The sequence below is a fragment of the Callorhinus ursinus genome, unplaced genomic scaffold, assembly GCF_003265705.2.
Source record: "Callorhinus ursinus isolate GAN/ISIS: 27379988/994484 unplaced genomic scaffold, GSC_fseal_2.0 scaffold53, whole genome shotgun sequence".
NCBI lineage: Eukaryota > Metazoa > Chordata > Mammalia > Carnivora > Otariidae > Callorhinus > Callorhinus ursinus.
Genome location: NW_027397115.1, coordinates 8,814,590 through 8,933,770, shown reverse-complemented (window position 1 = coordinate 8,933,770; position 119,181 = coordinate 8,814,590). Strand labels below are relative to the sequence as shown.

General features: G+C 45.2%; 1 protein-coding gene across 2 annotated transcripts; it reads right to left on the bottom strand.

Moving 5' to 3' along the window:
- Positions 1-18,044: 18,044 nt before the first annotated feature.
- B4GALT5 (beta-1,4-galactosyltransferase 5) lies at positions 18,045-95,384 on the bottom strand. Of its 2 annotated transcripts, XM_073884004.1 has the most exons (10): positions 57,684-57,868; positions 39,398-39,532; positions 28,458-28,571; positions 27,414-27,538; positions 26,289-26,405; positions 25,456-25,643; positions 24,630-24,752; positions 23,237-23,446; positions 22,122-22,223; positions 18,045-21,178 (listed from the first exon to the last, which is right to left on the bottom strand). In XM_073884004.1, exons 2-10 carry the CDS (start codon positions 39,513-39,515, stop codon positions 21,031-21,033), a joined length of 1,245 nt encoding a protein of 414 aa, XP_073740105.1. In that variant the 5' UTR covers positions 39,516-39,532; positions 57,684-57,868; the 3' UTR covers positions 18,045-21,030. The 2 variants fall into 2 exon arrangements, with proteins under 2 accessions (XP_073740105.1, XP_025709191.1); XM_025853406.2 differs by lacking the exons at positions 23,237-23,446; positions 57,684-57,868 and adding an exon at positions 95,081-95,384.
- Between the last annotated feature and the right edge of the window lie 23,797 nt (positions 95,385-119,181).

Below are 119,181 nucleotides of genomic sequence, written 5' to 3'. Positions count from 1 at the left end.
CCCAGCCCTCTCCCCGCCATCACTTACACCCCCCCACCCGCCCCCCCCAGGCCTCTCCCCGCCATCACTTGGCCCTGGGCTCTTTATGTACCCTTCTCACTGACAGAAGCATCAGGAAGGAAGGAGCGGGCTTCCAAGGTTGTGCTGGGGAAACCCGCACACCTTCTGTTGCTGGCACCCCTCCCTCTGGCTCCCTGAGGAGCTGTGCTGTGCCGGGTGGGGGAAGTAGGGAGGGTAGGGAGGAGGTGGGGGGTGGCTATCCGCACCTCCACCTGTATTCACTGGGCACTCCCCAGTGCAGAACATAGCCCAGTGTCCCACAGCTGGCCTGTGCTGTCTCTTGACGCAGGCATGAGGCCAGCAGCTCTCACAAACTAATGCAGTCTCTTCCTAGTCATCCAAAAAAGTCCCAGGAAAGAAGCTCATTGGCTTGGCTTGGGTCATTTTCCATGTGTTGCCAGTTGCTATGGCTATAGGATACTGAGTTCTGCTTGGCCAAGCCTGGGTCACCTGCCCATCCCTGGATCGAGGGCTGGCGCCACCCATCAACCTGGATCCCTTTTTCCTTGTCTAGTTATAAATTAAGATTCACAGCAAATGAAGGCAGGCCTGAAGCTATACAGTGTCAAGGGACACTTTTTCCAATCTAGAGCTCAACTTCTTACACAGGAGCTGGATTTTTTTTCCCCCCTAATTCCCCTTTCACTGAGACTGAGGCTCTTCAAGGTTCCCTCCCTATTCAGGACTCTTGGTTCTAATTCCTAAAGCTCAGTCTCCACTCCCTGCAGAGGCTATGAAAATAAAGCCCCCAAGTAATGATTAATTACAAAGGGAAATAGTAAATTACAGGACAACTTTTGCTCAGCTTAGCCAAGAGATCAACGTGAACATCACCAATAAATGATAGTAATAATCGTCAATAATGGTTAATAATAATCAGTATCCTGTGCCTCCTGGTAAGTTGTACCCAGAAGGTTACCACATCCGTTCTGTGGCTCCTAACAAAAGTACGCCATCTGGAGGTACATTCTACAAACTGACCTGAATGGAATCTCTCAGATTCGGAGAGACCGGAGAGACATGATGGCCACATTAGAGAAAAAAAATTGCTATGAAAGACTTTACTGGCACAATTGGCAAAACATTTACAGACTTTAGATCGTATCTGTATTAAAGCTGCTGAATTTGATAGCTATGTGGTTGCCCAAGAGAACATCATGAGTCTTAGGAAATGCACACTAAAATATTTAGGAGCAAAGGAGCATCACGTCTGCAGCGTATTCCCAAATGATTCAGGGGGGAAATGATACCTCCGGAAGGAGAGAGAGAAGGAATGATTGAACAAATGCAGCGAAATTCATCATCCTATTCTTGCATCTTTTACTTATTTCAGAATTAAAGGTCTCTTCAAAAGGTCCTAGGATCCCTTCCATGGCATTAGCCCGGGCTGCAATTTTCTGCTCTTCTTTGCTTGAACACCTTCAGACTCCCCGTAAAGTCTGTGTCGTCCATTTACAAGGCTACTTGTCATGTTTTACCCAGAATCCCTCAGTGTCCTGGCAGGAGGGTTTCCCAGTTCTCTGTCCTGGCCCAAAGCCCAGCCCCTGGGCTCCCTGAGGGCAGGAATGAGTCTCTCTCATGCTGCTGTATCCCCCCAGGAGCCCAGACTCCCAGGCTCTGCAAATATTTGTTGAATGAATAAACAAGCCATGGGGGTTATAGGCTGGTTTCAAATCATAGCTCTGTGCTCACCCATAGGAAAGCCTCTTTACTCAGTGGAGCCTCCCCTTCTCCGTCTGCATGGATGATATTTCTGGGTTGTTTTTTTTTTAATCTTTTTTCTTTTTTAAAATAAAACCCAGGTACAGAAAACCACGTGGCACAAAGAGATACCTTAATAACTCTGGTAAAAAACAACAACAACAACAACAACAACAAAAACACAAAAAAAACAAAAACCACACACACTTTCTTGTGACCACCTCCAGGTGCCAAACTCAGGCAGCTCCTCTCCAGCAGCCCTAGCAGGAGCCCCGTCCCCCAGCTCCTCCCTCCCGCACCATACCCACTACCAGGGTCATCACTTCTGTTTCTTTCTCATTTTATCACCTCCACGGGTGTCCCTAGAAAGGATACTTTGTCTTGCCCATTTTTTAAAAAATTCCATTTCTTTTAAGTCTCTTTCCCTTTCTGTTTCCTGCTCCATCTGTTTCTCTTCCTTGCAGTCTGTCTGCTGCAGATCCTGTGCCCTCCGACCTGCAGACTCCCCCTGCCGCCCCCCACCCCAGGGTTGCAGGGGGCACGGGGGAGGGGTGTTCCATGTGCTCTAGCTTTGGCCTTTCCTGCAAAATGGCAGCTGCATCCAGAGGCCTGAGCCAGGTATTTGCAAGGGATGAGGATGCCGGGGAGCGCCTGGCTTGGGTGGGCAGCCCCCAAACACAGGAGCCGAGACTATTTGGGGTGCCCACGTGGCCTGACCGCAGCTCAGCCAGGGGAGGCATCCATTCTCAAGTGCCCCTAGCGCCTTCCTGCCCACCCCACCTTGGCAGGCCCATCCCTGTGGGAGCTGGTGGCCAGGCGCTGAGTCTCTGCAGCTCAGGCTGTGGAGAGGCCTGGCTGAGCACCAGCTGTATACCCTGCCCCAGGGGGCTCTGCCAGGGAGAAGCAGAAGGTGAGAGAGACGGTCAGGGCTCTGTTGCCAGGATCCCCCCATCCGACCAGAACCTGGGCATGGTGCACGCGGGGTCTGTGGACGCAGGGCCTGCGAGCACCAGAAGGAGTGGAGAAGCATCTGGTCTGGGGTGGAGTGGTCTGCTCCAGCTGCTGGGAGACTCGAGGACTCTGGATTGTTCCAGGTAATACAGGGCATCAGGTCACGGAGAGGCAGTTTTCCCTACAGGGATTCTCCCGCAGCTGCTCTGAGCATCTCAAGGGGAAAAGCTCCCTTTCTGCTGACATGTCCCTCACCACCTGGCTAGCTCTCTCTCGTGTCCGTTTCAAGCCCCAACAGGGCTCTGCTTCTGGGCCGGGCCCACAAGAGGATCTGGCAAGCATGTAATGACATTGTTCAGCTCTTATTGTATTTGTTTCCACCATTATCTTCGACTGGTGATAAAGACATAGGTTTTCCATTTCTGCTATGATATATAGTTTCCTTTGTGCAGAAACAGAGTCAGCTAAAAAAAAAAAAAAAGGTGGGTGGGGAGTCCATTTAAAATCTACATTCGGGAAGGCGGAGCACGGTTAGCCCAAAACTCAGAGCCCACTAGAGATTGGGAAGCTCGGGGCTGTGGTTAAAAGGAGAGACTCCAGAGCCCGAGGGCCTGGGCTTAAATCCTGGTCATCTGGGCAAGCTGCTCCCACCTCTCTGAGCCTCAGCTTCCCCATCTGCAAAAAGGGGGATGCTGCTAACCCTTTGAGGTTCCCGCAGGAGGGAGAGGGCCATTTCCCCGGACCCCTCACCCCCGGCTCCCTGTGCCTCCTGGGTCTGACCCCAGGGATCTGCCCCTGCCCCTCAGTCTCAGAGAACTGAGCCCCACGATCCCTCTGCCTCATCTTGCCTTCCACCCATCTTTTTATGCCATTTTTACAGACTCGATTATTGGGGTTCCTCGAATCACCCCAGGGCTTTTGTATGCAGTCCCTTCAGCCTGGAATGTCCTACCACTTCCGCATGGGAAGCTCCTGTTCCTCCCTGAAAAATCCAGTGAGCTCCCTCCCCTCCCCAGGAAACATCCCCAGAGGCTGGTCCCTCCTCTCTGACATTTCCTGATTCCCTGACACGGAGCGTCCACGAATGTTTTAAACAAATGATTAAGCTCTGCTACACTCCACCCTCGTGAGCACAACTGTCTGCCTCCCTCCCTTTCGTCAGCACGCGGACCCACTCAGCCCCTCCTCAGAGGGGACCATGCAAATGTCTAATACAATCATGACACATATCCAACCAGAGGCCGGAGATCTGCCTCCGTACACCCGACACGCAATGTGGAAGAGCATTGCCTCTGGCTAGTGACCTCACCAGCCCAGCCTCAGTTGGCCCCTCTGAATAATGGGGGCAATAACAGTACCCGCCTCATTCTGGTTGTCCTGAAGACTAAATGGTTTAATCTATGTAGGAAGCCCTTACCACAGCCCCTTGGAGAGCATAAGCACTCGACGCAGAGCAGGAGAAAGGCATCTCCTGCCAGGACAGAGCCTCGAGACCAGGGCCTGGGCTAGCAAGAGGCAAGTGAAGTGCCCAGGGTGCAAAGGTTAAGGAGGCCCTCACTCCGGGTTCAGGGCTGGTCCGGCGAGCCACTCTCGTCCCAGGTCGCCGCTCGCCCCCTGCTGGCCACTCTGCAGAACGACAGCCCTTCCTTCAACCCATGGGTCTCTGACCCTCAAGCCAGGAGCTGGCCCGAAGGAGGGCGCTCACCAGCCTGGAGGGACAGGCCCTGCCTCTGTCCTGTGGGAGCCTCGGTTTCTTCACCTATAAACTAGGAGAGCCTGCCCCACAGTGCATGGCAAACAGAAGGCATGCCTCAAACATTTATGTCCTTCCCTTCCCACAACACCAGTATTTAATGAGCACCTACTGTGTGCCGTGGAGTAAAGAACATGACTGAGACATAAATCTTCTCCTCGGGAGGTTTAGGGCATGGAAGGAAGGAGGAAGAAGTCCGGGAATGGTGACTGAAGCAAGGCACGGTCCCTGTTGTGCACACACTCGGTGCCCACACGGTTCTAAACACTTGTGGATTAATGCTCTCAGAAGACAATGAGGTGGGGACTCTTTTTATTCCTGTTAGGGAACTGAGGCCCAGAGGGGTTAACTAGCCTGCGCAACGTGGCACAGCCTCTGTGGTGGAAGCAAGACTAGAACCCACAAAGTTGCGTACCAGGCTGGGGTGGAGGGTAGGAGGATCCATCCACCCATCCATTCAGGACATGTTTGTTGAGCACCTGCTGTTCCCAGGGCCAGTGCTGGATGCTGGGGAGAGCGCAGTGACCCCACAGGCGCGCGCGCGCCCCCGGGGAGCTGTTCGCCGGGGCAGAGATTGGCAGGGAGGGAGATAAATAAGTAAAACCTGTCATTGGCGATTCCTGCTGTACATAAAAAATAAGAGAGCAGAGGGGAAGGAGACAGGCTGGGGTGTGTTTCGATTTTAAATAGTGGGGTGGGGCCTTGTGGGCTGTTTGAGACTTTGGCTTTCACTGTGAATGAGGTGGGAGCCATGGGGGGGTTCCGAGCAGGGAGGGACACGGGGAGACAGGAGTGGGGACGAGGGTGGAGCCGCCTCTGAGTGGGCGAAGGTGGAGGGTTCGGTTTCAGACGTGTCCATTCGACCTGTTAGTGTGCATGTGGTCTGGGTTAATCCGAATAAAACACCTCGCAGGGACCTGGCAGGCACACCGGGAGCCACGGGCGAGCCGGGGTCGTCGCTACCGCTGCCGCTGGTACTGTTATTACCGGAACCCTGGAGGGATCGCTTCTACGTCTTGGCTCCTCCCCGGGCTGCTGCATTGTCACGTGCGGCCACCAGGTGGCGCCAGCGCACGGCGGGCGGGCTCGTCCCTCCCAACTGGCCCCGTTTGGAGGGGATCCCTATGTGTGTGGGGGGGGCTGTCCCGTGCGCTGTAGGTCCTATAGCAGCATCTCTGGCCTTCACTCACGCGAGGTCAGCAACATGCGCCCTCCTCCCCAGGGTGACAACTTAAACCACCTTCAGACATTGCCAATTATCCCCTGGAGGGAGAATTGCTCCGGAGCAGTCAGGGCCACTGCCTTGATCCCTTCTCCACTGCGTTCATTTACTGCTTGCCCTCTGTGTGCTGGACTCGGAGCCCAGAGGACCTCCCGCTGGCAGAGATCGCGCCCAGACAGAGCTGGCCCCCAGGGGCGGGTTAAGCATTCCAGATAGTGGAATACCAAGGGTCAAGTTCATCCCTCGCCCCCTCCAGGGGGAGAGGAGCCCTGGGTTCAACCCAGGTTTTGCCAGTTATTAGCTGTGTGACTTTGGGCAAGTCACAGTAGCTCTCTGAATTTCCCCATAGGTAGAATGAAGTAAGAGTCCATTTTGGAGCCACGCCCCATGCTGGGGTCTAGGATCCAGCCACAGGAAGGCCACCGTCCCTCCGCAAGAGCTCACAGGCTTGGACGAGGTGTGGTGTCTGCAGGGTGCATGCTGCACATGCCCACACACTCCCCGACACTCCCGGATGCTTCCCTGCTTACATTTTCTCCACGCCATCACCTAACATACTTAATTATTATACTCACTTCTCTGGTTTATCATCAAGCTTCCATGTCAAGCATGTGAGCTCCCTGAGGGCAGAGGTTTTTGTTGAAGTGGTTCACTGCTGTATGTCCGGGGCCAGGACTATGCCTGGCACACAGTAGGGGCTCCATTTGGTTGGATGAATAAATTCCCTCCTTCCATTTCGGCCCCATCTAGTCCATTCTCAACAAGGTAGCTTAGGGGAGCCCACGGAAACCCACCTCAGGTCATGTCCCTTGAACTCTTCTCAGAGGGAAAGGCAATGTTCTCCCTGTGGCCCGGACAGCCCTGCAGGACCTACCCCACTCCCCCACCAGTCTCATCTCCCGCCATCCTCTCAGTCACTCCGTGCCAGACACGCTGACCTCCTTGCTGCACCTCACACACATCGGCATGCTCCTGCCTCAGGACCCTTGCACTTGTTCCCTCTGTCTGGAACACTCCTTCCCCCAGATATTGGCATGGCTCCTTCCTTTCCTCCAGGTCTCTGCTCAAATGTCACTGCCTCAGAGGGGCCCCCTGCCCAGACACTTTCTATCCATCATCAGATTATTTTTACAAAATGTATCACTAACAGAAAGGATTTTATTGGACTGATAACTTCTTTATTGTTGGCCTCTCCCCCACAACCACACACACACAAAAGACAAACCTCTTCCCTCTTAGAGCTCATATTATAGTGAGCCTGATGGTCAGGAGGGACGCCTTTGAAATGGTGACATTTGAGTTGTGACTTGAAGGACGAGAAGGGACTGATCATGGGCAAAACTGAGCGAGGGTCTTTTCTGACAGAGAGAATAGCAAGTGCAAAGGCCCCGGGGCCGCTCAACCCTGACTGTCTAGGCAGGTCCTGTTCATTTGGGTGGTGGTTTCCCAGGCCATGCCCAGCTGCTGGCTGAGAGCCCTGAAGTCATCAGGAAGCTGTAGAGTGTAGCTGGGGGCTGGGCCAGACCTGGCCACACAAAGGCCCATTGATAGCCAGGCAGGAACGGCCTGAGATGGCCCAAGCAGTGGCTCCCTCTTGCCAGCTCCCAGGAAGCTCGGCTGGAACAATTGAAAGCCTGGAGCTCTCAGTAGACTCATGTTTGCCAGGGTAGGGGAGAGAGATGCAGGCACGCAGGGCAGGGGGGTGAGGGCTCTGAGGTCCCACAGCCTTGTTCTAAATCCAGCCCCGCCCCTGGCTAGCTGAGTTGACCTTGGCCACATAATCTCACTGTCTGAGCTTCAGCTCACCCCTAAAACAGGGTGAAAAACAGGACCAACACTACAAGGATGGTGGAGGCCATATATGAGAGCAGTGGGAACCTGACGTGACTTGGCAGGTGCCTGGTAGCAGGTGGCCAGCAGTGGTGTCGGTCATAGGGGTCCGCCGCGGGGGCCGGCTGTGGTGGCAGTTGTCGGGGAGGCTCTAGCGGGACTAAACATGAAAGCCAGCAGGGGAACATGGCTTGGGTTTCTGGTTCAGACAAACCTGGGTTTGGCTCAGGTTTCCTGCTTTCTGGCTGGAGGCAGGTGGGACTCTCCCCAGGCCATGCCTCAGCTTCCCCAACTGTAAGGCAGGGATAACAAGAGCCTTACAGGGGGAGATGACTGTGAAGGAGCCAGCATGGCTGACAGGCCGAGGGCTCAGTCTGATGACCGAGAACGGAGAAGGCCAAGCCACACTGGAGCCGGGAGGGGAAGGAGGTTGTGAGCAGGGCCTCGAGGCAGGTGGGCGCCCCCTGCAGGTGGTAAGCTGGACCACATGTTAGGGTGGTTGAGCACATCTCAGGCTGGGGCGGGGGGTGCAGCAAGAGCAGAGACCCTGGGGATGGAAAAACCACACAACGACCTTGGCCCCGGGCGTCTTGAGAGATCCTGCTAGAAAAGCTGGCTGGCCCCAGACTGGGGACAGCAGACCCGGAATGTGGACTTGGGCCCGGGGCGATGGGGAGGCTTGCCAGGCTTGGGAATTGAGGGCCACGCCATCGTGCCCTTGAGTGTTGGCATAGCGAGAACACCGCGCTCCATGGCTTTGTCCCCAGCACCCAGCTCGGGGCCTGCCACACGGCTGGTGCTCGGGGAGATGGTTTTGAATGAATCCATGAATGAATAGGGGAGTGAGAAACTGGCCACAGAAAGCTGGGCCTTCTCTGGCCCTTCTCCACCCATAGAGCGCTGGGGGCCTTAGAAAAAGCTGTGATTTGTAGAGCCTTGTTTATTGTGCATCTACTATGGTCCTAGGTATTGGCATGAGCCAGGCACGAAGCAGCTCTAGTCCCAGCATGCGTGGAGCTCACATTTTGGTGACAGGTGAGGGACAGGGAAACCAACAAATAGATTCTTTCGGGTAGTGTTCAGGGCTAGGGAGGAAGCGGGATGGAAGTGTGAGGGAGCGAGGAGGGGGATCTGAGGAGAGAGCTGACAGGACAGCTGGAGGGATAGCTGAGGGAAGGGCACACCAGGCAGAGGGACTGGAACAGGCCAAGGTCCTGAGGTGGGAATGGGCTCAGTGAGGTGGAGGAGCAGCGAGGAGGCCCGGGAGGCCAGGGCAGAGAGAACCAGGGTAGAGGCGCCCAGGCCCTGCAAGGCCTGTGTGGTGAGGAGTTAGGAGGGCACTTCTGGAAGGTTGACTGAGAATGGCTTGATTTTATCTGCATTTTAAATCCTCCTTTCAAAGGGCTTAATCATTGTTATCCCCATTTCACAGATGAGAAAGCTGAGGCTCCAGAGTTTTAATGATTTATCTTAGGTGCCACAACTACTAAGAGGCAGAGCGGGGGTCCAACCCCAGCCTGTCTGTCTCTGGGGTCTGCAGGGCTGGAAGGGATTGAAAGCTGCCTGCTGGACCCAACACAGGTCCTGAGTCGTTAGGGCTGGGCCCAGAGCTCACCTCTAGCAGCCAGGAAGTGCCCTGGGGAGGTGTCCCTCACCATGCCCCCAGGGACTGCCCCAGGGGGCATCCACACCCTTTTACTCTCTGGGCAGTTCCAGTCATCAGCACCAAGGCTGAAAGCTTTGTGGGAGACTGAATCCAAGCTGCCACCCGATCTGCCCTCCTGCTTTTGCTATGTGGCCTTCCATCAGCGCCCCACCCTCTCTGGGCCTGCTACGTGGTGCCTGTTGCCTGGCCCAACCCTGGTGCACAGCCCCTCCCTTTGTCCTAAGAGTCCTGGGCGGGCAGATATAGGCAGCCCCGGTGCATGTGGGTGCAGCAGGGCTCAGGGCCCACCCAGATAACAGGACCGACGAGGAGGGAGACTCCTGCGCCAGAACCTGGCCACCCCGCCCCTCCCGTCCCTCCCACATCAGGTTTCTGGGGGGCGGTGTCCACACTGCCTGACCCACTTCTCACTCTACCCCCTCCTCAGTGCCCTCCAACCAGGTTTCCACCCTCTGTGCCACCAAAATGGCTCTTGATGTCACAATTCTTGCTGCCAAGTCCAACTGTGGCACACCCTGTGCTCGTGGTTGCCTCTCAGCAACGTTCTTGCTGAGCTCTGTCTTTGGACACCGCTGTCACCTCCCCCCCAACCCCCGCTGGTCCCCGTCCTGGGTGACCTCCCTCTTCCCGCTGCTTTAAATGAACATGTGCGTGTGTGCATGTGTGTGTGTGAGATGAATCATCTCGGACTCCCATCAGCATCCTAATCTCTCTCCTGCGCTTTGCACTTGAAACATCCTAAAAAGACATCTTGATTTCCCCAGACACATACCCCCCTCCAAGCCCACCCAGAACCTCCAGTCTTCGCTTTTCTTTTACTTCTGTCCAACTCCACTGCCACCACCCTGGTCCAAGCCACGTTTGCTCCCAACGGCAGCCAAAACAGGTCACTCCCCCGCTGAAGCTTTGCGTGGTCTCTGGCTGCTCTCCCCCAAACTCCGAAGTTCTCCCCACGGCCTACAGGACCCTACCTTGGCCTCCTCCCCTCCCTTTCAGCCAGACTGGCTTCCATTCACTTTCTCCAGCAAGCTAAATTCTTTCCTGCCTCAGGGCCTTTGCACTTTGCCCGTCCTCACCCTGTAACCCTGTTCCGTGTTCTCTTCATAACTGCCTTGTTTCTTTTAAACGTCACCTGAATCATTACCTCCCTAGAGCTCTCCTCCCTGGCCATCCAACAACCAAAGGAGCCGGACCCTGTCCCTGGTCACTCTCAACGCCATCACCCTGTTCATTTCCTTCACAGTGGTTAGCACGTCTGGAACCCACTTACTTACTTTTGTATTCTCTCTCTACCCCTCCTCCCCAGAATGTTGGTTCCATGAAGGTGGGGATTTAGGTCTGTCTTGTTCGCCGCCAGAGATGGAAACCAGGAATGCAGCAGTGTCTGGCACATAGTAGGTGGTCAATAAATATCTGCTGGCCGCAAGGATGGCTGCATGGACAGCTGGCTAGGCAACCAGCTAAATGAACTTAAACTATACCTTTCATCATACCACTCTCCCACTCAAGAACCTTCCTTGGCTCCCCACTGCCTATAGAATAGACAGCAAATTCTTTGTGCCTTCAAAGCTTTCCGAACTGGTCCCAAATAGGATGGTGACTGCAGCCCCAGCAGATAAACAAATCATTCATGCTAAACCACTAGGAAGGGGGCCAGTTAGCGATCTGGCTCCCTGTCCCGGCCAGGAGCCATTTGAGAGCAGGGTCTCAGTCATGTTCATCCCTGTGTCTCAGCATGCAGCCCCTGCTCAGCAACATCAGAGAGGTTTGACGAATAAAGACAAGAATTAATGAGTGGCTGAGTGAGCGAGTGAAAGTAGCCCGCTGTGACCCGAGCGGCCAGCAAGTAGGAAGGCTCCGAAGCAGACGCTTCAGACCCAGACAGCTGACCTTTTCAAGTTTAGAAGATGGGAGTAGTTTTGCTGTTTCAGGTGACTGTTTGGGTCAGGGTTTTGAAAACCCTGGTCAGGGTTTCAAAGTGTGTAAAGCTGGAAAGTGTGGTGACACGGAAACTTTGAAGCCTGCCAGAAATGAGGCTGGCAGTGTCTCTCGGGAGGGGACGATTTGAATAACGACCCGATCCTCCAATTAGAAGAGCCCTGTGGCGACAGGTTAGTAAAAACACACTCCTATGCAGTTTGAGCCAAAGCCGCTAAGACCCACAGCACCAGGAGCGAAGGTTCTTGGGGCTTCTAGAAGCTCTTGCCGGCCCACTTCCGGTCTTTGCATCCCTCTAAGCCTTTCAAACTGGACTCTCTTGTTCCGCAGGCGGGATGGGAGCCTCGCGGTGATGGAAGCAAGGTGGCGGTGCTGCAGTGGGCGGGGCCCTCCTCTGAGTCACCGGCTCCGGAGAACGGACCTGCCCCCACAGAGCGACACAGCCTATTTTATGGCTCTTCGGATCAGTCCCTATCTTTGGCTGGGGTTACTGGAAAGCAGACTCAGTGATGGGTGTGCACGCAGGCCATTTGTCGGGGCCTCACCGGCGAAGGAGTGAGGACAGCGACACGGGGCCCAGGGAGACACTGGGCTGCTCTCAAGTGGGGACAGCTCCTCTGCCCCCATCAGGGCAAGGGGACAGGGTCTTTGGACCAGACATTGGTTGCAGGCGCCCCTGAGGAGGGGGCATGGCCGCAGGCTGAGCGAGTCCTGGAGAAGGCCGACTTGGTCCTCCACGGGGAGCTGGGTGACATTCCAGTGTCCACTGTGGTCCACTTCTCTGTACCTTCACCACCTGGAGCCAACCACCACCTGCCACCTGGACGGCTGTCGTAGGCTCCTCCCCACTGGTGTCTCAGCTCCTACTCTTGACCCTCCACCAACACCAAGTCCATCACCAGGGACCTAAAGCCAGAGGAGCTCTCCCAGTGCATACATCAGACCGCTTCACCCTGGGACTTAAAGCCCTCCAGTGGCCTCTGGGGATACTCAGAGCAAAATCTCAATTCTTTGCCACAGTCTGCAAGACTCTGCCTGCATGAACCCTGCCTCTGCCTGTGACCCCTCTCTCCCTCCTCCACGGTGTGCCAACCCACAGCCTTCTCTTTCTGAAGGCAGTGTTCCACCTCAGGGCCTTTGCACATTCCCTCTGCCTAACACTCCTTCCTTCAGATCTCCTATGTCTGATTCTCTACCCTTTACTTCTCATCTGAAATGTCCCCCCCCTACAGCCCTGAGCCACCATCAGGAGGAGCACCCCTCAGGCCTGCTATGAGGCTCCTGCTGTGTGGCAGACACAGATGCTCCCTCCAAACCTGGCACCCATAATACTACAGTAGAATGGGGCTGAGCTGTCCCCCTAATGCCCACGATCGCTGAGTCATGAGTCATACTTACCATCTCATGCGAATTCACTGTGAGGACAAATTGCTAAGGGTAATTTATGCCACTTATGCAATGAAATCTGCTTGTTGCTGGGAGAAAACTTGCTGGGGAGGGTATGAGCCATGCAGCTCCCTTCCAAGCACAGCCCTCCACCCTTCTCTGTCACCAGCAAAAGCAGACCTTTCCTCTCTGCCACCTTGCCCAGGCCCCTCCACGCCTCACTACTGCTCGCCAGGGCGCGCACCACAGAAGCGGTGTGATTTATTTCCAGAACAATGGTGGGTGGCTTAGCGAAGTAGCCAAATAGGAAAGAGGTCCCTGCTTTGTGGGGAGTCTGGGGGTAAGGAGTAGGGGAAGTCATGGAGTAAATCTGCTAATTCTAGAAAGAGCAGGGATGTGGGAAGATGCTCTATGGCCGGATCCCATGTCTACAACCAGAGCTTAGCAGCCTGGGGAAGTCAACTTCCCTTCTCTGGACTCCATTTCCTTAGCTGTCAGATAAAGAGAAATTAGATGAAACCAGGGGTGGCCCGTAGTTTTGTAAGAAGGACAAATTGAAAGGCCTAGGAGTCTGGGTAGGAACACCACCCCCCCTACACATACACACACATCCGGTCTCTCTCCATCTCTCTTTCATTCGACAAGTACCTTAACACCATCTCCTGCCACAGGTGGCTGTGGATGGTGGAGAGCTGAGAGTCTTTGCCTTCAGAAGTTTACAGTGTTGGGGGGAAGACAGCTCATAAACCAGGGAACAACCAAACGAACAAGGAGATTCACCTGGTGATGTGCTATGAAGAAAAAAATCACACGGGACTGGGACAGCCGGCTGCTTCCGACTGAGTGTTCAGGGAAGACGTCTACCATCTGAAATCAAAGAAGTGTCTCCAGCACAGGGAGAAGCAAGGGAAAATCCCCCGAGGCTAATGTCCCCAACGTCAGCTTTAAATGCACTCTATCCAATTATTTACTTGCCACCCTGCATGCAAACTGCCAAGGCTCAAAGACAAAATTTAACCTTCTGTACATGAAATGAATTGGTGAGGCAAAAGGCTGGCAAACATTTCCTTGTGTCAAGGCCCAGAGAGTAAACAGTTTCCATTTGGGGGCCACACATAGCCTGTCATGACTCCTCAGCTCTGCCGCGGTCCACACGTCAACAAATGGGCATAGCTGTGTTTCAGTGAAGTTTTATTTACAAAGACCATCACTCGCTAAGCCCGGAGTTAGGCTAAACAACAAGAGAACTATGAATGGAGAAGGAGGGATCACAGGACAAACAAGGAGTCCAGGAAAAATGAAACCAACAATGTGTACTGGTTGGTTCATCGCCATGTAACACATAATAGCAGTGACATGGAAGGAAATCAAACCACCCGACGAGGGAAGAAAAGACGATCAAGGCTCTGTCAATGCAAAGGAAAAGGGAGTGATAGTGAAGAGTGACAGACGACACAGAAACACGGAAGAGCCGGGCTGACAAATGTAGGAAGGACACGCCACAGGAAGGACGTGCCGATTACAACACTGAACTGTGTTTTCTTTGATCCTTGTCGTGGCTGCCGACAGAGCTCCTGGCGATGGAGGACAATGCGGGACACGACGCTTCTGCGTCCATCATTCTGCCAGAACGGACGACCAAAACCAGCACACAGGCAAACCAGATTTTTTAAAAATTTACAAATTAATTCAGCAGATATTTAATAAGGGCCTACCATGTGAGGGGGTGCCAAGGCTTCAAGTGGGAGATCATGGAAGTTCCTACTGGATGAGGTTAATAAGTAGAATTTTTTTTTTTAAAGACTTTATTTGATAGAGAGAGAGAGCACAAGCAGGGGGAGCAGCAGAGGGAGAAAGAAGCAGGCTCCCCACTGAGCAGGGAGCCCGATGCAGGACTTGATCCCACGACCCTGGGATCATGACCTGAGTTGAAGGCAGACCCTTAACCAGCCAGCCAGATGCCCCTGGAATTTTTTTTTAAAGATCTCGCATGGGTGAGAGTGGGGGAGGGGCAGAGAAGCTCAAGTACTGAGCACGGGGCCTGACCTGGGGCTCAGTCTCGTGACCTTGAGATCATGACCTGAGCCAAAATCAAGAGCCAGACTTTCAACTGACCAAGCCACCGAGGCGCCCCTCATAAGTAGAATTTTATCATTTTTAAGATTGTGGTAAAAATATGCATCACATACAAGTTAAATCTTAAACCATTCTTACACGTCCAGCTCCGTATTGCTGGGTATATTCACACAGTTTTGCCACCAATCTCCAGAACGTCTTCATCTTGCATGGAATTGCACTATCGTCGACCACCGGCACTCCACACCCCCTCCCTTCTGAGACTCAAGTCGACCTAGTTACATCCGGGCCCTCGGATTTGCACACAGCTGTTGTTCACTGAGGGGCATATGATGTGACAGTAGAAAACTGAGAACAACTTCCAGGTCCATCAGGAGGGAAGGAGCTACATAAAGGCCATCCGTCCATACAGGGGTTACCATGTGCGGCCGTTCAGAGGAAGAAGGCAGTTTCATTCAACAGAGATTCCTAAGAACCCACTCCGTGCTGGGGCCAGTTCTTGGTACCAGGGATAGAGCAAGAACACAGCAGTCTCTACCTTCCTGGGGACGACATTTTAGTGGGGGTGACAGCCCATGAACAACAAACCAATAAAAATAACAGGATTCAGAGTAAGAAATCTTGTGGAACAAAATAAAGGAGACCATTTTAGCCTGGTGCTCACGCAACGCCTCTCTGAGGAGGGGACACTGAGCTTTCTTTGAGGAAGCCTTTCAATCACAGAGAAGACATCTCTGCGAAATATTAGGATAAAAACCCACAAGTAATTGCAGGACAATTTCTGTTGTTCTTTAAGGTAAACGTGTCTTTATTTTCCCATACGTGCCGGTAGGCAGACAGGCATCAATACCAGCCAAACTCCTACCATTCCAGGGGGAGGGATTTAAAACTTTTTCAATGAGCCTGTATTCACGTGTTACTTTTATTAATCAAACTATTTATGAACTGTCTGTAAACAAAAGGCATTTAAAAGCACATATACAAAAAAAAAGTAGAGTAGGGGTTCAGAGCATTTACCTCGGGGTAAAAACAATGGGTGTTCAAACCCCAGCTGTCTCTATGTGCTGGTTCTGGGACCTCCAGCGAACACTGGCTTCCGTTCCTCAGCTCTAGAGCCACAGCCGCCACCGGGGGATTTTGCTCTCCCCAGGGTCATTTGGCCGTATCTGGTGACAATTTTCATCGTCACGACTGGGGAGCTAGGGGTGCTGCTACTGGCCTGTAGAGGGTGGAGGCCAACGGTACAGCTAAACACCCCCTCATGCCTCGTGCAGAGAGAGAATGATCCAGCCCTGAATTTTCAGAGCCAAAGGCTGAGCACCCTTGTTCTAGAAAGAGGGGCAATGTCTCCCTCACAGGGCTGAAGACGAACTGGCACAGCCTCTGGCACAAAACAAACATCAACAAATGGGAACTACTAATTTTAGGACTGTACTTCCCCCAAATTAAAAAAAAAATTTTTTTTTTTTTTTGAGTGGGGAGGAAGTGGTAATGCCAGGAACCAGTTCTGCCTAATTCCAATTCTGGTGACTTATGACTGAAAGGGATCCTTGATTTTTTTGAACAGCCACATGGGTCTTCACAGGCTGTTTGGGTCTGCCAACACCCTAGGAAGGGCTCCTAATTCCTCCCGGCTCCCGTTTGGTCTCATCTGCTGCCAGGACTGCAGGAACATCCCTGCTAAATTAGCCTCTGTCTCTTGGATGTTCAGCTTTCTCTCTCTGGTCCCCATCTCCCTATGGTTCACACCACTCAGGTTTCTCTTGTTGGAAAATCAAAATCAAAAGCCTCCCTGAGCCTCACAGGCTTCGCTCGGCTCCCAGCCTTCTCTTCTTAGCCCTTCACATGGGATTCGAGGCGGCTGCCCCGACTGCTGCTCCTGCTTCGCGGCCCTTTCTCAGCCCCTCCCCTCTGGCCCGCCCTGAGACGGTGACCGCCTCCCCCTCCTCCCCTCGAACGTCTCTTCCCTTCACTTTCCTGTCCTGCCCACTGCGGCTTCCATCCACCTACCTCGGTCGGCCCTGCTCACTCCCACTCTGCTTCCAACCGATAGAAAGGGAGCTCTGAGAGGCCTGGGCCAAGGCCACCTTCTCCCTCTAGGCGCCTGCTCTACGCAGCTCCAGAGCCCACTGCGTTCACTCCTAGCTGTGCGCTCATCTAGCGACTCACGACCCACCCTGGTCCCCACTGTTCCCTGGAGTCCCCAAACTGGACTATATCCAACTGTCTGTTTGCCATTATCTGTTCGGTGGGGAAGCCACAAGCTAGGTGGATTCCTCCCTCCCAACAGCCAGCTGTTCCTTCAGCATCCCCCCAGGCCCTCCTCCATACTCTCCCCGCGGGACTGTGTGCACTTACCTGGTCCCCTACTTCTCCGTTGCTTCTCTATAGCCCCGTTCTCCCTGCAGCCCGAGCCATCCAGTAAGATTACGTCTAACGACATCACACACAGCCCCACCTGCTGGGAACTCTCGAGGCCACTGCTCTAAGGCTAAAACCCAATATCCTTACCTCGGCTCACAAGGCCCCCACAAGGCATATTCCGGCCTCATACACCCCCCGGCCTAGCAGTCCCCGGTCAGCCCTTTGTCCTTTGCACCAGCCCGACAGAATTCTGTTCCTGCAGCTCAGTAGCTCACCCACCTCCCGCCAGGGACCCCTTCCACACCGTGCGCCTGAGGCCTGCAGCCATGTCCTTTGCAGCACTCCTTGTGGTTGTAATTTTTTTTTTTTTTTAAGATTTTATCTATTTTGGGGAGGGGGCAAGCAGACTCCTCGATGAGCATGGAGTCCGATGTGGGGGACTCAATCCCAGAACCCTGAGGCCATCACGTGAGCCAAAACCAAGAGTCAGACGCTTAACCAACTGAGCCACCCAGGCGTCCCGGTTGTAATTTTAATCATACCCTCCACCTGGGGGTGTGGGGCAGGAGGACAGTGAGTTTTATGAGGCCACTGACCCTATCCTTTTTGCTCATCATTATATTCCTAACACCTGGTCACAGAACTTGACACTCAATATCAGTGAGTGGTAAACGTTCAACAAATAGAAGCTTTGATTACAATCTCCAAGCGGAACCAGGCAGAAAGCAAACTCTCGACTGACCTCAGAGGACCTCCTTGATTCAAACTCCATCCACTCTCATCCTCTCGTTGCCCAGATGTCTTGTTTGACTCGATGGGCATCACATGGGCCCATTCTGGAAAGAAAACCCAAGTGTGGGAGGATCGTACGGTGGGGTTTAGTGCTTTTGCTCCATCAGCTGAGTTTTTCACTCATCTGGTCTGGTCGCCAGGTCAGGCGGGCAGTCTTTTTCGGGAGCACCCAGGGCTCAGCCGAGCAACCTGGAAGCCAAGCCACGTGAAGGAACACACACAGGAGCTGAAGTCCCACGAGAAAAAGAGAGGAAAGGCCTCCAAGAAGCCAAACTGTTCTAGGCAAAGACAGACGACCACCAAGGTTTGGTTCTTGAATATGTATTTTTTACTGAAAAAATCATTCATAAATTAACATACAAAAATGTACAAACACATGAGTAAATAATGTAATGACAAAGGACTATTTTTGTGAAAAGTGTTTTTAAAACATCTTTAGATTTCAGTGCAAAAATGTACCCCTGGCACCTCTTACAACATAAGAGCAAGCTCAAAAAAAACATCCTGATGGAAGGAAGCTAGCTACGTTCAATGCCATTGTCAACGGTGAGTGGACACAATCAGTACATGCGGCTGGTGCTCAGCTATTCATGACTGTGGTAGAGGAGCTCCAACAGGAGCCCATCATGTCAAAAGGAGTATTTTTGCAGTAACTCCTCACCCAGAAAAACAGTGTGAAAGGAGAAATGTTTCCCTGCACGCAGCTGAGACAAGACTGATTGAAGGGGTCACCCATCAGTAGCCTTAAAAGAATTTCAGCTGCCAAAATACACACAAGGTCACATTTGGTTCTTATTCTTTTTTTTTTTTTTTTTAACATGAGACTCTCACACCATTAACAGCTCATGGGCCTGGCTGTATGTTTTCAACTTCTATTTTTCCCACACGATACTCAACTTGGTGGGTAAATGACTAAGCGGTGCGCAGTAAGAGATTTCACACTGATAAGACAAACTCACACATGATCGCAAAATGATTTCAGTGACCTTACTTCAAGCAGTGAAAAGACACCTTTCCTTTTGTCCTCAAATCAGCATTTTCCTTTTCAAATCAGCTGTTTAGCCTTTTGTCAACGCTTTGTTCTTGGTGGCAAGTATGTTCGTGAAAAGCTTTAAACGAGACCATTTTACAATACTGCCGTGTACCAAGGATCGGTCTGTTCTGGCAAATTCTTCCTAATGACATCATGGCTGTGTCCCACTGAAAGCCGCTCACGGCCTTCGGGGATGGGAGAGGACAGAAGGGAGGAGGAGAGTCAAGGCCAGCACATAGGCCTGAGGGGAGGCGGGAGAAAAGGGGAAAGAAATCTTTATTGCTCTGTGCACCAGACTTCAAAGGAAAACCAAGTTAGCTCCTGTGTGTAATGTTCCCTCGTGAAAGTCTTTTAAAGCATGAGATGCTGAACATTCTTTTAAAACATATGATACAACTTACCAGCATTTTCAAGGGCAGCAGCCTGCTCTCTCATATGAGCCGATAAGAGCTTTGTAACGCAGTTGGTTTTCTACAGTATCACTCTATTCTTCAAAAGAACAAAAGCATGAACAAAAAACAAGGCCTGGCCAATCACTCCCACAGCTTGTGGGGATCATACGTCCAAGGAACCAACACATGCAACGGAGAAAACCCCAACCCACACGTATATACACAAATATACCCCCTACACACACATCCATGTAAACCATGAAAATTAAGGAAGTTGAAGGCAAACAAGGCAATTAAAAAAAATATGAAGTACTTTTCAGAAAGTACTCCTAATCACAATATATAAATATGTTTTATGGAAAAGGAGAGGAAAAGACTGGCCTTTTTCAGAATCCTGCAGAAGCCAAGAGGGACTACAAATTGAGGGATTTGGCTCAGGGAAAAACAGAGAGGCACAACTTCAAGGGCAATTTAGACTCTAATTTCAAGAAGTGCATGGGGTGTGAACCCAGCATTCTTTTGGGCTTGGGTCCTGGCATCCGAGAGCTCCGTCCGTCTACCTGCGAAGCTCATGACGGGGTCCACCCCGGCCCCCAACTGACCCACAGCACATAAGTGTCGCCTGCTCTCTGGCTGACTTCTTCAGTCCATCGCTCATTAGTTCTATGAACTAGTTCATAATGTTGACAAAGAATCTTTCCGGAAACCAAAAAGGGAAATATTCAGAGGAATCACTGAAGCTAGTTGATAATTCAGGCACAGATTTCAGGAATTGTGGCCAAGTTCCACAAGAGCAAAAAAACAAAAAAGGAAAAAAGAAGAGGCAGAAAACCCACCCAACCAACCCCACCACTCTTGGTGATGAGAGGACAAAGACCGAAGTCCAGAGATCCAGGGGCGTGCGCACAGGGAGACCCCCTGAAGGGGTCCACTTTGAGCAAGGAGGGCTCCTGTTTAGCAGGAGACCGGGCTGAGAGTGTATGTGCCCAACAGGGAAGAGAGAGTCCACAGCGAAAGTCACGAGCAAGACTTCTGGAAGAAGATGGGAGGGGGCAGGAGTTAGCTACCACTGACAGACTGGACTGTCCTGATCTGTTTGTGACACGCCCTATCTCCACTCCCTTCCAAAGTGATAGCAATTCGGGAGGTGATACCCTTCTCCACTGCATTTTAACTGAGTTCCTGCATTTGCCAACCAAGTAAGTGATCTAATATATAAATCCTCAGTTTGAATTGGAGCCAGCTATAAAATTAAATTTAAAAAAGGCATTTTACATGGCTTATTTACAATTATACTTCTTCAAGAAGTGATTGTTATAGGTCTATTTACCTTCCCCCGTCCCTCCCCCGCCCCACCCTCAATCCCCACCCAAAGCAGGTAATTAAAAAAAAAAAAAACAAAAACTAAACCAAAGAGAACACCAGAGATGGAGAAGAATGGTGTGTGGAGTTTCATTTGCTCTTCCTAAAAGAGCCCTGTGGTGGGGTTGCCTCTTTGCTCTGAAGGTCGAGAAGCTCCAAAGGCCATTCGTAGGAACGGGCTCGAAGCCAGGACCACAGGAGATGTCAGTTGCTGTTCTGGAGAGCCCGGCTGGGACGGGACGCTGGGGTTCGGGACCAGGGGGGAAAAGTGGCAGGACCGACGTCCGTCCTGTGGAAACAGACAGCCGGTCCTGACGAAGGATGTCCCTGGCCACAGCGAAGGCGTTCTGTGCGCGTACTCTGTTCAGGTTTTCTCCTCGAACCCTGTAATCCTTCATCAGACACCGTATTTCTATTCTCTTCTTGTGTGGAGCCCCAAGACCTCTCCCCAGGTGGGCTTCCCTGGCGGCGGGGGGTAAAGCAAACCCAGCCTGTCTCCCCGGCTCAGTACTCGGTCACCTGAGCCAGCTCGGGTGTCAGGTTCACGGTAATGTTTTTATATAGGGCGTCGTGTGTGACGTTCGCAAAGTAGTTCAAGTTGTTGAGGCCGTCCAGCCCTTGCCGTTCTTTGGACTTGCGCAGCAGAGCGTACCTGTTTGAGCAGAGAGCAGAGGGGCGGCTCTGAGGGAGGGCCCGGCCGCCTCAGGGCAGAGGACAGAGCAGGGCAGCCCGCGGCAGGGGCCCCGACCCCGGGTGGCTCTCTGGCACCACAGGGCGGCTCTCTGGCACCACGGGGCGGAGGGGCTGGCCCACCCCGCCCAGCTGCTCCCTGCTGGGGCTTATTATTAGAAACATTTCCTGCCTCATGCCATTCATTTCACTGAATGCACCGCTCCTTAAGCAAATGAGGAAACCAAGGCCCCCCAGTGTTCCATGACTTGCTCAAGGTAAGGTCACGGAAGGGGGAAGTGGGAGGTAAGATATTAAAACCACATCAGATGAGCCAGGGCGGGGTCCGCACTCAGTGCCTTCTTACTCCCCGGATGACAGAGTTCATGCAATCAGACCTGGTGGTGTCCAGAGGGCAGTCCTCCCAGTTAACAAGACAAAAGGGCATTCCTGAAAACAGAGATGTCACTCCATCCACATGCCCCAATTAGTGCAGTACAGAACTTCCTTATCAAGGGCACCCGCACGAACAGAAGCTCGGGGGCACCCTTCCAGAACTGGAGCTCGCAGAAAGGGTGCCAACTCTGCTTTGTCCTGTCAGTGGAAGTTACACAGGGACCTTTGACCGAGTGGACCTCTCTCCAACTCCCTGAAGGCTACAGAGGAGACCATGAGGCTTAAGGGGCCAAATGAGTGATTTCCTTCAAAGATCTTTGATCAAAATTTTCACCGATAATCTGATTTCACACAAACGCCTGCCTCACAGGTAAATGAAAATCTATCTAGGAACTATAAAGCAGCCGTAACAGGACCGTAGAGAGGAGGAGGGGAATAAGCCGAGGGGTTGCACTATGATATGCTCTGGGACATCCGGAAATGCAAAGTATGAAGGCTATTTGCAAGAAGAATAAATAAATTGTGCCCACCTTCCAAGAAATTGGACTTCTCCTCGATGGTGATGAGGAATAGACTTGTACTTCCCTGTGTCACCTTCCGGCCGGCTCACAGAGTAGCCTGCATTCTGTACTCTGTCCGAGACAAAGAGATTGGGCTTTCAGATAAAATGATCAAGTACCATAGATGACCACAGATGGCCAAGGCTGAGAACCCCAAGTTGATCAAGAGAACTTCTTCTGTGTCTGAATATTCAATTGCCCATTCCTCTGGATAAGTTCATGGCTTTAGAAAAGAGGTCTACAATACCAAAAAGTTTTGAAAAAGAAAAGGAATTCAAAATTCTTGAGAGTAAGGTGTGACACAGGTCCTCAGTGACAGGTACAGCAGTGAGCATCCCCCAGGAGATAAGTACGCACTCTCACTCTCTCTCCGCCGGCTGGTCTGGGTCCTATCAAAAAGGCTTTTCTCACCAGTGGACAGCACCTTTCCTGTTCACAACCTACTATAAAGCAAATCAGTACTCAGAGTTGCACTGTGTTTTCCCTGCTTATGAACTTAATGATTCTGCCCACCTCCCCCACGACCAGGGAGATGAACTAATTTGTATGATGTCCTCTGATCTCAATGTAAAATTTCACATCACTAGGAGGAAAGCAGAACTTAAGGAGGTGTTCGGTTATTTATCCTTAATGTGATAAAGACCAGAATTTCACAAGCTGGATTTACTGGAAACCTGATAGGGGTGTAAGAAATAATTAATACATGGAGGTAGACTTTGGATATCTATGTGAAATCTACGGTTGTCTTCATATTTTAAAAAACTTGGGGGAGTATTATTTCAACATCCTCCTCTTGGCTCCAAATTATACTCTCCTTTTGATATTGGGAAATGTGTTCTCGCTCTGATTTGATAAATATATAGAGAACGCCTACTGTGCGCCTGGGAACTGTGCAGGGCACTGGGGAGAACCAGCTCCTGTTCTTGAGCCCAGGGGCTCCAGCTGAGCTGAGAATTACAACAGATATCCTGGGAGAGCTCAACTGGATTCAAGGACCAGTCAAACCAGTTATGCTATGGAAAAGCTGTTCATCCTCACTAGGTCCCTAAGAAACCCAAACTAAGAGGATGAGATGCCATTTTTACCTCTCAGATTGAGAAAAGAATTGTCTGGAGCTCCTTTGTCCAGTACAGGCAGCCTCGAGCCACACATGGCTGCTCAAGGGCTGAAATGTAGCAAAACGCAAAAGGTTGTCTATAACCAATGCTGGCGGTGACGTGAGAAAGCGGGAATGTTGATGCACCGCTGCTTGGAATCTTTCTGCGATCTCTTTTGGGGAGAAATCCTGATGATAACTATGCAAATTTAAAAGAACATTTACTTGACTTTGCAGTTCCACAACTAGGAATTCAATCTGAAGAGCTATTTGCACACATGAACAAGGATATTCAAAAATTGTAAACAATGTTCATTGACAGGAGAGGGTTAAAATAAAATATCGTCTATCTCCGTAAAGGAAAACCATGCAATTGTTAAAGATAATGAAGTGGCTCTCTCTGTATTAAAATGGTTGGGAGGGGAGAAGGGATGGGTCTGGGTTGTTTGTGTATGAATACAAAGCAGAGAAAGAAACAGCCCTGTTAAAATACTACTTCCTGGGAACAAGACAGCACAGCATTAAAGAATTATACCCTTTTGGTTTATGCACTTTTTTTTTTTTTAAGATTTTATTTATTTGACAGAGAGAGATACCACGAGAGAGGGAACACAAGCTGGGAGAGTGAGAGAGGGAGAAGCAGGCCTCCCGCCGAGCAGGGAGCCCGATGCGGGGCTCGAACCCAGGACCCTGGGATCATGACCTGAGCCGAAGGCAGACGCTCAACGACTGAGCCGCCCAGGCGCCCCGGTTTATGCACCTTTATTCTGTGAATTTTTACCAGCAAGTATTACTTTGTAATTAATAAGCTACATGTAACTTTCTTTTTTAGAGCCCATCTAGAAAGTCAACAGATACAAGGTGGAGATTCTTTTGCTTATTTGCTCCTCATTAGGTTACTATTTCCTTAGTCTGTAAAAAGATTAGTTTACACTACTCAAATACAGCATCGTTCTCGCAAACTTGTGTAATACAAGCCTTATCCGATAGTACAGATAAATCTGTGTACACCTATCACTAATACATGACCTCCTGTTTGGGGAGGTTTCAGTGAAATGCGCTATGAATGTAAAATAGTACCAGATTTCAAAGATATTGTAAGAGAAACAAATGTGAAGTATCTCATTAACATCTCCTATTGATTATATGTTGGAATGATATTATTTTTGATATATTGTGATAAATATACTACTGGAATGTTTTATTACTACACTAAAATGAATTCCACCTCAAAAAGCCTTTTTTTAACCTTTTTAAACGTGGCTACTAGGACGTTTCACGTTACCTACATGGCTTGCACCCTATCCCTCCTGTGTGGCTCTGGTCTGGGGAGCCAAAGGTGGCATTTCTAGAAGGCCCCGGAAACCGGAAGAGGGGAGTACCTGTTCCACAGGTCGTCATCTTCTCCACCCCAACCCCAGAAAGCGTTCGGAAAGCCATTGATCTTCCGAAACTGTTCCACTGTTAAGCCGCTCACTCCACCAAAGAACTCGGCGTAAGGAAGCCTAGAAGGAGATGTACAGCTTGAATCATCTGGGAATCAAAGGATGGTTTCTTCCCCTGCGGAGGGCCACCGTGGCACTGGAGAACCGTGTCCTACGCAATACAGCACCTACTGCCCTCAACCACCTGCAACCGTTTCCTCGCACTGGGACGCATCGACCTTTGCGGCGAACTGCATCTTTCTCGAATTGATTTGTTTCGTAACAGCTTTACTGAAACATAACTAACATTCCAAATGATTCACCCATTTATAAAGTGTGCAATTCCATCATTTTTAGGATATTCGCGGAGTTGTGCAACCATGAACCCCAATCCATTTTAATACCTTTCATCACCCCAAAAAGGAGCCTTGAATCCATCAGTCACTCCTCATTCCCACTCCGCAACCCGATGCAACCACTGTTCTGTCTCTATGGATTTGCCGATTCTGAACAAGTCATGGGAGCACAATCATGCAACATGTGGCCTTTGGTAACTAGCTTCTTTCACAAAGCAGTGTTTTCAAAGGTTCATCCCTCCGGCCACATGTAGCAGGACTCCATTCCTTTTTATTGCCTAACAGTGTTCCAAGCTGTGGTTGCACTCCATTTTATTTATCCATTCGCCAGAGGATGCACACTGGGGTGGAGCTAATTGGATTTTGCCATCTTTGCATCTCTCAGCATCCTTTTAGATTTAACCTCTTCCAGAGGAAATGATACTCACAGATACATATACTTGTCCAACTTAGTTGCAAAGTGCCTTGGCATCTGCCCACATCCATAGTAGTTCCGATCGCTTTCCGGTATATGATCCACATCGTGAAAAATAAGACAGTCCCAGTCCAGATCTTTCATTGCTTCTTGAAAACCGACATTGAAAAGCATGGCTCGATTAAAGGGTTGGGTGCCAACCTAAAAAAGAAGCAGAACTTTATTTTTAACAGGACTTGTGGAGCAACAGATTCGCTGCCTCAGCCCTGCCTAAAGGAGAGCTTTAATGAACCTGACTGGGACAGATCACCAAGCCAGAGGAGGGCTTGGCCAGCACGCTCTTCACTGCCTCGCAAGCCACTTGACATCTGGCCTCGATTTCCTTAGAAATAAGAAGGATAACAAGCCCAAGCTCCTCTCTCCCAAGACTGTCATGAAAGCAGGCATCTGACCTATCACACATTTGGAGAAGTACCCAGCCCCATAAAGGGAAGACAGAACAAGAAGGGCCATTTCTACCCATGGCTTCTTATCTTAAAGGGGAATTTCCTGGGTCTGGAGACCAAAGACACCACCCAAAGCACCTCTGGCTAAACCACCACACAAGGGGCCTTTATTCAAGGGTAAACAAAGTTCCATCCTGGACTCACTCCAGTCTGCCCGTGTTGAGCAACATCTCAAACCAGAAGCCCAGAACTGCTCTCTGCTCCTCCTTTCACCTCTGGGTAGCTCAGTCCTAAGATAGCAGTTTCACTGGCTCTGTACTCCAAAGGCGGACGGACGGGCTCAAAGCACTGTGAACTGCTGTCTCAGAACAGAAAGAACAGCAAAGGACAGGCCACTCACCTGCTCAACCACATAGAACGCGAACCGCAGGCGCTGGCGCTGAAGCATGGGAATCAGGTGTCTGAGCAGGACCGGGAGGTGCTCGTGGCGGTTCCGGAAAGGAATGAGGATGGCCACCTGGAGCAGGGCACAGCAGAGGAAGCCGTCCCGTTCATCCCCTCAGCTGCCACTTTGTAGCAGGACACTGCCACAGAATTGTGACCAGCCTGCCCCTGGGGCGTTCTGGAAGGCTGCCTTGTCTTCGACCTCCACTAAATGAAAAGCTATGCTGGCAGGGAGACCCTTGGAAGTAAGCGGACTTTGTTCTTACACACACCATACTGTGCCCACAGCCGACCCGCCGAATGAATTCACTCTAGACCGCATCCCAGAGGAAGATACTCATTCTACACCACGACCCGCACACAAACACGTCCACAGATATAAGCACACAACTAAAACGCACTCCACAGAACAGCACACCCCTTAGGACATGCAGTGCACTTTGACATATGTGTATCTTTTATGTATATACATTTTTTTTTAAAATGCTGGTCACTGAATTGGTATGGCATCCCAGCGACGGGCTGGAAACGCCCACCTATTATTCCAGATCTGCCTTGCTCATTGCAGGCCTGGCACAGAATAAGCCCTGGAGCAAGTAACTTGCTAAAAGAATGGACTTAAGCCAGTGTCAGGAGCCAGATCCACATACTGATGGCTTCGAGTCATGCAGGAAAACCAATAAGCAATTCTCAGTGTCGGGCTGGAGAGCTACCCTCTTTGTTGCACTAAACTCAGAGTAACAATGCCGAAAAAGGTACGAAGCAGTGAATTTGTGAAGGTGGCTTTTACAAATGTGGCACAAGAGACCTACGAAGCCTCCCCCTTGCTTAGCCAGATCCTATGAAGACGACAAAAGGGTCCTTCCTGCTCAGTCATAGGAGCGATGCACGTTTCTGGGGCTACAGAATGTCCTTCGGGAAACCCATGCCTCCGAAGTGTTTCCATCAAATGCAGATATTCTGCATCGGGTCATAGTGTGCAAATTACGAATTACCACAGTCTGTGAACCCCAGGGTGGCTTGGAATGAGAGCAAGGCCAGGTGGGCCTCCCAGCACCTCGGGCCTGACTGCACACCCTACCTTCCATCGAGGCACGCAATCTGAAGGCTTCCAGTGACCTCCGAGCTTGATGGCTGGGTCTTTAGAGAAGATTTCATGGATGTCATCCATTGCAATTTCACTCATGTTTATGTCTATTGGGCCCTCTGAAAAGAGAGTTGGCAGGGGGAGGAGGGGAGAAAAAGAATTAAGCGTCCAGAAAGGGTCAGAAAGCCCCCCCTTCCCCAGTGACCAGGGTTTCACTCTCTGGGGAGGTTCAATGCTCTTTTTTCCAGCTAATTTGTTTTTCACAGAGATGGGAGGCGCTTCCTCTGCTTTGCAACTCCTTGCATTTCAGTTCATCACTAGTATTGGGTAAAGCAGCAAGTTGAGAAATTAAGACTGAGTGGAACGGCAGTTGACCTTCTCAAAGAGGAAGGAGGAAAGAGCGAGGCTAAGCTTGGAGCCTCTCTGCGCGCTCCAGAGGCAAGCAGACACAGGGTCCCAATTCACTCCTCAGTGATCCCAAGTGATGCTGCCCAAACCCCAAACACTTGCCATCACTGACTCAAGTGAAGGGGCCCTGTCCGAGAAGCCCGAAGGCACGGAAAAGGCACAAGGGCTTCCTGCCATTGCTTCAGATTACACATGAGACGCTAAGAATGGAGAGAGAAAAAGATCCCAGAATTCTTCTGAACCAGCACTTGGAGGGAGTCACGTTCGTCATATGATCAAACAAGTTATAATCAGCGTGGGATTTTATCTTTTGTACTAAAAGATAAAGCTGGTTGCCTGTACTTTTCTCTAGGACATCTTACAGACCCCAAGTCACCGAGCAGGGGGTACGTGCAAAGGAAAGACCGAAAAATACGGTAGAAAATGGCACCAGGAACATAGGCAACCTCGCAGAAGGGCTGAAGACGGGTCAGGACACAAATAGCTTTTGTAATCCCTGTTTCCAGTTCCAAATCCCTGTTCTATTCTCCACATAGGGGAGGCATCCTGAGAAACTGAGAACACTCTCCCTTTCATTTTAATCAAAGAAACAGACACGTCAGTTTGAAAAGCAGGGGACGCGCTACTCACTCATGGAAGGGAGCCTCTCGGGGCAGGTATGGTTTGCAAAGTAGGTGAAGTCTTCAGGAAGAAATGTTGTGGTTTGTAGGAAGGTTTCACTGTGGTTCAAGTCAAGAGGATAATCTAGAGAGGGAAGAAAATAGGCAGCTCAGACCGGCACAGGTCGTCAATTCTGCAATTCTCAGAGGCCTACCAAAGCATTTTTCTTAGATATCATCTTTTGCAGAATCAGGACTCTGGACTAGCTCTTCACTGGAGCTAAAAATTTGAACCCATCAATAAAAAGGTTAACCAGATGATACCATTTTAACCAGTGTCTCTATTCTTACTGTTATCACAGCTTTATACGCACTCAGTGTCCCGTCGAAGAACTCTACGACGTAATTAAAAACCAACAAAAAAACAACCAGCACCCCCCTCCCCCCATGTCTTACTCTCTACAGGAACTAGTTTCGCTTCTTTTAGCCAACTACTTTAGTGTTTACTTCTTATACAACTGTTCGAGATGCTTCTTAAGTCTTACCCACTGACTTCCCACTGTGGGGCCTGCGGATTTTGCTCCCCCCCCCCCCCCCCCCCCCCCCACCGCACATACCCCCCCTTTGCCTTCCTGTCTCCCAACATCTATGGTCGCCGTGGTTCAGCCCATCTTTAGTATTTACACTGAAGTATTTATTCTATAGATACTATTCATAGCTGAGAAATGTGCAAAGTTATGATTCCTTTTCTTTTCCCACATAATTCGTTTTTTCCTGAAGGGACTGCTTTCTCTGTATGCTTACTTTTATACGGCATCATGACTAACGCAACACCATGCCCTCTGCCACTACGGTCGCTCTTAGGGTGTCCACCAGCATCAGGCATTCTCTCAACTTTGTCTTCCCAACTGGCTCTCCCCTGTGCCCGCTGTGCAGATGCCGCCCTGCGGTCTCCCCTCCTCGGCGTTCTAGAGACTCCCTTCACTTCTCACCAGGGTGAAACCTCACTGTGCCTGGCTTCACTGTCCCCCTTTTTCTTGCTGGAACACATCTTCCAAGTAGCTTCCTAAGCAGGGGGCAATGGGAAGTGGTTTTGAAATCTTGTACATCTCACTGTTTTTGTTCTTTCTCACTTGATTCACGGGGTGGCTGGGTTTACAGAATGCTCGGCTGGAAACAACTCCCCCCGAGGAGTGGGCAAGTGCTACCCACTGCCTTCTAGACTCCACCTACACCTGTTAATTCTGAAGCCATTCCAACTCCGGCTCTTTGTGAAGGTGACTGGGAATTTCTTTCTAAGAGTGTGATGAACTTCCTTTTGGTTCAGGAAATGTCACATTTCTATTTTGAGTTCTACTCTCACCCACTGTGTTGGCCATTTGACCTTTACAGTCTAGAAATTCATGTCCTCCTGTTCTAGAATTTGGGGGCAGGACTAGAGGTATCCCTGTGGTGACGATCTCCCTCCCTTCTGTATTCTGCAACCTCCTTCTGGAGAACAGAAAACCTGAGTTAGATGTTGGACCTCCTGGTCCTCTGATTTTCTCTTTTCAATCTTTTTTTTTTTTTTTAATCTTATTTATTTGAGAGAGAGAGAAAGAGAGCACGGGTGGAGGGAGGGGCAGAGGGAGGAGACGCAGACTCCCCAGAGCAGGGAGCTGGACGCGGGGCTCCATCCCAGGACCCCAGGATCACGACCTGAGCCTAAGGCAGCTGCTTAACCAACTGTGCCACCCAGGCGCCCCTGGCCATTCTTTTAATTTTCACTTATGCTATTTTTTTAAGTTTAAAAAGTCCTTTTTATTTTCTGAATGTTCATTTCTTACAATATACTCTTTTTGCATGTTTGCGATCCCTTTCCCCTCACCCTTGAGAACGTGGGATAGCTCTTTTGCATTTTCTTCTCCCAGCATAACCTGTTCTCTCAGTTTGCTGCTGCTTGTTTGTTTTGATCCCTAGCACGGTGCTCCTTGGTCACCTACTAATATTTAAGAGCGGGGCACTTGGACGCCCGGGTGGCTCAGTCGTTAAGCGTCTGCCATCGGCTCGGGTCATGATCCCAGGGTCCTGGGATGGAGCCCCGCATCGGGCTCCCTGCTCGGCGGAGAGCCTGCTTCTCCCTCTCCCACTCCCCCTGCTTGTGTTCCCTCTCTCTGTCAAATAAATAAATAAAGTCTTTAAAAAAAAAAAAAAAAACGAGTGGGACACTAACCAGCTAACTGGAAGGGCTTGGACTGAGGCTCTTCATTACAGAGTGTTCTGGCCAGAAGTCTGGTGTGGAAGCCTCTAGCGTCAGTATCTTAGGGTCTTCCTTCTTGGTCCAATCAGATTCCCCAGAGAACGCTATTCTTTTTTTTGTTTGTTTGTTTGTTTAAGTAATCTCTACCGCCAACGTGGGGCTCGAACTCACAACCCTTAGATCAAGAATTGCATGCTCTCTGATTGAGCCAGCCAGGTGCCCCCAGAGCACTCTATTCTAACCTCCTGCCAGAAGGTTGCAGTCCTTGCTACAAGCACATTGGGATAGAAGAGAAGAAAGGGGCTGGGGGCACCTAGGCCAAGCCAGGAGCCCCCAAGTTGAGGGGCCCCTGTTTCACCATCCCTGAGGGCGATCAAGTCTTCAGTCCTCTGCCAGGACGGGGAAAGGACCTGGGTGTCCGACTGCTCTTCAAATAGCTTTCAACCAATTTTTATCTTAGTTGCCACTTTTATTCTTATCTGCAAAAGTACTTGACACTGCTAATTCCTGACCTTCTGGGGGATTCTGGGGTGGTAGCGGCTTTCCCTGCGGCCACATCAGCAGTCCACTTTCTTCGACCTGTTGAGCCCTGTATCACTAGTCGGTCTGCTTTCCGACTTCCTACTTCTGGTTCTCTTCATTCTCTGGGGTTTATGCCATTGAACACACACACACGCACACGTGCACGCGCACACACACCCTCTTTACTGTCATTTTAGTGGGGCTTTAAGAGTGAGAAGTGGATGCCTTCTTCCTAGGGAATCTGCATGAAGGGAGCCCTCCAACTTCTTATTTTTTTTTTTACAGATAAAGAAACCAAGGCACCATATACACAACCGGTGTAAGGAGACTTGGCTACTGTACAACAGAGCCCCGACTAAACTCTGGGTTAGTGATCTTTCCGGTACGCTATACTATTTTTTCAGAGTATTAAAATCTCTCTCACCAGTCCTCTTTGGGATTCATGCGGATTCTATGAAAATTAAAACTTCCTATTCAAACTCGTTTTTGCACTGGAGAATTCTACAATCTTCAACTCAGATATTTTTTAAGCAACACTGTGAGGAGGTTTCCAAGAATCCACAGGCACACGCTGTCTGCTCTACAAGTGCCCACAGGATACAACTCAGTCCGAGTCGACTGGAAGAGAATTAAGTCTCTTAACAGGGGAGGAGAGGAACAGAATGCTTTCTGTCCTTTTCAGTGGTAGCTTTCCTGAAAAAACACCAAGCCTGCATTATACAGACATAAACAGAGCCGGCATAAACTCCAAGGCAAAATTACATTTATGCAGAAATTAGCCCAAAAGTCCTCAGTTCGTACATGCAAACCTGTCCTAAATTGATCTTTCTTGAAGGTATTAACACTAGGTATAAAAACCTATGTCAAGAACCCCCAATACTCATCATTACTCTGGATAATTCTGATTTTGCTTCTTAATTATATATGTGCATGTGTGTGTGTATAAATATACAAATGATTCTCTTTAAGAAAAGTTTTCATGTGTACTAGAAAAGGTGTATTTTGAGATATGCACATGTGTGGAGGGAGAAGCTGCTCCAAAACAGCATCACAGTAACTACATTTGCCTCCGAAACAGAAGAAATTCCCAGAGGCATTATAATGGCATTTTCATAAGCAAAAAAAAAAAAAAAAAAGCCACAGAAGAAGAGAATAGTAATTCTGGGTAATGACAGAACCAAGCCTTAGAACTACAACCTAAACAGGAAATAAGAAGTAAAAACAAAAACAGAAACAGGGCACCTGGATGGCTCAGTCGTTAAGCATCTGCCTTTTGGCTCAGGTTGTGATCCCAGGGTCCCGGGATTGAGCCCCACATCGGGCTCCATGCTCGGCGGGAAGCCTGCTTCTCCCTCTCCCACTCCCCCTGCTTGTGTTCCCTCTCTCGCTGTGTCTCTCTGTCAAATAAATAAAATCTTTAAAAAAAAAAACAGGGGCACCCGGGTGGCTCAGTCATTAAGCGTCTGCCTTCGGCTCAGGTCCTGATCCCAGGGTCCTGGGGTCGAGCCCCGCATCAGGCTCCCTGCTCAGCGGGAAGTCTGCTTCTCCCTCTCCCACTCCCGCTGCTTGTGTTCCCTCTCTTGCTGTCTCTCTGTCAAATAAATAAAAATCTTAAAAAAAAAAATAAAAACATGGGCGCCTGGGTGGCTCAGTTGGTTAAGCGACTGCCTTCGGCTCAGGTCATGATCCTGGAGTCCCGGGATCGAGTCCCACATCGGGCTCCCTGCTCAGCAGGGAGTCTGCTTCTCCCTCTGACCCTCTTCCCTCTCGTGCTCTCTATCTCTCATTCTCTCTCTTTCAAATAAATAAATAAAATCTTTAAAAAAAAATAAATAAAAATAAAAATAAAAACAAAAAACTAACATGTAGAAGAGACAAGACACTTTCCAGCCTTAATGATCCTACCTTTGGGGGTTTGCGTGAAGACACAGATAAAGCCCTTTCTACTCCCTTCAAACATTAATAAGCCTAGTAAGCAACCAGCATAAAACAAAACAAGACAAAATCAGTACCACTTATTTTTCTTCTGATTACTAAATTAATGAAATCATTTTTTTTTTAAGATTTTATTTATTTGACAGAGAGAGACACAGCGAGAAAGGGAACACAAGCAGGGGGGAGTGGGAGAGGGAGAAGCAGGCTTCCCGCTGAGCAGGGAGCCCGACGCGGGGCTCGATCCCAGGACCCTGGGATCATGACCTGAGCCGAAGGCAGACACTTAACAACTGAGCCACCCAGGTGCCCCTGAAATCATTTTTTATAGAACCCACAAACACACAACTTCCAAGTGGCAGTAGCCTTGCCCTACACCTTGAGGCAAAACCCCCCCAACAAAAACCTTCATTTCCTCATTTCTAATTTTAAATTCTTTACATAAAAATGCAATTGAAATCTGCTTTCTCACCAGTAGAAACCTTTTAAAGAAGTGGAAGAGGAAATTAACTGCTCGTGACATGGTTAACGCTGCATGGTTTCTATGGGCTACCAGCTCTGCTCCCCAGCTGCCCAGAAATGGGCACATCTCAATGACAGCTTCTTCCTCTTTTTTTTTTTTTTAGATTTTATTTATTTATTTGACAGAGAGAGACACAGCGAGAGAGGGAACACAAGCAGGGGGAGTGGGAGAGGGAGAAGCAGGCTTCCCGCCGAGCAGGGAGCCCGATGCGGGGCTCAATCCCAGGACCCTGGGATCATGACCTGAGCCGAAGGCAGAGGCTTAACGACTGAGCCACCCGGGTGCCCCTAGATTTTATTTTTAAAGTAATCCCTACACCCAGCGTGGGAGCGGCTCGAACTCACAACCCGGAGATCAAGAGTCGCACGCTCCTCCCACAGAGCCGGCCAGGCAACCCTTCCTCTTCCTCTTCCTCAGCGTGTCCCTACTGAACGAGGGAGCAGCTGCAAGGATAAAGCGAGCCTACTGAATTTCTATGGCCATGGCTTTATTTTTTAAGTTAAGTGTAATCTATTTTATTTTTTTTTTAAGATTTTATTTATTTATTTGACAGAAGGAGACACAATGAGAGAGGCAACACAAGCAGGGGGAGTGGGAGAGGGAGAAGCAGGCTTCCCGCTGAGCAGGGAGCCCGATGCGGGGCTTGATCCCAGGAACCCGGGATCATGACCTGAGCTGAAGGCAGACGCTTAACGGCTGAGCTACCCAGGCGCCCCTAAGTGTAATCTATTTTAAATCAGGACATGTCCTCCCAGCAAGGGAGGTAGAAGGGCAAAGAAGGCACTGTTTCTACATTTATAAAATGGAAAAACAACAGACATCCTTCCTACCTACAAATTCAGATGGCCCTGATGATTCAACTTTGCTTTACACCAATGGTTCGGCAGCCACGCCTGCACATTAGATCATCTACGAGGCTTTTAAAAATCCTAGTAATGCCCAGGCTTTTTCCCAGACTAATTAAATAAGAACCTCTGGGGGTGGGGTGCAGGCTTTGGTATTTTTTAAAGCCCCACCTTGGCAGGGGTTTTCAGATGCACTGGGGTTGACGTGACTACCCCAATGCACAGGGGTAGCAAAAATCTGCCTTCTCCCTTATCTTACCAAATCCAGTGGAGCAGGGACTAGGAAATGCTGACCAAGAGATTACAGGAAGAACCACCACCTTTCCCTTCCATTTGAGAAAAGACCAAACACTTCCCTCTCTGCTTGGAAAACGTGCAAACTTATATATGCTAGAATGATGTCATCAGAACAAATATCTGTAAAATAGAATTAGCATTTTTCACAAGTTAGCACACCTAAGGATGACCCTGTACCTGCTGGGTGAGTAGACGTAGGAAGACTATGGACTAAGCGCCTAAAAACCAGAGAGAAAGAAGGTAAGAATATCCAGCTCATTGACTATATTACAAAGCGCCCTAGCAATGACTTTATTCACCTATGGCAACAATCCTGTTTCCAAGGATGTGGGCAAGAGAACATTTTTCTGAGTATTTGAACACAAAGAGGGTTGGGGCCGGAGGCGTGGGAAGGTTTGCATGCATGTGCGTGCACACGTGTGTAGAGAGGTAAGAAATCTCCCTCTGGGTGAAAGTTACAGGTAGAAGGACACCTGTAAACTCATATTTAAGGATGAGAAAGGACAGGCCACCCAACCACTCGCCCTAACTATAAAACTAAGTGGCAGGGGGGTGCCTGGCTGGCTGCGTCACAGGAATGTTCAACACTTGATCTCAGGTGGGTTTGAGTCCCACTGTGGGGGTAGCGATTACTAAAAAACATAAATAAACATAATATAAAAAAAAACCTAAGTGGGAGTTTTCTTCTGATGCCAATGTTCTTTTGAGCCTCTCCCCCACTGCTCACAGGAAGTTCTGCAGATTCCTGATCTCATACTCCACATGGCTTTCAGTGACAAGAAGCTTCTTCTCTAGCTTATCACATCAGGTGTATTTCCTGGCTCACAGTCCTCATACCCTAAAGTGCATTCTTTTTTTTTTAATTTTTTTAAGATTTTATTTATTTATTTGACAGAGAGAGAGACAGCGAGAGGGAACACAAGCAGGGGGAGTGGGAGAGGGAGAAACAGGCTCCCCACCAAGCAGGGAGCCCGATGCGGGGCTTGATCCCAGGACCCCGGGATCATGACCTGAGCCAAAGGCAGACGCTTAACGACTGAGCCACCCAGGCGCCCCACCTAAAGTGCATTCTTATTAGACAATTACCACTTTAACTTCCAAGGGTAAAGAAAGCTAGCATTACTTCTGTCACACAGAGCTTTTCAGCTACACTTGGCCTAATGAAGGCCACTGAATGTGGGTGTGTGCCCCCAGCACTGTGTCCAGGGTGGAGCAGCAGAGCTCACGGACCACCTCAGTCCTGTTATCCTTGTCAAGCCCCTGGTGGCTCCTGGTGGGAGTGGTCGGGTCAGAAATGACAGTCACCCAATTATCTCAGCAGCTTTAGGTCCAGAGTGCCCTCTCTGAGGGTGCCAGGCAGAGAACTGCTTTGAAATGAATAAAAATGGTGGGTTTTCACTGGATACACTGCCAATGAAATAACATTTCCTCTTTAATACCCACTCCCCATGGATGGGCCAACAACACAGAAGCCAATTAAGATGGTAATCTCGGAATTAGGTCACAACACTTAAAATGTTTTCTTGTTAAATCTATTCACTCACGCACTCAAAACCCACTTCCTGAGGGCCTACGCGCTAGGCAGTGTACAACGCACTGGGGCTACATAGACGGGGAAGACCATGAAGGCACTGCAAGGATCCAGAGGTCAGCAGGCCCAACCACGCAGCCACACCCAGGCCGTGACTCCTGGGTGCCTCCACACTCTCATCCCTCGAGTGGGGACACCGCAGTGACTCTACTGAGTTCCTGACAAGTCCACGAGGCAATGCAAGTTAAGCGTCCAGCACAGAGCAAATGGGATAGCAAAGACTTCCAATTTATAAGGGAAATAGACACCATGAACACAAAATGGGTGATTATTCCAACCAGAGGGATGCTGGGAAAAATTATTTCAGTGTATGATAACCTGAAAATAAACACATGCTAAGTCAAATAATAACGGGTCCCTGGATATGCCTTCCAAGGGCACAACTCACTTGGTGCTTGGTTTTCAAGGACAACCACCCGTGGGGGAGTTAGTGAGATCCTGTGCTTGTGGAGGGACGGGATTCTGTGTGTGCCCCTCTAACTTCTGAGAGAGGACAGACTACTTCGCCAAATGCCCGGATGGAAGTCCCAGCATCATCTGACCTTGGAGAGGCATGAACACTTGGACAGGATCAATGTCACGGCAGCACAAACGTTCCTTTTTCCTGACTCATCAGGGCAAAGAGCTCTGGAGAAGCAGTCAAAGGACTCCCTAGTTTCAGCACACGATGACCAGCAGGTTCGGGTGGGGTTCAGGAAACATCACACCACCCAGTCACTCCAAACCGCCCCCCCCCCCCAGATCATTTGTACTACACCGAAGAAATGAAGTCGCATAAAATCCTGCCTACCCGACAGGGCCATGCTGGAGTCAAGGGAGACAACGTGTGAGGGGATTATTTGCAAAACCTAAAGCCACACACAATGAATGAGGAAACAAAAGTGTGCTCAGCCTTCTCCCATGACTTCAGGCGTTCATCCAGTTCCTCTTCCAGGTCTGGGTCAGAGCTCAGGTAATTGTCCCCTGAAGCCACAATTTGGCCGAAAAGCTCTGAAAAGTCAATAACTTGCTCTTTGCAAACAAGAAGAAAGGAAGTATTAAAGCTTCAGTTTGCTAACTATACTCCTTTGTTGCTAAGTTAGCCAGCAGGGCAGACTGAAGATAAACCAGGATGTGGTCAGTTCTTTTAAGGATTTCATTTCCCTTTGAGAGACAATGCTTTCTCCTGAGATCCCAAGCACCACAGAATTCTCATTTGCAATGTTTGCAAAGCAATTTCACATTCTATAGTGAGCTCTGGACAATTGCAGAACTTACTACAGAAGAAAAGAGGAAAGAATATTTCTTAAACTAGTACTCATTTTATAATACTGCACTAGGCTTGAGTGAAATCAGTAAGGAGCCCCAGGAAAGCACTCTAGTTCTCAGTTAAAGAAATAAAAGGCAAATCATAAATGCTTAGCAAAATAAAATCTCAGAATCTATTTTTTTTAAAGATTTTATTTTATTTATTTGAGAGAGAGAATGAGAGATAGCACGAGAGGGAAGAGGGTCAGAGGGAGAAGCAGACTCCCTGCTGAGCAGGGAGCCCCATGTGGGACTCGATCCCGGGACTCCAGGATCATGACCTGAGCCGAAGGCAGTCGCTTAACCAACTGAGCCACCCAGGCGCCCTCAGAATCTATTTTTTAAATAAAAATCATCCCTGGCCAGACAGGAGAAGCCTCACGACTATCCCATTTAACCATGTGGAAATACTTCCTATGTTCAATTTTTGGAAGAGTTAAAAAGAGAGACAAAAAAGCTTTCAAAGGTGAAGCACTTGCCGTGTTCAGCCTTTATAAAAATAGAGTCAAAACCATGATTCTGGAACAAGTTCTTTTAACATAATGTTAGGCAAGCCACCTAAGCTCTGTGTTCTTTTTTCCTCTTTATATAATTAGTGCTTATAAGATAATAAAAGCCACAGGTAAAAGCTCCGAAGACTGAGAAGGCAGAAATGTTCACTCTTGTGTCTGTCATTGCCATCTTTAGCGAAATAGTCTGAAAAGCTTTCTGCAAAGCTGAGTAATTCCAACTACCAAACTCAGTCACGTAGCTGGAATTAAACCACAGGATGAAAACCACACCTGACGAGGGAAAGTAAACCAGGTAAATGATTAAATTGCTTTTTTTTTCTTAATTTGTGGAGACTGTCTGAGATTACGTGATTACTATGAAGTAGAAATTTGTTAAGTCTCGAAGCATTCGTAAACGAGGTAAACAAATCCTCCTGGACTGACCAAATTTGAGGAGAGTCCGACAGGAAGAACAGAGTCGAAGCAACTCTTCTAGTGTGGCGACCAGGGCCAGACTTGCTTTGAAAACACTATGGACCACTACCACCACCACAGGCAACTAAACAAAACAAAATCAACCAACCAACCCCACAGTGTTGAACCCTAAAATAAGTAAGTAGAAGAAAGTCTGGTTGTGCGGAACACTTTTTTGAAATCAAAGTATTTCCAGAAACAGCTTTTGGTGCTCCTGTTTTGCTTGTGTCCTAAACACAAGCTTAATTTTGGTACCCTCTTGGAGGCTAGTGCACTGAAAAACGGGGTCTTAAAAGATATTTCTTACCTCCCTGACCCTGAAAAGTCTTAGGAGCAAACTGGCGTCATCCAGCCACCCTTAATATACTGTTAGCAAAACGAACAAAGATTCATTTTACAAGAGTCTCTTTTTTAGTAATAAGGTAAGACTCAGCCACACCTTCTTTTACAATGCACTTTTCTCCATCAAAAATAATTACTTGAACCAAATTTACCTCTGTGGGGAGTAGACATTCTTTTACATTCTTTTTTTTTTTTTTAAGATTTTATTTTATTTGACAGAGAGAGACACAGCGAGAGAGGGGACACAAGCAGGGGGAGTGGGGAGAGGGAGAAGCAGGCTCCCCGCCGAGCAGGGAGCCCGACGCGGGGCTCGATCCCAGGACCCTGGGATCATGACCTGAGCTGAAGGCAGACGCCCAACGACTGACCCACCCAGGCGCCCCGGGAGTAGACATTCTAATCAGACCACCTCTTTACTAAAAATATACCTGAGTCATTCATGCTGCTATTCCTCTTGGCATAAGCACTCCGAACCACCTGCTCATAAACCTGAGCGCCAATTGTTCTCATGTTGTCCCGGATCAGAATGCCTTGAGCTTGCATCATGAAGAGGTAGGTGTTCACTGCAGAAAACAGAAGGGGAGAGAAAAAGAGGTGAATTCAAAAACAATCGTTAAAGCAAAACAAAACAAACACACATACTTGGGGTTTCTTTCTTTAAAAAAAAAAAAAAAAAAAAAACTTCTTTCAGTTCTAAAACCCCAAAATGCCTTAACTCTATTTTCCATTCTGGGCTCAATGTTTCCAGGTTGCCAACATTTCTTGGGTAGCTCTGTAGGACTAAGGGGAATTTCTGTCAATATTCAGCAGTTTTAGAAAAAAACAAACCCATAAATTACAAAAGTTCTATTCCACCAGGTCTTCAAATATCCAATCTGTATTCTATCACTGTGATGATCACAAAACCTTTATGGATTAGATTAAAACACTTAAAAAAGATCTCATCTTGCTTTAAGGTGACCTTCTCAACACTCACTGGCTCTACTCAGAGAAAGGAAATCACTGTCCACTCTGCCTACTAGAAACATTTAGGTCCAGATCTGGTCTTGGCAACCTTTGAAAGTGGTGGACTAGGACTCCAGCTACCTTTCTTCAGGGGATTTGGAGAGACAAGAAGATAATGAGAGACTGTCATCGGTCTGACTTACCCACCCACCTCAGCCCGAAAGCCCAAAGCAATGGGAAAAGAACACGCAACTTGATCCAAGTGTCAACTGAAACATATTCCCTTCATAATATATACAAATATTGAACTATTACATTGCACACCTGTGACCAATATGTCAACTATATTTTATTATTATTTTTTAAAGATTTTATTTATTTGACAGACAGCGAGAGAGGGAACACAAGCAGGGAGAGCAGGGAGCCCAATGCGGGGCTCCATTCCAGGACCCTGGGATCATGACCTGAGCCGAAGGCAAACGCTTAACGACTGAGCCACTCAGGCACCCCTCAACTATATTTTAATAAAAGCAAAACAAAACAAAAAATTTACTCTTAACAAATAATTGTTCAGATTAACCGGTCATCATCTCTGGGAAATGATCTCCACTCATGTTTTTCTGAAGTGTCTCTGAGACGGGAAACTAGGGAGTCACAAAGACGAGTTAGTACGGTTCCGGTATGCCCCCTTGCAATCTCAAACACCATGCCATTCATTTTCAAGAAATTATAAGGTTTCAAAACACAACTTTTTTTATTTTTATAATTTTTTAAAAAGATTGTATTTATTTGACAGAGAGGGAGAGAGAGCACAGGTAGGCAGAGTGGCAGGCAGAGGGAGAGGGAGAAACAGGCTCCCCGCTGAGCAGGGAGCCCGATGTGGGGCTCGATCCCAGGACCCCAGGATCATGACTTGAGCCGAAGGCAGACGCTTAACAGACTGAGCCACCCAGGCGCCCCGTCAAAACACAACTTCTTAACCAGCCATTCTAATCTAATCTCTTTTCTCTTCACCACTGTAAAAGAGGGGTGTCCCTCAGGGGTGGCACATTTTACACATCCAAACTCTGGTGTGTGCTGGAGATCATCTGAACACTTGGCTGCCGTCCAACCAGGCCCCAGGCAGGTATGCTACCAACCGCCTGGGCCACTCTGCCAGGCTCGATACACAAGGCCTCGGGCTGTCCTGGCTCTTCCACGAGGCATATTTTATTGACACCACTTCATCATTATTATCCACAGTGTCCTGCACACAATGGGCAGTAAATAATGACTAAATGGATGAAGCCTAGCCGTCAATTTACTTTATTTCAAGCTACTCTGTTTGGTGCTTATACTGTGACAGGGCTGGGGATGGGGACAGACCAACTGGCACAATTCTCCATGAAAACCCCAGGTGGCCCACATTAAACAGGGACATAAAATCTTGTTTCAAAGGATTTAAATGATGTCTAAGGTATGTCCTGAGCCATAAAATAATAAACAAAAAAATTAATGTCTATAATGCTTTCAGAAATGAAGTGGTTTCAAAGTAGGCCTTGCAGCGACCAAGTGGAAGACACCACACGTTAACCTCTGACCACGGCAGAGAAGACATCAGAGAGAATATTTACTCTCTGTGGCCAGAAAAGTTATAGGAGAAGACGGCTTCAAGTCCTTCAAAAAGTGTAACTCTGTGAAGCCTCTGAAAGCAAGAGTCACATCGCAGTTTTTATCTACAGCAGATGGACAGCACAGGTCACGGGAGGTAGGCAGTCTAGAAGTATCCCTGAACAGAAGATTTAAACTCCATCCAATATCAAATTTCTAATGTGGTTTCATGGTATTTTTTCATCATTTGGGCTACAGAATATGTACATTATACATATTATATATAACTGCCCTGAAATGTTCCTTCCATCGCCAACGTAATACTAAACCAGCTGTCTTCAATAATATGAAAACAATGGGGCGCCTGGGTGGCTCAGTAGGTTAAGCGGCTGCTTTTGGCTCAGGTCATGATCCCAGTGTCCTGGGATCAGGCCCTGCATCAGGCTCCCTGCTCCATGAGGAGCCTGCTTCTCCCTCTCCCTCTCCCTCTGCCCATGTGCTCTCTCTCTCTCGCTCACTCACTCTCTCAAATAAAATCTTAAAAAAAAAATAATATGAAAACAAATATTCATTAAACATTGCATGTAAGGCTGTTAGCTGGGCCCTGCAAAAAACATACTACTTCCCTTCCCCTAAATTTCAGTCTTCTGGGTACTTTTATCTTCTGTAAGGACACTGTTGTTGGCCCCTCTTTTAAATTCTTCCCCCTCCCTTTCTAAAGATTTATTAATTTATTTTAGAGAGCGGGGGGAGGGGTAAAGGGAGAGGGAGACAAGCAGATGCCCCACTGAGCATAGAGTACAACGTGGGGCTTGATCCCAGGACCCCAAGAGCCAGATGCTCAAACAACTGAGCCACCCAGGCACCCCTCACACTTTCTTTGATCTGGAATCCCAAGTGGGGCCCATGAATTTGCACTTGTAGCAAGCTCACAAGTGATACCAATGTGGGGAGTCTGAGAACATTTCCAGAACCATGGCTCTAGAGAACTTCAGCTACATAATAAACCGTGAGTAACATCCATTGAGCACTTAATTATTATCTCATTTAATTCTCATAATTATCCTAAGAGACAAGTAATACTATTCAACTTACAGTCCATTTCTAGGCTTCAGTTTCTCCATGCTGCTTCACCAAGGTCAGCTGAGAATGGACCCTACACCAGGTGTACCTGTGCTCAAAGGACTAAGCTTTAAGACCTTGCTCATCCGTGCTACAGCCACAGCGTCTCCCTCAAAGATTTCAGGAACCCACATGGCTTACACGATTACTGCTAAGGAGCCAGCTCTCCAATCTTTATCTCCTCCACAAAGCTGCCAGATGGATTTTCCTTAATTACAGATTTATCCACACTGCTCCTGCTCAAAAGCCTTCCACCCGGGGGCTTCTGCTCTCCTGTCTGCCATGCAAATCTCATTAAACTTTCAACCCCCAGTTTACATCCTTCTTCAGTCCTCCTCTTCTGGAATTTCTGTGGTACTGTTAGAGATTATCAAAATTTTGCCTCGTTTATGTTTTGTCTTAGTTGGCTAACAACTGTCTCACATGTTGGTCTTGCCATTCAACTAACAATGTACACAAACCACCTATTAATGCTTTTTCTGATTATCTACAGGAATTAGCACAACGCTGAAAAAAATAAAAGGCTGAGGAAATAAATTTTGCCAAACAAAAGAAAATAATCACAAATTCACAGACTCAGCATTGGATGGGATTTAAAGAACACTTTTCATCACCATTTAATGCTTCCACACCAACCCCAAATCTTGCCTTCCAAGAAGACTGTGTCAGTATGTAAAACACAGCCATCTTCTTAGAAAATCCTACTTTGGGTTCCGTCCAAAGTGTTTCCCAATCCCTTTTACCCACTGGTTCTCATTCCACTTCTTGACCGAACAGTCAAATCCCTTTCCCCCACCCAGGATAGCCAAGGACAGCATTTTCGATCTCCCTGCACCTTCACCTCGACCCACCTAACCTTCTCCCGTCCCTCAAGGCTAGGCAGCCCTACTTCCTTTGTGTGCCCTCTGCATCCTGGCTGCTGGCCTCTGGATACAGGCCCAGCAGTCTACACTTGACAAAGGGTGGTGCCATGCTGACAAAACGGTCCGGGTGCAGTCTGATGGGCTCAGAAACAAGCAGGAGCACCAGCAACCCTGTTCCATCTGTTACAAAGTGGTCCACTCGACCCACTCTTGGAGATTCACAATGCAGGATAACACAAGGCCAAAGAAATTCTACAACAATGTTCAATTATCTAAAACCAGCCACTTCCCAAACCAGCCCCATTTCCTCCGATGATAACTGGCAACAACAAGTGATTCTCTGCAGAACTCTGGGAAATTCTGTTTTAGGTATTTCTATTAATAGAAATTAGAATTTTCCATTCCCGGCAGGTAATCACCTGGGAATTACTGAATTGTCATTGATAAACAGGAGTCACACCACACTGATTCATAGGAAGCTTGCTGGAGTCAAAAATCCTCAGTCTTTCCAGATATGAGCTACTAAAGCCACTCCCTTCCTGTCCTGTGCTCATGCAAGCTGGGTTATATAGCTCAAACTACAGGACCTTACAAATGTCCCCATTAAAAGTCCTGTCACTAAATTATGCGTGTGGCTCTGGCCTAAACCAGGAAGTGCATATGCACACACACATTGCTTTCCATCTAAATTATCTCATCTAAAATTCACATCTTTGTGAGGTAGGTATCATATCAATTTTTTTATTTTAGATAAGGAAGGCACAGAAGTCATTTACCCAAGGTCACATGGTCAGCAAAGTCAAAAAAACCAGAGAGAGGTGAAATCAGGTGTTCCCTAACATTTCGATGAGCTTTTGGGAAAACAGTACTTTCCAATAATATGATCTTGATCAATGGTGGCTGAATCACAGCTAAAAAACCCTAATTTAAATTGGCACACAGTGGCTAAGTCCTGCATTGTGTCAACAAGTACCTACGGAGCACCTGCTTTCCTGGGTACTTTTTACAGGCAGTCCTAGGCCACAGGGGGCCAAAGATGAATAGGACAACACAGAGTAAGGTACAGACAAAACAAGGAATTATAATGCAGGGTGACAAACGCTAAAGTAACATTTACTACTAAGTCAGGCTTACTAATAACTTTTTTACACTTTCATGAGAAACCATAATTATTATGTACCGCCGGTATCTGGGCTGAGGGATCTCTTACGACCATAATGTAGTGGACAAGAGTAAGCCCCATTTAGGTTTGCATAATTGGAAATTTCCATCCAGGTGCCAATGTAAGTAGCCCTGGGCCATGGCTTTAACTGGAGCATTTGTGGGAGCAAATCACTGGGTCTCCTAACCAGAAGACATACTCCCTCCTCTCCATTAGAATTCTGGTCAGCCTCCATATCCATATGAATCAGGTAAATGATTTTCACTTGAACACACACATTAATAAATGACTCTGACTCATAAAAATTCCTCACAAGATAATGAGGTCTGACATCCCAGATGAGGAGCAAAATAATTTGAGGAAAAGACAAAATTACAAGATCCTATATACTTAAAGAGTTCATAATTTTTTATCCTAAACATGTGTATTCTTACATCTGCCTTGGTAAACTACAAGGAGAAAAAGACATTCTTTTCCTGACCACTCAGGAAGATCTGTGTCTTACCCCCAATACGCACACACCCCAACATGCACACATGCACATACACACGCAGCCCAATCTGCCTTCCCTGCTTTATTTTCCCATTTGACATACTACACATTTTCTTATTTGCCTTGTCTACTGTTACCACCCTTACAAGAATGTGAGCTCCATGAGGGCAAGGAGCTATACCCTGGTGGCTAGAAGAGTGTGTCTGGCACCCAGAAGATGCACAACCAATATGTGAGTAAGTCAGGACCCTAAACAATGGAATCTTCTGAACTAGGCTGTGCCCAAGGAGGCAGAGATATGGGATTCCAAGCCCCTCTCTTACATTAGCTCCCTCTCCTTTACAAGAGAAACCCCAAATGTTGTTCCCTGAACTAACCTGTTCCTAAGGAAAGTTCAGCAATTCCTTTTTACCAATTGAGCGTAACTGCCAAATAGATTAGTTTTTTTCCCCAAAATATGTTCTCTGGTACTCTCCCTCCTCACGAAGTTGTTTGGTTTTCTTTCATGTTCCTTAATATAATGCACAAGTTTATTCAAAACCTCATACAAAAGGGGCACCTGGGTGGCTCAGTCAGTTAAGCAACTGACTCTTGGTTTCAGCTCAGGTCATGATCTCATGGGTTATGAGATCAAGCCCCGCATCGGGCTCCCCACTCAGCGGGGAGTCTGCTTAAAGATTCTCCCTCTCCCTCTCTCCCCACCCTCTTGCATGCTCTCTCTCTCAAATAAATGAATAAATCTAAAAAAAAAAAAAGAAAGAAAGAAAGAAAGAAACAACCCAAAAACCTTGTACAACATTATTTGTAACAGAAAAACACTGGGAAAAACCTAAATGTCTATCCAAAAAAGACTAGTTGAATAAATTATTGTACATTCACATGGATGGAGTACTATGAGGCCGTAAAGAAGAGGGAGGAACCATTAATAATAGCCCCAAACTGGAAAGAACCCACAAGTCCATCTACAGTAAAACAGATTAAAAATTTGTAGCTTATCTGAATCTTGGAATACTATACAGCAACCAGAATGAACAAACTGTAACTATATGCAACCACACAAATGGATCTCTCGTACATGATGTGGAACAAGGACACCAAAGAGCACACGGTATCATTCCATGTACATAAAGTCTAAAACAGCCACAACCAGTCTATAGTATAAGAAGTTAGGAAAATAGGTATCCTTGGAGTGGGCAGTGGGGTTGGAAGGGGACTTCTGGTAATTGTTTTTTTTCTTGAGCACACAAAGGTGTGTTCATTTTGTAAAAATTCACCAAGCTGTTCACTTACCTGTGAATACTTTAATAAGTATATTTCCATAAAATTTACCCCCCCAAAAGAATAAAGATAATCTGTGAACTGAATTCCAGGATATCTTGTTAAATGAAAAAAAAAAGCAAAGAGCCTTAACAGCGTGCACATGCACGCATGTGTGCTGTTTCAGCAATGAGATGAAATTTATACACTCACACATTTTTATAAAAAGAAACATACGAAAGGCAAACCAGGTAAAACACTCATTATACACGTATTATGTGCCAAGAACTGCCCTCTGCTCTGTGGATAAAAAGTTAATTATAAATAAGATAACAGTCCTTGTGATTATCTGCAGTGCAGGACCCAGACAAGGAAACCTGTAACTAGTCATGTTTCCAAGGGACAGCAGAGTGGCTCCTAAATCAGACTGTGAGGGCAGGGAAGGGAAAATACTCTCAAGGAGAGGCTGAGTCTAGGGGCGCCTGGGTGGCTCAGTCAGTTAAGCGTCTGCCTTCAGCTCAGGTCATGATACCAGGGTCCTGGGATCAAGCCCTGCATCGGGCTCCCCGCTTGACGGGGAGTCTGCTTCTCCCTCTCCCACTGCCTAGCTGTGCTCTCCCCCTCTCTTGTCAAATAAATTAAAATCTTAAAAAAGAAAAAAAAAAAAGCAGCTGAGTCTATGGTTGGGTCTCGAAAGAAGAGTGCAGAATAGGCTGGGGAAGAGCACCCATGAAGACGAACGGATATCAAAGGAGAAAACATGTTTGAGGGTCGAAAAGCAGTTCGGTATGGCTGGACTGAAGGGTATGTATGGCAAAAACGAGAGGAGGCTAGAAAAACAGAGGGGGCGAGATCATAAAGGGCTTTATGTGCCATATTTAGGGGCCTGACACTGAAGAAATAGTCCAGGATCAGATTTCCCGTGGGCCAACTAGTAGGTATTAAAACAAGTAAATTCACTCCTACTTACATTCATGGCTCCAGATAAAGGGCTGATATTTTTAGGATCGAGACCTAAGTGCCTTAATCAAAGAAAGGAAGTTCTTTGGATGAACTGACTGAGGCTGTGTGTGCAGAATCCCACTTGGTTATTAAAAGTTGGGTGTCCAAATCTTACCAAAGGCCGTATTTGCCCTCGACGTGAAGCAGCAGGAGGAATCTCCTGTCTGCCAAATCTTGGAGCCAGCAGATGGAGAGAAGATGTCAAGATAGAAAGCTGGAGACTACTCATACTAACTACAGCTGGGGAGGGCTGGGGTGTGGCGCGGGCTTTTGACAGTCCGCAAAGGTGCTGCTTCGCATTCGAGTGGGCTGCCAGACTCCCTGTTCTTTCCCTGGATTTACTCACACCAGGCATCTCTGTTCTGTTCCCCCTACAGACCACAGAATGTGTGATTTATAACAGTGTCAAATACGTTCCAGGAAAACACTGTAACAAATCTTATGAACCAGGGTTATACCCCATTCGGATGTCCATGCTCTCAAAATATAATAAAGGTTGGGGAAAGAGAGAATGTAAAGAGAACAGAAGAAGCAGAAAAGGAATAACTAGAGGAAAACAGGAAGGTTGCTCACTTTCTCTCCCGTCCCCCACATACAAGAGACACATAGAAGATACAATACAAATGAAGGGGAAACAAAGACAGAGATGTGTCTTAGGAGCTTTGGACTTGAGTTTTGCCATGCGCAAGTCTATCTGCAAAACCTACACTACCTTTCTGACCAATCTTTTCTGAGAAAAGTAAGAACCAGAAAAAACTACGGATCTCTACAACCAAAAACAGAGATTATCAATGTTCGCTGCTCTACACGCAGGGTGTTCTGTAAAGAATGCATTCACTTATTCTGCTTATAAGGAGATGGATTCCTGGGGCAGTAATACATTTGCTGAGCCCGCGTGTGCCAACACTTGCCCAAATACTTGTGCCGTCTCAGTCTTTCCTTACACTAAATGAAGGCAGGTTACCCCCTCATTTTATAGATGCGGGGACTCAGGCCCAGAAAGGTAACTTGACTGTGTGTAACCAAGATTTATCTCCAGAACCCAAGTTTTTAACAAATACTATGTTCCATCATCTTCTCAGGTTCTCAAATGCCTAGAAATCCCTTGAACACACAGCTCTTGTTCCCACACTTTGCTTACAGATTCCTTTTATCGGGATCCTCAGTGTCAATATCTTATACCTGATTGGCTCCCAGCATCACACTTCAGTAGTGGATGCCAATGCTCATGATATATAGTATGGTGCGTCCCTAAAATTTTATTAAGTTTTATAAAAATGTAGTAAGTTTGAAGCTCTAATGTAAATCCTGATTTTTTGCGTTTCAGATCTACTTAAAATGTTGGAGGCTCACACTATACACTGAGAAATATTAAGATCCAAGGTTGTGGGTGCACAGTGACACATATTTAAGAAAGAAAATAAACCTGTTTTTTGTTTTTTTTAAGATGCAAGGAATTTTTTCAGGGCACCTGGTGGCTCAGTCGGTTAAGCCTCCAATTCTTGATTTCGGCTCAGGTCTTGATCTCAAGGTCCTGAAATGGAGCCTGGCGTGGGCCTCTGCACTGGGGTGTGGAGGCTGCTTAATTAAGATTCTCTCTCTCCCCCCATCCCCCCGCCCTCTCCTCCCTGCTCGGTCTTAAAAAAAAAAAAAAAAAAAAAATGCAAGGAATTTTTTGACAAGAAATTTACAGCCTTTGGCATATCTATTTTGACGTTCAAGAGCAACTGTGTAGCAATTTTCACACAAAAAGTATTTAAAGAAAACTGGGTGTTGGCAGGGGAGACATTAAGAGAGTAAGGAACCCCCAAAATTATTTTGGGGGAAAAATTTCACTTGACAAGTCTTTTGCTTTCCTAGTTCTCCCCATCTGAAGCAGAAAAACCACCAAGTCAATCACAGGTTCTATTTTCCACCCTCCCTAGTTTTTATTCCCAGCTATTAAAAAAAAAAAAGTGGTAAAAATTAACAACTATGAAATACTCTGTAAACATTTCTACAGACCTGTTAGTCTATTATCTGTTAAATTATTAAACTGTACATGAGATTAGAAATGAAAATTCTGCCTAAACCGGTATTAACTAACCTAAGGCAGTCACTTTAGCTTTGTTTCCCCCCAAATTCTTAACAGCATGGTTACCAACCTCCACAAGTACATACCCACAAGGGGCTCGGCCAACACGGATGCCCCAATTTTGCACTGTGTAACCTGCATGGAACCCTGGGTCAAAGAAAACTAGAAATTACCTTTCTGTCACTGTTCCCATTGAATACCTGCAGGTACCCTGGCCCTGCCCTGGGCGGTAAAGTCTCAGAGAGGGTGGAGATGTCACTGTTGGAACCAACGAGCAACACGCTTTCCGCAGCTGACTCCAGACAAAGGCTCTGCCCACCTCTTGGGCCTCACCTCCCCACGGCCAGGCAGAACTGCTCCTCCGTCTGACTGTGCTCTGGCGATAGCTGCTCATACTCACACTAAGCTTCCATGGCCCCTTTCATAGCTTTTCCTGATATTATCCCACCCACCCCCCCAGGATTAGAACGGTCCAGGCTCTTTTCCAATTGATACATAAACTCTTATCCATGATCCTATACATCTGAGCATGGTTCTTTCAGAAGCTGTGAGAGTGCGGAATGCCTTATTCTTTTTCTTTTTTAATCTGTAATGTCTGATAAATTGTAAACACTTAGCTATTTATTAAATTAATGAATTACAGCTCAGCACACAGCATGCTGTTATGGCCATTTGGTGGAGGTGACCTGTTTTCAAAAGCTAGAAGTATAGTGGCTTTTCTGCAACCACACCACAAAGATTCAGCCAGAAAAGGGCAGAGTGAAACATACACTTGACAATTTTGCTGGTTTAAGTGTAAATTGGTATAACCCTTTGGAAAAACTGTTTGCAAATTCAACAAAGAGCCATAAAAATGCTCATATCCTCTGATCTGGCAATTTCAAGGAAACTATTCCAAATATGCAGACATTCTTTGCACAAAGTCTTTTATTAAATGATCTAGAAAAGCAAAAACTTGGAAAACAACTCAAAAGCAACAATAAGATAACAGATAAGTTAACTGTGATACATACACTTGACAGGATCTTACATAGCTTTAAAAAGCTATGAAACCTCATAAACGTAACAAATGTAGAACACCTGGCACAGACTACCACACTTAACATGAGAAAAGTTCTGTCATATTACGGTAACTAGTGCTAAAGAGTAAGTAAACGCATAAGGCAAAAGAAGACTAGAAGCAAGGTTACCCATGTGCTTAGGTGTTAACAGTATGTGAGTTGACTTCCTTCTGCTTCTACAACTTTTCTCCACAACAGTTTTTAAAAAAATAAATATGTAATACAGAAAAATAAATAAATAAACGACTCCTCCAGCCAGACTGAATTTATCTGACAATAGACATTAATAAACAAAACATTCGCAATTTCATTCTTTAGCTGTCAGACTGGGAGTGGGGAGAGGAGCAAGTATGTAAAGTATGCAGCTGTCATACTTGAATTATCTCCACATCAACATTCTGTTCTAGAAAGGTGGTCAATAACGGCCACTCCTCAAGTCCTCCCTACCCTGAAACCCAGGAAAGCTTCTTAGAACCAGAAATGTCTACAGAATCCAGGAATTTACGTACTGACAGGGAGTTCTAGTTTCCTGGCTTTGGGGAGCGTACATATACCGCACAAAATGACAGGAAGAGTAAGAAACCCCTCATAAAAATCTGCCTTCTAAGGAAGATGGTGGAGAGGAAATTCCTTGACTGGGGAGGTCAGCAACACTGGTTTTGAGTACTGTCCCTGGCTGGCTCTGTGGTCTCTGGACCTCGGCCGCCCCATCTTTACAACATTCATGTTGAACTGCGTGTGGTTTTCTCAATCTTTCCAACCAAGCCTCAACCCCCATCACTGATACACAGGAGATCTGCAGATAAAATTACACTACATGCATTCAAAATATAAGGTTATATAAATACTGAACCTTCTGATTCTTCTCCCTTCCCTTTGGACCCTGAGGATCACTGAACTGCCAAGCCTCCTTACATTCAAGATCTCACAATTCTAAATGTGTTTTCTCCTTTCCTCGCTTTGGAAAAACTGGGTTGCATACACCTCAGATTTACGTTTGTCTGCCTTCTCTCCTCTCCTTTTCCATAGCTGGTTAGGGTTTGACTGTCCTACACTATTGGCCTTCATTTCTAGAACAACGGTGCTTCAGCCCCCTTCTTGATAAAGCTGGAGGGCATCTGAATGGATGGAAAAGCACATTCCCAGAGCCACCTCCGTCTCCAAACAAGTTGGTCAGGATATTATACTGGAGCTACCTACAATGAACAAGGGTCATAAAAGGGCTTCTAATTCTATTTCCTCTCTTATCATGCTAAAAAATTATAATTTAGTGATGATTTAAAAGAATGCAATTCTAGGGCGCCTGGGTGGTTCAGCTGGTTAAGCGACTGCCTTCAGCTCAGGTCATGCTCCTGGAGTCCTGGGATCGAGTCCCGCATCGGGCTCCCTGCTCAGCGGGGAGTCTGCTTCTCCCTCTGACCCTCCCCCTTCTCATGCTCTCTCTCTCATTCTCTCTCTCAAATAAATAAAATCTTAAAAAAAAAAACCTAAAAAACCTTTAAAAAAAAAAAGAATGCAATTCTATAGCAAAGAGCTGAATCTCTCTACCTCTGAAATGCTATCTGGCTACAACTAAGTTTCTTCTATCCTTTTGCAAATATGAAACATAAGATTTTAGGATGAAGCTAGAAGTTGCTTGCATTTTCAAAAGACTGATAATAATGGGGGTGTCTGGATGGTTCAGTCAGTTAGGCTTCTGACTCTCCATTTCAGCTCAGGGTTGAGAGTTCAAGCCCCGTGTTGGGTTCCAGACTGGGCATGGAGCCTACTTAATAAAAAATAAAAAAAGGGACTGATAATAATGAATGTTGGTGAGGATGCAGGGAAATAGGTATCTCATGCCTGCTGAAAGGAACATAAATTGGGATAACCAACCCTTAGAGGGCCATCTGGCAATGTATATCAAAATGAAATGCTCACACTCTAACCCAACAGTTACCACTTTCAGATATTTGTCCTATAGAAATAATTGGATAGGGGCGCCTGGGTGGCTCGGTCGTTAAGAGTCTGCCTTCGGCTCAGGTCATGATCCCAGGGTCCTGGGATCGAGCCCCACATCAGGCTCCCTGCTCCGCGGGAAGCCTGCTTCTCCCTCTCCCTCTCCCCCTGCTTGTGTTCCCTCTCTCGCTGTGTCCCTCTCTGTCAAATAAATAAATAAAATCTTTTAAAAAAAAAAAAAAGAAGTAACTGGATAAATAAGTGTGTTCAAGGATGTTTATCTCGGTACTATTTATAAAAGCAAAACCACACACCTACCTAAATGTGCAACAAAAGGGACTAGGGACAAAAATTATGGCAAAGTCATGCCATGGAAATCTAAGCAATCATTACTTCATCTAAAAAATCATCCTGTAGAACAATGTATATAGTATATCACATTTGGATTAAAGAAAAAGACACAGAGGAAAATACACGCATAAAACAATTTTTAAATGTTCAGTGCCATCTCTGCTTAGAATTATGGGGTCATCTGCACTTTCTTTTCTTTGTTGCAATGCAGCATTTCCATAGCCATCAGAAAAATCTTTGTATAATAAAGAAGTTCTCTGTTCCAATAGTGAAAGTTCTGGCAGTAACCAAATCTGTTTGAACTGACCCCAAATTTTGAAGTTTCCAGAGTTACTGAGAATGCCTTTTTCACATAGCACCCACTGAATATCTATGAACACACTCTAGGAATGATGCCTTCAAACATGGGTCTTTTCCTTTCTTTTCATTTTTTTTTTAAAGATTTATTTGAGAGAGAAAGACAGTGAGTGAGCGAACACGTGCTCAAGGGGTGAGGGGCGGAGAGGGAATCTCAAGCAGATTCTGTGCTGAGTGTGAGCTAAAGCAGGGCTCCACCTCTGACCATGAGATCATGACCTGAGCCGAAACCAAGACTTGGAAGCTTAACCGACTGAACCACCCAGGCGCCCCTCTTTCTTTTCATTTTCTAAAACAATCATACATTTTAATGCTGGGGGGTGGGGAGAAGCAGGCAGTACAAAAACACAACAGAGCTTCTGCCTTATTAGCCCCTCACTCTTTATTGCTCCAGATAATTTCCCCAATCTTAAACCATTATTCCACCTTCACCTACACCCAATGATTTATAATTATCCTAAAACTTCTGATCTTTCTAGTTAAAAGCTCACCAAGCAAGCTTCCTCTACCTAGCCCACAATCCCAAAGTATTTGTCCACTGACAGTTCTCTGGCCTCCCTCCTGATCCTCTTCTGGAAAGGAGATTATTCTCCATGTCCCATGGGGATAATATATTATAATCATATTACTGTTAGCCTGGAAGACTATAACAGACTAATAGGGTTATCTACTCTTTAGGAATTTGTTTCCAAAAGGCATCATTCTAGCTGAGATTAACACACTGTCAGACACATGAAATCAGAGCCATCATTTCCATAGAAAGGCAAAAATTACCAGAGAAAGCACTTGAAAATGTCCTGACTCTCGGCAGAAACACTTAGCAAAGAAAGATCTTCCCTTGACACCCTATAGGTATGAACCCTTCCTCCCGACCAGATGGTTTGTCCTTAGCAGACATGAAACTGTCCTAGAAATGGGTCCTCTGAGCCATGCAAAGTGCTGGACTCATTTTCTCATCTCTTATATTGCTTTGCCTTTCACTTGATCCAGAATGTTCCGACATTAGCATTTCTTTCTTTAGCTAAGTGATGTTCACATGTTTAAGCAATGCAAGACCAACAAGTCCACAGAAACAGAAGGACCAACCAAGAGAATCCTGGAAAGCATAAGGCATGGTCAAAACTTGTAAGACTATTCCTAAACATTAAAAAAAAATTCTTCCCACAGATTACTTGATTGCAAAGGGGAAAGTGTACGTTTACAATGGAGAATTCAGACAGGCACCCCTTGACCATGGGATCAAGCTGGGCATCCCTAACACTGGAACAAGCTGACATTACCTTCAGAATATTCTTGCCAGAAACTTGTAACCTCAATCTAATCAAGCTTTCAGAACTGTCTCCCAGTTTAGAAAAATTCAGGGGATTAAAAAACACATCAAACTGACACCAAGCAATTCCAGAATGTAGAACATTATCTGTAAACAACTGGCCTGGTCTCTTCAAAAAGTTACTATAGGGGCCGCTTGGGTAGCTCAGATGGTTAAGCGTCTGCCTTCGGCTCGGGTCATGATCCCAGAGTCCTGGGATCGAGTCCCGCACTGAGCTCCCTGCTCCTTGGGAGCCTGCTTCTCCTTCTGCTTCTCTCTCTTTCTCTCTCTCTGTCTCTCATGAATAAATAAATAAAATCTTTAAAAAAACAAAAACAAAAAGTTACTATAATGAGGAGTATGGGTTGGGGCGGGAAGGCAGCTACAGACTGAGACCAAAGAGACACACTCAAATATAGTATGTGATTTGAGGGGAGGGTGGCTAAATACACTTTGAGCACCACTTGGGGAATTTGGATATGGTCTGGATATCAGAAGATATTTTCAAAGTACTGTTAATTTCAATAACAGTATTGTGGTTATATCTATCATTTTTTTAAAAGATTTTATTTTTAAGCAATTTCTACACCCAACGTGGGGGGTTGAACTCACAACCCCAAGATCAAGAATTGCATGTTCCACTGACTGAGCCAGCCAGGCACCCCAATCCTTATCATTTTTAAGAGATGTGTGCTGATGTATTTAGAGGTTAAATGTCTTGCTGTGTCTACAGTTTAATTTCACATGGCTGGCGGGGGGAGCCAGAGTTAAAATAAATAAAGCAAAATGGTAATAACTGTTGACCCTAGATGAAGGGTAATGTGTACACTGTGTTATTCTTTTAACTTTTTCTGTAGGTTTAAATTCTTTTCATAATAAAAAGCTGGGAGAAGAGTTTGATTTTGGATGCTATCTAAATTGCCAACTAAATCTAAATTAAAGTATATTAATACCATACCAAGAATCCTGTAAGTGGATCACAAATTATAATACGGGGAGTAAATACCTAAGTAATGTTTACATAAGAAGTTAAAGCATTCGGTGGCTATTCTATGCCAACAAAAAATTATTTTGTTTCTGAAACCAAGAACTGCATTTACTCTTTTCATATAATTTCATAGGAGAACTGCAGAGAAATTACAAATAAATTTTCCTGTTGCTCCCTCAATTTATATTTGAATGGCTTTCCACTGCCGTCAAGGTCAAGTTCAAATTCCTCTTGCACAGCATAACTTACAAGAGTCCATGAAACCTGGCCTGTCTCTGCAATCTCTTCTCTTGCCACTCCCCAATCCCACCCTCGGTGGGCATCAGCAACTCTCTGCAACCAGCCAAGATCTCAGACAACACTGCTCCTCTTGCCCGGAACTTAAAGACACAAAACCCAAGATAAAGACAAGGAAAAAGTTCCAGGAAAAATCAACCATCACAACAAAAGCATGTGCTCAAGGTGAACAGGGAGGGGGAACGGAGAAGATGCCAGCGAAAGCCACACCCTCTCTCGTAGTGTAGCATTCCTAGCTTGGCTTGTTTGCCGCTCCCTTTCAAAATTACATCTGCAGGTTTACGGAAAGGAAAGTAACTAAAAATTCCTGAGGCTGACCTTACTCTCAGACAAAAATTCCTAGGACTGCACACCCCACAATCAAAAAACAAAAAACAAGAAAACCTTTTATAGGTTAAGAGTTAAAACTCAGTATGCCCAAAGACTTTTTAAACGACCCTGGGCTGACAACCACAGAGCACTGAAATGCCACAAAAATTAAATTATGGTGCTTTGTAATAGATTTAGCACTATTTTTAAATATTAACAAGACTGCCCGAGGGAGTAAGTTTATCAAGGGATAAGAATCCTAGCAGTACACGGAGTTCACTCAGAGGCCAATTAACATCTCCCACCACGCCCAACACCTAGGCTTCCAAGTTGCTGTAGGGCCCTGTGGGTTTGTTGGCAGGGGCCCCTGACCCATAAGCTCCCACAATGCTCTAGGGGCTCGGCATAAAGGGAGGCCGAACTTGAACTAGTATAACCATGAGAGCTAACTTCCTATGTCTGTACTGTTTTGCTTCTTTTGCTGTCTGAAGACTCCAACACCCAATAATGTGGCTGTATGATTTTTAGTTTCTCTTCTCACCTTGGATTTTCCTTTCCTACAGTTATTTTGAAAATCAGCAAATGCCTAATGCTCATAAACTGTCAGTAGCCATCTGTGATTTTCACAATTAGATCACTGTTAAAAGGGAGCATAAATTTTAGCTCTAGACTTTATTTCAACAATCTGGCAAATTATTAAGGGGATGAGTAATTTTATCTTTAGAGCAGGGTCATTGTACTATGCCACCCTAAAAAAAACGCAATTCTTTTTTTTTTTAAGATTTTTTTTATTTATTTGACAGAGAGAGACATAGCAAGGGAAGGAACACAAGCAGGGGGAATGGGAGAGGAAGAAGCAGGCTCCCCGCCGAGCAGAGAGCCCGATGTGGGGCTCGATCCCAGGACCCTGGGATCATGACCCGAGCCGAAGGCAGACACCCAACGACTGAGCCACCCAGGCACCCCAAAAAAACCCAATTCTTAAACGACTACAGGCCTGGAGTCTTCTGGTTAGAGAAGACTCCCCTCTCCTCCAAATCCAGCCCCCCAAACAAAGCTTGGCACTTCTTGGATCCCTGCTCATAAAATGACCAGCCCACTGAGAAATTTTTGAGGGGTTATTATCAGGTAAAAAGAGAAACTTAAAAAAAAAAAATTGTTCTAGGAAAGCTGTGAACTATGTAAGAATGAAAGCAGGAGCGGCTGGGTGGCTCAGTCAGTTAAGCATCTGACTCTGGATCTCAGCCAGTTCTTGACTGTGAAGTTCAGGGTTGTGAAGTTCAAGCCCTGCGTTAGGCTCTACACTGGGTGTGGAGCCTACTTTAAGGGGAAAAAAAAAAAAGAATAAAAAGAAAATGAAAAAAAAATTATCAGGTAACACCAACTAAACCTCTCTAAATGGACCCACAGATTTTCTTGAAGTGGCTTTTGGTAATTTGCGGGCAGAGCACAACACACTCAAGAAAATGATGCTCACAGCAGGACACTAACACCAAGTAATTTTATGAGATTATGTCTGAGTTTGTACTAAATAATTCATGCTGGGAGTGGTAATAAAAGCAGAGATGAAGTTAAGCTAGTGATTGAAGATACTAACCTTGTCAAACAGAGAGAGAGAGAAGGATGAGTGGGTACCTTCCAGACCCAGCACAGATGAACCTGCCAAATGATCTCCTCCTCCTTGAAGAAGTCCCGTTGCTCTTACGGGCAACACCGTTTGCACTTGGCAGATGCGCACTGACTGCAAAGTGTGCGAAGGCCCCGTGATGCCAGGGCTAGAGTAGCATATAGCAAAACTACTAAGAAGCTGGTTGAAGGGAGGAGAGGCACAACCGGATACAAGACAGTCAGCAGCTGTGCCAGCCCATGCTGGGGGAGGAAAAGGAAGCTACACAGTGAGTGTTCTCACTCTTTAGAAGAACAAGGTTATATGGCATTCATCCTCTGCGTTTACGATGATGAGTACCTGCTGCTTTCTGGTGAATAAAAATGAAGGGGAGTCATTCTGAGAAGCAGAGAATTACTTCTGTATTCCTCTACCTACATAAAGGCATAATCATCCTCAAATTAAGGGACCGGGGCATCCGAATACCACCCGATGACGTGTGTGTGCTTTTTTTAGAGGTGCTACAGTTTTGCTGACTTCTTTGTCTGCGTGCAGCCTTTTCAGAAGAAGCTTAAGAGTGTTAGCCCGAGAGCACTACAACTTTCTGATGTCAAGTGGTGAGCATGGGCTAGAAAGGAACTACAGGGCTTCAAAGGTGGGCACAACCAAACGAGCTGTTGTGCATAGATGACCCACACTCAACTAAAACACAAGTTCCTCCTTAGTATGAGAAGTCTGACTCTCCCTCCCCAGAGCCCAGCCCTAAGATAACACTGTGTCTGGTAAAACATGCATCATGCCATCCATCCCACCCCTCTCCCCGCACCCAAAAGTAGTTTCCCCAAGGCAGCACTTCCAAAACAGCACTGCTCTTTAATCCAGACAACTCAGGCTAACATGCATTATTATTTCTAATTTTTAATCCCCTTTCATACCACTTAAGACTGTGAACACCGATGTCTGATCCCTAATGCTAGGTGCACACACTTCCTGGCAATGATGTTAAAGTAAGGCTTTCTTGATTCTTATCCGATCTATTTCTGATTTCTGAAGTGGAACTCTCTCCGTAGGGAAAGGGGGGACACAGCTTTTTTATTATGCAGCTGAATGGATAAAACAAAATCTAAATATAACCAGAATGCAATACAAAATAAGAGTTACGTCCTGCAAAATTACATACAGATTTGGCTAACGTGATAGGCGAAATATCTTTTAGGTCATAAGCAGGTGTTCTAAAAGATGTTTTCCATCTTGGGGCGCCTGGCTGGCTCAGCTGGAAGAGCATGCAATTCTTACTGTCGGGGTTGTGAATTCAAGCCCCACACTGGGCACAGAGAGTACTTAAAAACAAATAAATTTTAGGGGCGCCTGGGTGGCTCAGTCGATTGGGCATCTGCCTTCGGCCTAGGTCGTGGTCCTGGGGTCCTGGGATCAAGCCTTGCATCTCCCTGCCCCCACCCCCTGCTTGTGATCTCTGTCAGATAAATAAAATAAGAAAAAAGATTAAATAAATTTTAAAAATAGCAATTTTTTTAAAAAAGAGCTATTTTCCACCTTAAGACACAGAGTAAATAAATTTTATTTCTTCAGAGCACAGGAAAATAGCAAAGTAAGAGAATCAGATGACATTGGAAGGGAGCCTAGATCTCACCCCTCCTGATACACCAATCAGATACAGCCTAGGGCTCCTGAGCTAAATTAAAAGATGAAGGTCAACTTGGTTACTAATTTCCCAGCGACAGCCCAAGGGAATCAAGATAGAAAAGCAGAACCAACCCTGGAACTCAAATAGGATTAAATGCATGTCACAGCATTATTTATAGTCCAGAACAAGTAGATAATTCAGCTGGACAAGAGTTGAGGCCCTTTCCTGAGCTGATTCACCTACTGTTCAAAGAATGTAGGTACCTTCCTCCTATGGTAGCCCTGAGCTAGGCACCAGCCATGAGTCCTCAAGCAGATACACCCAATGGTGTGGACACCGCCTCTGCACGGCAAAACTTATAATCAGCTGGCCAGGAGGTCTTGAAGAAAAGCCTAGCAATGTTTGCTTGATAAGATACATAATCACTGAGCCCTGGAAGCCATCCAGGGGCTCACAGGGGCTGTGGTGGAACAAAGTGGGGCAGACAGGTAACAAGGCATATTCTTTTCAAACTTCCTCCTTGCACAAGCCTTAATCAAGAAGAAAATTAAGAGTTAAGGGGTTTCATTTAATTTCGATGAAGTATCATTATTTCCATTTTATAGAAAAACAGAGTCAAATATTGCTTTGACGTGGCCTACAAGTTCTCACCAAGCTTGCTACTAAGGCCTTGGTGATCCTTGGCCTCCGGAAGTACCTCAGTACCGGCTGCCATTGCCCTTACAGCTAACGGGCAAAAATGAAAAGTTCTCAGCGTTCATGGAGCCCAAAGCAAAGTCCCCTACAATCTCCCAGATATATTAATTTCATCCCTTGCCCACTAGATGGTTACATAAAAAGAGAAAAAAAGAAAAATTTAAAAAACCTAGGGCCAGGGCGCCTGGGTGGCTCAGTTGGTTAAGCGACTGCCTTCGGCTTAGGTCATGATCCTGGAGTCCCGGGATCGGGTCCCGCATCGGGCTCCCTGCTCGGCGGGGCATCTGCTTCTCCCTCTGACCCTCTCCCCTCTCATGCTCTCTCTCTATCTCATTCTCTCTCTCAAATAAATAAACAAAATCTTTTAAAAAAATAAATAAATGAAAATAAAAATAAAAACCTAGGGCCAGACCCAAAACTAACCCTCCTCTCTTCAAAAGGAGAGAACAATGGATACTTTGATCTTCCTTTTCAACTCCTTATAGTGGACCGTTTTCAGCACTGCTGGGATGACTCAATGAGCTCTGGGAAGTAACTTGAAAACTCTACCGAAACTACGAGCTCAGGGCTGGGTCCTGAAAACAACCTCTTGCCTCTAATTTTCTTCTCAAAAAAAAATTTTTTTTAACAAAGATTTTTTTTTTTTGCAATTGCCGATCTTCAAGTGAAATTAAAAATTAATTTTCATTCTACTCTCCATCATTCTCTGGCACCACAGTAAAGAACATTACTGAGCCTTGCCTAGAAAACTCAATGTCGGTTAGACAAACAATGCCTTGTTCACATGTCAACTGAGCTTTCAGTGGCCTTAACTCCTGAACCCCAAAGGAGGGCCAGGTTCTCCCTCAATGCACTCCCTGCCATAAATACTGCTGTTATCTAGCAGAGTCAAGAGCTTATTTAGGAGATAAGGCAAATAACACCACAAATGCCTTGAAGTAACAGGCAAACATTACAGGACTTGCCCCCAATCTTAGCAATTTGTCAAATGAGCAAGCTGTAAAATTATGCTCTCCTGAAATACCTCTCATCCCATTTCCAGAAGGATCTATTCTGACACAACTGCTACCGATAAGCTGTCCCTTTTTAAGGTTTTCTATCGATTTCACCTTATCCTGATTAAAAATGCCATAATATCGGGCACCTGGGTGGCTCAGTCGTTAAGCGTCTGCCTTCGGCTCAGGTCATGATCCCAGGGTCCTGGGATCGAGTCCCACATCGGGCTCCCTGCTCAGCAGGAAGCCTGCTTCTCCCTCTCCCACTCCCCCTGCTTGTGTTCCTGCTCTCGCTGTCTCTCTCTGTCCAATAAATAAATAAAATCTTTAAAAAAAAAAAAAATGCCATAATATCAGAAAATCCATCAGATCACATTAGAGAGTCAATCATCCAGCTATTTATTATCATTGTCACTATTTTACTAGTTGCACAAATAAAAAGAAGGCTGCATGGGCTGAAGGAGCACTTCCTCAAGCTCTTACGGCTTCCCAGATGCACAGACTAGGAATGTTCTGGAACACAAGGCTGAGTCATTGAGACCGCTCAGAAGCAAGGAACTCCTCTTCAAAACAGGACTCAATATAAGAGGTTTGTATTAATTATTCAAAGAACTTTAAAAAAAAGTAATGAAAGCACTGACAGGGCTACAACATGGATGAACCTTGAGGACGTTATGCTAAGTGAAATAAGCCAGACACAAAAGCACAAATACTGCATGATTCTATTTATACGAGGGACCTCTAACAAGCACATTCAGAGAGACAGAGTAGAAATGTGATTTTCAAGGACCAGGAAAAAGCAGGACTGGGGAGTTGTTGTTTAACAGGCACAGAGTTTTTGTTTGGGATGAGCAAAAGTTCCAGGAATGCACAGGGGTGATGGCTGCACAATATTCGCAGTGAACTAAATGCCGCTTGACTGCATACTTAACAATGGGTACAATGATCAATTTTATGTTATGTGCATTTTACCACAGTTTTAAAAAGCTGTATGTAAGACCTAGAATTAGTAAGATTAGCGGTGGTAAAAAATAAGCCTAAACCAAGGGGCACGAAGGTTCTGTACTTCAAATCCATTTAAGAGTGAAAAGAATCATTGGGCGCCTGGGTGGCTCAGTCAGGTAAGCGTCCGACTCTTGATTCAGCTCAGGTCGGGAGATCAAGCCCTGAGTCCGGCTTACAGCTCCATGCTGGGCGTGGAGGCTGCTTAAGATTCTTTCTCCCTCTGCCCCTCCCCCACTTAAAAAAACAAAAGAAAAGAATCCACATTCCCAAAGTGTAGAAAACAGTCCAAAGCTATAGCCGCTCCCACTCTTCTCCATTCAGCCTCATGACCTTGAATGTCACGTGCACGCTGAAGGCTCCTGAGTCCCACCTTGACTTCTCCTATGCACTGGTCTGCAGGCCAACTGCACCCTTGACGTCCCCACTTGGATGTCTTACCAGTCTCCCCAAACTTAACTTGTCTAAACCAAATCACTGTCCTCACCCACCACCTGCCCCACCTACAGCCTTCCTGTCTTGGTTTAAGTACAACCCTACCCTGCCACCTCACCCCTTCACAGCCATTCTCAACCAGGAACTGTGAGACATCCTCTTTCAACAGAAGTCAGATGGTTTCAGTCCTCCCTCTTCAAAAACTTCGCCAATGAATCCTCATTTCTCTCAGAGTTAAAGTCAAACTGTGGACCATGGCTGTCTCCTAAATCAGGAGTCTGCAAACTTGGGGGGCCAGATCCTGCCTACCCCGTTTTTATAAACAAAACATTACTGGAACACTGCCACACCCATGGTTGTCTGTGGCTGCTTCCACCTCCAAGCTACAACTAGTGGAATAGTTGCTTGCGGGAGACTGCGCAGCCTGCAACAGTTACAGCTGGCCCTTTGCATACAAAGTCGGCCCGCCCAGGCTCCAAAGGATTTGTGCCTTGTCCTCACTCCCTCTGAGGGCAGGTCCTTTTTCTCTCAGCCTCACTCACTCTGCTCCAGCCACAGTGGCCTTCCTGCTGTTCCTGGGTACCCTAGGCAAGCTCCTACCTCAAGGCCATTGCCCAGGGAGCTCTCTCCCCACGCACCTGCAAGGCTTGCTCACACAATTCCTGAAAGTATTCAGTTGTCACTTCAGTGAGATCTTCCCTAACCACACTGTATTTAAAATTGCAACCCTTGCCCAGCAAAAAAAAAAAAAAAAAAAAAAAAAAACCAGCACCTTCCCTTTTCCTGTTTATCTTTCTCCACAGCGCTAATCACTTAATATGATACATAATTTTCTTTTTTGTCTGACTTAACCCTATAGCTCCAGAGGACATAGATTTTTGTGATTTCTGTTCACTTATCCCAGTGTCCAGCGTACAGTAGCCAGCATACAGTAGCAACCCAGTAAATAAATACATGTTACCTGGAGCTGAGTGTGTGTGGTATGGCTACCTAGCCTAAGGAAAAATTCAAGATCTCTATTCTAATGGGGGGAAGGGTTAAATGATTAACAGAAGAGATGGAAAAAATTAGGATCCATACTTAAAAAGAATCTGAAAATACAATTTTGGCTTATGACACATTCCAAATATAGACAAATACTTCTAAAGTTAAAGACAAATTTTTCAATTAAAAAAAAATCTAACACTGGTCTAGAGTTGCAATTAATAAATACCATCTGTGCTCATAATCTGAAACCTGTTTCAAGCTCTAGCTTTCCAATTTATTCATATCCTACTGAACTTTATTTTTAATCTTCAAAGTCAACATCTTAATTTATATATATCCTATCATTCCATTCCAGTTCCCATTACTACCGATTTTTATTCCACCTTCTTGGCTGAAATGACCAGAACTAGGTGGGGAAAAAAAAAAACCTCCTGTTTTGAGGTTAAAGAAAAGTTGTATTAGCAAAAGAAGACACCAAACCGGAGCTGAGAAAATGGATAACTCGGGCGCCTGGGTGGCTCAGTTGGTTGAGCAACTGCCTTCGGCTCAGGTCGTGATCCTGGAGTCCAGGGATCGAGTTCCACATTGGGCTCCCCGCTCAGTGGGGAGTCTGCTTCTCCCTCTGACCCTCTCCCCTCTCATGCTCTCTCTCACTCTCTCTCAAATAAATAAAATCTTTAATAAAAAAAAAAAGAAAGAAAATGGGTAACTCTAGTTTTTGGGGTTTTTTTAAGATTTTATTTTTATTTATTTGACAGAGAGAGAGACAGCGAGGGAGGGAACACAAGCAGGGGGAGTGGAGGGGGGAGAAGCGGGCTTCCTGCTCGCACGGGGCTCGATCCCAGGACCCCGGGATCATGACCTGAGCCAAAGGCAGACACTCAACGACTGAGCCACCCAGGCACCCCAACTCTAGTTTCTTTTTAAGATTTTATTTATTTATCTTTGAGAGAGAGAGTGAGAGAGCACAAGCAGTGGGAAGGGGCAGAGGGAGAAGCAGACTCCCCGCTGAGCAGGGAGCCTGTCAGGGGCTCCATCCCAGGACCCTGGGATCATGACCTGAGCCAAAGGCAGACGCTTAATGGACTAAGCCACCCAGGCACCCGATAACTCTAGTTTCTATAAGCAATATTTAAAAGAAGAAAAATGTATCATGCAAGAAAAGTCAAAAATGGAAGAATGGTAGTAAATTCTCTGCCCCCACAATCAAGAACATCAAGGACATTTCTAACAAACTGGACTTAAGGGGCAACAGCTTGATAAATACAACTTTGACATTTAACAAGAATAATATACCTGAAATGAACTAAAGAACTATTATTAGTTTATGTTTAGGAAAAAAGCTTAGAAAAATATGTACCAGGCAGCTTAATAGCAATTGCTTGGAGGAATGGTGGGGTTATGCAGGGCTTTTAACTTTCTATGATTATACATTTCTGTAACATTTTAATCTTCTATAACTCCATATTCTTTTGCAAAAGAAAAATATAGAAATGATACAGAAGAGTGAAACAAGCTTAGATCCAGCAGATAAAAATCCCCAAAAACAACTATTAATGAAGCAGTTATGTTAGAAATAAACTGTTTTGATCTGAGAACGTTCAGATGAGAAGTTGCAAAGTATCTACACACAAAACAACAAAGGCTGTTTTGTGTGTAGAGGTCTTCTGGTTTCCTTTTATCTTTAAACTGTGGCTTAACTACCAGGTAAATAGTTTGGTAGCTAAAAGCATCAACTTTGGGGGCACCTGGGTGGCTCAGTCAGTTAAGTGGTTAAGCAACTGCCTTCGGCTCAGGTCATGATCCCAAAGTCCCGGGATCGAGCCAGCGTCAGGCTCCCTTTTCAGGGGGGAGTCTGCTTCTCCGTCTCTCCCCCTCCCCCACTCATGCTCCATGCTCTCTCTCTCTCTCTCAAATAAATAAAAATAAACAAATACTTTTTTAAAAAGTATCAAGTTTGGAGGTAAACTACCTGGGGTTAAATCACAGTTGGCTGAATGACCTTAGGCAAATTACTTAACCATTCTGTGCCTCAGTTTCTTCATCCATAAAATAGGGACAACAATATTTGTACTTCCTTTAGGATTAAATGAGTTAATATTTGTAAAACACCAAGAAGAAAGCCTAGAACAAAGTAAGAACTACATTTATTTAAATGCTTATTATTGGGGAGCCTGGGTGGCTCAGATGTTAAGTGTCTGCCTTCAGCTCAGGTCATGATCCCAGGGTCCTGGGATCGAGCCCCGCATCAGGCTCCCTGCTCGGCGGGGAGCCTGCTTCTCTCTCTCCCACTCCCCCTGCTTATGTTCCTGCTTTGTCTATCTCTGTCTCTGTCAAATAAATAAAATCTTTAAAAAAAATAAATGCTTATTATCATTCATATAAAAATCCAGATTTCTAGAGTCTCTCAAAATATTGGAAGATCTAGCAAAAACGAGCATAAAATTCCCACCTTGCTACCTTGATGCAATCATCAGGTGCTGAGTAGCCCAGTGGCTCTCTCCTTTGAACAGAACACAATCTTTTTAGTTGACCCTAATCCCCCATTTATGCCCTCTGATCTAAACTGAAAAAGGAAAATATTTTATAAAATCATGTGTTTCTATTCTCCAAGGAGTTACTTTTATATTATTAATCTAACCATAGAGGTGCCTTTTAGGCAACATGCTTGAGCAGTGGAAACATGACCAACCCAGAAGGGCCCCACATCGACCACTAAGCTGAGTGCAAACCAGCTCATTAGGTGACCCACCCCAAAATACCCACAGGCCCTGACCAACCAATGGGCTACTTCCAACCAGGCACAGTTGCCAAAAAAGGGAAAATTCCCTATGTCCCCATACGTCCTCACCTTCCCCCTTTAAATATGGCCAGAGAGCTGCTCCCTTGCTGTGTCTTCGATAAACTTCCATCTGCCTCAGGTGCATCCTGTCACTGCACGGGCTTCCACCCAATCGAGTCACCCCACATTTGAGGCCCCCATCCAGAGAGGCACCCCACTAACCATCCACGAAACAATGAAGATCCAAAGACACTAAAATGGAACTACAGCTTAGTAGTTAAGAGCTGGCCTCCAGAGGAAAACCCCCGGACCCGAGCACAAGCTTTGTCACCTATTGACCGTGTAGACCTGGTCATGTTACGTAGCCTCTCTGAACCTCACTTTCCTCACCTATTAACACAAAGCAAATAATAACACCTGTCTCACTGGGCTAGGGGAGACAAGCAACACACGCAAAGTTCAAAGACCAGGGCCTTACCGATGGTTAACACTCGGGTTAGTTCAAAATTTACTGAAAGAAATCACTAAATTGTACACCCGAAACTAATATTACACTGTATGTTAACTAACTGGAATTTAAATAAAAACTCTTAAAAATTAATGAAGAAAGGAGAGAGAAAACGTTGGTCCCTGAGCTGACGGAGGCCCCATGGCAGGAACACGAGTGTACAAATCAGTTAAGTGCCACGCACTATTACTGGTGCTATAACAGAAAGAAACCAAGGCATACATGTGGGCTTAAATGACACGCTGAAGAGCTGCTTGTTCAAATACTTCTATCCCCACTCCCCAGCAGACAGAGAGGAAGCTGAATGGGGTGCGAGTCATCTTTCCTTCGGCTCTGACCCTGTGGTTCTGAGCTCATGACCGAACTTCTCACAGTCCTGTGAGGCTTAGAAATAACAAATGTCAGACCCCTGAGTTAGTGATCAGAATAGAGTGGGCCTTCAGGAAGTCACAGTTATTATCCTTTTTACATGCCTTCAATTTTAGAATAATTTTAGATTTACAGAAAAACAGTGAATTTATTACAAAGAGTTCCCATACAATTCTGACTTTTATCCACATTGTTATTCCAGTTGTAAAGACAGTGAAATGACTTCTAAGCTACTTTTAAAACGCATGACAATAGTGAAGACAGTCACTCTGGGAAAATCCTGCTTGAAGCACTTAAACACACCAGACCGCATCAGTGGACCGATTTAACAGGTCTATTTAGATGTGTCCTAAGATACGTTTAAAGGCAGACGTGAGCAAGAGGCTACTATGCTCATCACAGGCGTAGCAACACCTTCTCCACGTTACCATCTCCGACAAGAGCTTCAGCAGGTGTGAGGGTATCTCCTGAGTCACAAAAACACCTTTTATGCCCTGCAGAGCCCATCACACCACAGTATTTCCTAACCAACCAGAAAATGAAAAACTCTGTGGCCCAGACAGGCCTGCCTTTGAAAGCAGCAGGGATAGCAGCTGCTGGGCTCTCGAAGGTCAGACTCTGAGTGGCCGTCCAGAATGCTGCGGGCTGGCAAAGGTAGGGGAAAAAATGTTGGATGTGAGCCTGGATCCGAGCACGCACTGAACAATTAATTATCAGTCCCATTCCTTCATATGTGTTTGACTCCTAGCAGCCACCTATCAAAAAGGTAATGTGAAAATATCATTTTACATTTTACAAAATAGAAATTAGAGACTCAGAAGAGACATGCCCAGACAACAGCTAGAAAAGCGGGAAAATAACAGCTATTGTCCCAGAAGTTGAGTATGATTCACACTAACATTTGGACCAACTTTTTTTTTTGTTTCAGATTCACTTTGATGAGCTCTCAAAAACCTCCTGTCACAGACATTTCTGGGTAGTTTTTATTTTATTTTTTAAAAAGATTTCATTTATTTATTTAACAGAGAGAGACATAGCGAGAGAGGGAACACAAGCAGGGGGAGTGGGAGGGAGAAGCAGGCCCCCCGCAGAGCAGGGAGCCTGATGCGGGGCTCAATCCCAGGACCCTGGGATCATGACCCGAGCCGAAGGCAGACGTTTAACGACTGAGCCACCCAGGCACCCCTCTGGGTAGTTTTTAAAGCCTCATTCTTTTTAAGATACTTTTTTTTAAAAATTTATTTGAGAGAGAGGGGACGAGACGGCGAGCAGTGGGAAGGGCAGAGGGAGAGAATCTTAAGCGACTCAGGGCTGAGCACGGAGCCCGATGTGGTCCTCGATCTCACAATCCTGAGATCATGACCTGAGCTGAAATCAAGAGTCGGGACGCTCAACCGACTGAGCCACCCAGGCACTTCTAAAGCCTCATTTTTTAAGAGTAAGAAGAAAGCATCATCTGAATCAAGGCGTTAGAGTAATTCGTGTGGAACGCTTGCTACAAGATGTATGTGCAAAAAGAATGGCAGTGTTTGGACACTGCAGAGGATTGCTCCTCCTCACCGGTGCCGGGATGCTGCTCTGCCATCCCCTCTGACTCAGCACCTAAAAGGCACGATGGGAAGGGAGTACCATAAAAAAGCCATGCATTATTAACAAGAGCCTTGGCATCAAAGTAGAATGATTTGGAAAACAGGAAAATGTCTGCAGAGTAAGAAGAGTAGCAAGCAGCTCAAATCACTTTTGGCAGCGTCATACCATTCAGAGATGTCCACTCGAAGTCATTTCTCTTCGTAAGCAGCCTTTCTCTTTTAACCCTTAGTTTTAAGCCCTAATTTGGCTCTCTTTATGTCCTTCCTACCTTAAATTCCAAATGGTTATCTACATTCTCTGAGCAGATTTCTCTGTGTTCATTTGCTCCTGTCAGCTTAAAGGCTGTACGTGCGCCAGATCACAGTGAGAACAGACTGCAACAATACTGTTCGGCAGAAGACCGAGGAGATACCACACACGGGAGATATCACACACTGCAACAGTCCCCGTCAGCTAGAAATCATGAGTCTGTCCTCTCAACTCTAGGACAAGTGAACAAGTGACTTCAACTCCCCATTCACAGCAGGCAAGCGAATGGTGAACAAATCCACGTACTCTTAATACCACTTTAGCACCCCAGTATCTACTATCAAATGATCAGGCCAGAATGAGGCTGAAGAGCCATCCAAGGATGGAAGACAATGACCTGCGTAACACAGAGTTCATTCCACTTCTCTGGCACTATACCAGATTAGGAAAAATAATCCTGCCTCTTAGACCAGTGGTTCTCAAGCAGGGGTGATTTTGCTCCCCAGGGGACAGGCTGCAACACCTGGAGGCATTTTTGGTTGTTGCAGATCAGGGAGAAGGGTACTACTGGATCTAGTGGGTAAAAGGCCAGGGACAATGCTAGAATTCTGCGGTGTGCAGGACAGCCTCCAACAGCAAAGCTTTATCCAGCCCAAAATGTCACTAGTGCTGGGACTGAGAAACTCTGCATTTAACTTCTTTACGTTAAAACTTACTTTCAAGTTAACTGTTGATACTGTTACACAAAAAGCATAGTAGTAATGTACAAGTAACTTTATAATGATGGTTCATTTTAGATTAATAAACAGATATTTCTTTCAATTCCCTTTGAACTAAACGTGTCTTCTTTAATACAGCACAAACTAATATCTTTTCTACAACATAAGGAACAAAACACATGAACAAGAATCATAGAAAGTAGCTCTGCTTCTGACTATGACTCAGTAGCTTGCCATAGATCGGGGATCCCTCAGAGAACACCTAGAAAAGCCAGACTAAAAAAAAAAAAAAGTATGAAGTCTCTGGAGAACTGCTGAGGCAACCAGGACTTCGACAGGATCCTGGAGAAGGGCGAACCCCTTAGAAGCAAGCCAGCTTACCGCAATGGGTTTATCATTCAGGGCACTTGCCAATTACAGGTACCAAGAATAAGGCTGAGGGAGCAGGCAGTCTGGGCACAGGACTGGAGTCACTAAGAGGCAGAGAAACCAGCAGAACTTTGGCAATATCTCCTTGTATGAAGAAACAAAAATAGAGATTTAATGGGCCAGAACCCTAGTGAAAAGAATTGAACCAGTTTTCCCCTTAAGAGATTTGTAGAATCCCACCGCTGCAAAGGTTAGGAGGCTAAGACACCAAACAGAAAGCCTCTGAAGAGCAGAGTTCATCCATTCCGTGTGCTAAGGAGACAAAGACTGAAGTCCAGGACACACTGTGGTGAACATCCCAGGTTCTCAGAACTCCCACAGGGCTACTCTGTAAGAGTCCAGGCAAACCAGAGGTCAGTGGAGCCTTACCACAGCCACACCCTACCTTTGGTGGCTCACTCCCTGATAGGATGAATGGGATCAGTCCCCACCCTATTTTACCAGGCAAATGGAGTGAGCCCACTCCAGAGAAGGATGAAATCATACAGGGCTGCTTTAATTTTTTATACACACCATCCAGTTTTCAATCAAAATTACCAAGCATGCCAAGAGACAGGACCAAATGACTGAATATCAAAAGAACCAGACAATAGGAAAAGAGCCACAGTAATACATTAATGTAACACATTAATACACTGTAATACATTAATATCACTGTGTACTAGCGAATCAAAATTTGCTTCATTTCTAAGATGCCCTGTGAAGAAACTCTATGAAAGTGTGCCTTTTAAAATCTGTTTACTGAGTTAAAAAAAAGAATAAAGATGAGGAGGAAATGGTGAATTTCATCATAAAATTGGAAACTATAAAAAAGTACCAAGTAAACACTGTAGAACTAAGAAATACAGTAACTGAAATTAAGAAGTTAATTGATGGGTTTAACATTGGATTAGATATAGCAAAAAAGGAGAATTAGTGAACTAGATGTCAGGGCAATAAAAAATATCCAGATTGAAGTCTGGAGGGAAGAACAGAAAAATACAGATTTGTATTGAGCATTAGCCTTAGAAAGTGTCTTGGCAAACAGTGTTTATGTGTCCACTGGATACTGTATGTGGAAATGGAACACAGGTGCTACCTCTTTGACAATTATACAGGGTTTATGTTACTTGGTTATTTCTGGAACAGTCAAATAATCAGACAATAATCTTGGGACTCAGTGAGAAAGACACTGAGAGAGTCTTTTCTTTTTTAAAAAAGATTTATTTATTTGAGGGGGGCCACACACGTGAGGAGTCTGGGGGGGGGCCAGAAAAAGAGGAGGGAGAAACTCAAGCAGACTCTGTGCTGAGCCGCTGAGCGTGGGGCCCAACATGGGGCTCAATCTCATGACCTGAGATCAGACCTGAGCTGAAACCAAGAGTTGGACACTTAACTGACTGCACCCCCTAGGTGTCCCGAGATTCTTAACGTAGCAAAGATCAAGAATCCAACAATTCTTAGTTCTCTATCAGTCTCAAAGTTAAAATGATCAAGGCAGTGGTCAGATTCAAATGGCTCCATTTCTGCCCCATGGTGACAGAATCTTAGAGATACTAATTTACAACATTATTTAAACTAACATTATGAAAAGTTTCAAACATACAGCAAAGTTGAAAGAATTTTACAGTGAAAACCCATATACTAACCATCTTGATTCTATTCTTAACTTTCTTATCACAAATATATCCATCTAGCCATTCATCCATTCATCTTATTTTTTTCATGCATTTCCAATTGCAGAGATCAGTAAACTGCTCTCTAAATACTTCAGCATACCATTAGTAAGAGTTCAACATTTGCATAATTTTTCCCCTTTGGATATAAAGTTTCATAAAATGAAAGTGTGCATTTGCTGAGTTTTGATAACTGCACACCTGTGTAGCCCAAATCCCTGTATCAAGATATGAAACACCATCACCTCTGACAGTTTCCTCAGCCTCTTTCCGGTCAATCCCAACACTCATTTCCCCCTCCCAGAGCAAGTGTCATTTCTAACCTACTCATTTCCAGAAATGCATTTTGAATAATCTTCAAGTCTATGGTGTGAGGAATCAATCTTAGAAAAGCAATGCTTAAAAAGGCCATTTTAATTATAAAATATTAAATGAAAGCACATTCCTAAAGTTAAAACATATATACGAGAAGTTGGGAAAAAGTGACATCTTTAAATTCCTATAGTTCCTTTAAATTCCACTTTAAGTGATATTAATCTAATAGTTAATTTGCTGCCAGTACCTTGTAATGTAATAGTATTTAGCCCCAAAGGCAGCACACTGATTGGTATGTGCAACATATGAATCCTTTATTTAACAACTATTCTTGTTTGCTGAAATTCTATTTTTATTAATTCATGGAAGCATAAAATATTCTAGGGAAGAATCCCTCAGCCACGGATTTCAATTTTATCCATAATTTACATTCCTTGAATACTTGGACTTCCCTTTCTGTGTATGACCAAACCAAATCTTTCTTGGCAAGAATGGATTGTTCACTCTGCTGTGAACTTTGGTTGCTTCACTTTACCTGGCAACCGGTTAATTTAACATTAAATTAGCAGGCTGCCTGAGCTCTGGTCCTAGAATATTATTTAACAACAGATAAGAGCTGTAAGTGATCAAAACAGCGCTTGCTGAGTCAGGCAAAACTTCCTTGAGGATTAATTTATTATTTTAATTTCTGAGACTGCCTACAGATGGGGAAATATGAGTCACACTGATAAAAACAAAGGTGCAGCACTATCAGCCTGACTTAGATATTACTATTATATAAAACATAGCAAAGAATGTGCTTCTATGGCATGATGAAGTCCACATTTTCACAGAGGACTGGAAACCTCACACTCTGCCTCTACATTATACTTTAACATTTTAAGTTAATATATAAAACCATACATACAATATGAGCTCAATTATGTTTCTGAAAAAACACACACATACTAAAAAAAACAAAACAAAAAAAACAAACCACAAAACCCAAAATGTTAATAGTTAAGAATTTATGCTGTCTTTATTTTCTTTATGCTTGGCTGTATTTTCCACATTTTACACTTTCAGTGTATTACTTTTATAATCCAAAATAAGTATTAACTAGGAAAAAAACAAAACCCTAGCTGTAACTGACCTGTAATAATCCCCATCCCACTCTGATTATGGAGCTACAATGCCCTCTGTACCTGTTTTATACTTGCTGCTCACCCCAAAGATGCATATAACCTTGTTTTCACAACAGCAAAACACCCTTACATCCCACTTACCCCACGTCTGTAAGGACAGCAGACAGTACTTGAACTGTTTTAAACCTATGCCCCCACATTCATGCTTTCTCACTATATTCAGTATATTCCTATCTGCCAAGTTTTTTTTTTAACTCATTCACTGTAGTCTGCATTATAAAAACAATAGGTATGTTGAGTGTGCTTTTTCTATTTATACAAAAGCCTCTCTCTGCCTCACCCCAACAACAAAAATCCTGGTGGTATCATCATCATCATCATCATCATCATCACCAATGCCACCTTTATGAAAATCCTTGGTTTAACAATTAGACTGGGAACGAGCTCTAGTCTTGGTACTGCCCGGAAGACTGAGTAAACCCTTTACCATCTCTAAAATTCCATTTCCCATCTGTAAAATACAGAGGTTGTTCCAGTAATCTTGAATACCCTCTCCCTCTCTTTTATGTTGTAATTCTTTGAGCCTGTTCTATTCTGCATATGTAACCTAGTCCCCAAAACACATCTAAGATTATAATCTCCCAGAGGGCAGAATATCAATCATAGTAGCAGCTAACATTTATTGAGTATGCTTACCGTTGCCAGGAACCTCACTTCACTATGAGGTAGGAACTATTATCACCCCATGGGAGAGCTCAAGTAGGAACGGAATGGTTCAGTAATTTGCCCCAAGTCACAAAACCAGCAAACTGAGGAGCGGGGACATGAGCTCAGAAGGCGTGGCTCCACAGACCAATGCAGTTTTTTATCTCCTATGTCAGGCACATTCCCTTTGTCCTGACCAAAACAGCAAACACAGTGTATGTATAACTTGGGTGTTTCTAAAGATCTGTAAGGCAGATGACTGACAGATTGGAAGGGTAAAGAGAGACAGAAAGCAAGCTAGCTAGCTTTCTACACCTCTGTTTCAAGGAGTCCAGGGATTGAGTACAAATATCCTTACTATTCTCATGGTTATACATCATTAAGAAACAAGCTTACTTTCCTCAGCCACTTTTCCAAAAGCCTGGCTGACAGCATGTTTATTCTCAGATATGATTAGCTCAGCCCCATGGTTAGAGAGCAGTGCAAATGAGGTTACCGTGCCAGTTCGACTCCAGGGCAGGCCCGCAGCTTTGCATAAAGAACACCTCTCTGCATAAGGAGCAGCCTGGGGGAAGCTCCCCAGTCCAACACGGCTGCCTCACAGAAGCCTGACATAAGTCACAACGGAGAGCTGTCGAGAAGGGGGGCAAAGGCACAATTCATCTCTGCACCTGCAAAGTAACTCCCAAAACCACACGATGGACACCCACTTTCAACACAATTAGCCACATCATTCCATTCACAGAGAAATGACAAGACTGAGATGGGCTGATAAACTGAGTCAATGCGAAGCCGCTCTTCCTTACAGAACATCAGACAGCTTAAATACACTTTATGAAAGACCTTACTAATATTCACATCAGCTTCCAAACAGAAGTTAGAAGGGTTTTGATCCTTGTACTTCAAAGTGCCCTTTCTGTATGCAGAGTGGAATTGTGCCCAGATCACAGGAGAAATGGGCTTATCCAGCCCATTTCACACACCAACCACTCCTGTGGGCCCATTCCCTTTCCAGGAATACCTGAGTGGCACTGTTTCCAAACAGCCAATAGCATCTATTCTTCTTCCAACTCTAACTTTCGAGAGCTTATGCTTCCTCTTCCTAACCCAAATCAAAAGGAAACAAAAACTGTGACTAAAAAACTCAGTATCAATCATCAAATTTACCATAATCATACAGAAGCAGCACAGTCAAGAGCACAGGCTCTAGAAAAAAAAAAGCAGGCTTGGGTTCAAACTGTACCTCTAACCTCTTACAAGTTATGTGACCTTGAACAAATTTAACCCCTCCTAGCCTTGGTTTCCTCAGCCATAAAACACCTACACCTCACAGAGGTAGGGTGTTTTAATAGGATAACACATGCAAAACACCTACAGAAAAGGCTCAGCTAATGGAAGCAGCACCTGCTGCCACTGTCATGTTGGGACACACGAAGGCCACCGAGCTGGAAGGGAGAGACAGAAATGCAAACTACTGACCAAGGCAGTCACTTCTGGAAAGCAGGCTTTTTCCGAGACTACAGTCCCTATCTATGCCTGAGGAAAGACTGAAGAAGGAGGGAAAAAGACTCATCAGGATTATGTGGGTTAAATGTTTCACTTTGTCACCCTCTGGTCAGCTAAAAATGTGCAGCCTATAAGAAGAAATCAAGAACAGCCTGTCTATCGAGAGACACAGAAAATAACCTAAAAAGAATTTGACAGGTGTGGCGACTATATTTTCAGAATTGCAAAACCAGGCAATTTCTGCCCCCCCAAAATGTGAATTTACGTATCAAAAAGTTTTATATCGGCTTTTCCCTTTTCCAAAACCATTCAGTCCTAAAGCCATTAGGTGGGGCCCAAGTGGGGTGCGGAGGACACCCATGCTGGCAGGTGGGCTGATGCAGGGTGTGGGAGCTTTAGTGGGATGAGGAGAGAAGAAAGCCCAGGAAAGGGAACTGAACTGCTTTGGGCGAAAAGGATGTCCAAACAGGGATTGGGGATAAAGCAGCATGCTACATACAAGGGATTGATCAACTAAGTAAATATATTAAGAAAAATGGGAGCTAGGATTCTCACTGCCAGAGAAAAGAGTTACAAATACAGAAAGGGAGAAAACTAGAATGAACCCTGAGGTGTTAGATCTAAATTACAGGTATGAATGTGAACTCCACAATTTCCCATTTATATACATGCAGAAATACAGATGTCAACATGCGTGGATGTATACACATACGTATGTATTCTGCAGCTTTATACATCAAGGCAAGAAGCCTTAACACTCCAATAGCAATGAGTACCCCCACCCAGCACCTGGATCTTGGCTTCTAAATATGCATTCTCCACTAAAAAGACTCAGAGTTCTTTGGAGAAATAGCTGATTCCAGGTCTGGGATAAGGAAGGCACAAAGGACCTAGAATATGTTGTTATGTCAGAAAGTAAAAAAGTGATTCTGAACTGAATTCTTTTTGATATAAAAGACATTACTGGGGCAACTGGCAGCACTCTGACGGGGGCTGAAGGATTAGATGACCATAAAGTATCAATGTTAATTTCTTAACTTTGATGGTTGGATGGTCCTTTGCTGGAATATCCTTGCTTGTTGAAAAACACAGTCTAGTATTTGGGGGTGATAGAAAATCATGTCACCAAATGATTCAAGAAAAAGTCAATGTACTATAATTGCACCTTTTCCATAAGTTTGTGATTTCAGAATTTTTAAAAAATCATTTTTAAATAGTCTCACACATGTATCCAAATTAGATCCCTTTTTTTTTTTAAGATTTTATTTATTTATTTGACAGAGAGACAGTGAGAGAGGGAACACAAGCAGGGGGGCGTGCGAGAGGGAGAAGCAGGCTTCCCGCTGAGCAGGGAGCCAGATGCGGGGCTCGATCCCAGGACCTTGGGATCATAACCTGAGCCGAAGGCAGACGCTTAACGACTGAGCCACCCAGGCGCCCCCACATTTTGTCTTATAGACAGTTCTGCTATGATGCTTATTTTGAAAATGCACATTTGTTCCAAGACAATTGATATATTTGACAACGATGAACAAAATTAGAATTTCACATTTGCTTATGTGCAATTTCACCCATAAGGAACACCCAGAAAACTACACCCAGCTGAGCAGACACACACACATGTACATACCCCAAACATCTACCAGTTACCTCACTTCACTGAGCAGGTGTCCTATACACTTCTGACGTGACAACATTTGGTACTGTATCAGACAATCCTCCTTCCACCACTGTGTAATAACTCAGGGAGGGTGCTGTCCCGATGCCCACAACCACAAGCAAACTTCCGGTCTTTTCAAAGTAAAGTGCCCTATTTATGGTTTTTCTTATCCACTTAATAGGTGTAAACCTGTGCTGTTTTCATTAGTTTCCTTTTTCATTAGGTTCCTTTGTTTTTTAAATGAGTCACTAATAAAGCTCTTAAGCATTATGTACCTAAACTCACTTTTTCCATAAGTTCTATGGCTTTTATTCAACAATTTTGTGGAGCATGGTGATTTTTAGGAATGTTTAAGTCATGTTATAACAGAACTAACTGTATTTAATATAACCACCTTTACAGAGAATAACTTGCATGACATCAATGGTGTCCCTATTCTGTACGAATTAGGTATAGAAAAGAGGTGGAAAAAGAAAACATGATATATAGTTGCAACCTAAATTTCCAGCAACTCAGAAGAAAAGGAATATCCTGAATTTTCACTTTGTCTAATGGTTCCAGCTGGGATCTTCCAAAGGACTAGAAAAGCCCAGAAAGTCTAGAGCAGGCCACACAAATTAACTACATAGTTAATTCCTTTAACTACAGAGTTAAAGGGCATAGTGTGTCACACAGCTACATTTGAAAACACCAGGGAAATAATGACAGCAATGTGCACGTTTAATGTGGCCAGAGCAGCCCCAACCGACCCTCTCTGTTTTGATCTGCTCTAACTTACCTTTGAGTAACTTCTCCATCATTCAAAGTTTAGTTACTTCTGACAAACTAGAGAAAAAATACCAGACTGGAGAAAAATAATCACGAAGTACAAGATTTGTGGGAAAGCCTTTATTTCTACTTTGCTGAATCCAATCAAAGGAGGAACTAGATCAAATATTACACTTTCACATTAAATTAGCCACACTGGTGTATGATGTCATGAAACTTTAAATTCTTTGACTTAATTTTACTAATAATCTTTAGAAATGAGATTAAATCAGCTTGACACCAAAGGGGCTACAATTTCCCATCAGGTTTTTTGCATATCAGTAAACACAACAAGTATGTTTTCTTTATCATTTTCTTTCCAGAATTCCCTTGCCAGAAATAATCTTCTAGCAAGCCATTATGTTTAGTTATAGTGAGGGAAATACAGAACTAACCAGGAAAAGATGTTAGAGCGGAGAAATTGCAAAAGATTATTTCAGCACAAAACGGCATTGACTAAATTGCTACCACTCTTCTAAAATCCACTCTCTCAGACTAACAATTCCTAAGGTGCAAAATTTTCAAATACCCAAGTGTGTATAAAGATGAGAAGGAAACCAAGAAATGAAAACACTTGTGATGAAAATGTGATTATGAATAAATTATTATAATTTTATCATTGTTGAAGTTGATTTAATAGTTTAACAATACTGTTCAACAGGACAAGGGTGGTAACATTTGTGAGTTTCTAATTAAACATGATTCATTCCGGAATGTTTCTGATGACACAAACTTATATAAATAACCTACTGGTAAGTTTAATCAGATATCACAATGAAGTGATATCTGTTCAGTTTTTCACACATACAATCAACCCAAAACTATAGCCTCAATCTATGCAGACTGTTTTACTATTTTAATTACAGAACTATAAAATTAACCGAATAGGGGGCGCCTGGGTGGCTCAGTTGGTTAGGCGACTGCCTTTGGCTCGGGTCATGATCCTGGAGTCCCGGGATCGAGTCCCACATCGGGCTCCCTGCTCGGCAGGGAGTCTGCTTCTCCCTCTGACCCTCTTCCCTCTCGTGCTTTCTATCTCTCATTCTCTCTCTCTCTCAAATAAATAAATAAAATCTTTAAAAAAATTAAATTAAATTAAATTAACCGAATAATACTAAAACTAAATCAGTGGTGGTAATGTTTAATTTGTGGATCCTGGGGAATGTTACTAAACACAAACCACAAAACCTATGCCAAAACAAGTCCTAAAAGAGGTATTTTTTTCCACTTTCCTTTGCAAGATTTGTATTTGGCTTTGGTCAAAGCCAACATAAATAGCTAGAGAAATTAGCAATATAGTCTCAGAAAAAAAGGCCATGGAAACCAAAAGAACACAGGTGGTAGACACACTGGCAGTAATGGTCTGCTCCCAAGGGCCCCCCAAGGCTTCAGCATCCTTAGCCATAGCACCTGCTCCTCAAGCTCAGCAGAACCTGCCAGGTAATACCACAGCATGGAAAGATTTATCCTTTGCAAACATGCTGACCCTTGTTCTTGTAGCTCTAAATTTGAAGGCTCAAATGAAGAACGGGGTAATGGAAAAAATTAAATCCTCCAGAAACTTCGCTGCAATCAACTGCTTCAGCCCTGGTATATTAGACACCCGTTCACGGGAGCTGGTAACCCTAGCAGGAAGTTTCCTGACTTCCCTTCCTGTCTCTACTCCAACTGAGCACTGTGATCAAGAGGCTGGGGAAGGGGGAGGGGACAGTGATCTGGTGAATACTTAACTAGTACTAAGACTTGCAAACATGTGATGATCTCTCTCCTTTATCGTTGCAATAATCCTGCGTTTATATACTGCGTTTACATATTAAGAAACACACTCATTTAGGTAACTGGATCAGCAAACAGCTGAACAAAAATGAAATCAAAAGCTTTAGGGGCGCCTGGGCAGCTCAGTCATTAAGCATCTGCCTTCAGCTCAGGTCATGATCCCAGGGTCCTGGGATCGAGCCCCACATCGGGCTCCCTGCTCCACACGAAGCCTGCTTCTCCCTCTCCCGCTCCCGCTGCTTGTGTTCCTGCTCTCACCGCGTCTCTCTCTGTCAAATAAATAAAATCTTTAAAAATAAAATAAAATAAGCCTATCCTTATGTTTTGTTTGTTTTTTTTGTGGGTTTTTTTCTTTTGGAAGGGGGAGTCTTTGGGCCCTTTTACCTTTATATTCTTCATAAATACCAAGGTCACATCAAAAAATTACCTTTGTTCATGGGGATCCACTATACTTTTCACTCTGCTTTTGTAAAGGTTTGGAATTTTCTGTAATAAAATTTAAAAATTAAGGAAAAAAATGATCTCAAACATAAAGCCAACCAAAAAACATAGCTCCTACCTGAAGTTAATTGCCAGTGGAGTTCAAATAAATCCAAATCTTCTAATTCACACAAATCTTAAGATTTCTCGATACTTAACCAGAATGAAAAAGCCAGACAAACCAAGTCAATGACGAAATAGACAATCAAACCAACAGCAAAACATTTCACTTCCCCCTCACATACATTCTCTCTCTCTCTCTCTCTCTCTCTCTCTCTCTCTCTCACACACACACACACACACACACACACACACAGCACAATGGAGAATTCTAGTTGTCCCCTCCAGATGGTGCAACTGATGGGTGTTGGCCTAGCACTAATCAGCTCAAGCCTGTATTGAAAACATAATCTTAGTGATAGAGGCAAGATCATTTCCACCTTCCATCCAGTAGCATGAAGCACAAGAGACTAGTTATTTATGAACAGGCTTACTTTCCATTCCATCCACATGGACTTTCCGATATCAGAAAGTGTTTTATCTTCATCTCTTCCTGGATGAAGTAAAATATAAAACAACTTCTCATGTCCTAGGCAAAAACTCTCTCTCAAAGATTGGCAAGCATATTCACAACATAAAGGTGTAGCTTTTATAAATCTGAAAACACCAAAGCCATTCACCTAAATACTTTTCTAATTAAAAATAAGAAACAATGTTCCTAGCAATATACGAGAATTACTGTAGTTGCCCCATCCTAAATCAGGACTGATTGTTTTCCTATGTTTGTCCTTCTTTTCATCTAAATATCAAGTTTAGGTACGAGACAAACCATTAATAAATTTATCTGTGACATCCAATTCCAACGCATTATCACACACATAGTATGTACAATACAAAGCACTTAGAAGGGTTAAAATCCTTGTTGAATACAAAACGGGCAAAACTTAAAACTCCTACTTGTCATCTGCCTGCAAACCAGGCCCCCACATAACCAAACATTTGACTGTGCTGGGCATAATTAATCTAAAACTATGCTATGAATCATATTTTCAATTATAATGAACATATTTACAAATCCACTGTGCTTTTATATGATCCTTTTAGTTCCTCACCTTGAAATCTTAATGATTAGCACAGCAACCTTTAACGTACCCAAAGGAGCAGGCTGAGCAGGGAACTGGCTAATTGTACTTTTCAGCACCTCAGATTGACTATCCACCTCCACTTCACTTCCCTGACTTAAATAAATATTGACTGAGCACCTACTGTGTGTCAAAACAGTGTTCTAGGCAGGAATACAACAATGATCAAGAAAGGTTAAGTCCCACCCATTTAACACTGAATTAGAGGTCTGGGGATGGGCAGGAGTACAGGAGTCAGCAAGGAAAGGAAAAAGCCTAGTCCATGCCGGAGGGATAGGAGAGGAGTGGCAGAAAATGAGGCTGGAGAGGGAGACAGAAGCCAGATCACAAAAGGCCTTTCGAGCTACAAGGAGTCGGAACTCTATCCCAAGGGTAATGAAAGTCCCTGAGGGGTCGGAGACAAATTCATCATGTCTGACAAACTCCTCCCGAGCACGTACTCAGTGCCAAACTTGTATTCTAAAACCAATACTCTTCAAGGGAGGAGGGAGGAGGCCTTGGCACGTAAATGTGCGACTCCTCCATCGGTCCAGAGAGCACTGGTGTTAAAAAGAAACTTCAGGTCACTGCTTACCACCATCACCATGACTCCACTCGGGAGATAAACAGCAGACACACTGCTTGTAAATATGACCACCACCAAAAACAGGCACAACCAATGAGCCAATGGGGTAGGAAACTGAATGTGTTTTCAAGAATTTCTTAAAAGCTTTTTTGCTGTCTTAAACACCCACAGTTAAAGTATATTCACTATTATTTCTAGCAGTTAAGGAATGTTAACACCAACTGAACAGCAGCTGAACTGACTGAACTGACCTTCAATTAAACACACCCAACCAGGAGTATAAAATCACTCAAAACTGAAAATTTCTTACTACAAAGCTGTACTCCCTAGCTGAATACTTAAAATGTAACAGAGCCTTGGTGTCTGCTTCATTCATCACTAAGCCCCCGACCCAGCACACTGTAGGGGTGTAATACACAGAGATTAAGTTAATAAAGTTCACTCTAATAGCCAAAATCAGGCAAATGAAAAGCCAAGTTTATGTATTTTTTCTTTTATCACAGGCCTCAAAACATAAACATTTTCTAAGTACCCACCTGTCTTTAATCACTACCATTATCACTCACATTTAGATCAATACCTTTGCAGTTCAGCTGGTACCCAGGACAAAAAAATACAACTGTTGTATTTTACCTTGAGGTATAGGAGTTCAGCAGGTTTTACAAATTAGATTTTTCTATACTCATTCTTTAGCACTCCGTTCATTTTCTGATAATGTTATTTATGAAGGAAACATGGGGGGGAAACCCTGTGTTTGCATCACACACCTCCCAGTCATGCAGGGACAGGTGGCAGGTGGAGGTAAGGAATGTGAGCCCATCCCTTACCTCCACCTGCCACCCTGTGCCTGTGCCATTGACTGGGAGGCATCGGGAAACAGAACGCTCTGGTGAATAAGGAATTACCAATTTTCACCGAATGAGAAGACAGAAAACAAACAAAACCCCACACTTGATACCAAATTGAAAGTTATGCCTCCATGTCTTCACTCTAAATAACAAAATACAAAAGGTGCTGGTTAATGGAGATCTGGGGTCAAAAAAATGCCAAGTAAAACTTACTTTTCCCGGGCGCCTGGGTGGCTCAGTTGGTTAAGCGACTGCCTTCGGCTCAGGTCATGATCCTGGAGTCCCGGGATCGAGTCCCACATCGGGCTCCCTGCTCAGCAGGAGTCTGCTTCTCCCTCTGACCCTCTTCCCTCTCGTGCTCTCTACCTCTCATTCTCTCTCTCTCAAATAAATAAATAAAATCTTTAAAAAAAAAAAAAAACTTACTTTTCCCTATCTTAAAAGTCATCAGCCCCTTTCATTTCTGTAATGGAAAGTAATGAGTCCAGTGTTTCATTAACTATGTTCACCAATCTATAATACTTTCCAAATTTCTCTTCTATAGCATATGTTTAATCAGTAGACTGTATTGCCCCCAACACCAAAAATTTGGTGTCTCAACATCTGGCCTTGCCTTACATGGACTTTCTGAGAACTGCAACTATAAGTAGAAAACATTTAAGTTATATTTCAGTCCTATTAAACAAAATAATTAACAAAAAAATCAAAGAAGATATGGACAGTCCCCCTTCCACCAGAAAGTCCTAGGACCCTTCTAAGACGTGAAATATATAGTTAACACAATCCACAGAGCCTGTCAAGTGTGACAAAAAGAGTAACCATTTTATTTATTTATTTGAGAGAGAGAGAGGGCAGGGGGAGACGCAGAGGGTAAGAATCTCAGGCAGACTCAACGCAGAGCCCAACTTGGGGCTCGATCTCACAACCCTGAGATCATGACCTGAGCAGAAAACAGGAGTAGGAGGCTTAACTGACAGAGCCCCCCAGGCGCCCCACAGAGTAACCATTTTAAAGACAAAGAGTCAGAAATCAAGCAACCAACATCAAACTTCTTAAGGAGGTTAAGAGCAAGATAAACCAAAAACCCTTGACTCCTGCTTCCTCAATAATCAGATCAGTAACAGCTTGTGCAGGAAATGCCTTTTGGTAACTTAAAGCATTTTAAGAAGTGCCTATCAGACCTTCATGGGCAGAAAAAGTAATGGGCATGCTGCAGGGAGCAAAAGTTAAGTCGTACTTAGAGAGTGGTACATTTTTTAAAGTACAAACAAAAGAAAAAGAGATAAATTGAACCTCATTAAAATTAAAAAAACTTTTGCACATCAAAGGACACTATCAAGAGAGTGAGAAGACAACCCACAGAATGGGAGGAGATATTTGCAAACCGTACATCGGATAACAGTTTAATATTCAGAAACTATAGAGAGCTTCTCACAACTCAACAACACAGACAATCCAATTTAAAAAATGGGCAAAGGACCAGAACAGACATTTCTCCAAACAAGATACACAAATGGCCAATAAACACATGAAAAGATGCTGATCATTTGTCATTAAGGAAATGCAAAGCAAAACCACAATGAACCATCATTTCACACCTACTAACATGCCTATGCTTTAAAAACAAAAACAAAGGGGCACCTGGGTGCCTCAGGTCAACTTAACCTCAGTCAAGTTAAGTGTCTGCCTTTGGCTCGGGTCATGTTCCCTGGGTCCTGGGATCGAGCCCCACACGGGGCTCCCTGCTCAGCCAGAAGCCTGCTTCTCCCTCTCCCACCCCCCCCTTTTTGTGTTCCCTCTCTCACTGTCTCTCTCTGTCAAATAAAGAAAATCTTATCTATCAATAAATAAATAAATAAATAGATAGATAGATAGATAGATAGATAGCAGAAACAACCCAAAAAATGGATAACAAGTATTGGCCAGGATATGGGAAATTGGAACCCTCATCCACTGCTGGTAGGAATGTAAAATGGTGTGCAGTCACTGTGGAAAAGTCAGGCAGTTCCTCAAAAAATTAACTAGAATTACCATATCACCCAGCAATTCCAATCCTAAATATATACCCAAAAGAATTAAAAACAGACTCAAACAGATACTCAAAAGTTAAGCGGAAGTTACTCACATACCCAAAAGATGGAAACAATTCAAGTGCTCAACAACAGATGAATAAACAAAATGTGGTGGCAGACACATACAATGGAATATTAGGCAGCCATAAAAAGAACAAATCTGATACATGCTATCACATGGATGAGCCTTGAGAACACGATGTGATGTGAAATAAGCTAGATACAAAAGAACAATATGATGATTCCACTTATGTGAAGCACCTAGAAAAGGCAAATTCATATTGACAGAAATTAGATCAGATGGTAACAAGGGCTGAGGAAAGAGGGGAATGAGGAATTATGACTTAATGGGAACAGAGTTTCTGCCTGGAGAGACGAAATTTTTAGAAACAGTGGTGATGGTTGCATAACATTGTGAATGTAATGAAAGCCACAGAATTACACATTTAAATTACCAAAATACACAGCAAACATCATGTTATATATATTTACCCCAAAGAAACAGCAAGGAAAACAACACTGCAAAGTAGTGTGGGGCAAAATGAATTCAGAATCACTTCAAAATCAGGATTAACAGAAGAAGTGATCCTTCCCGCAGAGTAAATGCAATCCCAACAACGAAGAGACTGGTTGACCCAGACAAGAGTTATCTTCATTCATTTCATTAAATGTTTAAGTGCGTACAATGTGCTAGGCACTATCCTAGGCACAAGAAAAATCACAATCCAGAAAACTTTCCTATCACTACTCTATAGGTTATGTGGATATGGATAAAGTGAGTTTTTCTTAATAAAAGATTAAATGCTTTTATTTAAAGTATATAGTTTCATAGTAAGTACATCAAAAGTCCTAAAGCCAGTCTACTACCATCTTTGGTCCATATGGTTTAACTTCCTTAAGTTGCGAATTTGTCATTTTCTAAACTGGAATAAGGGATTTTTTTTTTTTTAATACATAAACATGACCACAGCACAGCAATTAGGAAAATGCTATTTTCCAACCTTCACAAGACAATGGTCTACCAATCAGAAAATAAAGGGGCGCCTGGGTGGCTCAGTCGGTTGGGCATCCAACTTTTGGTTTCGGCTCAGGTCATGATCTCAGGGTCATGGGATGAAGCCCCTGCATCAGGCCTGATGCTCAGCAGGGAGTCGGCTTGGGATTTTCTCTCTCTTGCTCTCCTTCTGCCCCTCCCGCACATGCTTTCACTCTCTCTCAAATAAATAAATTAAATATTTATACACACACACACACACACGCACGCACGCGCGCGCGCATACATCACAAGCCTGAGTATAATTTAGGCATGGTGCCTAAATGGAGAACTCCTTAAAATGGGATAATTAGTAGTTTTACAAGGAAAAAAATACTCTGTCTTCCCATCTTTCCGAGTGCATGGTTGTTCAACAATGAGAAGCGAGCAAAAGGTTTAAATGTCTATTAATCATACCTTTAGGACCACCTGGAGAGTGAAGAAAACAGTTCCCTCTTTATATCTACATGTTTTACATCTCTTTAATGAAAATAATAAACAGTCGTGCTCAGTAGCATAGCCTAGATTAATTTAAGTTTTAATACACAACACCGAGCTTCCCTACAATCCACGCCTGTCTGTACCTGACACTCCACAGCATTTTCATCACCATAATTAGGCCACGAATCGCCTCAGAGAACTGTTCATAATTGATGACAGTAACTAAGGCAACTCAGAAACAATAACCAGGTTCCCTTCTAATCGCTGCAAAGTACCTGGGTATCTGTAACCTGGGAAAGAGGAGAACAACACCTAGAGTCTAATAATTGCTTACTCAAACTACTGAAATAAGGGGGGACAGGGGCACTGAAGAGACAGTACTGCAAATGATTCAGTGGGGCCTCCGTGCCTGGGAAAACACTGCATTCAGGGGATCAGCAGGAGGCATGAGTGTTCTTCAGGATAAAGCCACAATATAAAAAAGAATTTACTGGGTCAAAATGTAATATTCATTTTCATTTAACATGCAATTACCTAGAGGACAGAGAGTGGGGCAGGAGCTGATGAGTCCAGGGCTCTCTCTCATGCTTAAAAGCCAAAGTGTGAAACTAGGGAAAGGACGGATTTAGCAGATTAAAACTTAAAAGGATTTCCCCAAGGACAAAAAAAAAAAAAAAGAAAAAAAGAAAAGAAAAAAGGGGGTAGAAATGGTCTTAACATCCTGAAGATATTCCCAGAAAATTCTTTTTAGTTTTTTCCCTTGACCAAGACAACACAAATTTTTTATCATAGTGATTTCAAACATACAGACTTCAGTGCAAAAATTCTTTTTAGGGCAAGTGTCAGAAAACAAAAGACTGCACAGTGTGAACTTCATCACCCCAAAGGGTGAAGCCGGGTCGTGTGTCGGTTCACACACTTTGCCACTCCAGCCACGCCACAGAAGCCACGCTCAGGACTGCACCAAAGGGGGGAAACCAAGTGAGGGGGAAATCTGTATTTTTAAAAAATGGGGGGCTTTTACTTGTCACAAGTTGTCATTCCTCCTTCCACTTCAAGGTTCAACCCACGCTTGCTTAGACTCCTGTAACCTCAGATCTGAAAGGGACCCCAGAATCTGTACTATTATCCAGGTCCTCCGTTCACAGAGGAGAAAAACTCAGGTAACGCTTCCTATCTAGTTACTGGTGGCAAAGTCGGACTGGAGCCCGCAGCCTCCCAGCTCAGTGCCACACCAGCATGAGACCAGACAGGACATCTCCCACTTACAAATAATCATTATAAACATGGAGCTTGGTGTCAGGCTCTGTGTAAGCCCTTTTACATGTATACTCTACTCAATTCTCACAACAACCAGGTGGAAGATAGTATCTTCTACCTGGTAGGTAGGAAAATTGAAAATAATTTGCCAGAGGTACCTGGGGATGTCTCACTCAGTAGAGCAGGTGACTCTTAATATCAGAGTGGTGAGTTCTAGCCCCACACTGGGTGTAGAGCCTACTTAACAATAAACATCTTTAAAAAAATCTGCCCATTCAGTGGGTTGATTCAAACCTAGTTCTGGCTGACTTCAAAGCTATTATTCACTCCTACAGTCCTTACCATGGCTCCAGGGTCCTACACGGCCTGAGCTCTCCCACCTTTCTGAATTCATCTCCTACCACTCTCCCGTCACTGAAAAAACCCAGTCAACCTTCAAACTCATCCTTGCCTCTGGGCTTTTACATGTGCTGAGCGCCCCCCCATCCCCACCCTGCCCCCCACTCCAAAACCTGTGACTCACTCTACACCTTCAAGGCAAGTATCACCTCTTCAACAAGGCCTTCCCTAACCACTCAATCTAAAACACTCAGTCACTCCTGCCACTATCTGAAATTGTCTTCTGTATTGGCTGTGCCCCCATTAGGATAAAAGCACCATAAGGGCAAAAACCTTTCACTGAAATAAAAGCCACCATGACGGTAGAAACGTTCTGCCTTATTCATTTCTAGAATGCTCGATAACCGAGGAGGAGGCACTCAAAAGAACTACTGGTTGAATAAAGGAACGAATGCCTCTTGGGGCGCCTGGGTGGCTCAGTCGTTACGCGTCTGCCTTCGGCTCAGGTCATGATCCCAGGGTCCTGGGATCGAGCCCCGCATCGGGCTCCCCGCTCAGCGGGAAGCCTGCTTCTCCCTCTCCCACTCCCCCTGCTTGTGTTTCCTCTCTCGCTGTGTCTCTCTCTGTCAAATAAATAAAATCTTAAAAAAAAAAAAGGGGGGGGAATGAATGCCTCTGTCTGAACTCCCATCTCATTAAGAACGAGTATCATATAATGTAGCAACTTACTAAAAACTATCTTCTATTTTTCCCTAGTTGTTTCTTGGGATTAATCTTGTCTTTTCAACCATATTGGGTGTGCCTCAGGGATATTTTATCATTCTCAACTTTGGGAGAGTTAATGACTCAACATAGGCTTATACAATCATCTATAAAATGAAAAGCAGTCAGAAGTCTAGAATTCAAGTATCTCCCAGAGCTGGTAACATAATAGGCGGACACTCAAATACTAATTATTGACCCATAGATCTCAAATTCATTTTCTTACAACTTTCTACAAAAATACACCTACTGTGCAAAGACAGGCACACGTTTACTTAGCAACATTGTTAGAAACCTAAAGAATAAGGACACTTAGGCTAGTGTGCAGGCCTGCCTCTCAAGACCTCTCCATTAACCTCTTTTAAGCCACACCCAATCTGTTTGCTTCTGATTATCCTTTATCTTGACCAGTGTTAACCTCATTTTCTCTATTTCTTTGACAGGTCTCAGCAGCATCACATTCCTTATTTCTTGCTTGCTCAAGTTCTGTTTGCTTTACATGGTTGGATGTGTCCGACAGATCTTCTGTGATCAAAAAAGCTGCAGAATTAGGGAAGTCAATAGCATTCTGGCTTCTACAGCTTTGGAATTTCTACTCTCCTGAAGAGTTCGGAAGAGTCGTAGCAAGAGAAGACTCTTCTTCCTGGTAATTTAATATATGCTGCTCCCACTGGCCTGTCAGGCTGGGGGCGGGCAGTGGGCAGGAGTGGGGAGAAATGTCAGAATTTGAGCAGACTCATCTACTGGCCACACTACTGATGGTCTGGTACAGTAGCTGACACTGCTTCTAAAGACTGTCCAAGATTAGTGCATTTTCACTGTTAAAAGACATTTCGACTCCAAACCCAGACCTTGTTTCCAACATAGCAAAATTCTTCAGGGAAGATGTAAAACATCACCGAAGTCCTGGTCAAAAGTGTGCTGTTCAGTTTTAAAAACGTCCACCTGTTCCCTAAATATGGTTTCCTTCTAAGAATGACACGACTCAGAAAATATTTGAGTGAGTGAGTGCTCATGGGCATGTGGGAGGTGAGGATCTTTAACAGGATGACATTTTTTACCTTTTTACAATAAAGTAACACACATTCCACCGCATGTATATCCTTCTACAAAAGCTCAAGAACTACGTGCACTGAGGCATTTAGAGGGCATTTTCATGTGAGGGGGGAAAAAAAGAGGCCGTTCTCATACTAAGCTGGGGAATCTGAAATTTTCCTGTGGTTATTTGAAAAGTTGCATTCAGGGGGCGCCTGGGTGGCTCAGTCGTTAAGCATCTGCCTTCGGCTCAGGTCACGGTCCCAGGGTCCTGGGATCGAACCCCACATAGGGCTCCCTGCTCAGCAGAGAGCCTGCTTCTCCCTCTCCTCCCCACTTGTGCTCTTTCTAGCTGTCTCTGTCTCTCTCACTCCCTCTCAAGTAAGTAAAATCTTAAAAAAAAAAAAAAGAGAGAGAAAGAAAAAGTTGCATTTGATTACATAAAACACTCACCTAAAATCTTAGGTCCAATATTTATACAGAATGAATGAATGATCAACTTTCTGTATGTAAAAACATCTCATTAAGAGTTTGGTTAGGGGGCACCTGGGTGGCTCAGTCGATTAAGCCTCTGCTCTGGGGATCAGAGCCCCCGGTCAGGCTCCCTGCTCAGCAGAGAGCCTGCTTCTCCCTCTCCCTCTGCCCACCCCCCTCCCTGTGCGTACACACTCCTGCACGCACTCTCTCTCTCGCTCTATCTCAAATAAATAAAATCTTTTAAAAAAAAGTTTGGGTAAGGGAGCCTGGGTGGCTCAGTTGGTTAAGCGACTGCCTTCGGCTCAGGCCATGATCCTGGAGTCCCGGGATCGAGTCCCGCATCGGGCTCCCTGCTCAGCAGGGAGTCTGCTTCTCCCTCTGACCCTCTTCCCTCTTGTGCTCTCTATCTCTCATTCTCTCTCTCTCAAATAAATAAATAAAATCTTTAAAAAAAAATAAAAAATAAACCAAGTACCTGATAACTTAAAAAAAAAATAAAAAAAATAAATAAAAGTTTGGTTAAGATGCAGTTCTAGTTTTTCAAACAGCTTTGGATTTTTGCCAAGAGAATCAAGTGACTTGCTCAAGGTCATTTGGTCAAATGAGGTGGGATTAGAATTACTGGTTCCTGCCTTCCAAAAGCCAGCCATAAATCAAACTTTTCTTGGAACTAAGCAGACCAAAAGGGAAAAATCGTTCCCCATTTCCTTTTCTCAATAATCAAAGGGCAAAAGAAAAATCAGTTTAAGTGGCAGAACTTCAGTTAATAAAATTTCATCAATACATAGACTAGTACTTCTAACCATGCACAGGTACCTCTCTCAAAATCGGTAACTGTTTTAGCAATTTGCAAAGGTCAGTAACCTCTCTACAATCTTCCCATCTGAGAGCACCCTAAACTTATTTTTTTTTAAGATTTTATCTATTTATTTGAGAAAGAGAGAATGAGAGAGAGCACGAGAGGGAAGAGGGTCAGAGGGAGAAGCAGACTCCCTGCCGAGCAGGGAGCCTGATGCGGGACTCGATCCGGGGACTCCAGGATCATGACCTGAGCCGAAGGCAGTCGCTTAACCAACTGAGCCACCCAGGCGCCCCACCCTAAACTTATTAAGATGTTTTCCAATCAGCACTTCATATTTATATTTATAAACAGTTCACTTATCTTCTGAAAGACCTGGTCAGACTGAAATATGGATGTACTCTAAGCTGTTAGATTCCTTTTTTTTTTTTTTTTTTTAAGTTAAAGCATCATAAACAAGTTCAAAGTCTTCTTCAGAACTCTGAAAGGAATAGGGCTATTTCACCAGGACAGGTGAAACAGTGATTAAGTAAATGAGAATCGGCAGGCTGTGGCTGGGAGAGAGCAATAGAGAGGAGGCACGGATGCATCTTCATCAACACACCAGCTTCCTCTTCTATTTCAAATCCACCATCTCCATCACTGTTTCTTTCTTCCTCTTTTTTTTTTTTTTTTTTTTTAAAGTGGGAGTGGAGCCCAGGGCAGGGCTTGAACTCACCACCCGGAGATCAAGCCCTGAACTGAGATCGAGAGTCGGACGCTAAACTGACTGCGCCACCCAGGCACCCCTACATCACACTTCTGCCCCATCCTTTTCATTTCTACTTTCAAACTGCTGATATAAGACACTACTTTTGAATTAATAACAAAAATGTAATGTCCAGTGAAGCCATACTTTGAAATCACTAACTGGATTGGGAGAGGGATATTAAAATTAGCTGAGAGCACTCTGTATTTGCTACAAACACACCATAGTCATATTTAGTTAACACTCCTCGCATCCAATTTTCTAAGTCAAATGGCACCATTAGCCCCATTTCGCATGACCCTCAAATCCAGGAAAATTTCCCTTTGCTCTAAGACTACAGGTGACCAATATTAAGAGCTGGCATTAGATCTGAAAAATATTAAGTCAATGGGTAGGCTGACATTGTGGCTGGATTATATCGTATATGAATGAACAACTTTAAAACATTTATAACTAACATGATTTTTCTCTTATCTCAAATTCAATTCAAGCCTACCTATTTCTGAATATAGTTGTAACACACTCTCTGGACTGATTTCTCTTTAGGCCCTTGAGCAAAACATGGTCACAAGGTATACAAAGCAATTCAAAAGCAGGACTGGAAAAAATTAAACCCAGAAGGAAGTATGTCTAACACTTTCCATTATGCCAAAAGTCAGAATTGTCATTTTTTGGAAATGAATTAGGTTGAGCTACTATGACACTGACACTATACAACCGTTTTTGACCCGCAAAAACGGAAATTTCAAATGGTTCAACCTATTATTATTTTCTAAGCTCATTTTAATAATTGTCTCAAATTAAGGTCTTCACAACCCAAGGCACAAAAAACCTTATATTTCTCTAGATTACCTTAACCTTTGGAAAGATTTGCCACCCCACTGTCCAAAGCTGATCATTTGAAAAATTAAGTCTATTAGCAAGAACGTCAATATTAAAAACAAACACACAAACAAAAAACCACCAAACTGCTGAATGTAACTGTGCTTGCAGGAACCCTAAAGCCATTCCACATCTTTTTTATGGCTCTCCTTTCCCACTAACAGAATCTGAATCCTAAGTAGATCTGCCCTTTAGAAGACTTCCATTTAAGGAGAAACCAGTGAAAATTTAAGTGCTTTGCATCTTCTTCACTTATCAGTGATACAAGAATCTAAGCACAGGAGATGCCCATCACTTTACACTGGGGTTCCACTGACCTAAAAATCTATCCTTGAGGAATTTCTGCTGGAGAATCTGGCTTCTAACCTTTCTAATCTAAAAGGTGATCACCATCCCAGGGGGATTATTCTGCCATTTGGATATGGCTGATTTATGTACAAACAACAGAAATAACCCCATCACTTATGGCTCCAAGACTGCATCTAGGTCCAAATCTATCATTTCACACACATTGTTATTAAGTCTGATATCCAATATGCTAATGACCTCTTTTCTCAATTAGTTCCACTAATTACGCACCTGTTCTTGTTCTGCCAAAATTCCTATCTCCTCATCTGATCCATCAGGCCACACACTGTACTCTCCTAGAGGGATGCTTTTTCCTTAGATACTTCATAAACTGTTAGGGCAATCTGATGTTGCCTGTTCTACCTTCCCAGATCTAGTTTATAGTACAAATCATCAATATTCACCATCAAGTGAAATATGCTCTAAAAAAAAAAAATCAGGAGACAATCTCCTGCTCGATCTGGAAATTTCTCTATTCAGCTAGCTCAGTGTTGACAGGTCAACAGAGAATGGCACTAGTCATTACTACAATCCTAAAGAGCATTCCCCTAGAGTTAAACCATCAACCCTCTCCTAACATCCAAATGACCCAGACTTTTTAGAGCAGAATTTACTCTCCTTGCCCCAGCTCCAATGGCATCTTCTGGTCATTTTTTCACCCTGAACTGAAGTTTTCTCTAGAGCCTGTGGTGATGCCATGTCAGGCAAGTACATTCTTTAAACTTTCCATCTACTCCCTTCTTTCTCAAAAGTTATATATAACTGCTTTAAAAAACAAAACTCCCTATGCATCATTATGTGCTTTAAAAGGGAATTTATCTACTTCCTTAAAACCTATGAGGCTAGGATTAGTACTCCCACTTTACAGAGGAGAAAAGCTGAGGATTGGTAACTTGCCCAAGGTCATAAAGGGCAGGGATTTGAATCCAAGTCTGACCTCAGTGTCCTCTAACCTTAACCCTCATGCTGTATTTCCTTCCAGTCTCTTTCTTCATGTCCTAAATGTCTGCTCAGTGGTCTTACAAAGTCTATGGGCAGTGTTCAGTTTCCCCAGAGACTGTCTTGCCTTTAAAGGACATGCCTTTGAGAAGAATGAGTACCCATTCCATTTTTTTCTCCATGCTCCTCCTTCCCACCTGGCAACATTTCCCCAAGGCTCTTATCACAAATCCTCTTCTAGGGCCAATTTACATGTCCTCTCGGTCCCTGAGCAGGAACCATAGGATACTGAAGGGCCACCCTCTACCTCAAGACGAAGAGAGGGCAGCAGTGAAAGCGTGGAAAGATCCAGACAGCACCCTCTCCCCAAGTCTTCATTCAAGGAGGAAACCGTGGCCGAGGACCAGAGGTGGGGGGGGGTAGAATTTGGGGAAGGAAAAGAGGTACAGGGGCGGAGGTTAACAACAAGGGTGTGCCCTTGGGGGAGGTGGGAGGAGACCGAGATGGGGAGGCGACGTGGGAAACTCAGGGGTTAGATTGAATGGGGGGGACCTCCATAAGAGGGGGGTGTCACCCGGTGAGGAACGGGGCCACTAGGAGATGGAGAATGTGTATGCTGGGGAGGAGGACCTGGAGGTGGATGTAACAGGAAAGTGGAGGGAAGAAAGGGTAGGGAGGGGGGGCAGGAAACGGTGAACTCAACCGGGAGGAAAGGGGAAGGATGGATGCGAACCGGGGAGGCGGGGCGCCTCGAGACCCGAGCTCCTGGGCTCGGCTAGGAGAAGCAGGCGGGCCGAGGGGGTTCGGGGTCCGCGGAATGCCGGGAGCCGGGGCCTCGGGAGACCCCGGGGGAGGAGGAGCGGGAGTTCTCGAGGCAAGCAGCCGGAAGGGGGACTCGAGGGAGGCAAAGGCGGGAAAGGGGGCGTCCTGGCACGGGGGGGTGGGGATGGAGGTACCGTCGGGTTCGCCAGGGGATGGGGTTAGGAGGGCCGGGGGTGCGTGGGAGGCTGCCGGGGGATATGGGTTCCCGGGACCGTCGGGGTGCAGAGGGCGGGAATGTCCTGGCGTCCCCCGAGGGCCGGGCGTGGGGTCTCCCGAGGGTCGAGCCGGGGTCCCCGCAGTCTTCTGAGGGCCAGGCTCGGGGTGGCCTCGGGCCGGGGTCCTCTGAGGACCGGAGTCCCATCAGGGTGGGGCGGGGGGAGGGTCCCGGGATCCCCCCCGAGGCCGGAGCGGCACCCCCCAGGACCCCAGACCCCCTTCCTACCTATGCCAGGCGCCACATAGACGAAGTAGAGCAGCGAGGACGAGAGAGAGAAGAAGAAGAGCGCGGCGAGCAACGAGCGGCGCGGCAGCCGCAGCAGCCCCCGGCGGACGCGCATGCTGCAGCCGGGCAGCCGCTGGAGAGTCGGGCCGGGCCTGCTCCCGCCGCTCCCCGTCCGCCGCCTCCTGGGCCGCCGCCGCTGCCTGGGCCTCGGCCACCACCTCCCGGGCCTCTCGGGCCGCCGCTCCCAGCCGCCGCCTCGCCGCTCCCAGCCGCCGGCCGCCGCGGGCCGGGCCACATGAAGCGGGCGGGGGCCAGAGCGGCCCGGAGCGAGGGCAGCGGCAGAGACGGGGCGGGGCGGACGGCGCGGGAGGCGGGGCGGGGGCGGGTCCAGCGCCGCCGGGCACCGTCGCAAAAGACCCGCGCGCGCGCGCCCTCCGCCCGACCCCCCGGTCCGGCTCCCGCGGCGGAGCGGCGGCCCGCAGGGAACGTCGCTAAATGGCGACAGCCCCTCTTCTGGCGCAGCCACCGCCCAGGCTTTCGGGGAGCGTCGCTCAAGTGCCGGCCGGCTCCGCGCAAGGGCGCCCCTAGCCCCGCAGCCAAGGGGCGGTCTGCAATGTCGGACGCGTCTGGTCGCCCACTGCGACAGTGGAGCGGATACTGTAGGCACAGGGGCTCGGCATACACCTTCCCTCATTCATTCAATCATTCATTCATTCAATTCACCATTTATTGAAGGCCAGACATAGACCAGACACTATTCTTGGTGCTGGGGATTCTACAAAGAACAAAACAGACAAAATCTGGCTTCATGAACTTACACTCAAATGGGAGGAGAAAAGGAGACAAATCAAGTCATAGTATCGGGTACTGACAAATGATATGAACACAAACAGGAGAATGTATTGGAGGCAGGCTAGTGTGGTCGGGGAAGGCCTCGTTGAGCAGATGACACGAGATGAGACATAAAAGGGTGAAGAGCAGGCACAAAGGCCCTGAGGCTAAAAAGCCTCCTCCGTCTCCTGGTTATCCAAGGTCAGCACAGATAAAATCTAGTGAGGCAAGTAGAGCGGCAGGAATAAGGTTAGATCTCTAGGCAAGGCAAAGTCCACATCCCACAGAACCATAAGGAGTGTTATGATAACGGCTATCAATGTGAAGACTTGCGTTGAGAGACGCGGGTGTTTACTTATCTCTTTAAACTGCCCCCAGCAGCCCTAAAATGCGTGCTCTTATTATTCCTATCCTACAAATGAGGAAACTGAGGCTCCTAGGTGGAGAAGCAGACCGCCCAACCCTTGCGATAAGGGCTCACATCAAAACTGTCTCCCAAGGCCAACCTGTGACCACGAGGTGGTAACTTACCTCAGCATTCCCCTCCTGCTCCTAATTCTCATCCTGCAGGCATATTGATATCCTACTCAAGAGGATAGTGTGCGACAGCAACCAAAACAATGCTTTAAGATCAGCCTCAGGCCAAAAGACCTCCAGAGACAGTAGGCAATCACCATAGACTCACGGTGAAGGCTGGAAGAACCAGCCCCAGCTTAGAGAAGCTGCCAGCTGAACTGGGGAGGAAAGTGTTCCCTGTGTAGACACATCTCAACCTGGAGAGGCTGTCTTGGCAGAAGCAGTCATGGGAGAGGAGTCCGCAGGATTCTTTGGGAACCAACAATAATCCTGCTTTCTATTCCTAAAGTGTTTCCTACTTTTTACAGTGTTTGACCCTTCAAGTGAGGGCTCTAGAGCCAGACTATTTAGATTCCCTGACTCTTACCTCTTCCATTCTTAGCTGAGTGACTTTAGGCAAGTTACTTAACCTATCTGTGCCTCTCAGTAAAATGGGGATATTATTGGTAATAACTGCATGGGGTTATTGTGAGGATTTGAGTAATAACAAGCAAAGCCAGGCACATGGTAAATGCATGTAGCTCTCACCTGACCAACACGCTTGGGAAACAGGATGGGGCAGAAGAAACAAACAACAAAAAAGAAAAGCAGGGAATTTTGACTCAGATTCAGGTTCAAATCTTGCCTTGGTCTCAGCTGGCTATGTGACCCTAGGCTAAGTCACTTACCCCTCAGATTCTATTCATTGTCTGTAAAATGGACCCAGTGTTGCCCATAGCTGCAGGCATATGATTTGGAGTAAGTGAGTTAGCTGAGCTGAGGCCCTAGACCAGAAATGTCAAACTAGGGGCACCTGGGTGGCTCAGTCGTTAAGCGTCTGCTTTCGGCTCAGGTCATGATCCCAGGGTCCTGGGATCGAGCCCGCATCGGGCTCCCTGCTCGGCGGGAAGCCTGCTTCTCCCTCTCTCACTCCCCCGCTTGTGTTCCCTCTCTCGCTATGTCTCTCTCTGTCAAATAAATAAAATCTTTAAAAAAAAAAAAAAAAAGAAAGAAGAAATGTCAAACTAGCTGGAATAATCTGACCTGCAACTACTTTTTGTTAGGCCCACACCATGGCGCCTCCCCTACCATGTCTGTAATAAACATTTTCCAAACATACAGAAAAGTATGAAAAGAAAGAATAGTACAAGGAGCACCTGTACACTCTCCACCTGGATTCATCGATTGTTATCATTTTTCCAGATTTATCTTTCTATATTCATAAGTCCAATTCCCCCCCACACACACACACACCTCAAATTATTTATTTATTTATTTTTTAAAAAGATTTTATTTTATTTATTTGACAGAGAGAGACACAGCGAGAGAGGGAACACAAGCAGGGGGGAGTGAGAGAGGAAGAAGCAGGTTTCCTGCTGAGCAGGGAGCCCGATGCGGGGCTCGATCCCAGGACCCTGGGACCATGACCTGAGTCGAAGGCAGACACTTAACGACTGAGCCGCCCAGGCGCCGCAACCTCAAATTATTTAAAAGTAAGTTGCTGCCTTACTGGTGGTACTTCATGCAGAAATCCTTCAGCAAAAATCCTAAGAAAAATTACATTCTCTTACATAACCGCAATAATATCACACCTAAGAGAATGAACAATCACACTGTAATATGCTGTAATAGCCAGTGCATTCCTAAATTTCCCCAATTGCTTAAAGGATGTCTTTTATAGGTGTTTTTCTCAACAGTATCAAATCAAGGCTTAACATTATATTTGGAATGATTGCCATAGTATTTATTTACCTACAACAGCGTCTGTACCTTTTTTACATCATTTCTCCCAACATTTTATTTTAAAATATTTTTAAACCTATAGGGAAGTTGAGAGAATGATACAGCGAACAGCCATGTACCACCATGCAATGTTTTGTTTAACTGAACTAGCGCTGGATCAATTGGATTTCCACGTAGGGAAAAAGCGGACTCTTCACTCCTACCTTACGCTATCCACAAAATCAATTCAAGACGGATTGTAAATCTAAATGTGAACGATCACAAAAAAGCTTTTAGATGAAAGCAAAGAAGAATGTCTTCATGTCCTTGGAGTGGGCAGAGATTTGTCAGAGGACACAAACACCAAACAGAGGGGAAAACTTTGATAAAATGGGCTGCATTAAAATAAGAATTTCTCATCATCAAAAGGCACCAGTAAGGAAAATGACAGGCAGTACAATAAAAAAAATAGAAATACATAACTTATAGAGAACTCAGACAGAACTTTTTATAAAAACCCACCAACTTACAGACAAGACTGACAACCAAATAAGGAAAGAAAAAAAAAAAAAAAAGACTTGACCAGGCAGTTCGTAAAAGAAGGTATCTAAATGGCCAATAAGCACATGAAAAGGTGCTTAAATCTTCTGAAAAATGCAAAGGAAAACCACACCCCATCTGTGGGCCCTGGTTCTAAGGAAGAGAGGGAGAGCTTGCAGCCAAGGCTTTGAACGGCCGAGTAGTAGGAAAGTGTGACTCTGCCAAGCAGACTGAGAGGCAGGAGGCTAAGCCAGGAGGCTGAGTGCTCTGGAAGCCAAGGGAAGAGGTGCCTCTGTCCTTGTGGGTAGGCTGACCTGGCTTTGAATGCCTCTTTTGGAATCCAGCACTCCGTCATTCCCCATCTGTAAAATGGCACTCCTAGGACTGATTTCCTCAGTGTATAGGGGGGGTGGGGGGCTCCGGAAATATCTCAGGGACTTGTGCACTTCTGACCACGCAAGGGAAAAGAGGGTCTGGCCCCTCTGGAGGATACAAAACGGGCTCCAATTAGGAAGGGGGTGGTGGAGATCCAGCCGACTCAAAACAAATGTCCTCTACAATTGGATTCCCTTACCATCCACCTCCACCCTAGCCTAGGTGAGCAAGGAATTCTGCTGTTCCCTTGTAAAAAGAGACAGAGAAGCCTTTCTACTACCTACTGGACTAGGTACTGATGACCAATCTCTTCTCCTGTCTCATCTGAAATAACACGGTATTGGAAAAGATTGGGGTTTTATTTAACCTTTTCATCTCATGTTAGGTTTCCAACGAGCTCAAACATGCTTCCATTCATTCATCCTTCATTTACTATTCAGCCCCTCAGTCAAACAAGCTCACTGCATTCTGATCTCTGCTTAAATGGTACCTCCTCTAAGAGCCCATTCCTCTAAAATATCTTTCTCTCTACCCGGGAACTCTCCCCTTATGTGGCTTTTTTTTTTTTTTAATCTTCATAGTACTTTTCATCTTTGACATGATATTGTAAATGTATGTGTTTATTTTTTCATTTTCTGTCTCCCATATCAGAATATAAGCTCCATGATGTCAGGGATTTTGTTTCATTTTCTGCTGTATCCTTGCATCTAGCACAGTGCCTGGCACCCAGCAGGTACTCAATAATTGTTAGAGGAATGGTGAAGAAATAGCAGGTGTGCACTGAGCATGCTGGGCATGGTGGGTACACAGGTGCCTAAGAGGAGGTTCTTGGAGTGCAGTGGTGGCACCAACAGGAGAGTGGGTAACTGTGGTACAAGGTGATAGGGAAAGGACTCTCACGCCAGCAGTCAGGGGAGGCGTCTTGTAAGATTCTAGATGGACTTTGAAGGGGAGTTGAGACAGGCTTGCTCAAGGGGCAGTGAGAGGAGGCCTGCCTGGCTGGAGCAGCCAGTCAGCCCTAGGACAAGGAAAAGAAAACGGGCAAGGCTGGAGGTAGCTTGACCCTGTGGCTCAGCAGGGGCCCCTGAGTCAAAAAGATCTGGAGACCAACCAGTCCTGCCTCTTCCTTGTTTTCACCCTGTGATCTGGGCAAATCATTCCACCTCTCTGAGCCTCCATTTCTACATCTGGTTCCTTCTGCCAGGGTTTTAATGAGGAGGATTTGAGATAGTATCTATAAAGTGTCTGGCACATAGCAGGTATTCAATCCCTGTTGCTGTTCTCATACTTTTTCCTGTGGGCCATATGGAGCCCTTGAAAGTTTTGGAGGAGGGGAGTGACCTGAAGAAAGAGAGGTCCCTGAAGAAATCCCAGAGAGCACAAGTTGGGCCTTATGTGTGCTTGTCAGCACCCAATTAACAGGCTTGCCCAAATCAAACACATCAACAAAAGGACCCATAGCCGAAAGTAAAAGGTCACAAGTGATACCATGCCCTTCCTACCCTCTCCTACTCTACTGGAGAAGGTTTCAGGAACCCGCCTGAGGCAGCCATTGCTCAATCCACGAACACTAATCACCAGGAGTATAAGATCATAGAGCAATGACTATCTCAGTTCGAACTCCCAGAGGCATGGGCAGATAAAGATTGTTGACATGTGTTGTGACTGCCCTCCATGTCGGAGGAGCCCTGGCGCCGAGTGCCTCCGGTGCCAGTAATTCCTGTTGACTGAGCATTGACTGGGGGGCTCACCCTGGTAACCTGCAGCCACACAGTGGTTTATCAGCCCCTTTCAGAGGCAACTGAAGTTCAGAGCAGAAGTGACAGCAGGTTTCAGGGTCAGTGCACCCTTTGCCACTCCTTTCCCTCTGCCACAATAATCTTCAATGTTCTGCAGAGCAGATGCCCCATCAGCTGAGGTCCAGAGTGAGGAGGAAACTCCCCCAACCCCATCATGATCAAGAAATAAAACTTGGTTGGGCGCCTGGGTGGCTCAGTTGGTTAAGCGACTGCCTTCGGCTCAGGTCATGATCCTGGAGTCCCTGGATCGAGTCCCACATCGGGCTCTCTGCTCAGCAGGGAGTCTGCTTCTCCCTCTGACCCTCCCCCCATCTCATGTGCTTTCTCTCTCATTCTCTCTGTCTCTCAAATAAATAAATAAAATCTTTAAAAAAAAGAAAGAAAACTTGGTTTTAAGCCTCAGAGATACAGGGGCTATTTCTTACTATGGCACAATCTGGCTTATTCTAACTGATCATGAATATACTTTTCTGCAACATGCTTTCTCTCGCCATTATTTTTATAAAGCTTTATCCACAGTGAAGCAGGTAGCTTGACTTTATTCATTTGCACTGCTATATGGCATTTCACCATATAACTAGGCCACACTTTTCAAGTCTTCTTCCCTGATGATATCTATTCAGGTTGTTTCCTTTTTTGCTATTACTGGTCCAGCAATCCTTAGCTAAAATGCAAACTCCAAAAAAAACCTAAGACCTGAAAGCTTTTTCATAATTTATTTGGCAACAAGACCTGACCCAACCTGAACATCTTTAGTGGCAAAACTTGACCTCAATAGACGGAAAGCTGTCTATAATCTTTATCTCACTGTGAATATTCACATGTTTCACCGAGGAAATATGTAGATTTTTGTTTACAGAGTGACCCATCCTTCTCAAGGGGTGTTATATAAATATTCAGTGTATGTACAGTATAACCTTTCAAAATTTTGTGATTTTCACAATTTTAAAACACATCTGACCCCAAGGGATTTGGATAAGGGACGGTGACCCAATACAAGCACTCTGCAATGAGCATCTATGGCAGAGTGTATTTTCCAAAGATGGTCTCAGCAATATTTCCCATCCCCATCCTCTTCTAGAACTTCCTTTAATTCCCCTTTCTTTGAATCTGGGTGGGATTGTGAATCACATATAAGCCAATAAAAAGACATGGAAGTGACACCACACAGCTTCTGACTTGTTGATTGGGACACACACCTTTGGAACTTTTAGCCACATGGAGTGGCCATAGATAGATGCTCCGGTCAACGGTCCCCGTGAAGATCCCAGCCAACAATCAGCATCAATCACCAGACATGAGAGAGAACATATTCCAGCCCCCAGCTGTGAAGTCACCCTGGACCTTCCAGTCTTCCCAGCTGAAGCCCCAGACATGCTGTCCCCACTGTGCCCTTTCCACACCCATGAGCATAATAAAATAGTTACTGTTTACACACCAAGCTTGGAGTGGTTTGTTATACAGTGCTATTAACTGTAACAGCACCCTTCTATACATATCCTGTGCATATGGACTAGAGTTTCTCCAGAGCACATACATACAAGAGTGGATTTGCTGAGCAATAGGGTTTGCACATCTTCTGCCTAACTATTTCCAAATTGGTTTTCAAAATGGGTGTACCCATTTATACTCATGCAGCAGTGAATGAGGGTTCCTGTGACTTCCTGCCTCACCCACAGTTGCTCTGATCTGACTTTCCCAAGGCTCTGACCTTCTGCTGTGAAACTCCTCTGTAGAGAGAAAGATATGAGGAACTGGTATAAAAGAGTCAGCAAGTCTTCCAAGAGCATTGATTCTATAGAGGGCTATGTTTTTGCAGTCAAAGACTGACTTACATCCCTTTTAAAAAATCTGCCACTGTGCTTTCTATCCTGGATAGGAAGGCCCTAGGCATAGGGCTGCTCCTGGGAAGTATTAGCTGATAGAACTAATTTTCTTTTTTGCTTTTTTGTTTTGTTTTGTTTTTAAGTAGGCTCCATGCTGGAGCCCCAATGAGGGGCTTGAACTTATGACCCTGAGCTCAAGACCTGAGCCAAGATGAAGAGTCAGACATTCAACCAACTGAGCCACCCAGGTGCCCGGAGAAGTAATTTTCTCATTCAACAAATATTTATCAAGTACCAGACTATGTGCCAGGCATTTTTATAAATGCTAACAGAAATGATGATGATGATGATGATGATGATGTCGTCTAGGTACCAGGCATTTGTTGAACTTTTTAAGCCACTTAACGTTCATTCACCTTCCACAACAACTCCAATTTCCTTCTTTTGCTTTCATTCTATGTGGTTTTCTGGGGTTACTGAATCCATTTCCACCTCAGACTTGTTATGTGAGCCAGCCTGGTCAGTCAGAACATTGTATTCCTCTGGTAATAGTGATTGGTTTGGGGTTGGACAGACTGATCAGAGCCAATGAGACTCAACTCCCAGATATGTAAATGTGTGTATTTGGAGAAACCAACTTTCTCTTTCATGCTAAACATAAATATGAAGTGTTGTGAGGCTGGAGCAATGGCAGCCATTTTATCAACATGTGGAACCTGGGAATGAAGCTGGCATATGGAAAGAGACTGATGCAAGCAATGATGATATAATTTGAATCCTGAAACCAGTTAGCCCTGGAGGCCATCATTTTACCCCCCAGTTTTGCACCTGCTGAGGTTTTTCTGTTTTGTTTTGTTTTGTTTTGTTTTTAGAGAGAGAACAAGTGAGCAGGGGGGAGGGGTAGTGGGAGAGGGAGAGAATCTTAAGCAGGCTCCACACCCAGTGCATGACCCTGAGATCATGACCTTAGCCGAAGTCAAGAGTTGGATGCTTAGGGCGCCTGGGTGGCTCAGTTGGTTAAGCGACTGCCTTTGGCTCAGGTCATGATCCTGGAGTCCCGGGATCGAGTCTCATGTCGGGCTCCCCGCTCTGCGGGGAGTCTGCTTCTCCCTCTGACCCTCCCCCCTCTCATGCTCTCTATCTCTCATTCTCTCTCCCTCGAATGAATAAATAAAATCTTAAAAAAAAAAAAAGAGTCAGATGCTTAAATGAGCACCTGGCACCCCTGTTTTGTCTTGTTTTGAAGTATAACATAAATACAGAAACATACACGTATCACAAGTGTATAGCTCTCCCATGTAGAGTAACTATAGACACCTCTATTGGGGCACTAGTCACACTGTTTTACATGTACATATGTACACAAGGACATTATGTTCGAGTGTATGTACATATTTAAAGAAGCACTTAAATAGTACTTACTCAGTGTCAGGCACTGTTCTAAGCACTTTATACATAGCAACTTACTTAATCCTTACAAAAACATCTTGAGGTAGGCACTGTCATTGTCCTCATTTGCAGATGAGGAAACCGAAACCTAGAAACATTAAGGAACTTGCCCAAAGTCACACAGCTGGTTTCTTATAAATTATATGACACTTCTGGCTAGATTACACATTTCTTTGAGGGCAAGGGCTGTCTTTTTTTCTACCTTTGCCCCCCAGTGCCTAAATCAGGGCCTGGCACAATGTAGATCTTTGAATGAAAGTGAATGCATGAACGAATGAATGAATGAAACTTTATGAATTCAACTGAGTCTGCTGTGAGAAAATTTTTAAATACCCCCAAAAATCCAAATATTAAAAAAAAAGTTCAAGGTGTTTCTTCTCCCCATAAAGCACAGAAAAGCAAACTTCTTTTGTAAAGGGCCAGATGTTTTTGGTTTTGCAGGCTCTGTCACAACCACTTAATTCTGCTCTTGGACAACAGCTAATGTGGCTGTATTCCAATTAAAGTTTATTTTCAAAGACAGGTAGTGGGCCGGATTTGGCCCCTGGCTTGTAGTTTGCTAACCCCTGCACTAGAGAATGAGTCTTTATTTTATCAAAGTATTTACTACAGATTATTGCAGTTAGTAAAATCAATCAGTACCTTAATTTCTGCTTTGTTTTAAAGATTATTTATTTATTTATTTATTTGAGAGAGGGAGAGAGAACATAAGGCAGGGGAGGGCAGAGGAAGAAGCAGACTCCCCGATGAGCAGGGAGCCAGATGTGGGGCTCAATCCCAGACCCTGAGATCATGACCCAAGCCAAAGGCAGCCACTTAACTGACTGAGTCACCCAGGCGCCCCTGCTTTAAAAAATTATTCTTAGGCCACTACCCTTTAGTTGATCTCATGTACTTCCTTCACTATATTAAGCTCAGAGAACATAATTTTTGTCATGTCACTTTATTAATCAAAAACTTTGGTGGCTCCCTATAGCTTATAGGACAAAACCTAATCTTCATTTGACCTTTAAGACCCTCCATGATCTGATCCTGACCCTTTGTATCTCTTCTTTCCAACGTGTAAGTGGGGATGTAAACATCTCAAGTTGTATAGTGAGGAGTATGCTTAGTAATATTCTATGATTCTATACTGTAGCGTGCTCAGTCAACATTCCATGATTCTACACAGAAGGGGGTTCAGCTAACATTCCTTATGTCCATACAGATAAAGAAGCTCTACAGACATTCCATGATGATAAGCAAAGAGGCTCTGCAAACACTCAATGATTTTGTAGAGGCAGGTGTTCTGTAAATCATATTAAGATTCAAGCCACAAGAAGAGGCTCTGTAAACATTCCATGATTCTGTATACATGAGGGTGTTCCTCAAAAACAGTTCATAATTCTATATACAGGAAAGAAAAGTTATTCAAACACCCTAAAATTCCAGATACAGGGAGTGCTCTGTAAACATTTTAGGATTTTATACCTAGGAGGAGACTGCAAATTATGTAATTCTATAGATAGAATAAGGCTATGTAGATCTTCCTTGATTTCCCGATGTGCTTTGCAAACAGTTGGTGATTCTAGAGAGGGATCTGCAAACAATCAATGATTCTACATGGAGGAGAGTGTTTATTCCCCTGATTCCACCTAGAACAAGGGTGCTCTATAAATATCCCATGGTCCTAAACATAGGGAACTATATGAAATTAGTGCTGCTACAGATAGGAGGGGATTCTGTAAATATTTCTTGATTTCACACAGAGGAGGGGGCCATGCATGCACACCATGATTGTATACAAGATGGTATTCTGCAAATAGCTCATGATTTGATACGTAGGAGAGGGTTCAGAACACATTCCAAGATCTTACACAGATGAAGGGGGTCCAGCAAATACTCCTTGATTCAACCAAGAGGACAAAGAATCTCTGCAAATATCCTCCAGTGTTACATATAAAATGATATGGAAGCAGTTCATGATTTAATACACAGGAGGGTGCTTGGCAAAAGCTTGGGGATTTTGTGGGCTATAGTGCGCTCGGCAAATCTGGTCTTATGAAGGAAAGCTGGGGGCTGGGCAGTTTTACCAATGGAGACCAGAGGCCAGAGCCTCCAAATATTTCAAGTGCACATAAAAATGTTTTAGACCTAAAAACAATATTGACCCCAGAATATAAAATGGAAGCTGCAGGGGCACCTGGGTGTCTGCCTTCAGCTCAAGTCATGATCCCAGGGTCCTGGGATCGAGCCGGTGTCGGACTCCCTGCTCAGCTGGAGGCCTGCTTCTCCCTCTCCCACTCGCCCTGCTTGTGTTCCCTCTCTCGCTGTGTCTCTCTCTGTTAAATAAATAAATAAAATATTTTTTAAAAAAAGGAAGCTGCAAAAATCGAAATTAATCTGCTTAATTAAAATGTCTACAAAATATAATATTAAGGCAACTAGTCAACTGCTTCTGAATTCACATGATTACATCTAATTGTATCTAGTGGGTCATGGGGGTACATTTTGTTATGCTTAATAGGATATGCGTGGGCCTTAAAAAGTCATGACAGAAGCCCAGGAAGGTCCTAAAGTGGCCCCAGATGGGGAAGGTGCTGGAAAGTTCCTGTGGGAAGGTCAGAGGACTCCTATCTCCAAGCCACGCGCTGCCCCTGTCCAGCCTAGCTCCTGATCAGAACACTGACATTCCAAAGCTGGGAAACTCCCCAGAAATGGACTGGGCTCCAAATATCACCACTGATTAGGGGAACGGAAGCCCATGACAGCAGCAGGGAAAGCCAATTAGCCAAGGACATTACATTGTGGCAGGTGTCTGGCAGAATCAGATACTGTCATGGTCTCAGGAAGGAAAAACAGCTGTTTCTGTTTCTCCACCTTCCTCCCCCTACACATCCTCTGAGTCTCAAGGGAGGGCTTTGAGCTAGCAACAGTACTTGGAGCGGAGTGATGGGGGCCAGAGCAAGGAGCTATGGCCATAGCTAAGCCCCAGGGTCACAGGCAGGAAAGAGGAGTGTTGATCAAAGACAGTGAAGGAAAATCTGAGTCTAGGGTCTTAACATCCCAGAGCCCAGCTATAATCAATCAACCCACATGATGGCAAATATAAGATTGCCCTGAGCTAGAGGCCACAGGACGGGCAGAGGTTATAGCTCTGTTTCTCAGTTTTCTTAACCCATACCCCATTTCAATAAACATAAAAGCATCTCAGTCTCCTTTGGCATCATCTTAGATTATAAAAGAAATTTTTTCTTCAAAAACTCTAAAATGATGAAAGAAACACATAGAAGAATATCTTTATGACTTTGGAGAGAAAGGGATTTCCTAAACCAGGCACAAAAAGCACTAACTATAAAGGAAAAGATTAATATACAGATAGGAGTAATTCAAAATTGAATATTTCCTATATGGCAAAAGAACTCACAAAGGGGAAAAACAAGTGACAAGCTGGGAGAAGATACTCGCAACCAATATAACAAAGGAATTAAATCCAGAATTTATAAAGAACTCAAATAGATTAATAAGAAAGAAAAAACAATCATCCCAATGAAAAAGGATGTAAGGGTTTGAAAAGAATTTCTGTGAGAATGGGAAACATATGAAAAGATGTTCCATCTCCAGATTAATCAGGGAAATGCAAATTAAAACCAGAATCAGATACTGCTTAAATCCAGAGATTGACAGAAATTCTACTTCTACGTATGTGCTCCAAAGAAATTCTGGCAAGTGAGCATAAGGAGATATATACAGGGTGTTCATTGCAGCATTGAGTCTAAATGTGAACATTTGCAGGCAAACTAAATTCTGTTATTAGAGGAACAGGCTAATAAAATATGATTTTACTAGTCACATGATGGCATACTATGTAGCGGTTACAAGGAATGAACTAAAGCTTCTCTATGTATCAGTGTGAGAAAACAGCAAGCTACAGAATGAGACATAAAGTAGGATAACATTTGGCCGAATTGTAAACCATATAAACAATGGAACTATAAATATGACAAGAAAATATGAAAGAGGGCTTTCTATCTATGATTAAGAGTCCAGAAGCCTTAAGGGTGCCTGGGTGGCTGGGTTGGTTAGGCATCCAACTCTTGATTTCTGCTCAGGTCATGATCTCAGGGTGGTGCGATGGAGCCCCGCATCCAGCTCTGTGCTCAGTGGGGAGTCTACTTGAGAATCTCTCTCTCTCTCTGCCCCTCCCCTTGCACTCTCTCTCTCTCTCTCTCAAATAAAGTAAATAAAATCTTTTTTAAAAAATCCAGAAGCCAGGGGCGCCTGGGTGGCTCAGTTGGTTAAGCGACTGCCTTCAGCTCAGGTCATGATCTCAGGGTCCTGGGATCGAGCCCCGCTTTGGGCTCCCTGCTCCATGGGAAGCCTGCTTCTCCCTCTGACCCTCCCCCTGCTTGTGTTCCCTCTCTCGCTGTCTCTCTCTCTCTCTCTCTCTGTCAATTAAATAAATAAATAAAATCTTTAAAAAAAAATAAATAAAAAATCCAGAAGCCATAAAAGAAAAGATTAATAGATTTGACTACATAAAAAAAAAAACCTTTATGGCAAAAACAGAGTAATAGAAAAAAACACTATATACAAAGTCAAAACACACATGACAAACCACGGAAAAATTCTTGCACCTCCTACCACAAAGAGCTACTCTCCCTCATATCAGAAGAGCTCTTAGATAAGAAAAATGGACAACAACCCAATAGAAATAAAAGGGCAAAGGACACAAATAGGCAGTTCATAAAGAAGGAAACTCAAATGGCTGTTAAACAGATGGAAAAACTGCTCCACGGCTCTCATTCTAAGAAATGCAAATACAAATCACCCTGCTCCGTCTCGCACAGTGGCAACATTCTGGAAGCCTGATAAGAGTTTGAGGCCAGAGGGCACCTTCAGAATTCCCGGTGGGGTATAAATTGGCCCAACCTCTCTGAAGGGCAATTTGGCAAAATCTATCAAAATAACACGTGCATAGACCTTTTTGATCCAGCAATTCCATTTCTGGGAATTTGTCCTGCATGAGTGAGATGACATTTGTATGTAATCGTTTATGGAAAGCATGGGTTGTAATAGCAAAAAAAAAAAAAAAGGAAAACAACCCCATTATCCATTATGAGGAGACTGGTAGCATAAATTGTGATCCATCAAATCACAGAATATATGTAGATTTGGAAAAAGAATGGTAGTGTTCTCTACAGATTGGTACAGAGAAGTCTTTAATATACATTAAGTGCTGTGTGGAAAAGCAAGCATGATAGTATCCACCTTGTATAAAAACAGTAGGAAAACAAAAATGTATGTTTGTATTTGCTTATGTATGCCAAAAGAAACTCCAAATGAACACATGAGAAATTAAAACAATAGTTAACTCTTGCAGGGGGAGAGAAACCTATAAATCATTACCCATTTAGGGATTAAATGTAAAAGCAATGAAAACACACATTACACACACACATAAATCAGTTTGTGTTTCTTCTCTGCTTAAAAGGCTCCCATAGGGGCACCTGGATGGCTTAGTCAGTTAAGCTTCTGCCTTCAGCTCAGGTCATGATCCCTGGGTATTGGGATCGAGCCCTGCCATCAGGATCCCTGCTCAGCAGAGAGTCTGCTTCTCCCGCTCCCTCTGCTGTTCTCCCTGCTTGTGTACGCTCTCTCTGTGTCAAATAAATAAATAAATAAATAAAACCTGAAAAAAAATTTTTTTAAAGGCTCCCAGAGCTGCCCCCTGAAATCACAATAAAACACAACACTTGACTGAAGCCTAGAGGCCCTGCGTGATCAGGTACCAGCCTTCCCCTCCAACCCCATCTTGTCACACTCTGCCCACCTTTCTTCACCTCCTTCTACTTAGATGCTAACACAGTTGTGTCTGTCACAAAAAACCAAAAGGTATTAAAAGGTATCCAAAAATTGGAACACTTGCACACAGCTGGTGGGGATGTAAAATGGCGCAGCTACTTTGGAAAAGAGTGTGGCAGTTTCTCTGATGGTTAAATATCAAGTTATCAAATGAGCCAGAAATTTCACTTGTACATATATACACAAAAGGATTGAAAATATCTGTCCACACAAAAACTTGTACACAGATGTTCATAGCAACATCAGTCATAATGACCCCAGAATGGAAACTTTAAGTGCAGATTACTAAGTGAAAGAAGCCAATCTGATGTCCATCGACAGATGAATGGATAAAGAAGATGTGGTATATTTACACAATGGAATATTATGCAGCCATCAAAAGGAATGAGATCTTGCCATTTGCAACGACGTGGATGGAACTGGAGGGTGTTATGCTGAGTGAAATAAGTCAATCAGAGAAAGACATGTATCATGTGACCTCACTGATATGAGGAATTCTTAATCTCAGGAAACAAACTGAGGGTTGCTGAGGGGTGGGGGGGTGGGAGGGATGGGGTGGCTGGGTGATAGACATTGGGTAGTGTATGTGCTACGGTGAGCGCTGTGAATTGTGCAAGACTGTTGAATCACAGATCTGTACTTCTGAAACAAATAATGCAAGATATGTTAAGAAAAAAGAAAAAGAAGAAGATAGCAGGAGGGGAAGAATGAAGGGGAGTAAGTCGGAGGGGGAGACAAACCATGAGAGACGATGGACTCTGAAAAACAAACTGAGAGTTCTAGAGGGGAGGGGGGTGGGGGGATGGGTTAGCCTGGTGATGGGTATTAAAGAGGGCACGTTCTGCGTGGAGCACTGGGTGTTATGCACAAACAATGAATCATGGAACACTACATCAAGAACTAATGATGTAATGTATGGTGATTAACATAACAATAAAAATTTTTAAAAAAAAGAAGCCAATCTGAAAAGGCCCGTATACTGTATGATTCCAATTATATGACATTCCAGAAAAGACAAAACTATGGGGACAATATAAAGATCAGTGGTTGCCAGGGACAAGGAGTGGGGGAGATGAAGAGGCAGAGCACAGACAATTTTTAGGGTGGAGAAATTACTCTCTATGTTAATGATGGATATATGCCATTATACTTTTGTCCAAACCCATAGAATATACAACACCAAGAGTGAATGTACAACTCTAAGGTAAACTGGGGACTCTGGGTGACTATGATGTGTCAGTATAGACTCATCCTTGCAAAAACGTGTGCCATTCTGGTGAGTGATGTTGAAGATGGCAGAGGCTATGCATGAGAGGGGGCAGGAGGTATATGGGAAGCTTCTGTACCTCCCTTTCAGTTTTGTTGTAAACCTAAAACTGCTCTTAAAAAACAAGATCTTGGGGGTTCCTGGGTGGTTCAGTTGTTAAGCGGCTGCCTTCGGCTCAGGTCATGATCCCAGGGTCCTGGGATTGAGCCCCGCATCGGACTCCCTGCTCCGTGGGAAGCCTGCTTCTCCCTCTCCCACTCCCCCTACCTGTGTTCTCTCTCTGGCTGTCTTTCTCTCTGTCAAATAAATAAATAAATAAAATCTTTAAACAAACAAGCAAACAAACAAGAACCTGGGGCACCGGGCACCTGGCTGGCTCAGTCAGTGGAGCATACAACTCTTGATCTTAGGGTTGTGAGTTTGAGCCCCACATTGGTGTAGAGATTACATAAAAATAAAATCTTAAAAAAAGATCTTAAGAGCACACACACGCACGCGCACACACATACCCCAAGATAGAAAAAGACATAATTAAAAAAAAATTGAGTGAGTTAGTGATGGAAATGAGACTGAAGGTCACTGTAGCCAAACACAGCAAGTCAAGACTAGCAAAGTGCTCCCGGAAAGACTGAATGGGCTAGGGAAAAGCAAATTTAAATATGTCCTTCCTTTGCTCAAAACTTCCATAGCTCCCCATGGCCCTCAAGAGAAAATCCAAATGCCCTGTGTTTGCCAGGCTCTGCATGAGCTGGATTCTATCTTCCTCCCAGTTTCTTTTCAAGAACATGGATCTCACTGGTGGTTTGCTTTTATGTTGCTTGAATGAACCATTCCCTTTCTCTCTCTCATTGACTCTCTCTCTTTGCCCCCCCTTTCTCTCTCTATCCCCCTACCCCCTCACATACACACACATGGTTTCCCTGAAAGCCACCCCTGCCCTTCCCACTCTCTTAGGCTCACACACACCTATACACCTGCCAAGCTCAGCTCAGACTTGACCTCCACCAGGAAGCTTCCTTGGTAGAGGTTACAGCTCACACAAGAGCCCAGGGGAGGGACCAAGGTGGTGAGTTGGGGCAGCAGGGAGGAGTCGAATGGGGGGAAGCTGGAGGAAGGAGATCAGAGGTAATGCAGGGGGGTTGTGCCATCACAGAAGGCCTTATCAATCATAGTAAGGCTTTTACCCCAAATGAGGTGGGAGCCATGAGCGTTTTGAGCAGAGGGACATAGTTTGATTTAGGATTCCTTTGTGTTCCAGAGGGTGGCTGGTGAGAGCAGAAGCAAGAAGACCCAACACCCTCAATCAGAATGAATGCCCACTTGGTCTGTGCACCCAGAACCCATGCATGAACTGCTTTAAACAAGCAGAAGCCTTTATTTTATTTTTTTTTTTTTGTTTTACATTCTAGTTATCTATAAGCAGGTGCAAACACAGTGGTTAAGACCAAGGGCTCCAGAGGCTGGCCCCTGGGTTGAAGCCCAGCCTCCCCACCTAATAATCCTATGTTATTTAGTTTGTTGGAACCTCAGGGTTTTGTTCTTTTTTTTCCTATAAAATGGGGTTGATAAATTGTATTGACCTCCACAAAGTTGTGAGGATTAAATGAGTTAATCTATAGGAAGGATACCAAGAGCATGGTCAGTGCTCAGTAAATATTAGCTATTACTACAAAGTGTCTGTCTGCAGGACTCTAATAAGAACTTCTCAGGAATTCTGTGTTGATTTAATCTGGGTGCCGATAGGCAGCCCTCAGGGGAGATTGGTGGAGATTCAAGCCTCTGCTGACTGCAGGTCTTTCCCTCCTCCCTCCGCCCTTTCCCCTCTCCCATCTAGGGTTTGTTGTCATTCTTTTTTTTTTTTTTTTAAGATTTTACTTATTTATTTATTTAGAAAGAGCAGGCAAGCAGGGGGAGTGACAGAGGCAGAGGGAGAGAGAGAATCTTAAGCAGACTCCCCGCTGAGTGCAGAGCCCTAGGTGGAACTTGATCTCACGACCCTGAGATCATGACCCTGAGATCATGACCAGAGCCAAAGTCAAGTGTTGAATGCTTAACCAGCTGAGCTACTGAGGCGCCCCAGTTTGTTGTGATTCTTGCAACAGGTTCCTGCAGAATCTTTACCTGTTAACACTTCCAAATAGCTCCCTCCAGTGATCTATGGGTTTCCTGGACAGGTGGACATATGGGTGGAGACATTCAGTTACAGGGTGGAGGGCTGGCAGGGCCTCAGAGCCCTAGTCGAATGTGCATCAAGGGAAAGAAACAGAGGGCTGGAATGGTGAAGCCGCCAGGCACGGAGTGCATGAGTTAGGAACAGAACCGGGGCAGGAATCCAGGTTTCTCCTCTGCGGGGCTGAGGTACTTTTGTTTCCTTTTATAAATGTTTAATTACACAAGTAAGGCAGTCTCCTCATTTTTAAAAAAAAATGCAGGTAAGTGTAAAAAATGTCTTTGATGATCACCCTGGGCCATCTGCTAGCATTCTTCTTCTTCTTCTTTTTTTTTTTTTAAGATTTTATTTCTTTAACAGAGAGACACAGTGAGAGAGGGAACACAGCAGGGCTGGAGAGGGAGAGGAAGAAGCAGGCTTCCCGCAGAGCAGGGAGCCCGATGCGGGGCTCCATCCCAGGACCCTGGGATCATGACCTGAGCCGAAGGCAGGCGCTTAATAACTGAGCCACCCAGGCGCCCCTTCATCTGCTAGCATTCTTTATCCACACCCTCTGTTCTGTTTTTCACCAAAGCACCCATTTCCACTAAACGTACCACCCACTGGAACAAAAAGTCCAAGAGGGCAGGGAATTGGGTCTGTTGTGTTCACAGCCGAGGTCCCAGTTTGGGGATAGTGCCTGGCATAGAGCAAGTGTTCAGTAAACACCTGTGAAAAGAATAAATGGGGCGCCTGGGTGACTCAGTCGTTAAGCGTCTGCCTTCGGCTCAGGTCATGATCCCAGGGTCCTGGGATCGAGCCCCGCATCGGGCTCCCTGCTCTGCGGGAAGCCTGCTTCTCCCTCTCCCACTCCCCCTGCTTGTGTTCCTGCTCTCGCTATCTCTCTCTCTGTCAAATAAATAAATAAAATCTTAAAAAAAAAAGAAAAGAATAAATGATATTCTGCCATCCTTCGTCCCTCCATGCCAAAGGAATTGCTATTATCAATTTGGCTTTTTTTTTTTTTTTGGTCTATTCCAAGTTACTTATTTTATGCAGGAGTTTTCCCTCAATTTGACTTTTTTTTTTTTGACCATCCAGACCAGCACCATCCAACAGAATGTACTATAAAGAAGGAGATAGTCTATATTTGCACGATCTAATACGCTAGCCGCTAGCCACTGGCCACATGTGGCTACTGAGCACTTGAAGTGTGGCTGATACCACCAAGGAGCTGAGTTTTAAGTTTTATTTAATTTTAATGAATTTACATTTAAATGTAAATAGCTACATATGGGCTGGTGACAACTGTAGCCCATAGTGCTGTTCTGGACTTTTTTTTTTTCCTGTGCATTTACATATGTATGTTACTGATAAGACTGTTTTGCATTTTGGTGTTTTACATAAGTTTTCATGTTCTTTGTATCCTTCTGCTTTTTGCTTTATTTGGCTGACCACTATATTTTGGAAGTCCTTTCATATCAGGCCATATAGCTCTGCCCCATTCTTTACAGCCGCTGCACAGAATTCCATAGGGGGGATGTACCGTAATTGGTTTAGCCATTTCCTACTGAGAAATATTCAGGTGGTTTTCAATCTGTTACCATTAAAAATCATGCTGCAATGAATACTGCTATCCTATCTCCTTAGGCATAAATATGACCTTTCTCTGATGAATATTAATAATAGTCATTGTTATAATAATAATCTCTTGTATTTATTCAGGCTTTATCATGTGCCAGGCATTGTACTGAGCCCTTTACATGTGTTACATGATTTAAATCTTATTACAGTCTAATAAAGGAGATTTTGTGATTATCTGTGTAGTACAGATGCAGAAACTGAGCACAGAGAGGTTCAGTAATTTGCCCAAAGTCACACAGCCGGTAAGTGACAGAGCCAGGATTTGAGCTCAAGCAGTTGCTTCCAGAGTTGCATGTCCAATTTCAGTTTTCCTAGCTCCTGCCAAACTACTCTGCAGAGGGTAAAGGGGCCGTGCCCGTGTACACACAGCCATAGGTCCCTCCCACGGGGCTGAAATGCCACCCTAGGGATCTCATTTCTGGGCTGAGACCCTGGGATCCTTGTTCTAGGGTAAGTCACACATCCCTGGAAACTGGAAACTTGGTGGGGCCAAGCTGCAATTTGGGTCTATCTGGGCAGCACCAAACTCCTGCTGATATGCCCTGCGTCTTCCTCCCAGGCTGGTGTGAGCTCAGAGTGGTACGGAGACAACAGCGAGAGAGAGAGAGAGAGAGAGAGAGAGAGAATGAGAGCAGCCGGTGGACTGACGCAACCTGGTGGAAAGTGATACTGGCCGACTGGCTGATTGGAAACAAACAGGAAAGGAGTCAGGCAGAGCTTCCTGGAATCCAGGTCTAGGAGCTGCCAAATACAGGCCTCTTCTCTTAGGAACAATTGAATGTCACTGGGGTAACTGAACACTGCTGGCAAAGAGAGGCCTCCTGCCCACAGCCTCACAGAGCGGCCTGTGTGAGCTAGGCCAGGCTCCAGAGGAAAAAAGGGCCTGGCAAGGGGCCCTGCGAGGCCATCTGAGGAGACACTGCAGGCTCTCACCCTGGACCGGACTTCACTGTAACCAGGCTGATGGGCTTGGGAATTCCCAGGGTGAGTCTCAGGCACGGAGGCGGCTCACGGGGAGGGCTCCAGCCCAGTGGGCAGGCCCTGAACTCAGAAGCCAGGATGCCTGAAAAGCAAAGACAGTAGGTGTCAACTGTCCCACCCAGCTGTCTTTATGTGAGAACTGCTGTTATCATGGCAAACACAAGGGCAGGAAGTGCAGTGGCTTCAGACATTTCTGGACCTAGCATCTGAAAAGTCACCTGGAATTATGGCATCCATATTCTGTGTCCCTTTATCATTCTGCCCACAGATTCCTTCATCTCTGCTTCTCTTCTCTCTCGCTCTCTCCTTCCCCAAGCCCACGACCAAATATGGCTACCTTATAGCACCTAAGCACGCAATCCCTTCCTTAAGCAACAGCTGACAAAAATCACTCCATCATAATCCCAAAATCTCAAGAGAGAGGATCTGGTTGACTCATTTAATCAGGTCCCCAGCTTTATCCAGTCAGCTCTGGCTGGAGGGCAGGGTTGTGTAGTTGTAAGCATGGCTTCCTAGGGTGTCCACACCTGTTGCAAAGAGAGGGGTTGCCATGGACTGGCCAGACCCCACATAATGTGTCCCCGATGCTCTGTACCTGAATGAGGTAATCTACAAAGAGACTGAAGCCAAGTCGCAGAAGCTGCACCAGAAGCCAGGAATTTGTTTCTTCGGGACAGGCTGGAGCCTTGCTTCTGGGGAAAGGCTGAGGGCTGCTTGCATGAACAAATGGACCCAGCGGTCGGGTGGAGCTCCACGGGGCCTGGAGGAGCATCCAACCAGAGGCTTATCCCACCAGGAAGCCACGAGAACACCTGCAGGAAATATCAATCATAATAATAACATGAAAGAGTGCTAATAGTAATCCGTATTCAGTGGTACTACCAGGCTTCATTCTAGATATCTTAAATGCATAATATTTTTAATCCTCATGATGATACAATGAAGCAGATACTTAGCATCCTCATTGCAGAGCACTGGTTGAATGACTTAGCATTAACTGATCACTTATCTCATTTGGTCCATTTTCACTCACTCCCTGAACAAATATTTAATGAACACCCACTGAGTGCCAAACATGTGTGTGCTGGGTGTTGGGCGCACAGTAGAGAGCAAAACTGATCCTGCCCTCACGAAGGTTATAGTCAAGGGCTGGAGGGTCTGAAGGACCGACAGTCATTAATTAGACAAAGAGGGAAGGGAACAGCATTCTAGGTAGAGGGAAGAACACGTGCTAAGGCCCTGTAGGGGGAGGGAGTGTGGGAAGCAAGAGCAATGCAGGTAGACTAACGGTGAGCCAGGTAGACATACCGAGAAAGAAGCAATGTACACCTGCTGACTCATTGAACCCTTACAACAATCCTGTGAGATTTTTTAAAAAATATTTTTATTTATTTTTTTGTCAGAGAGAGAGAGCACAAGCAGGGGGAGCAGTAGAGGGAGAGGGAGAAGCAGGCTCCCCACTGAGCAGGGAGCCCGATGCGGGACTCGATCCCAGGACCCTGGGATCATGACCTGAGCTGAAGGCAGACGCCCCAACGACTAAGCCACCCAGGTGTCCCTCCTGTGAGATTTTTATTTATTTATTTATTTATTTATTTATTTATTTATTTATTTGTTTTTAAAGATTTTATTTATTTATTTGACAGAGAGAGACACAGCGAGAGCAGGAACGCAAGCAGGGGGAGTGGGAGAGGGAGAAGCAGGCTTCCCGCAGAGCAGGGAGCCCGATGTGGGACTCGATCCCAGGACCCTGGGACCGTGACCTGAGCCGAAGGCAGACGCTTAACGACTGAGCCACCCAGGCGCCCTCCTGTGAGATTTTTAATATCACTTTTGCAGATGAGTCGACTGAGGCACAGAGAAGGTAAGTAACTTGCCCAAGGACACACAGCTCCATCAGCAGTGGTGGGATAGGGGTTAGAACCCAGGCCTCCTCACCTGGAATCCCAAGCAGCTCTAATTCTTAGGTAAAGAAAGGAAAGAGACATTCATCCACTGGGGGCAGGTGTTTAGTGTGGGGGGCCTTCCAGGACTATTTTTACTCGCAGCTGTAGCCACAGGATTTGTGGTTTCCGTAACAGAGGGGGAAAGAGTGCATACAGCCTTTCCCAGCCACAGACAGGAATCCTTCTAGGCCGGTATTGACATTCAGCTATAGGAGATGCCCCAGAGAGACATACAGAGGAACCAGTCCAGGGAGAGGACGGTGAGGAGACCAGCCTTTATCCTGGAGGAGCTCATTTGGAGTGAGTCTGTTAGAATAGAAGAAACTTGGACTCTGGGGCCAGGCCAACCTCTGTTTCACATGGCAGCTCGGTCCCCCACACGCTGCCTGGGCCTTAGGCAAGTTACATTTGAGCCTCCATTTCCTCCTACAAGCAGAATAATAGTATCTAAAAAGTATCATTCTCTCTCCTTCCCCCAACCGGCTGCTCCCAGTCCCCCCATGCCCACAATGCGTTCATCATTACTAGGTTCATATATCACCTTCCAGGCAAATTTTATTTTATTTATTTTTTTAAAAGATTTATTTATTTATTTTTAGAGAGCAAGTGGAGAGAGGAGCAGAGGAAGAGGGGGAGAGGGAATCCCAAGCAGACTCCCGTTGCCCAACATGCGGCTTGATCTCATGACCCTGAGATCGCGACTTGAGCCAAAATCAAGAGTCGGACGCTTAACTGACTGAGCCACCCAGGCAACCCACCTTCTAGGTAAATTTTAGATTAGATAGATAGATAGATAGATAGACCTATATATGATATGTATACATACACATACATGTAAATGCCTATATTATATCTGTTAATGTTTTTGGCTGTAAGCACCAAAAAAGAAAAAAACCAACCAACAAATGTATTTGTAATTATCAAAAAGTCTGGAGATAAAAAATGCCTGTTTCATGTGTCCACCTGTTACTTATTGATGTTTAACAGAAATTTAACAAATTTAACATGGTCAAAGTTGAACTTTTGATTCCTGAATTCCCAAAAACCTATTTCTCCCTACTAAACACCTGGTTGCTCGAGGCCAAAAGCTCATTAGAATCACTCTTGATTTCTCTCTGACTCACTTGTACCATCCAGTCCATCATCCAGTCCTGCCTGGCTTTCCTGTAAACC

What these genes read in the sequence shown, in the direction of transcription:
- B4GALT5 (XM_073884004.1), bottom strand. Translation starts at nt 39,515, where the DNA reads ATGATGCAAGCTCAAGGCATTCTGATCCGGGACAACATGAGAACAATT. An exon ending in CGAGAGGCTCCCTTCCATGA is followed by an intron (nt 27,539 to 28,457) that starts GTGAGTAGCGCG and finishes CTCTCTTTTCAG; the next exon opens with AGGGCCCAATAGACATAAAC. An exon ending in GATGACGACCTGTGGAACAG is followed by an intron (nt 23,447 to 24,629) that starts GTACTCCCCTCT and finishes AAATTTGCATAG; the next exon opens with TTATCATCAGGATTTCTCCC.